This window comes from Diadema setosum, chromosome 2, assembly GCF_964275005.1.
Source record: "Diadema setosum chromosome 2, eeDiaSeto1, whole genome shotgun sequence".
NCBI classification, from domain to species: Eukaryota; Metazoa; Echinodermata; class Echinoidea; order Diadematoida; family Diadematidae; genus Diadema; species Diadema setosum.
The window spans coordinates 24,692,720-24,836,898 of NC_092686.1; the positions used below are offsets into that span (position 1 = coordinate 24,692,720).

At 38.2% G+C, this 144,179-nt stretch overlaps 3 protein-coding genes and 1 long non-coding RNA gene across 4 annotated transcripts; all 4 read right to left on the reverse strand.

The window, feature by feature from the left end:
• Positions 1–6,725: 6,725 nt before the first annotated feature.
• On the reverse strand, positions 6,726–38,756 carry LOC140241111 (ATP-binding cassette sub-family C member 9-like). The gene is made up of 29 exons (XM_072320882.1): positions 38,140–38,756; positions 36,038–36,275; positions 35,421–35,615; positions 34,330–34,488; positions 32,152–32,307; positions 31,230–31,364; positions 30,071–30,233; positions 29,431–29,471; positions 28,135–28,413; positions 27,506–27,673; positions 26,888–26,966; positions 25,307–25,412; positions 23,400–23,498; positions 22,766–22,931; positions 21,724–21,861; positions 21,222–21,456; positions 20,799–21,001; positions 20,044–20,210; positions 19,362–19,431; positions 18,276–18,433; positions 15,494–15,689; positions 13,554–13,667; positions 13,052–13,163; positions 11,986–12,113; positions 10,728–10,915; positions 10,166–10,269; positions 9,191–9,324; positions 8,133–8,195; positions 6,726–6,863 (listed from the first exon to the last, which is right to left on the reverse strand). The coding sequence occupies exons 1-29, from the start codon at positions 38,754–38,756 to the stop codon at positions 6,726–6,728; spliced, it is 4,749 nt and encodes a 1,582-aa protein (XP_072176983.1).
• Positions 38,757–46,569: 7,813 nt separating this feature from the next.
• LOC140241123 (decapping and exoribonuclease protein-like) lies at positions 46,570–64,754 on the reverse strand. Its single transcript, XM_072320891.1, has 6 exons — positions 64,468–64,754; positions 56,720–56,919; positions 53,295–53,508; positions 51,700–51,838; positions 47,841–47,926; positions 46,570–46,755 (listed from the first exon to the last, which is right to left on the reverse strand). Exons 1-6 carry the CDS (start codon positions 64,752–64,754, stop codon positions 46,602–46,604), a joined length of 1,080 nt encoding a protein of 359 aa, XP_072176992.1. The 3' UTR covers positions 46,570–46,601.
• A 12,978-nt stretch (positions 64,755–77,732) lies between these two features.
• LOC140241134 (uncharacterized) lies at positions 77,733–81,989 on the reverse strand. Its single transcript, XR_011902061.1, has 4 exons — positions 81,925–81,989; positions 79,846–79,979; positions 79,023–79,135; positions 77,733–77,853 (listed from the first exon to the last, which is right to left on the reverse strand). It is a non-coding gene; the product is annotated as an uncharacterized lncRNA (long non-coding RNA).
• A 1,703-nt stretch (positions 81,990–83,692) lies between these two features.
• Positions 83,693–120,214, reverse strand: LOC140243458 (ATP-binding cassette sub-family C member 9-like). Its single transcript, XM_072323138.1, has 29 exons — positions 119,654–120,214; positions 118,814–119,053; positions 118,123–118,317; positions 117,063–117,221; positions 115,606–115,761; positions 114,887–115,021; positions 113,964–114,126; positions 108,030–108,070; positions 106,913–107,203; positions 106,159–106,341; positions 105,056–105,134; positions 103,344–103,449; positions 102,823–102,921; positions 102,231–102,396; positions 101,525–101,662; positions 99,421–99,646; positions 97,323–97,525; positions 96,372–96,541; positions 95,461–95,530; positions 94,286–94,443; positions 92,728–92,923; positions 92,090–92,203; positions 90,737–90,848; positions 89,771–89,898; positions 88,665–88,852; positions 87,766–87,869; positions 85,880–86,013; positions 84,863–84,925; positions 83,693–83,830 (listed from the first exon to the last, which is right to left on the reverse strand). Exons 1-29 carry the CDS (start codon positions 120,212–120,214, stop codon positions 83,693–83,695), a joined length of 4,716 nt encoding a protein of 1,571 aa, XP_072179239.1.
• Between the last annotated feature and the right edge of the window lie 23,965 nt (positions 120,215–144,179).

A 144,179-nucleotide genomic window follows, 5' to 3' on the forward strand; every position in this document is an offset into this window, starting at 1 on the left:
AAATATGTCCGGCAGTGAAGTTATATGTTAACATATATTTATGTATATACATATAAGTGTATGGATATATATTTATGATGATATAACAGTCCCGAGAGGTTTAATTGTGTGGAGTGAAATGATGAAGCTGAACTTTGGTGGTATATGCATTATCATATGTACATGCAAGACCTATTATGTATATATATTGGTCACATAATCACACCACTTTGAAATAAACATTTATACTATTACTACATATTTTAAGACTTTTTAGATTGTACATAGTTGTTACCACTAACTTATGCATTAATAGAATCATGTTTCCAGTCATTATCTGCTTCAGTAGCAAGTTATGTAATTTGGTTGAATCAAGTAAATCCACTTAGGGTTGTTGGCAACTTAATAGTGTACAATGTCGGTGGCATTGAGAGATGCTGGGCCTGAGAGTGTTGATAATTGTTGACACGAACTGATAAAGCTGAATTTTTATTGAATAAAACCTCTTTGGAAGAAGATTATTACTAAATCATTGACTACTTTCTTGTGATGTTTGTCATTTAGCCATGAAAGTACAGTCCAAAATGATTACAGTTTTTACAAGTTGAAGAATAGTCCAATCATACAAATTTTACAAATTTTTGCTATTGCAACATGTACCATAAAAAGTTGGTATTCCAGATAGATTGTCTATCAGAATTTCAATATACACTGTATCTCTGCGTCTCTACTGCAGTTCATCTTGGTTTTATATGGACTGCCATATCTTGTATATGCACAAAAAAGTTATTTTATATAAATCGCATAGAAGGGAGACATCTTAAAGTGACCTTTTACAATATCGCAAAAGCAAAGCAAATTTCAACCTTTGCATGTACATGTATACTCATTACTTATAGTGACAAACATTGATATGAAATGGGAGAAGAAATATGTCATTGTATGTATGTAGGCCTATATGTGTGTATGTAAAGTGTGTTGTGCATGCATTTGAGTCGTATTTATTTTCCGCATAAAAGTAACATTACAAGATACACAAATGATAATTAAATACAGCTCGATTGCCTTGCTCAGCAGTACTGATGTGCCTGCAAGACATGCACTGCTGTTCTATTGAGATGTCCAGGAAAACAATATAAACAGCAATATTGCACTCTCAAAAACTCAATTTTAGAAAACAATGCACAGTGATGTAATGATGAACAAAAGCACTGTACACATCCGAGCTGAAATTGAACAAAAAAAATTGCTATGAATTGGTCTCTAATTGGTGAAATTATAGGTTTATGTATTTTTGTATTATATATATTTGTATATCTATGTGTCAGCCCACCTGTCCTGTGTGTGTGTGTGTGTGTGAGGGGATGTATATATGTAAATATGTATTTATTCATCTATCTTTCCATGTTGCTATATATCTAACAATAATCTGTATGACATCCAACAAGTTGATGATCAGACTACGTAATGGTACAATATACTGGCCTTCTGATGATCGCATGGAGTTGGATACATAATCTCCACGAAATATTGTTTTTAGACGAATGCACTCCCACATTGCAATATGACATGAACTGATCTACAAAGAGAACCAAAACGAAGAGGGACCTATACAAGATGAAGATATAAAACAAACACACTGAATACATCGTTTCCGTCCAATTTTATTCAACAAAAATCTTTATTCACAATAGTACATCAACATATCATTCCCAAATCTGTGGAGGTGAGTAAAAATTGTATCTACTTTGGTCAAATGTCCTGAGCAGACAATAGGCTCCAAAATATACTCGCCAATATACTGTAGTTCATGCCCTAAATACACAGTATGAAACAATGACATGCAGATACTGAACTCAGATTAAAATTCAAAATATCTTTACTACATACACCGTACATTACAACCATAAAATTGCTTGGAACATCAACACAAATCAACATGTGTCTATTGCATGTTCTAAAAATGTATGAAGTCGGCTAGGAATCCTACTTAAGCACAATACTGGCTAGCAAGGGTGTTAAACTGACCTCCAAACTGATTTACACATTCTACTATGGATAGCCGTCATGCATGGTCATCATATCCATCGAAAGATTTTTGGATTAGAGCAACTGACTCAACTCTGACCTTGAATATCAATTTAAAATTAGCTCAAACTGAAGGCAGATGATAAACAAACATAACATACATACATACATACATACATACATACATACATACAAACAAATGAATAAACAACAAACCTCAGACCATGACTAAACTGATAGATTGCAGGGCAAGTTTCCCTCAACATAACGTGGATTCAGCGAATACATAAACCCCATATACACAAGGACATAAATGAAACACTCGCCGAAAGATTGAGCGAAGTCGGACGATCTGTTTTTGAATGCTTACAAACTACACGAATCGCCGTCTCTAATGCTAACTCTACAACCAACTACAAAATGTCACTCACATTAGAACAATAATGATGTTAGAAAATCATAACCAAGTTTCTCGAAATTTGTTTAGAGGCCGTGTATATGTGAGGTTCCATGTAGGCCTACACAATGTTATTCTCGAGTTTAGGCAATTACCGAATTAATATGAGAAAAAAACAAATATTCTGGTAGAAAAGTGCCGTGGTTTTTCCCCCGCAGTATTAGAAATTTTAATTTTGTGACTTTCAGATTTTGTCATCCGGACAAAACATGTCAAATCATACTCCCCCCTCCTCAAGAAAATCATATACCAGTAATGTGTTAGCCTTGATTCAAGGCTGTTTTCTATAATTCTAGATCAACCAGGGGATATAGTCTTGTTTTGGGGAAAGGTGGCCGTGTTGATCAGAGATGATTACAGTGTATAATAGCCTTGAAACCAGGCTAAAACACAACTTGAAAAGAATAGAATCCCCAATCCAACAACCAAGTCGCATGAAATAGGCGTACGTTTTCGAAACAGGTATGAAGGACAAACAGCATTATTTTGTGGCCAGCGAGGTTTTCAAATGACGCTGAAACTTAGTGAGTGAATTGTTTTGCGACGGTCAGACAAGATTGTTATTGTCATGAATGCGTATTTATGTAAATACCAAAACCCAAAGAGAAATGTGGATTTAGTGAAAGCAGCAACATCAGTAGAGCACATCAGTAACAGTTTGAGGAAAATCGGACAATCGATGCAAAAGTTGTAAATTTTTAAAGTTTTGGTGTTGGAACAGCTGGATGAGGAGACTACTAGAGTTCATGACATCATGTTTGGACAACAATATGAAGAAAATATAAAGAAAATTCCACAAAAATTCACTTTTCTAGCATAATGAAAGAGCACTTGACTAACCGCTTTCAGAAAACATGGGGAATAAGTGAAGAGTTTGTTTGCAAAACCGATAAGTCCATATTTGCCAAATGGAGATATTTGCGATTAAAGGCCAAGAAAAATAAAGAGAATAATAAGAAAAATTTTGCTTCTTTTGACCATAACTTCAAAAATATACCTTTATATGTAGTGACCAATATATCATTTAAAAGGTATTATTTTGTACTTTATGACAGTGACCATAACTCAAAATCTTTGAAAATGGACTTATCGGTTTTTGCAAACAAACTCTTCAAGTGCTACCCTTAACATATGTCAGTATCAAGTTGATGGAATGTGTAATTTTCATGAAAAATGCATTCTCATTGAATTCCCTTTATAGTATATTTTCTTTATATTTTTGTCCACACATACGTCATAATCTCCAGTAGTCTCCTCATCCAGCGGTTCCAACACCAAAACTTTAAAACTTTTTAAGTTTTGCATCGATTGTCCGATTTTCCTCAAACTTTCACTGATGTATTCTACTAATGTTGCTGCTTTCACTCAATCCACATTTCTCTTTGGGTTTTGGCTTCCTTTAAGTGTAACATGTTCAGCCCACGTGGTGGCAGGAAGTTTCGAGACTTTCAGACTGAATATGGCGCTCAAGGGGAGAAATAGGGTCCAGTTGCTGTACTCCAAGAAAGATCGGCGGCGATTTGTTTGGTTTCACTGAGGATGTGTATGACGAGTTGGCGAGCTGTCATCGTCTTTTCCTCCCCTTCATATAGCATTATAGTGGGTTAACTTTGCCAACTCTTTATACTGGCATTTCTGCTAATAAAAGTACAATTTTTGACGCATATTGCTATTGATAAATTTCAGCGATGTTTATTTTGTACCTGATGGACATGGATCTATAGGACATAGTAAAAAACGCACAAGACGGAAAATTATGAATATCTTTACCCATATCTCTCTATACCGCATGACACCACACACATAAATCGGTGTATTCACTTTTCTTCCTCTTCACTAGAATTCTTATGTGTCTACGTTTCTCTGATTGCACTTCATTCAACTCGGAAATGAACTGGAGCTTCATTTTCATCAAATTAATTCCACTATAAGATTCCATTCATAGCGGATTTTGCTGTCGCAAAAGACGTGATTACAACACCAATTTTCTGCATACAGTATTCTGCCTAGCTGCCTAGAAATACTATGTACATGTACAACCTCTGGTAGGTTTATGGAATGTAGCAGAGTCCCAGCAGATAAATACGTTTAAACAAGAAAATGTGCAAAAAATATACCGTTCCCACAAAACACGTAAACGACTTAAGTGTTATCTCAGCAACCGCCATACAAGGAAGCAAGTGGCAAGTGAAGAGTGTGTGACTGTTGTCGCTGTCAAGGTCCATAAGAACGTAACATAAACAAGGCAAGTGCCAAAATGTGTCTCGCCCATTCGCGTAGAAGAAATTAATGTTTTTCTAGCTCTCGGAAGTTCATTGACCCCGCCTCTGAGCTTTGACCTTGTGGTGACCTTTAACTCCCCAAGGGATATTTACCAGCCAAGTTTTGTCAAAAACGGACATATGGATCAAAAGTTATGAACCATTAATCGAAAAGAGCCGTAAAAACTTAACATTGGGCCCTAAAAGTTTGTTGACTCCTGTCTGTGATCTTTGACCTTGTGATGAACTTTAACTCCCCGAGGGACATCTACCATGATCCAAGTTTGGTCACAAACGGACAAAGGGATCAAAAGTTATGAGCCACAATCAAAACGCGCCGTAAAAACATAACATTGGGCACTAAAAGTTCGTTGACACCTGTCTGTGACCTTTGACCTTGTGGTGACCTTCAACTTCCCAAGGGACATCTACCATCCAAGTTTGGTCACAAACGGACATATACATCAAAAGTTATGAGCCTTACTAATCGAAATGCGTCGTAAAAATTTAACATTGGGCCCTAAAGTTCATTGACCCCTGCCTGTGACCTTTGACCTTGAGGTGACCTTCATGTTTGGTATAATGTGTAACTTTGCATAACCTCTCTTCCCTCCAAGTTCGATTGAAATTGTCGTCCTCAGTATAGAGAGTTATTCAAGTTTTTGTGGCGTTACGGGCGGACGACGGACGGACAGACGCCACAGGCGATCCCTAGTCTCTCCGCACCTCCGGTGGGCTCGACAAAAACGGGCTTAACTCGCCAGAGTTGTAATTTAGTCCATGGGCCAAGACCCGAAAAATGGGTTGTTGGTACCATCTGAGGTGGCACAACCTTTTTGGTGTCAGTTTGTTTGTCGGGCATAGATATGCTTATCAAGCTATGATAGCATTTCCAAATGAGTAGCTTAGTCATAATAAATGAATTTTTAACCAATTTGGTCTCGTTTTTATATCCCTATACTTCTGAATCGAAACTAAACCGCTATACAAAGAAGAGCACTGCCTTCTGCATGTCTACAGGTGTTCTGTTGTAAACGCGGTGCGCTTAGTCTTTATTCAAGGCAGCGAAGGGAATATCCAAAGGGTTATGATGTCCACAGCTGCCACGCGGTGCGCTTAGTCTTTATCTAAACCAATGTACCGTTATCATATCTAAAGTTCCTCATAAAAGGGATTATCTATACTGTTTTTATACTACCCTTTCAACAAATACATCAGTTTTAAACAAAAATCACTCTGTTCATTTACAATATCATTCATTATAATGTATCGTAGTGTACCGGTACATTGTTTTTGCATTATCTTATATTGTTGGAGGGAAATAAAGCGACATTGGCGTGGTATCAGCGATTTCACCGTAGCGTTTTCGCGGGAAAATGATAAATAATTGAAAGATACGGTAAAATTCACGAGGGAATTGATTTTGTTGTTGTTGTTGTTTTTAGATAGAAGGATATACACTGTATCATACGCTTTGGATATTCCCTTCGCCGTCTAGAATAAAGACTAAGCGCTGTGGACATCATAACCTTTGGATATTCCCTTCGCTGCCTTGAGTAAAGACTAAGCGCACCGCGTTTACAATAGAACACCTGTGAACATACCATAGAGCTGCATTTTACAGCTCTATGGAACATACAGAAGACATTGCTCTTCTTTGTATAGCGGTTAGTTTCGATTCAGAAGTATAGGGATATAACAACGAGACCAAATTGGTTAAAAATTCATTTACTATGACTAAGCTACTCATTTGGAAATGCTATCATAGCTTGATAAGCATATCTATGCCCGACAAACAAAATGACACCAAAAAGGTTTTGCCACCTCAGATGGTACCAATATCTGGCCTGGCCCATGGACTAATTGTACAAAGTTGACATTCATTGTAGCTACTCATCAGGAGGTATAATGATAACAGATGCTTTGTTAAAACGAGTGCTTGGCCGTTTCTGTACTCCTTGCGTGTGGAAGCGCCGGTTTTCGTTAAGTATGGTTACAGTCTATTTTCCCGCTTTGACGAGAGAGGCAAAAATACTCTCCTCCTGTTTCAACAGGTTCCCCGGCGAGTCATGCTCGGCAACCCGACCGTTACTAAGGGTGAGGATGGCGTCCGAATTGAGGATCGTCGACACGCGGTGCTGGAAATGAACCACACGTGGTCAAAAATACTGAATAAACGTTTCGCATGTATTTACATCTATGTCAACGTGATTGATCAATGCGACTGATATCACACTATCATGTACATGCGAAATTTGAATAATTACATGACTGTCATATCTGTTGTTCTAATAATGTGAAAACTTTACTATTCTACCGGATTGCATTATTTTGATGTACATAATCGAATTCAGCTTAAACATGAAGTGAAGATTCTCCAAGGCAAAGGAGTTACGGTTAAATGTAAAACATAGTTAACATATGATCGGAGAAACTGCCGATTTGCTCTTTTAAATGGAGATAAACGCTTAATAAATATGTGAAATAATGTTGTGGCATCACAATTTCAGTAGGGTAATGACGATATTGTGAAAAATCACCCAAATTAAGGTACGCCGGAAGTAATGCAATCTCAGAGCACGCCCGATCGTGGCTGCTTCGTGATGTTTTATAATCGATTACAATATACCTGTATATCGGGCCATAGCAGTGGTACCTAGAGAGAATAAGCCAGTTCGTAATTAGCTCATGTACACCTTGGTACAAATGACCTTTCTTTTTTCTCAGTTGGTTAGGCACTTCACTCGTTATCAAAGCGGTATAATGTATAAGCTTGCCCGACATAACAATTTATGGAATTCGTGTTCAAACAAATTATGAACTCGAGTTTAGACCAGGTGACCAGAATAGTCCGTCAGTTGACATTTTAGCAGGCATCTAATTCATTGTTTCGTATTGAATGCAATAACAACCTTTTTCTTTTGATGTTGCCAAATACCAGGTTTGCTGTCAGGTGGATGTGCTGGCAAGCACTATTTAGATAATGATCTCATGAATAATCATCACATCACAGATGCTTATCTCAGTGAATTAATAAACCAAAATGCCTGTTGGTACAAATGACCTTTTTCTGCTCATGCGCAAAGTGGAATTACGAACTGGTCTATTGCATGCATCCCTAAGGGACGATTCGATCATATGCTCCATGTACCCAGTGTTGATCGGGGAGGGCGCTTTAAGAATAGAAGTCGGGTACGCTGACTTTTATTAAATCGCGCTTTTATTCTCCAAATTCTCCAAAACAAACCGTTATCGCGGCGAATTGCACCTGTATAACAGTTTCTTGGTAGAGCCTTGCGATATGTTGCAAGCAAATAAAAAATTGTGGAAGATGAAGTTAGGGTCCTTCTGCGAACTACATGTTTTAGCTTTAAGATGATCTAATTAAGCAAATCCCAGTGACTTACTGCGATGGTGAGGACTGTATTGTTCTCGAAGACGTCAGCCACCACGTCTTGGAGTATCTTATCCTGAGAGTTAGGAAACATATGAACACCGAATAAAAAAAAGAATACTACGTCTTTTTAGTTCAAGAGCAGGAGGAAAGAGCACATCATTGAAAGTCTACGCAAGAATTTTCAATTTATAAGCTTTTCTAAATAGCCTAAAATCACACATAAAATTAAAAGAACAGTAAGAGGTTTCATAAAAATCCGATCTAAGAAAGATAGTGGTGGAATTTCAGTTTCACATGTTTTACCAAAAATTTTGCAGTAGCAATTCACTGAAGTTTGCTGAGGCGATAATGTCAAGAGCTCATAATCGCTGACGGATACCCACAACTCTGTTCCATGTTTCCGTTTCGACATTAAGTCAATAATGATAAAAATGTATCCTTCGTAAGGTCACTTTGTGAGTTTGTGTGTTGCATTACTGTAACATAATGGCAGCTGATATTCAGAAGAAGAATGCTTAGTGTAGTGTACAGCACCAAATCACATTTTTTTATATTAATGTGTGTCATATAACGAGGTCGTTTATTTTGAGTGTTTTAATGTACATAATATCATGTACATTAAAACGCTCAAAATAAAAGACCATATGGTTTGGCTGCAATATTTCCAAAAGATCAAACAAACATATTATTTGTATGATATATTTGGAAGAGTGAGGTGGTGACATCATACCCAGCTAATTTGTATAACTATGCGGTTGCAATTTTGATCAGTGTTACTGTTCAATGACCCCCTCCCCCCCCCCCCAAAAAAAAAAAAAAACCCACAACAACAAACAAACGTGAAATTCTTGAATTCCAAAGTGTATAAAGGAAGATAACGATGGCACTTACATAGAAAAAGTGCCTTTTCAAGACAGGTCAGGTGCCTTTTCAGTGATTACAAGATGATAGTTTTCTACAACAAATTTTCCACCAAACTTGATGAGAGCCACCCAATATGAGAACGGAAGCTCATTGCTCTATTCGCGGCAACTCTTGATGATGCATCAGTAAACGATAACCGCTCACCGTTTCGTGATCGATGGACGCTGTCGCCTCGTCCATGACGACGATCTTCGAGTTCCTGAGGAAAGCTCGAGCCAGACAGAACAGTTGACGCTGACCAACGCTGAAGTTTTCCCCTCCTTCCGTTACCGTGTAGTCTGCCGAAAATATGAAAAAAAAAATGGAAATAACATCGTATAAACAGGCCATTCATATTCGTGTGCATTGAAAAAATATATTTGGAAACATTAATTTTGAGTGGATATCATAGCACATGCTGGCAATAAAAACGATGATGATAATGATGATAGTAATACTGATAATGCTAATGCTAATAATATTATAAAATATGATGATAACAATATTATCAGTGTAATATCATGATATAAGGTCATGTTCAGTATACAACTTTTCCAAGAGGACTTTGCCATTTTCAATACACCACCATTACCAAGTAGGGCCCATCCATTTGTATACAATCACGATAGGTCAAAAGAGAGACTGTTAACATAATCTTGTCCAAGAATAGACGTGCACGGCGAACTTGGAAGCTATACATGTACTAGTAATCTACTCTTTCTGAGTCCAGAGTGTTCAGACACCCAATTGCTGTTCTACCCCTCCCCCATAAAACACACACATAAAGACAAAGACAAAGACAAAGACAAAGACAAACACAAGCACAAGCACAAACACAAACACACACACACACACAAATCGATGAACGGGAAGAAGGGGACACTTTGAAGTCAGTATATATACATCTTTGTGTAGATATACAGTGTATAAGTCTAGGCCGCGCATTGTATCAATAAGTGTCAAAGAGGTTTTGTAGGTAGTGAGAAAAAAGTCTCTGGTAAGTGTATTCTTCTGCACGCACTGCATGTAAGTTCTGTTCCCCATCGGGTAACAGCATAATGTCTTACAATCTTTGTATTCATTATCTGAGATGCCGCTGGAGGGAACTGATAGCTGTGCCGGGTCTCATGATTGCCTTACCCAGTCCCGTCGGGATGCTGGCTACCACATCTTTGAGTTGTGCAATCTCCAGGGCGTACCACAGCTCACTGTCAGTCTTCGCTCCAGTGGGATCGAGGTTGCTCCTATTTTCATTCGCCACGATGATAGGGAAAATTTAAGTATTACTTTGAATGTGAAGAAAAAAAGGCAACACAATACGTTTGAATAAAACGATGCATTATTCAATAAAGAGGTGACAAGACATTAAGATCATGCAAATTTACTAATTTCTTATATTTTCCTACATGATTATGATGAAGACGTCTCGTAGATAAACGTGAAGGTAGTTTCTTGATAATGTTGTAAGTGTTATACGTAAAATGATAACCTAACAACAGCATTAACAGCAGCAGCAACAACAGCAATTGAAATTGACGGGCTCCTATCAATGCTGCTCGCTGTTGCTATACGTTTATATTATAAAATTAAGGATCCCTCAATTTCTTTAAATCGGGAGATATTTCAATAGTTTATGCTATATGCACCTAACCTACGCATGCCGTACTAGAAGTCGAGCAAATGGAATGCTGCAGAACTTTACCTAATGGATCCCGTAAAGAGGACAGCGTCCTGGGGGATGATCGACAATCGTTGACGTAACGTCCTCAGCGGGACGGAAGCGATGTCTATACCGTCGATGACGATGCTACCCCGGAATGTGTCGATCATGCGGAAGAGTGCGAGGGTGAGCGAGGACTTCCCGCTACCTGTTCGTCCGCAGATACCAAGCTGTAGCAGGGTGAGAGGGAGAGGTTGAGTCACGGGAGGTCTGAGCTTCCGCTCTTCGTAGAATCTTCATCAGAAGTCATTTTACCCTGACGAAGATTCTGCTAGGACAGAAAGCTCAGGTTTTCTCTGACGAAGATTCTGAGATCGAAAGCTCAGGGCCTTTTGTCTCCATTTTTTTTTTTTTTTTTTGGGGGGGGGGGGGGTGATTATACCTGGCAATGTAGCCTATATCTTGAAGTAGAATTGTCCCAACTCTTATTATTACTCCGCCATTAGGTGACACCTACGGCCGGCGGCCGGCCGTATGTTTGTTTGTCTGTCTGTATGTTTGTGATATGTTTGTAAGATAACTCGAGACCGGATGAACAAATTTTCACAAATTTTGCAGGGTGTCTTAATAATGAGATAAGAAAAAACGACGAAATTTCAGGTCATGAGGTCAAAGATATTTCATAAAGGTCATAAAGGATATAAATTTTGTTTAATCTCCACATAATTCAAGAACGGACGGTCAAACTTTCACTAAACCTGCAGGGTGTGTTTATAACGTAGTAAAAAAGAAAAGATTGAATTTGGGGTCATGAAGTCGAAGGTCACAGATCGCAAGGGTCATAAAGGACAAAAACAAGCTTAATCTCCCAGTAACTCAAGAACGGATGATAGATCAAACTTGCAGACTGTGTTCATATGAGGACAGAAAGAAGGTATTAAATTTGGGGTCAAAGGTCAAAGGTCATAGAGGTCATAAAGGACTTAAAATATGCTTGATCTCCCAATAACTCAACAATGAATGACCAGATTTTCGCCAAATGTTTATGTATTGTGTAGATGTCCCTATACATATATGCTTGTGTCGAAGATACTACCTACGAAATGACGATACTTCAATCATGGCTGGTTGGCGAGGGTCTGCTCTCTTGGAGTGCTCCTCTAGTATAACGTTAATTTCAAATTTCGGTTTCTTTCCTTCCTATTAATTATTAGTCCAACATGATTTCACTCAAAGAGAGTTGAGTTAGATGTAGCACATGCCAGAGAGCACATGAGATTCAGGATGGATGAAAACCCACCTTCTCGAGAGGACTGACTGTGAGTGTGACGTCATGAAGAACAGGGTCGAGCTCCGACGCATATCTTACGTTGATGCCATCGATGTCGATTTCCCCCTTGGACGGCCAGTCGGGAGGTGGCTCCAAACCTAAAGAGATCATTAGGTGGTGAAGTACACCTGTTACCACTTACACAACCACCTGCATTATTACCTCAACAAACATCATCGTCATCATCATCACCATCACCATCATTGTCATTTACATACCATCAAAATTAATCATCAAAAATATAATGTCAGCATTAACAACACTGTCATCGTCATAGCTATCAACATCAGCATGATCATCAATGCGATCCTATAACCATCATCGACATCATCAAGAAATCATTTTATACCATCACCACCATCATCATAGTGATCGCAGTGACCTTCAGGCATCATCACTGATATGCCACTGCTGTCACCTGTTTGGACTACCGCCTGCGTTTGACAACGCGTGTCCTGTCCTAAACAACTAAACGAACCCGTCAAAGGCGCCAACATGATAAGATGTATGTGATACTTGGCTTAGTGAAGCCTGTAACAGTCTTAAAAAAATTATGCCACTTCCGCGTTTCATCGGCTAAATAGCAATGAAACAAACAAACAAACAAACAAACAAACAAACAAACAAACACACAAACAGGCCTTCAGCGCAAATATATTATGTCATTTCTTTTTTCTTTTTTTTTTTCTGGTGCCACTTCCGGGTTGAAAAAAAGGGGGGGCCGAGGTGGTTACATTCTATGTATTCCTATGTATTATACAAAAAAGTGCCCCCCCCCCCCCCGTTGCGCCGGCCCTGCGAGCTATACATCGTTCACGGACAGTAGAACCAACATGTCTATATATCTATACATGATGAAGAAATTTGAATGAACACACTTGAACACTCTCTACTCTGAAACTTTATGATTCCCTGTCTCTTGTTGTTGAATGTTTCATACAGATGTAAGATATTTATATTTACTTATTCTATCAACCTTTTAGAATCATACTGGAGAGTCATCTCGACTAAAAGCCTGAGATCATGAAAAGCCCACCTTCGTAGTTTTCTGGAGGCACTTCGATGTAATACTGTACTCGCTCCACTGCATTCATGTGCAACTCGAGTTCAGCGCACTGTTGAACTGCAGCATTTATGAACGTCGAAATCTTTTTTAAAAAGAAAACATAAAAACAAATAAAATAAAATAAAATCATGAAATCATAACACTACAGCCGGTGATTGAAAATGGCAGTGATATCCCAAAACAAAGAAAAACAAAACAATGCTAATAAAAGGTGGGTCCCGCCTTTTATTAGGATGCTTTGTTATGGATATCTCACCCATTTAAAAATAATTTTCATCAAATAATCTTTAAACTCCTTTTAGAACTATATTACATGTTTTTTTTTTCAAATTTCATAAGAGCTTCTCGTTATATCAAAGAATTATCATCAAAACGTTGAAGACCCAAAGCCCCATCTCAACCAAAACTGTAACATTAACGACACCGGCTGGTTAGATGAATTCATTGCCATCAATCTGTGAGGTATACTCACATCAAATGCGTATGCTATGGCCAGCCCAACGAAACTGGATTCAACACCGAAATACGCTGCCCCAAGTACTGCACAGAGACTCCCTATTAAAACAACCACGTTGCCCAGAAAATCCTGTATGTGTGAAGAAGAGTAACGCGAACAGAGAAACCATTATAGTAGTTCAATGGAGAAACAAACACATAATAACGAACAAATGACATGAAAGAGAGAGAAAGAGAGCGAAGGGGGGGGGGGGAGGGAGGGGGGAGCGTGCATGTGTAAGAGAGGGGGAGAGTTCATGGACCAAACGTTTCGAAAATGTTTACCGACGACATAATTACGCTAAATATTTCAGCGCAACTCTTCTACAGTAAAAGAGTTTAATTCGGGATGAGTGTGTATAACCAATTACACAAAAATATATACCTTACTGTTTTCTCGTGGAAATAACATTTTGTCTTCCATTGATTCTCTTCCATGTAAACATTATTAAGTGGAATCTTAATTAAATGTACACATGGCCCATACATAGAATGTCCTGTTAGCTGCTAACAATCACATATAACGATGACGGATTGGTAAGAAAAAAAGTCAGTACAGTATATATCTTGTGTTCCAATTAAGCGACTTCAAACAATTCCGAATGAATTATATGTCGTATGGAAATCGTACCCTTCCCAACCACTTTATTTACTTGATATCAAATATCCAGGCTAGGGATTGCTTGCGTTCCTGACCTTTTTCCGATTTTCCCCCCAAGAAATTACTTTCACATTTACAATGTATAAAAATTCAAGTACAAATGAAAGTCATTTGACACGTGATACATAGCATAAAGAAGATTACATTGTCATTTTGACATATTATTACAGTTGCAGCCAGTCTAGTTATAGATTCCGGTTTATTTTTTGGAAATAAAACTTCTTTTTTTTTTCCCTGACATGTATTCATCTATCTTCTCTGCTCGCTTTCAGAAATTACAGAATGAGGGAAAATGATGATTTGTTTTTGTTTCTGGCAGAAAATGTGTGTTCCAGACTTAATGTAGCTCATTAACGTTTATACATCTTTCAGGTCACAGGAATCATCTTCAGGAGGTATACACACACACACCCACACACACACACCCACACACACACACACACACACCCACACACACACACACACACACACACACACACACACACACACACAAAATTGCTTGTAATTTTTTATGACATTGTTGTAGTGATCGTGTCTTTACGTGTATCGGTATTCAAATGTCTCAGTTTAATAGCATTTCGAAGATGAAATAAACGAAATAAAACGAAACAAAATAGACCTATTTCACCAATTACAGGCCTAAGTAATTTCATAGATATCATTTTTTTTTTTCAATAGGACTTTCCCGTGGCCTGTTATTGATACCATCTCCAAGTTTTGTTACGGCCTATCAGGGGCTGTCACGTCACGTTGCGCTCACCCCGTTTTATCACGGCTTACTATGTCTCTCATTAGCACAATGACTGCCATGGCATTTTTTTTTTGACAATTTAAAAACCTTACATGGCATCCACAGCAATCACGACGAGTCACGTTTGCCCATCCCGTCTTCCCACATTGTCTCATGCCCATCTAATTTTGTCCATTGTGGCATGCAACGTGATTGCCGTGGCCGCCGGGAGCATGGTGTAACCGTAGAAACTTTAAAATGATGGAAATTTGTAAAATTTTACTTGCATTTCTTTATAGCGTCGTCCTTCTGTAATAATAAATTCTACAAATTGTTTGAGAGTTGTATTCTACTGAGGACTGCATAGGTAGCCAATACAATACCATGTACGGTGTACTTCAAAATTCAAAATTTTGAATGGGATCGTATGTCGTTCTTTTTTTTTTTAAGTATTCAATTGATTGTTTCACATGTTTGTCAGCAATCCACGTAATATAAGATGGAAAAATACGCAGAAGACTCTTACTAGTCGAAAAGCGATCCATCGCTGTGCTGTCTGAAGGTGCATCACTACTGTGTTATTTTCGTCAATGCGCTCGATGATGGTATCGAAATATCTGCCTTGTTCCTTATATGCTCGTATAGTCGGCAGACCACCCAGCGACTCGGAGAAATGAGCGAAGACCGGTGACCGACTAACGCTCTCACATCTTTGCAGCTCTCTGTAAGGGCAGAGAAATGCTAAAAATGAAATCACAGAAGTCAGCGTAAATCTTTGAAACCTGAATTTCTGAAAATGATCATTCAAGCAATGCCCTCAGGATACTACACTTAGATAGGGCCTAATGTAAACCCATAAATTCGGGGCTTACTACACGTAGTATCGTAACTATCAACCATCATTACATCGGGATGGACGTCCGGAAGGTTCACCTTCCGTCGTCAGGATCAGCGGTGACGTTCGGACAGGCCGGGTGACTGAGCGTTGTCAGGATCACATTCCTGGATAGGGTGACTCTCGAACAAAGTAACTGTACCATCATTTTTTTTTTTTAATAGAATCACGTTTGGATAGGGTGACAGTCCGTCGTCAGGGTCACGTTTGGATAAGGTGACTGTCCGTCGTTACGATGATGTTCGAACAGAGTGACTATCCGTCGTTAAATCACGATCGGATAGAGTGACTGTGCGTCGTTGGGATCACCCCCTCATATTGGCCAAAAACACGGCACGTCCTCCGGAGGACGTGCCGTGGTCATCCCAGACCACTGTCAAAATGAAAGCTCGACTCGGCGTGAACACAGCACGAACAGTGGATGAACACGGCGTGAAGTTCGTGCTAGACCGTCTAGCACAAACACGGCACGTCCTCCTGAGGGCGTGCCGTGTTTGTGCTAGACGCTGCCAATATGAACGGACACGGCATACAACCGGAACGGGAAATCCCAGATAAACACAACTGCGAGCGCGCTAGTATGTGTACAGTTACACATCTTGTGTGCTTTGTCAACATACAATGATCGTTTATTTATCGTATATTGTAAGCCATTGCAAATTGTTTGCCGACTTGCAGAGGTATCAAATTTGTAAGAACAACGAATTCTTATTCTTCTTCTTGTGGTGACTACAAAATAGTATAGTTTATGTTTTATTTGTGTCTAAACAATTTCACACTCATTTCACGTATAAAATTGCAAGGCAATTAAGTGCGCCGCTTGGAATTGGGTCAGTCTGCGCATAATTGACATGATTACTGACGACTACCATCAGTGGCTATACATACACTGTACCGATTGCTGTCCGCGCTGTAAAATGTATGTACATGTATTGTTGTAATGCATTTGGAAAAATTTGTGGATTCGGCATTTTGGTGGACTGCCAGACTATCGCTTTCATGAAAAAAAAAAAAAAAAAAAAAAAAAAAAAAAAAAAGCGCGGGAAGCTGGCCGCAAGTAATCACGAGACCAGGTCCCGAGCGGGTTTCTATGGAAACGTGCGCCGAGTTCGTGCCGTGTTTGAGATCAGTATGAAAGGGTGTTACGGGCTGTACCTCGTGTTTACATAAGAATTTTGGAGGCCAGTCACGCCGTGTTCATCCCAGACTCGAGTCTGGCGTGACATCCGAGGAAGCCAATATGAAAGGGGTAAAAGTGAGTACTAAGAGACAGTCCGTCGTTGGGATTACGCTCGGACATCAGGGTGGCTGTTTGTCGTCTCCGTATCCGGACAGGGTGATTGTCCATCAACAGGATCACGTTATGGGTTAGGTTGACTGTCCTTCATCAAGAAGAATGGTGCTTTAATCCAAAATCAACACAGGCGTATAACATGATGCTCAGTAACCATAATATGCACCAAAGTTAACAAGAAATACGCAGAATACTACACATATTCAGGATATTCACACAAAGTGTACCGAAAACCACCAATCTATAAAATCGACATTGCTCCATGCCAGAACATTTAAAACGCCCATTATGTTTTCTATGCTGTTTTCTGTGTTTGTTTGAAATTGCAGTTAGTTTTTTGTAATCGCATGCAAGTTCTTTTTTGTTTTGTTGCATGTTATGAGATTAATATCGACTTGTTTGTGTCTTTACAAGTGATAGAATTATTACAATATAATACATGTAAACTAATCAATCGTAAAGATAAATATACACAGATTAAATACTTCTATTTTCTTGTGGTTTGCATACCACTTAGCTGGTGATTTTTCCTGATATCAATTATGACAGTTCACTTGTCAGTTGACAATAGAAAAGTAGAACTGACAGCAAAGAACTGCATAAGTCATGGGCTATGTAAGTGCAATGATCGGGTGCTGTTCGTTATTCCGAAGGTTTGTTATTCCGAAGGTTCGTTAATCCAGAACACACAAATTCCCTATACCTAGAGGTTCGTTAATCCGAAAATGAAAAAGGGCTCGTTACTCTGAACATGTGTGGCGTTATTCCGAAGGTTCGTTATTCCGAAGGATCGTTAATCCGAAAATGAAATAGGGTTCGCTATTCCGAAGGCTCGTTCATCCGAAATGAAAAAGGGTCCGTAACAAACCTTCGGAGTAACGAGCTTTGTTTCATTTTTGGATTAACGAACCTTCGAAATAACGAACCTTATTTCATTTTCGGATTAATGAACCTTCGGGAATAACAAACCTTATCATATTTTCGGATTAACGAACCTTCGGAATAACGAATCATCGGAATAACGAGCCTTCGGAATAACGAATCTTCGGACCAAAGAACCTTCGGAATAACGAACCTTCGGAATAACGAACTGTAACCCAATGATCCACCCTTACTTACCTGGATGTCTTCATGAAATATACGAGAAGAAGAACGAAGACGCCGGTGATGGGGATGGCGAAGAAAATGAAGTACCACGCGACAATGACTAGCACCACCAGACTCGAAAAGATGTTAGCGAGGATGAACGCGACATTGCGAACAGCGTGTACCAGCAACTATCACGAAACGCAGCGACGATCGATCGTACCAACAGGTAGAAACGAAAAGACGAGATAAAACGATCGTTAACGAACATCTCATGAATCTGCAGTGTTGTTGAAACAAACGATGATTGAGGGTTTTCATGCTCGCTCTGTCGATGTTAAATAGTTATAAATCACAGAACGGATTCTCACTTGGAAAGAAACCTTGGAAATATTGCCCTTCAAAAAACCTTGGAGCATGTACTTGTTATTGATCTCCGTGGTATGGTTATAGCTCTATTTAATAAGGAAACACCCTTCGATAATCAACATCTTTTAGTGATAAAGTTTTATGATACAAGACAATTATTATTCGCCTTTCTTTGCCTTTTTAGATGATTGTTTTATTGATTTTGGATTTGACTGTCTTTAGTGAATGTAATTCATGTGTTGTTGTTGTTGTTGTTGTTGTTTTTTTTTTTTGGGGGGGGGGGGTGGACAGAGTACTATAATGCAATGGCCAATGTTAAATGCTATTCATTATACAAAATATACGTTCCATAGCATATGCACTTTGGTACATTTACAAATAAACTTATGAATTATATTTTAGAGACAAAATCTTCTTGGCTAACGAAGACTAAAATAAGGTCCCTCAGTAAAGACATTCATATTTTTCTAGTCGCTTCAGGGGCATTATGTCCACTAAATTGGAGGAGAAAAAAAGAAGGTTGGGAGACCTATTACCAGTCCCATGGGCACTCAAGGTTGGGGCCAAATTTTACCAGAAACAAACAAACAAGCAAGCAAGCAAGCAAACAAACAAACAAACAAACAAACAAAGACGCAATCAAACAACACACGATTCCTCGTCTAAGCCACGAATAAAGTGATTATGTTACAGTGAGGGCAGACACGACTATATGCAGAGACATCTAAAACCTAATTTTTGGACATTTACCTGATCTATGAGCTTGAAGTCACTCGATAATCTGTTGAGTATTCTTCCCACCGGAGTTGTGTCGAAGAACCTTGTGGTCGGGGCACAATGAAAAAAAGGACAAAAATAACATTCATGGTTGTCAACCGCTCTCATTTTCAAAACTGGATGACGGGGTTTGAATGTGTTTGACATTCTATCCTGAAAGCAAATTACTCATATCTCATTATTTCCATCTTGCTTCAAAGCATGAACAGATTAGCAGTCACCCTAGTCTAGTTTCTAGCCGTTTTTATCTTGTCTTTATTTCTCCGAGTTGCAGCACAAGCCCGAATATTGCGCTTAGCCGAGTGAGGGCGCATATCCCAGTTATCGCGCCGCCCGATATTTCGGCTAAGTGTGCTTCTGCTGCAACTCGGAAATTAAAACTTTGGGCGGCGCGATCACTGGGGTATCGGCTAGATTCCAAGAAACATCGCGGTGACGCCGCGGAGACATCGCGGAGACGTCGAGGAGACGACCAGGCGACTAGGGAGACTCGGGTCGCCACCAGGTCGCCAACTAATCATCAGCTTAATGAGATACCCACTTTACGAATTAAAAAAAGTACCAATCAATAATTATCATTTTCCAGATGCGTTCTATATATAATCTGTCACTGCTAATACATTACAGAAGAAACAATGAACACGTTACAACACACCTTATCGGAAGGTGTATGATGTTGCTCAAAATGGCGTAGTGCATCTTGGTGGCTGCGGAAAACGCGCCTATCGACGCCACTCCGACTGCGACGCAAGTGAAGATGATGGTCGTGAGAGACAGTGCCGCGTATCCCCCTTCCCAGAATCCCGTGCGATCGACTGCGGTCTGGATTCAGATAATGCATATGATGGCAATCGTTACTTGAAATCACGACAAAGCAGGTTAACACAAACAATACAAACTCCAACCCCTTCTCCGACGATGAGCAACAACGTAGATTAGAAAACAGCTACGATTTTCACATCGCAGTTCAAAAAAGCCATATTGGCTGGTTTATCTACAACCACGTATTTATAGTGAGCTGTACAGAAGATACGAATATCAAATTGGGACGAAAATTTTAGTATTTTTATTTGATTGATTTTTATTTCATCTAATTAATAAATTGCTTTGTTTTCGGCAAAAAAAAAAATGAAGATAGCAGATAGCAGCTTTTGAGTGGCAATGGAGAGGCTTAACAGCAATTTGTCTTCCAGAAAATCAGTGCACACTTTGAGGGAAACCTTTCTCATATCACGCCCTCGAAAAAATTAATGATTGAGATGAAAATTAATATTCATTCTGGTTTTAAAAAAATAACTCAGATATTGAACAGGCAATACTGACAACGATCAAAACTTGGACAATAAAGAATCAAAGTTGCCCTGCTTTGACGTCTGATACGGTTATTAACTGCATGAAGTCAGATCTTACTCCTGTGTCATTGAGAACGTAGTAGGTCCACTGGGAGAGCCAAACATTGGAGCCGATCTGGGTTGCCGATTTGAAGATCAGGGTGACAAAGGCCAGAAGGAGCCATCCGTATCCCATGAACTTGGCATAGTACAAGTAGACCTGGATCGACACTGCCCCCTTTTCTCTGTCCTCCTCTTCAATAAGCCTCCCTTTATCGTTATCTGGGGGGGGGGGGGGGTAGGTAAGCAAATTCACTTTAATCAAAAATTCGTCATTGTAATGTTACTGAGATGACGGCAATGGACAATGGCAATGGAAAGCTGGACTCATTCACTTTGTCATACACAGCAGTCTTACCAAATCGTACTCAATTACTCTGTTAACAGGTTAATAAGCAAATGTATGAAGGGCTTAGTCTGTGTCACAGCACACGATAGAAACCTTCATTTTTGTCACGTGATAAGTTCGATGCCGATGCAATCGCAGCTCTAGCTATCTGCTTCCTCAGGGTCTTTCGTTCCCTCAGCACCCCGTCGGACTCGGCTGCAGACTCCGTCTCCGTCTCGCTCACGACTTGCACAGCTCGGGTCCAGTCTAAGCAGAGATCTGGGTCCAAGAGAGCCACCTCGTCAGGTGTACCCTGACTCGTTATCCAACCATCCTTCATAACGATGATCTGTGATTATAGCGTGAGCAGTTCAAAGTAGGAAAAGAGAAGTGCAGTCGCTTTAAAAATGGAGCCAAGTGCACATCTATGATTATCATTGAGGTGAAGTGTCAAGGGATTGATGAAGTGCAAGCATTCAGTGCAGTGATCGTACATCCTTAGTGTAAATACAAACTATATCAACCAAAATGAAAAAGGCAAATTTGGAAGAACGAGTCAATTGAAAATCAGGACGTTCGAAGTTGGATATAGCAAACTTCTATTTTTTTTCCATACCTTGTCGGCTTCCGGTAGATATTGTAGCTGATGCGTTACCAAGATGACCGTCTGGTTCTGCCTCCGGAGAAGCTTGGTGATGCCATGCGTGAACAGGTGTCCTCCGACGTGAACATCCAGAGCAGACAGAGGATCATCCTGAGCATTTCATGGGAAATAGGCAAAAATGTACAGGAGGCAGATTTCTAATGTTGCTTTAAAGATAGGGCCGCGACAGTCACCTATCATGCGCCCACTTTCTTTGCACTTTCTTTCTTAACCATAACCAGTCGGAAAGAAGCTAGCGTGCTCTAGAAGCACAGTTTGAGGTACAGAAAAAAGAAAAAACACTGGATAAACGTTAGATGGCTGAGTAAATATATGTAAGAAATCGGTTTAATGATCATACAACACCATCGCTGTTCCACCGTGGGTCCAGAATGTAATGCTACGCCATCTTTCGGTAGCGTTACGCCGAGCGAAATGTGACAGATCGGGAAGGAGTGTTTAGTCAAATCCTAGTAGGCCTACACAGAAAGATAATGTTAAAGTATCGAAGATATTCGATACGGTGCTGCCTTATTCATTGAGCTAAGACGTCATCTTTACTCTTGACTCCGACCGTGGAGCTTAAACAACAACTTCTGCAGACTCAACTCCAACTCCTCTCAACTGATGTGTCTGTATATTGTATACACTTACTTTACCCCCGTCAAAACAATAGAGTGATTGACATGTTATGCACTGCTTCGACCACTAGGTAGTCGATTGTAGCCAGACGACTTCCTGCCATGGCATTAATCTTCCATGACTCAATTCATCACATCGTGGTTTGAGTTTATTTTTTGTTTATATTCAACACACTGGAGAGAGCAAAGGAAGTCTGGGGAGAAGATATTCCTACAGCCCGATTGACGCCGAGTGATTTATTATAACGACCTCTTATACATCACTTACTGTATAAAGAGCGGGTTTCAATGTGTGGTCGGGCTCACATAATTGAGTTCTGCCTAACTCTGCGACATATCGCTACTTGTATTTAAGGGACCTAATAGTAAATTACCATGATGATGATGTCCTTCTGCGAGTACAAGGCTCTCCCTACGCTCACACGCTGCTTCTGCCCACCACTCAGATTGATCCCCTTTTCTCCGATCTCCGTTAGATCGCCCGCAGGCAGCATATCGATATCTGGTTTCAGGGCGCATGCGTCAATGACTTCGCGATACCTTGACAAAGAAAGTCAATATGTTTACAATGTAAACAAAAATTACTTTAGTAGTGGAAAGATATTCGAAAATACAACTCATTCGTAGCATTTCTTTCAATGCAGCATTGTCACTAATTGTGTATGTGTGTGCGTGTATGTGCCGTGTGTGTGTGTGTGTGTATGTGTGTGTGCTGGGATAGGGGTATTAAAGGCCTCTATCTCAAGTAGATGATACGAAATCTTTTACGCATTTTTATGTACCGATATGTTACTACCACAATATTTTCACTGATTCACAACTTCACTGAATTATGACAGTGCAGATTTGGCCTTCCTTCCAGAATGCCATCAAAATTGTCTGCAAAAACATTTCATATCTACAATAGATAATCATGTTGTCATAGCTTGTTTCTATGTCGCTAAAGAAACCAATATAAAGTGTAGGTGAAGGACATTGAATGTGAAATTGTTACGTCAAGCGTTGTACCTGTGTTCGTCCCATGGCTGTCCGAAGAGGATATTTTCTTTCAGAGATGCATTGACGAGCCATGCTTTCTGTCCTGCGTAGGCAATGGTCGAATGCCGCCTATAATGTATAAAGAAAAGGTTCGTAACTAAAAGGAGGTAGAAAGTGAAACTCCTATGCTTCTTTAAAATGATCAGCAATAAATATAAAATCCTATTACACAGTTTTGTCAGGCATAATGTGATAATAATCAAATTTATTGCAAAACTGCCCTCTCAGACCTAGCTTTATCATCATGAGTAATGAAAGACTAGTGACGTGGGTATTAACAATTTTTCAGTTTTCTTGAAAGTTTTTACAATTGTTCATCTTATAGAGATGGTAGAGCTTTTGGTCGAGACCTGGCTTCATTTTCTCACATTTTTGATGAGATAATGAGAAACGTCTGGGGAATATTAGGAAAGAGTATTTAATTCCAAGAGGAATTTAATGTTTATTTGATGAAAATTGGTTTTGCAATATGGCTGAGATGTCCCAAACAATGCGTTCCTAATTAAAGGTGGAACCCATCTTTTATCAGGATCGCTTTGTTTTACTTTGTTTTGGATATCCTAGCCATTTTAAAACCAATTTTCATCAACAAACTTTGTATTCCTCTTAGAATGGTATGCTTTGTCACATCAGTTCCGGTTTCTCACTTAAGCACTTTGACACGTCAATCAGTTGTGTAAACCTTTGATACATGTGGGGACTTAATGGTTAGATTCACATGGGTTTGTCTGGGGCTTGTAAGGTTTACATGGTTGTACATCTGAGTCCCTTTCAGTTTAGCTCTGTACCTATTGTACACCAACTGTCGAACATTGTAGCGAGCAAATTTCATGATTATGGCTCGTGGCTTTCCATATGCTCTCGATCCTGATCTTGGGGTAACTCGATGACTGCGATCGATGTCGGTCTCCGCAAGGTTGATGTCAAGCTTCTCCCGGACGACCTTTCGAACGACGTCATCTGTGTCTTTGTTCGCCTGCTCTTGGATTTCATGGAATCGGAGACAAATTTCCCCGGCTATCCTGCGTTTCACATGAACTCTTCATCCTCTCGATTTCTTTGTTGAGATTGTTTACCTTTCTTGTGAGTGACGTAATTTCATCCTTTTTGTTGGTCAAGATCTAGCCATAGCTTCGTACACCGATTACGTCCTTTTTGTTGGTCAAGATCTAGCCATAGCTTCGTACACCGATTACGTAACACTTTCCACGATGACTTCTAAACAATAGCGTCAACTAGCTTTTGTGTGTGGCTTCAGCGCAGAGAGCTTGTACAATAGACTTTTGAAGTCGATCTCATTCAGGACATTGAATCTAATTTTCCTGAGACTGATGATTCACTCGGGTGACCATCAGAGTCCATGGTCCCCTGCTCCGTCCCACGAAGAGTTTGATTATCTTCCGATGTAACTGGTTTGCTTCTGGTGCGTACCACATCCTTGCTCAAATATCTGCTGAAATACTTGCCAGTTCTGATGAAAAAAATGGTTTCAGAATCAAGTGGTTTCAGAAGTGCTCTTTCTGTATGTTGGTACAACGAAGAGTTCACTTTGACAATTTTCAGAGAATTTGGAGGTGATTTTAGGCGATGCCTAATATTTGCACACCAATTCATTACCCCACTTCTCCTTGACCGGTGAATTGGGGGTAAACCTCATTTTAAACATGTTACTCATCCCGTAATAGTGGACAGAGTTCACTGAACGATACATTGTGCGTACCAGTTGTTTTGATAAGTATAAACTCTTGACAAGCTTAATCCATTGCTCACATCAGTAACCACGCGTGGCATATTGTCATCCACTAGGGAACTAGAACATCTCGGAGGAAAGGGGTTTAGTACACAGTCACTGACATCTGCAGTATTGATCTACTCACTCATTAAAGCTGACAGTGCCAGAAAGGGTCGTCATCTCGCCCAGCATAGCCTGGAGTAGAGACGATTTCCCGCTTCCTACAGCACCAACAATTGTTGTAAGCTTGCCTGACATATACAGTACGGCAGAGCACAACACAAAATTCAGATTTGAAACGAATTTAGATTAACAAACAACTTGAATTGGATAATAGAGCAATAATTTGCGTCCCAAACTGAAAGATATATCTCAAGAACTGCTCTACTCTTTGAACCATCCATGTATATATATATATATTTTTAATTCTTTATTCGAATTTCGTTCAATTTCATATCACAAAATTCACTTTTATACAGAAACAAAAACAAAACATTATGCAAAGACAAACTGCATCATACACAACATTGTATAAAATAATGTCAATCTTACACTATATAAAGACAAAATGCAGTGACCCGAACATTGTGCAAAATAATGTCAAACTTACGTTGTAACTCTTGTAACCAAGGAAACAAAATCCGCTTTTTGTTTTTTTAAACACACATATTCTCGCTAAATTCTCCCAAAATTCTCGCAAAACAAGGACCAGGTAGATAGTTTGCTCAAAACAAAAGGGGCATATTCCATTGCTTCTCAAAAGAAAAAAGAATTCGAGGCCATTTGCGAAAAACATACACGCACATACACATACACACACACACACACACACACACACAGCACAAACCCAACATACAACCCCACCCGCCCATATGCCTTCAGCCCTCGGGTTTCAAATATTATTCACACTTGAATAGCTCTGACTGACGTGCAAATTGCAATTTTATCCTCACACAATAAAATACATCCTAATCATAATGTGGAAGTGATGTGGAAATGGTAGAAGCAATAGAGAGGAAAAACCGACAACGTTGTGACTATAACTCGCAGATACAGCAAAATCAAGACAGAAAAAGAAAATCACATCTCATCCTCGGCATGCATCATATATTCCCATTTTAACAAATGTATTCCAACTGTTCCTCTTTTAATCGCTATCTTATGTTCTTCTTCTTTACACATCCTAAAATACTTCATAACATCATTAAACTTTGGTACCTTCCCTTCCGATCTCGCTAAATATAAAATATATTTAATCATCAATATAATTGTATTCCATCCTTTGATTTTTAACGAGTTTCCGGACATGCCTGTATGAGCAACTTCCCCATTCATATTTCCCAGTTCTTCTAAATTCAATTTCTGAATAATGTTTAAATGCACACACACACACATACACACACATACATACATACGTTCGATATACACTGGATACATAATTATCGAATTCGCATTAAAAAATACGATAGGACCTATATAGTCAACTGCCAAGGCTGTCGATCTTTACCAGACTTTTCAATTCAAGCTGATGTTCCTGCTATCATTTTTTCAGGTATACGATAGCAATACACTGCATTGTTTCCATTCAAGAAGAGGAACTTCGTTACAAGAAAACGTCATATGATAGGAACCGGCGCTGATAAACGACATTAAGCTTGCCTTGTAACGTCAGTGATAGCATTAATAATTACACATATTATTTATATAGGGCTTGCGAAAGGCCTACCCCTTGGTACATCTACGTTGATATCGTACAAGATTGGTTCCAAGCTGGTAGGGTCCCAAGTGAAGTTTCCACAATTTATCTGCAGGACAATGAAATAACAGCAGGATCAAGCGAAATTCTGATTACTAATAAGAGAGTGGTACTTTCACGGAATAGCTGATAAACGAGCACTATAGACGGCAAAACTGTTTATAAGGGATTTCACTTTTATGTATTGCAAATTACAATAATGATGGCAAATTCTGATCCATTGATTATGATCTAATCCATCAACTATACGCAAGTGACATTTATTTTGTACCTGAATGCTTAAATGAATAAAATTCCTTTGTGAAAAAAAAAACAACAACTATACGCCAGGGATGATATACAAGGATATGTTTTGTTTTCTTCTTTGTTTTTTAAGAAGCTTAATGTCACAACTTAAACCTATGTCAAAGATCAAAAGGAAATATTGAAACTCCTTACATAAAAAAGTGATAAGCTTAGTCACTCCCTTGTTGAATGTCTAAACGATTAGCAGCAGGTCTAACAAAACCGCAAATTTGTAATTAAGCAGCGAAACGGAACAAAAATATTTTCCTTTAGCTTGACCCCCTTAAGCCAGCTCGTACTCACTCTTATTGCTACGTCATCAGGCATCTCCTCGGTCGTAAAGGAAGTGCTGTTGTAGGTGATTTCAGTGGCTCCGTAGGTCGTCGAGTCTTCCGTGAATCTCAGCGGCGACTTTTCAGAGTCTCTGCTAATATCTTCTATAAGTGGTGTCTTTATCATTATCTCCTCGTCCTGCAGGATAAGGGACAAAGGTGGTCATTTTAATGTCTGCCTTAGATGTTCGGCTTGTTGACTCCCTACGCTGCAATACCACGGGCGATTCCCTTTCACTTATTATCGTACCACTTAATGCACATAAAGTATGACATCATAATGGGGTACTTGAATACAAAAGGAGAAACTCAGAGACATTTTTTTTTTTCAGAAAAGAAAACGAAAATAGATATTAGCTTACCACAGCTTTCTCTTTTAGTCCTATATGAAAGATAACCAATATGAAACATGGCAAGGAAGAATAGGATATTCATGTTTAGTACATGCAAGCACATAAGATTCCAAGGAAGTCGCATCTCTGGATAAAAACCTAAAATTGAACATACACACCTTCACACACACAATACGTCACACACAAAACAGAACACAAATACAGTGTACTAAGACACGCATACACACTCACCGAATGGGTGTACCACGGAAACTCGAGTAATGCACTGTACCTGGGTATCTTCATCATGCGAAGTCTCCTCTCGCGTTGGTTTCGAGGGCTTGCGACCGGTTCCTAATTCCTCGATCTCCGGCGCCATGAGGTAGGTACTGAGTCTCCGGGAGCTGACGAGCACGCAAATGAAGCGGTTGACGATGAACGGCAGAAAAAAGAGCGGGTCAGCGAGGAGGTTGAAGAGCGACAGTGCCGTGAAAGTGATACCAGGCGTGAGTATATTTCCTGTGATGCTTGTGAAGGAACCAAATGCCTGTCGGAAACAGACACATATCGAAGGAGAAAGGTGGAGTTTGAGGACATAATTAATTAGCCATGAACCGATATGCTGGGTAATTACGTGATACGGATACATAATGGCCCGAATTCACGAAGGTGGAACAAATGAAACCATGGTTTAAACCATGGACAAAAACCATGGAGCGCCTAGAGTGTCGCATGGAATATATTGTTACGAAATCAGTCATTTCGTCGATAAAATGATTATTTTGTAACAAAATGACAACATTTTGTAACTAAATGGGCATTTTGTGTTCGTTGACGAAACGGTCATTTTGTCAATGAAATGACCAATTTTGTAACAAAATATTCCTTGCGACACTTGGCGCTCCATGGTTTTTGTCCATGGTTTATACCATGGTTTCATCTGTACCACCTTCGTGAATTCGGGCCAATGTGTTACTGGATGCATTTCAGATGCAAAAACAATACGCGCACACTCATACACAATTTGCGTTCCTCAATAATCATTATTCTTCCACATTTAAACATGAAAATACATTCTGTAGACTTGTTCATGACGTAATGTTTCAGCAAATGCAAATGGAATATCATTCATTAGAATGAAAAATAAAACTGGACATTATTTTGACACACGGCATTTCAGTCATAAAAAATTAAAGACAGAAGTGAAAAAAAGTATACATCAAAATAGGCTGTGGTCATATCAAATCACATTGACTAAAGACCCCACTCCCCTCGCATCTCTCCACAGCTGCCCCTCCTAACCCTGTAATCTATGATTATTTTTTTTTCCAATTCCCTACACTTTCTCCCCCCTTACCCATCTTTCTCCACACGAACACCTGTCACACACATACACAGCCCGCATATAATAATACACACATACACACCTATACTCGCACACATACGCACACACCAACTACACGCGAAAATGTGTACACATACACATCGTCATACACATACATTATACATACACACACGCGCGCGCGCGCGCATACACGTGTATTTACATTCATTCTGTACTTACCACCAGAGTTAATAGAACGGGAACTGCAAAGACCATGGAGACTGAAAGAAAAAAAGAAACGAAACGTATTTATCAGAATTAATCATCATAAATGGTTGTGTATGCTCCAGAACTGTACAGGTGAACAAAAAATCTATCAGCTTTTTTTAAATTTTTTTAAATGTACTCTTTACATACTATTTACTATGTATAACACTGCGTTATGCAAAATATTTAATGTAAGCTCGTACTGCTTGAATGTCATTGGAGTGAGACTTTAAAAGTTAGTACAAGCATTTCTAGAGAGGCTGACGTTTTGGCGCACAGATTACCGGCATTCTGCAATTAAATATATATATGTATATATATATATATATATATATATATATATATATATATATATACACACACACAGCTGTATATATTTTTCATGTACCATTATCATATTATGTTTACTTCCTTTGGCGATTATGATACGTCCACCTTGTACCCCGTGCTTCTGAGCGCCTTCATTCAAACAGTGATTCCCAAGGACACACTGCCGTTATTGTTAAAGGATGTTATCATTTAAAAAGCGAAAGATATCGACGAAATCATTAAGCATCATGCATATGTATTCATGGACTTTCCACCCAGCAAGTAAAAAGGCTTTGTGACGTACAATTGGTGGCCATGACGATGTATTCTTTGACAAGATAGCCCAGTTCTGTCTCTCGAATCCGTCGGATGGAATCATAAAAGAGTTTCTCCCATCCGTAGAGTTTTAACAGCTTGATTCCCTGTAGCATCTCGTTCGAGAGTTTCAACCGTTCGTCTGCGAAGGTCTGTGCAATGACGTAGTGAAAAAAAAAATGAATTATCTTCGACAATCTGACCTGTTACCATGACATCCGGACCTTTTTTTCGCGTGTCAGTACTCAGTATGTCTTGACGTAATTCGTAGAGAGTGATTTCGGGCTGTAGCTTTCTATAGGTGGGGAAAATCCCAGAGATGAAGTCATATCCATAGTGAAATGCTCTTATCATTGATAGGTATTGAGCTATGGGAGTTTGACAGTTAGATGTTCATTGTTTTGTTTAATTTCTACGTAATTGTCTAATGGCAGATAGATGGCAGGGACCACGACAATATTATGTGTGTACAGTATGTATGAGTGAAGTGCCCTCCTTTTAACAGTTATAAATTGTGAGTACACAACCACAACAGATTTATCAATTGACTCTGTGATTCACTGCCAACGTAAAGTCCACGACTATTCCACAGTCAGCACCTCAACACACAAGGCATATAAGGGCGAGATATTGGAAATAAAAGGCAAATATACTAGTGTTTCATTCATGAGAAACACAAGGCCCAAGAGCACAGACGCGACTTTAGGCAAAATGGGCCCACGAACTCGACATGACATCACGAGGCTTAATGCACGTAGTGTTTTGCTCATGGATATTTTTTTTTTCCTTTAGGTCGAGTTCATAGGCATTGTCTGCTTAGTGTTTAGCTCATGGGTCTGTTTTCCATTGTGTCTGTATAGCTGGTGGTTCTTTAAAATTTAGTTGGCTATATATGGCTCGTGGGCTGTATGACTCGTAGTCTTTATAACTCGTGGGTGTATGACTTATTGACTTTTTTTTTTTCGATGTCTAACTCGTGGGCAGTGTGACTCTTGGGTGTTGAGTTCGTGGGATGACCCATACCAAAAAATGAAAGATTCGACAAGAAACGTACACAAAGTTTCATCCCTTTATCAGCTATTTTCTATTCACTGTCTCTTTCAAACCCATGGGTATGAATAGGAAATGTACGAGATTTCGAGCCATACCAGAATGCTTTTGAGATATCCCGAGACCTTCGCGCCTATAACAAATTGCACTGGTATTACGAGGAGAAAAAGGGCCGCAGCTATCACAGCTGGATATCCTAGAACAGCAATGATAAGTATAACATTGACGACCATCTGCAAACAAACAGATAAAAACAAACAGACAAACAAACACATTAAAGAAATATGCTGGAGACAGACGTGTAATGCATGCGGTATACATTATTGTGGATGACAACTATAACAAAGCACAAAAAGGAAAGGTAGACTTTCATTGGCGAAATGCTCTATACATCAGCCATCAGATCCATGTATATCCCATACGTATATTGTCATGTTGTTTTAATCATCTGTCCATCTAAATGTCCCGTTCATATGCTGTTGCATTGTTATGACAAACAACGCCTTGATGTACAGAACAAATTTGCCACAATTTCCAATAAAGCATCTAATGGTAATCAGTAATCGGTATTGGCACGCATTTTTTATTTAGACACGAGATACTTTGATTAAAAAATTCACACTGGTATACCATTATGCTCTACGCCAAAACATGTTGGTATGAAAGAGCACGTACAAACACACAAAGATAGACAAACAGGCAGACAAAATGCAAACACACACACTGTCATTATCTACCCTGTGTGAATACGCTTGATGCACTATTTCTTTACTTTATTCCCTCGCCATTTCCACGTGTGATATTTTAATGGGAATGGATTCGACTCAAAATGTAAATTGTGATACACTTCATGATTTTATTGTTCCATCATAGAAAGGGAATGTGTCGCTAATCGATAGTTTAAAAAAAGAGGGGGGGGGGGGGCAGGGAACCCAATAGGGTGTCTTTACTATCCCCCAAGAAAGATGACGATATAAATAGACATCCATATTGGAACGAAACAATGATCACGTATCTCACCCTTAAAGGAACACACACTATTTCCGTTGCGTACATCCCGTAGAGGAGAACGTTCATGCAATCCACCGACATGTGGTTGGTGATCTGCCCCATGGTCATCATTCCACTCGACATCGCGTACGTTGACAGTCTCAGCGATTTTTCGTACACGACAGCCTGCATATAAGAGTCATCGATTCTTATATCTACCACACTATATATAGGCTAACACGTGACATGATTCAATAAGCAAGATGAATGATGCGACATGACATTCTTTGCAACAAACATAGCAGTATTATCAAAATCAAGGGAAATGAGATTAATCAACATAAAGCAATAAAATGTGTTGATATTTAAAGGCAGTCATCTAGGGCACAATGAGGGCTCGCATGCTGTGACATTAAGTATTTCCCCTCTTTATTTGCATAGTTAGCTATTTTTTTCTATCACTTTTACTCCCCTACCCTGAGCTACAATCACTAATTCATTGCAAATAAAAAAAGAACGTTTTTATGTCAACCAGATAACTAAATACAAAAAATTATACTGAAAATACATCGAAATTGATTTAAAAATTGTTATGAATATATCTAATGATGCGTCTAGCATTTCAAAAGTACGATGGGTAACACCTCGAGTAATGTTACCCGCTGGCATGGCTTAAATTTTTGATTTTTTGTTGTTGTTGTTGAATTGATTAAGAAAAATTCAACACTAAATATCCCTTACCTAGTAAAGTGTTTCATGATTTTGATATACCTAATCCCCAAACCATATTTTTGAACCCCATATTTATATGTATATATATATATATATATATATACATATATATATATATATTTATTTATATATATATATATTTATATATATATGTATATATATATATATATATATCTATATATATATATATATAGATATATATATATATATATATATAATGAAGAAGTAATTAAGATTGTTTATAATTTGAAAAAAGGGAAAAATCCTGCTATTTGTTAAAAGTATACATTTCCCCAAATAAAAGATTCCTTCGCACATATTATTAAGCTATCACTCACAACTGGACTTGTACCAGATAATATGAAGATAACAAAAGTTACTCCTATATAATTATAAGAAAGTGGAGAAGAATGATGCTAACATTTATAAATCCATATCTGTATAAACTTCGATTTCCACAATTTGGGAAAGAATAATAATGTATCCGAACTGTGAACTTTTTAATGTGAGTAATATATTTACAAATTGTCAATTTGTATTCAGAGAAAATCATAATATCACACATGCGTTACCTATCTTTGTACCAATGTGGAAAACATTACGCATGCACTCGATACATTTTCGCATACAATAGGCATCTGCCTGGACATTTCCAAGGCTTTTGATACAATAAATCACAAAATACTTCGCTCCAAATTATCCCATTACGACATACGTGGAAAAGCGTTGCATTCTTACAGACTGGCTTATTTATTTGGACACTTTCATTGACAGATCTCATGCATTTAGTGAGACATTTATTGTTCCTTTATGTTGACACTCAAACTTGAAAAAAAGAGTGCAATTTGTAATTGTTGTCTTTAAAGTTCATGTGTTCAGTCATGCATGACATTTGTAAAAAAATGATGAGGTATTAATGGAAAGAGGAAGAGTTCTTCTCAGTTTCCTCACAATTAACATTGTGCTCTCCATAGCTGGAAATGATGAAACAGTATCTTTTTTTTCTTTTTTTTTATACACACTGTATATATCAATGACCAAATGTACAATGGTACATACATGAATTTAACACAAATACATCTCATTAGTATACATTAGTATATTTATTCATGTTGCTGTTGTTTTCCTTTTCAGTTTTCAATGTCCTAGAAGCTTAAATTTTCAGTTTTAGTGGAACGCTGTTTTCCATCGTTACGATTATATTTTGGTTACAATGGAAAAAGTGTGCATTGTTCTTGTTTTTTTTTTTTTGCAATGATACCCTTCGTGCATAATTTATATGTTATATTGTGTTCAATGATTTGTCCTTCCCAGCTGAATGAAAGTCAAATTTACACATATACCGCTTTGTTTATTTTGCTGATGGAAAGAGAGTAAACTACTGAATTGAATTGAATTGAATTGAATTTAGTTTAATTGAATTGAATTGAATTGAATTTAGTTTAATTGAATTGAATTGAATATCAATAATTTCACCTGAAGAGCAGAACGAGCATGCAATCCTTCAAGTGAAGAAATGTACAGGGCGTACTGCCCGAAAATGGTGTGAATCAACGTAAAAACGAACACCGTAGCGACGAGCACGTATGCGTTGGAAAAGAACTCTGTTACCGTCATAGCATGGGGACTCATAGTCTACAAAGAAATAGAGAGAAAGAGAAAAATAAATGAATACATATTTCTAATTTCCGCCACTCTCATTATAAGAAAGGCCATGGCGCAATACGCTCACGTGCACATCCTTTGCTGGTATGTTTCCGAGAGAATTGGAAAAGAACTTCGTTACCGTCATAGCATGGGACTCGTAGTCTACATAGAAAGAGAGATATAGAGCAAAAATGAATGAATACATATTTCTAATTTCTTCCACTCTCTTGAAGGAGAGGTCACGGTGCAATATGCTCACAAGCACATCCTTTGCAGGTGTGTTTCATAGAGACATTGAATGGTCTTGCTATACATCAAATTGATATTTGTGGTAAACACCTCGCAACATGAAAGTCATGTACGGTCTTGGTAACGAAACTTTACTCACGGTACAACTAAATTCACATGATTCAAGATGGTGAGTTCACAAGGTGATTGCTTTAAAGGGCGAAATCTAAATATAATCGGAAATCTTAGAAGGACACTGCTGGGATTAATATGCAAACACTAAAACTGAGCGATTGTAGACAATCGAAAATCAAAGCATTTTGTGCTAGGATGCATATCCAGAAAGTTTAGGAAGACAACTTTTTATCACTTGAAGTGGTCGAAAAACTCAATGCTCAATGCCAAGAACGCCTGTCTATGTGCTAGAAGATCATTTCCGTTAGCATACTTGAAAAAAAAAGAAGAAATACAAGTGAAATGCAAATAACACATCGTGCCTTGGTCTGCTTGAATGCAACAAGCAATGAAGTGCAATAATATCTGCTTACGAATAACTTCTCTGAACAAATTGCTGAAGCCTGCTGTTTGATACAAAAGTGCACGACTCCGGGTTTTGGAATAGCACCCTTGCAGTTTCCAACAACGTAGCGCCCTGTGCGGCGGACAACGAGTTATTTGGCCGTGTTCTTTACCTCCTTCACTTTGTCTTCGGGCTTTGAGTAAGTGTTTTCTACGTAGTTGACAATGGCGACGATGGCGAAACGGCTGACGAGACCTATCATGTCGGAAACTATCTTCAGAATTGAAGCTAGGATGTACGTCGATCGATACGTTAGCCACATAGTCTTGAAAACACTGAATTCTTTTCCAAGTGCTGAACACTTTTCCTGTTGTGACAAATAGAAAAAAAAAATCAAATAAAACCCGCTCAACTAAAACTCGTATTTTTTTTTTTCATTTTCAAATTATTGGAAGCCGTGTATGTAGCTTGATAATGGGGAAAAGATACAGGATAGTATTTTACGGTATTAAAAAAAAATCTCCGCAGACATCGGATTTTCATGAACACTAAAATTTGTACTCACACTACTTTGTCATCTATTCATCTATGAACATGATAGAATTCCTCAAAGGAAGTTTCTTCCGACTTCGACAAACACCTATCCTAATGACAAAAAAACAAAAACAAAACTTCAAAAGGGGCCTATACTAACTTTAGATTAGTAAACTGAATGTGAAAATATCGAATTAAAGTCAAGTGTAACACTGTACATACAGTATATGGAATGCACAGCCTTTTAGAGCAGACCTTTTCTCTCGTCAGCATTCTCTTGAAGCGTTTGTGGTTATATGCCGCGGCATGAATCTCCGGAACTCGCCCCAAATCCTCCACGTCTAGAATCTTCTTGGATCCGAGCTTGAAGAGCCAATTTTGCCACCAGTAGGAGACCTCGGAGGGCAGGCTGGAATACTCTGCGAAGAATTTCAGATCAGATTGGCCCAAGTCGAGCAGGTTCGCCTTACCATTTCCGTGACCGCAAAAGCAACTTGCCTATACAGAGTTTTAATAACAATGCACCAAGGATTAAAGTGACAAGTGAGTGTCTTTGAGAGAGAGAGAAAAAAATCTCAATAAAACATTATTCAAAACAATGTAAGTGAAAGCGAAGCAGCTATTATTGAAAGTGAACATCTTTTGATGGGCAACATGAACTTACAGATAAATTTGATTAACCTGACTTTTCGTCAGCAGACGTTTTAATGATTTAAACTGATTTGCCGGTGCTCCTATCATCCTGTTGTGACACTCAAATTCTCCTTACTTTCCAAACATTTATTTTCCATGATTCGTCAAATTATGTTTTCTTTTTTACAGTGGATATGGGAAGGAGCAAACGAAATCTTCTTCAGTAATCAAAGATCACCTTTGTAAAAGCCAAGTTCGGTTGTTTGTTTGGTTTTTTTTTTGGTTGAATTATCTGTTTTAAGAGACGCCTCTCGAAGCATTGCATTCTTATGAGCAAGCAAGCATCCATGAAATATACAGCTTTAAATATGAAATATTAAAGACCATACATTTCAAGGAGATATTCAAAGTTTATATGATGAAAATCGGTTCTGAAATCGCTGAGATACATATCCAAAAACGAATAATAACAAAGTGGTCCTAGTAAAACGTGGGTCCCACCTTTTATTATGACCGCTTTGTTTCTGGATATCTCAGCCAATTCAAAACCAATTTCGGTCAAATAAAATTTGAATACCTCCTAGAACTGTATGCTCCTTAATATTTCATTTCATAAGAGGTTTCTCATCATCTCGCTAAAAAATATAAATCTGAAGCCGCTAACATCTCAAGCAAAACTATCCCTTCAAGTATAGGTATCCTCTCCAGAGGACTGGGCATTTGAGGATGATTATTGAGTGTCTTGCCTATCGGGGCAGAACCGCTGCAGGCAGGGGAATCAAACCAGGAACAGGAGGAATTATCGCATTTGATATACACATGTAGCCCGTTTCCCTATCAACAACACAGCTCCTCAACAATTTAAGTTTCATTTTGCACTCTTGTTATTACGATATCATATCATGGGAGAATTATCCCACAACTTACTGGTATCACTTCATTTACAAGTTGATAATCTTTAGACATATCTTAGTTCCTCTCTAACTTTAGAATACCCCTCTGTCTTCTGTGTTTGGGCCAGTGTTGTCAGTTTTACCATTTAAGATAAAGCATAAAACATCGTTCTCATTAAACTGTGTTGACAAAAACCCATATATAGCCAGTGCGGAAATTAATGGACGTTTTAGGCCTATTTTTGTATCATTATCAATCTTACATTTTTTTATTTACCATAAAACGTAGACCTGGCCTGGGGTCAATGTATGTACCCAAACTACGACGTAAAGTTCAAGTCCACTGACATACAAGTTGGGCAATAGACTGGATTTCTCCCGTTTTATTGGATGCATAGTAGAGCATGTGAATAGTCAAATCTGAAGATAATAATATGGTGAAAAGAGAGCGGAGATATGGTCTTAATGTTGTCATAGAGATAAAACATTGTATGATTTTAACACAAATATTACACACAGACGAGAAAGTGCTGCGTGGCAGTTCGAAAGGAGTCTGCACCTTATGACGATCCTAATTTCACCCACCAGTTGGGTTTGCACGGTATATCCGATAATACGCGTTGTTTTGTGTGTGCTTGTTTGTTTTTTGTTTTTTGCCCTACCTATTGTTTTACTCCATTCATTGCAGAAATGATTTTCCGAATTTTCAAATCATGGTCAAGCCACAGCACTGTGCTCCGTGTCAATTTACGGAGAAAAAAAAAACACAGAAGCTACAAAATGTTGACGGCGAAGAGTAATGGAGTAGAGTGCAACAGTAGAATAAGTGACATTGTACTTACTGATAGGAAGTAGACCTCATTTAGAAGTAAGACAATGTATGCGATTAGAAGCCCAATGGTTATGTCGAATCGAAGGATTTGGAAGCTGCCTGTTCCAACTTCGACGTAGTGGTACAGACGATACGACATCGTTGATATCGACGTCGCCCAGAAAAGGAGCAGGAACCACGACAACCGTTTCATCCGCCAAATCTCGAGGGAGTGGTAATAGGCAGACGATACGAGAGCCGAGGCGAGAAGTGCCACGCCGCTGAGATACAGATGGGGGTGTCTGGTGTTTCCCCAGGTCCTGTACAGGGCCTCGCTCATTGTTCCCTCTGATAATGCCGTCAGGGTGAGGACGAACAGGACAAGGCTCACGATCCACCGCAGCTCGTGGCCGGGATAGCGCACAAGATACTTTCCCGGTCGATCCCGCTGGCTTCTCCAGCATGACGCCAGAATCAATATCAAAATGGCCGCAACAGAGAAGACCGCGGAGGGCAATGCGACGACGGCGTCGGCGAAACACTCGCCCGTCAGGAACGGATCATCTGTGGCATTCTCGGTTGCATTCACGTCGCTGGCGTTTCCGCCGCAAAACCATTCCCATTTTCCCGTCGACATGTCAAACCGGCCTTTCAATGATGACCTGAAAATTGGTCAGAGACTGATAGATTAGAATGGTATTTTGCTGTGGCTTATTACACGAGATAACATCCATCATGATTTACTAAAATGACGCATAAAACATTTTGTCCAGAGTCAGTGCATTTCTCCTCCTATAGTGAAGCCAAGTTAGTTAGTATGTCACGATTTATGTTTAATCAATTGTGACATTACACGAATATTTTCAATATGTTTATTTTCAATATATGTTTATCTTTCCCTAATCTGGAGTCAAATATGTCACAATGTTTAATCAACTGATGCATGGCAACAATATTTCTAATGTTAGATTTGATTTGACAACTTTCTTTGACATTCTTCTCAACATCGTATGCAGACATTCTAATTACAACTTTACAACGTTGTTGTCTACCATGCAATAGAGGGCGGTTCACCATGAAATTAGTCACTTTTGAACGAGCTTCACTTAACTTTCGACTTGTTCGCTTTCACACAGATGTAGAAAAACTCGTCTGACTAATCCATTCATTTTCTATCAATCTAATTGGCCGAAGCGGAAAGCGTGAGCTTGAAATTTTCCAGAACTGGGCGCATTTTTTATAGCATTATGAGTTAGTTACATTCCATTCAGGTATTTTGTACGTGGATGGAGGGAATATTACCTAAGCCCCGATTTAAGCAAGCAGTCTTTAGCTGTCAGTTGAGTTTCTCGTCAGAGAATTTGTCCTGCAGGAATCGAGTGCCAGAGATGGAAGCCTTTACGAATGAATTTAGTGATGCTGCATGTGATTATGGTTACAGAGCGTTGCACCGAAGGTTCGTAATTCCAAAAATAAAGTAAGATTCGTTAATTCATTAATAAATAAAAGTTTGCTATTCGGAAGGTTTGTTAGTCCGAAAATGAAACTATGTTCGTTACTCCGTAGGATCGTTGATCTGAAAAAAAAATGATATTGTTATTACGAAAAAAATGAAATAAACTTCTATTAGTAAAAAAACACGATATCGTCATTAAAAAAATAGTGGGTATCACACGATTAAAACTGATTGAAAACACGTACACACATACATACATGCACACAGACATGTCCACATGCAAGTACACACAAACTCAAACGATACACACACTTATTGGCAAATTGGAATGCAATCGTACTTTGTGACTGTATCATTGACAAAAAAAGTCCTCTTCCTTCGTGCGCCCCTCCCTCTCCTAAATCATGCATGCGGGATGAGCCACGAAGGACGTAGAAACAAAATCACACATGCATTATACTGACCATCCCCTTTTATGAATCCTTTGGTATATACGCCTCTGTTTATAACAAAACTGCTCCTGCACCCTCATAATATTACTCGACAAAAACCATGATGATACTCGCCCTCCTAAGGGTTCGCCATCGATTTTTTGTTGTTGATTGATGAACCTTCAAAATAGCGAATCTTATTTTGTTTTCGATGAATTTTCAGAATAACGAACCATACCATATTTCATTTTCGGATATAAGAACATTTGGCGGAATAATTAGACTTCGAAGCAATGCCACAAATATTCTGATAAGCGAACCCTATATCACTTTCGAATTAGAGAATATATCGGCGGAGGGAATATGTGTGCTTCGGAATAACAAACCTCACATCATTTTCGGATTAACAACCTTCGGATTGACGAACGTCATCGTATTATACAGTGAGATTCCAATTTGCAGATCATTGCAGAGTATCATTCTGCTAATGATAGGAAAACTATTCAAGGATGTTTCTCCATGTTAATGTTTTCAATCAGCTTAACAACATGAATGTAAGCACTATTTAGTTGCTTATTCAGCAATGTACACGCAAAAAAAAAAAAAACAACAAACACACACTCCGGAAAAAGGCTTGTTCTGGACAGACGAAGAACATATAGCAACCGCCGTGGCATATAAAGTGGGTTTCTGGGTGAGTGACTGTTTTGTCCTTCCAGGGTATTTCAGGTATTGGTATCACTAAAATAGCACGAAGAATCTAGGTTCATTTTTTGTTGCTTTTTTCGTGTACACTACTAATTGTAAACAGCCTTGAATCTTAAAAAGATACAGCGCAAGTCGAAGCCATAGTCCTTTAAATCAAAGGACGAATTCATCCAAATATGTTTGGATTGAGTGAATGCAGTAATAGTAGAACACATCAGTGAAAATTTGAAGAAAAAAATTGAGAGTCAGTTCAAAAGTTCCAGTGCCACCATCGCTGGATGAGGAAACTACACAGCGTGTGACATCACCTCTGGACAACGATATACCAGTAGTGTATACATGAAGAGAATTTCACAAAATTTCATTTTTACGGAAAGTATATACACATCCCCTCAACTTGTTAGGGGATACGAGTTAAGAGAAGCATTGAACACATTTCCTTCCTTTCTGAAAGAGGTAAAGAGGTAAGTCAAGCGCTCTTTCATTTACAAGGAAATATGAAAATATGTTGAACTCTAGCTATTTTATCATTTCTTTATTTCGTTGTCCTGCGTGACGTCATAAACAGCCTAGTCTTCTCATCCAGCGATGATGGCAGGAACTTTAAAAACTCATAAAGTACTTTTGAACGCATGTGAATCCGATTTCCCTCAAACTCTCACCGATGTGTGCTACTGATATTGCTGCATTCACTCAATGATATTCATACATACCTATATACCTACCTATGGATACCTACAAAAATTGGGAACTTCACAAGCAGCACAATTTGTCGCCAGGCGACAAATTATGCAGGGGCGACAATTTGTGCCTTAACAATTGCTTTGTTTTGGATATCTCAGCCATTTCGAAACCAATTTTCAACAAAGTAAAATTTGGATTCCTCTTACATATGCTCTTTCATATTTCATGAGGGGTTTTTCATTATCTGAAAAAAAAAAAAATCATCACTCAAAACGTTAGAAACCTAAAACCCCACCTCAACCGATCAAATTGCCGTGACCGTGCCATCCCTTTAAAGGGATGGTATGGTATTCATGATATTGGTTGAGGTGAAAATTCAGTTTGTAACTTTTTGCAAGCTACTAAGAAACCACTTTATGAAATGCTGAAAAGCAAACAATTCTAAATGGAATTCAATTTCTGTTTGATGAAAATTGGATTTGGAAGTTGCTGGGATATCCAAAACAAAGTAAAACAGAGCGATCCTAATAAAAGGTGGGTCCCACCTTCAAAGGATCGCTTTGTTTTGTATATCTCAGCCATTTCAAAACCAATTTTCTTCAAATAAACTTTCAATTACTCTTAGAATCATATGCTCCATCATGTTTAATAAGAGTTTTCTCATCATTTGAAAAAAAAAATCAATATGAAAAAACGTTTGAAACCTCAAGCCCCATCTCAACCGAAACTATATCATCCATTTAACATTAAGAAAGGTGTTTCACTACTGAACGTGAGGTGCCGTTATATTGCAACGGTATTTCACTCAACGCCAGTATGCCATGCAGTATCAAAGGCCTGGGAAAGACTGACACTACTACCGTGACGAATATTGCTGCTATATAATGGTAAGATCACCCACAAAAAGGCATTGGATCCATCCAGCTTATATCTGTGTCTTTTTACACAAGAGGTATGCTTAACTATACCACAAAATTCAAAGACATGGGTGTTTACTGCGTGTTGACGTACCTCGTTATATGTGAAGCCGTGGAGTACTGGAGCAGTAATAGAAAAGACAGAGGTACTATAGTAGCTGTCCTGTAATTCCGTGCAGCGTCCTGTCGAGGTTTATCCAGCAAGTCTCAGTGTAAGTCGTTGTAACCGCTGTCTCCTTTCCTACCCATTAGCCCATAGTGATAGCACTTAAAGCAAACATTGGTCTTGCATGATTGGATCTTCAGAAGAGGTATTCTTTAGGTTGCAAGTAGTGCGTAAGCCAGAACAACCCATTGAATTAGGATTGAATGTCATGCAAAGTTCTTGTGCATCCATCAGTGGAGATACCGAAATCAACAAAAGCAAAATCGGCAAGTTCGAGTAAGTTAAACAAACTCCAAATACTCCAAATAATGTACAGAATGCTTGTTGTATAGGTGCTGTCATGAGCTTCTGCTTGGAAAGAGGAAGCTTGGTATAAATGTTGTTGTTTTTGTTTATTTGTTTGTTTTTTTTTTTTTGGGGGGGGGGTGGTATAAAGTTTTATATTCCTTCTGTTAGCAACTCTACCAAATAAGAAAAGGTAAAGTTTATAGGTAAAAAGAGCATAACACTGCACAATCGGTTCTGGTGATATTTAAACAGGCAACTGCTAGTGCCTATAGCCAAAGAAACTATCCAAGGTTGATAAAGCGAGGTCCTCCACCAAGCATCAAACAAACAAACAAACAAACAAACAAACGAACAAACAAACAAACAACAAACCGGGCATACATAGTTCTCCGTACAGACAGACGGACAGACAAAAAAGAAATAAAACAGGTAAGAGGTGCTGTGATACTCAACATTGAACTGCACATTATCGTCAAAATAAACGTCGTACCTAGATCTACAGTAAAAACGACTTAATTACACGTATTACTATTCAACTGGTTTTTAGTGATATATTTTAATGCTTATCACGTTTGTGAAGGATATTCTTGTACAGAAAGACGACCTCAACACAATACCTTGAATAATTAATTCAAGCATCCTGTGAAAACAAAACATTTCCTTCAAAGTGCAGGGAATTCAATAATAATTTTATGTTCAATTCTAGAAAAAAAAAAGAAACTAATGTTCTAGATAACTACCGGGTATATAACATTTCGATTTGATCTTGAGTAACATCCTAGTTTGAAACGTTTAGACGAATGACTAAGACAAATTCATTTAAACGAATGATAGAATCAAAAGGAATAAACGACGAAATTCAAATACAATCAGATATATAGGCTCATCGTATTCATTGTGTAAATTTATTACAAGTCCAACACTTCAATAATCATGACATTAGATACTAATACATTGCTTTGGTTGCTTAATCGAGATTACGATACAGTCGATGAAATTCAGTGGTGATACATCTTATGTTTTTTTTTCTTCCATGCTCAAATGAACATCGCATAATACCTGCAAATTTAGGTGTATGCGTGTCACAGGTTCCATGTACACTGTATACTATCTTTATCTATAATGCAATTTATATTACTACAAGTAGTATGTTATTTTTTACATGTTGCAAACATACACAAATATCTACTCCTATTTTCAACTGTTCTCCCGTACATTTTTGTATTGTCCAAATACACAGTCTGACACACACACACACACACACACACACACACACACACACACACACACACACACACACACATCTTCAAAAACGCTTCACGTCTTCCACGAACAATAAACGTTTATACCACTCTCATTTTAGAGCCGTACCTATATTTTTCCCTTTCGCGCCATCTTTTCCCCATGTTGCAGACAGTAAGTATAATGTTTTTTTCCATCGTAAGCCGAAGTTCTTTAGGCCTACATGCAATCGTCTCTGTCCCAGGAGTTCTTTTGTGTCGTAGACCTTGTCTTTGTACCGGTTGGGTAACTTTGCGTTGTATAGTGCTCGCTCTGAACAGATTGTCATGGGGATTTTAAAGATTTGTCTCTTGCTCTGTGCTTTATACCAGCAGAGCTTTGTTATACTGTACCATACAGAGCTACACGGTGCTCGAGTCTGCGTTTATAATACACCGACCTATACTGTAGTTGTGTTACGTGTGTGCACTGTGTCTATCCTGTCCTGATTCGCACCCTCGTCGGTGGAAACTCACTGGAAATCCAAGGTGATCACGGCCATACATGACCTATACCAATGTGTTACACTTCACGGTCAATTTAAGGGGGGGGGGGGTGGATCTCTTCTTCCACATCCATGAACAGGGAGCTGCTATGATTGATGGAGACGATGATAGCATAATGACTGTTTTTTTTTTTCGGTTAGGACCTACATCTTAATTTTGACGTTTTCATCACAATATGCCCTCAAGTCCACTAGATTACAGAACCGCGTGACAATCATAAAAGAAGAAGGAAAAAAGAAGTTGTTCGAAAACAAAAACAAAAACAAGTTATTCGAGGATCTTAACCTAAAAATATATTTCAGTATCAGTGTGTTAAGGCAATTGCTATTTCCAACCTTAGCTAGTAAATTGTACTTTCATAGCTAGTGTTAAAACAACAAAAAAGAAAGAAACACCCTAAAAACAAGGGACATGACTTGTTGTCGGACCTACTTGAACACATAACATACTACGAGTATTATGATATAAGCATGTATTAAAGTCATGTTCAGAATTTGCAAACAGCAGAGAATGAAAAAAACAAACCCAAATGCTGAACACATAAAAAGACATGGTCATATAGCATGTGCAGGTGACTTAATTCACATCTACTCTAGAATCGCGTGCTTGTTGTTGTACATTCTAACGTCGACTCTACCCTCCGATAAATTTCGTATTAAAGGGAACGCACAGCAAGTAGGCCTAACTGTGCTATTAAATCGTGCATCTTTTCGAACTTGCATTTTAAATCTTGATTCACTATGAAATCTCTAGTCTTGCTGTAGCTTTCATGTCTTTTCTATTGATTTGCATGTCAAAAGTATGCCTACTGGATAATGTACACACCGCAAGACATCGTCACATGTCTATAATGTGCCTAACTTTCATAGAGATCAGTGGATCGCAATCTTTGAACTTTGAACCTTGTTGAAAGAAATCACTTTTTGAACCCATGCAGAGACTATAATGAAGGCTTAACATCAACAGCATAACATATTCAAAAGGACATATCAGAATGCCAATGACCATATAAAAAGCAAAAACTATGATACTTTAACCCTAGGAGGGAAGGAATTGTTTTTAACATAGCAAAATAGCTTGTGCACTGGAAGCAGTTTAGTGAACATGGAACAAAAAATATGAAGTCATACATAGACCATATTGAGATTGGTGCCTATAGATTTGAATTATAGGGTATACATCATTTGGGTATCGGCCGAAGAAGGAATCTACTATATTAACAATCTATAGTATAATGTGAGATAATAAGGTTACTCGTACAATCTTTCAACAGGTAAAAAGTAAACAAAAATGAATGAAATGAATAGACATTATACTTAGTAAATAAACGATAATTATCACAACGATTGGCATTTAGAGGGCGCAATGATAATCGGCTTGATAGCACAAGCATATTATGTTTCTGTGCTTGAAGTGGTTGACGCCAATGATTTCTAAGTAATTATTACATAGCGACCAGTGGGTTGACGTACAACAATATCATAATTTTATAAACAAGATATGTCGACATTACACTTCACAAACAGAGCGTAGACAGCTGCGCATGGTTCCCTATGTTCACTGCATTTTTAACGCTTACAAGATATCGTTATCTCGGTCAAATCGTTCTGACCTTTCACATTCTTAGCGATGCAACACCGTATACCGTTTATCGCAATAATAAACTCTCAAATAATAATGTAATACATTTCTGATAAAGGATGATTGAGACGTCACACCAACCTTCTTACGTGTATAAAATTGATACTGTTGCATTAAAAGCGTTCAAACTGCTGTAGAACGTAATATGCAAACTGCGATATACAAGTATAAATTAATTCTCTACTAGTGCTATATTGCCATCTATATACAATTAATATAAAAATCTAATCCATCTAAAAATCCATTCAAAGCAGCATTGTTACATGATTGCGTACGATTCGATTCAATAAGAAGTTGATATCACTTCTTGAGACAGAAAGAGTTTTCTGTAAGAACGAATTCAGTTTTATTTACAATGCACAAGTGGGTGGTCATCATAGATGTCTATTCGTGACGTCATCCACTCATTCGGGAACCTTCAGGACGTCTCGCACATACCAGTCCTTCAGTATGACATAATCATCCTCCTTGCGACGGAAGCTGAACCGCCTTGCTTTCAACTGCCTCCTGATGTCTCGGCTGATCTCCAGCTTCTTTAGTCCCATACAGTAGACAGCGCTGTTGGAACACAAATCGCGAAAAGAAGATCCCACAAAAGGAGTCATAAGAGCAGTACAGGCAATGACAGGTGTTTCGGTATCAACGAGCGTAATACAATAATTGTGTATGAAATATTTGGAATATTAATGTATATGAAATATCAACAAAACTTACATTTTTTTTTGTCAGACAGGGAATGGTCTCCTTTAAATTCATAGTCTATAATCCTTTATAGGCGTATATTCTTTCAAAAGTCCAAATATAAATTAAAATGATAGCCTCCCAAGAAAAATACTTCACCTGAGGTAGAGCAGTAAATGCACCTTACATAAGTCATTTCATTTGATGTTGGCTTACTAGGAAACACACCATAACGCATAGAGTCTTTCATGTATCACACAATTTTCAAATTCATTGATTTATATGATACGATAACTTGTTTAGGTCTTTTTTTTTCGAGAATTAAAGTCTGAAGGAGGATGCTGTACACAATCATTTTCTGAATCAAAAGTCAGAGAAACGGACAAGAAAAAATAAATTTAAAAGTTGAATGTACCATAATCGCCCTGTACTCTTTTATTACATACAGACCTCATACATGTTGTATCATCTAACTTGGCTGCATCATTGATTATCTGATTCAAAACAGGTTATAGATATACTGATAATCTTATCATCGGTACTTAGCATTTCAAAAACAACAATGGTGATTTCAAGATATTTGTCTACCTACCACACCAACAGCGTCTTTAATTGATAGAAGTTTCTTTATCTATTTTTCAAGTAGTATTTTTTTTTGTTATGGCTGGTTTTTTGTATAATAAAAGAGTGTGAAATAATCTAAGAAGCAATAAAAATTAGGGAACATTATGAGGTTATAGGGCGTCAATATGTTTACATAATGTATAAACAAAAGTAATAATATATAGGCAATATATAGGAATGGTTGACTGTACTGTCGCCGAATTGGCAGCTGTATGCTTTTATGTCGAGTGGTATCATTTTGTGTGATTTTATGTGATATGAACATGATTTTTTTTCTCTTTTCTTGTTTCAAATTCAGGACCTAAGACTGTAAGAAGGGAACGTTGTGAATATAATACCTTGGGTCGTCGTCCGGGATTTTCTTCCTGATGTCTGCGACGAGCGATAAAAAGTTGGAAACACACAACTCTGGATCCCAGAAGCCCTGGATAAAAAAAAAAAAATCGATCTATCGATCAATCAATCAATGAAATGGCAGAGAGAAAAAGGCATGGTATTTATAAGGAAAATATCCTTTCAATATAGGTATAATATCTCCTGTATACAAACACAACCCCCACACACATTATATTTTGTATATATATATATAGTATATACATGTAATCAGTCAAACATGTCTATAGCGGCCACCGAAGGGAAACAACAAAAGTGGTCGCTATAGACAGGTTTTTGGCCATTTTGAATTTCAACACTTGCATTTTATATCATATAATATTGCATGTTATGCTTTAAAAAAAAACAACAACCAGCAAATAAGTTTGCATGTGCAGCTGTTATGCTAATTCTTGTTCTGTTGTTGTACAATTCATTTGATTTGATTTTTTTTTCTAATTTGTCTGCTTCTGTTCTTGTAATTTTAAAACCAATATTTCAGGCCTGAGGAACTGCTCTGTTTCGTACCAGTTTGCATGAACGGGGCTCACGAATGCCGAGTTCGATGGATATTGATAATATGTGAAGCTTACGTAAATTGCTACAAACAATACCCAGACAAGTACCATAATTATTGTCCTTATTAAAAGGAACTTAACTATATACTAATCAGTCGGCATTTTAGTAAAATTCTATTAATATTAATAAGATATTAATAGGAGTTGTCTTTGCCTTTGTAGCAGCTATTTACGGCGGCATTACTGAAGCCTAGATCTAATCCAGTCACGTTAGTGATTGTGACTGAGCTAGGACTCGGTAGAATTTACGCAATGAATATAAAAGCAGTGGCGTATCTAGGGGGGGGGGGGGCAAGGGGGGCACGTGCCCCGGGCGCCACTCCTTGGGGGCGCAAAAAAAACGAAAAAAAAAAAAACGAAGAAGAAGAAGAAAAAAAAAGAGAAAAAAAACGAGGAAGAAGAAAAAAAAAAAAAAAAGAAAAGAAGAAGAAGAAGAAGGAAAAAAAAAAAAAAAAAAAAAAAAAACTCGCCCGGAAGGGGGGAGGGAGAATGGTGGGGGGGGGGGGCAGAAAACCAAATCAAACAGGATAAAAACAAAGCATGATGATGACGCGGACAAAATGACAATGTTTATTGTGTTCACACAAAAATTCCATGTTCTGTGAGCTGAAATAAAAAAATTTTCGGCTCGCTCGCTGCGCTCGCTCGCCAAAATTTATATAAAAAAGAAGGTAAGAACAAAACGTGATGATGACAAAATGACAGTGTCTATTGTGTTCACACATGTAATTTTATATCTAGCAGGCAAAATGTTTCACGGAGCAGCGGCTGCAATTTCTTTCGTTCTGAAGCGATCGCCAATTGGATCAAAAGAAGGCGCCAACGGGGGGGGGGGGGCGCAAAAAACCCAAATCAAACAAGATAATAACAAAACGTAATGATGACGCGGAAATATACAAATTTCGGCTCACTCGCTCGTACTAATTTAGAGTCCTCAGTTTGTTTGTATAAATCGTTATCTATAAGCCGTCACTATATCTTGATTAGAATTGCAAGATTCAATAAGCAAAAAATGACAAGAGTTTCATGATTTGTAAGCTGAAATACAAAAATTTTCGGCTCGCTCGCTACGCTCGCCGATTGGATCAAAAGAGGACGCCAACGGTTTCGAACATACGAGGGAGGGGGGCGCAAAAAAAAAATTAAAAAGATAAGAAAAAAAACGTAATGATGACGCAGAAATATACAAATTTCGGCTCACTCGCTCGTACTAATTTAGAGTATTTTTCAAGTCCTCAGTTTGTCGGTATAAATCGTTATCTATAAGGTCGTCAATATAATTGTGAGATTTAATAAGCAAAAAATTACAAGAATTCCATGTTTTGTAAGCTGAAATATAAAAATTTTTGGCTCGCTCGCTGCGCTCGCTGGCCAAATTTATATATAAAAAAAGATAAGAATAATACGTGATGATGACGAAGACAGAATTATACAAATTTCAGCTCACTCGCGCGCACTAATTTAAAGTATTTTTTCTCAGTTTTTTGGTCCTCAGTTTTTTGGTATAAATCGTTATCTATAAGGCCGTCACTATATCTTGATTAGAATTGTAGGATTTGGTAAGCAAAAAATGACAAGAATTCCATATTTGTAAGCTGAAATACAAAAATTTTCGGCTCGCTCGCTTCGCTCTCTCGCCAAAATCTATCAAAATTCATTACATTTAAATCACCCTCAAAAGATCCCTTTTAAGTGCTTGAAAAAGCATCATGTGGCCTTAAAGTCCCTACCGGGATGGGGATGGGGTTGAACACTTTTTCAGAAATTAGGGGCGCAATTTTCGTGCTTGCCCCGGGCGCCGTTTTCCCCAGATACGCCACTGTATAAAAGACATCGTATTCATGGCTGATTATCGGTTCAGCTAAATTTTTGTGGCCGCTATATACGCAGGTGGATATTCACCACGGGATACAAAATGAGTGGCCGCTGGCCGCGTTAGGCAGGTGGCCGCTATATGAAGGGTCCATAATACAGCAATTTCGTCAGGGGAATTTGTCTGTAGCCGTATAAGCAGGTGGCCGCTATAGAGAGGTGGGCGCTAAGACAGGTTTGACTATATATATAAGAGGTAGTACCGTATTCTTTTGCAAAATAAAAGGCAAATACACTCAGCAAAGAAAGAAAGTAAACACTTTTTCGAGTTCATATTTTTCATAGAAGATGTTGATGAAAATCAATGTATTATATACCATATTAAAGGTAATTTTATTAGCTATCGAGTTAGAAAGTTAATTCAAAAAGATATTTTACACATGAGTGAACACATTCATTTTTGCCCACCAAGGCACAGAAGTAAAAATTGCAAAATTTGACAAGTTGTCTTTCTTTGACAATGTCCTTCAAGATAACAATGACAACAAAAAGCTAGTTTAACACAATGAGAGACATGAATGAAAGAGTAAAAACAATTTTTTGTTCTCTTTATCTCTTTGTGACATCAAACAAATACAAAATGGGAAACCAAAGGAGGAAAATAAGAATTTTCTGTCAGCATAAACTTCAAACGACATAGGGAGTATAGCATAGAGATGATTAAATAAACATAATGTCTTTATTTTATTCATTCTATTTAGTAATTTAAGGATTCATGAGATAAATTTAAGAACTAAATATTATCTACAAGTTTTCCAATTTCAAAACAAATTGAAATTTCTACCATTTTGTTAATATTGCTTTTTCTCTTTATTTCATTTGAATTGGGGTTTGACCAAAGATTCATTTTTCTCCCTTAATTTTGGCTTCAAAGATATCATAGAGATCAAAGGTTTATTTTGACAACTTAAGTAATGTATCCAATTGTGTTAAATTTGTCTTTTGTTCTTGTTGTTACAAGGAAGAGCACTTGCACATGGATGACAACTTGTTCATTTTTGCAATTTTTGCTTTTGTGCCTTGGAAGAGAAAAACAAAGGTGTTCACTCATGCGTAAAGTTTCCCTATTTATTGGCCTACTAGGCTGATAGGCAATGAAATTACCTTCAATATGGTATATAATACATTAACTTTTAGCCAAATATTCTATGAGAAATATAAACTTGAAAAAGTGTTTACTTTCTTTTTTTGCTGAGTGTATTTTGCTTGATATTATTGTGAACGTGTTACTCTTTTTCCTAAATCTGCCTATGCCGCACTGCTCCAACCCGCCCTGCTACTGTGACCATTACAAATGGAATGCATGTTTTTACTCTTATCACAACCAGCGCACAGTGGTTATCACCATGGCAACAGAGTGTCATCCAAATTTTACCGCTGCCTTGTTGGGTAGGTCCTCGTTCTTCATCATCGCCGTTGAGGTGACGACGTTCCTTTTGTCGTCCCTCCAGCCAACCACGATGTCGGAGACTCCGCTGATGTGGTTCTGCGACCACCACCTGAGCGTTTTGTATCTGGTAAAAAAGATATGATAGCGACACTTAAGAAAGAGGAAGATAGCCGGAGATCGAAATCGAGATCGAGATCGAGACCGAGATCGAGATCGAGGGGCGAGAGAGAGAGAGAGGGGGTGAGAAGGAGAGAGTGATAGAGAGAGAGGGAGGGGGAGAGGAAGAGAGGGAGAGAAGTTTAAGGTAGCGGACTTGATTTATGCTTGGGGGCTACAAATCTTTTTTTTTTTCTCTCCAAAAGAAAATAAAAAAAGAATAGTGTCACGTGCTGCTATAAAGTCACCTAGAATCAAAATTTGAACTTATAGGAATGCCATACCTGTTCACTATCTTCCCCTCCAATATTGTTCATGAAATGCGCAGTGAAATTTTTGTAAAGCCAATTATTAGGAGCACAGTTACATTCACAGTTTGTGGAATAATATTGGAATAAACTGTTGAACAAAGGTCACGGCCATTTCACCAAAGCGGTGGGGTGGGTACTCTTTTAGCCACCCCCAACAATACTGACTAATCTTTACAGGGGAAGATCTCTCCAACCGGCTGCCGCAGAGCTGCGGTAACAAACTACCTAGGCTTCTCAAGCAGGCTGATACAGTAGTTAATATTAAGATTCTTTTGAGAATGTTTTCATTTAATTCGTGTGTTTGGGTTGGGATGGAGGATTCAGATTTTAACTTTTTTTGCGAGATAATTAGAAACCACTTTCAGCCACCCTCACGATATTGACTAATTTTCACGGAGGAAGATCTATCCAAGTCTCTGCCGCAGACTTACAGCAATAATCTAAAGGCATCTCAGGCTGGCTGATGCAGCAGTTAATTTAGAAAGTCTTTTAAAAACAACCTGACAATGGATTAGGTTCTGCACTGAATGTTGAAGTTTTGTCACATTTCATCTTCTCTTTTTTCTTTCTATCTATCAATTTCTATCTATCTCCCTTCCTGCATATAGAGCGGTACATTTATCTATTTTTGTTAATATGCTCTATGATATATATGTAATTGGTTTGATAATAACAATATAAAAATATACTGATAATAGTAATATTAGAATCATTATCATTAGTATCATAAGCATCATTATTAAATACCAATAACAACAACAATAATGATGACATCAACAATAACAAGAACAATAATGACAATAATAATTCTAATTATTATTATCAATTCATTTCTTATCATTAGTATATCATTATCACTATCATCATTTTATCAATATCATCTGTTTTATAGATAATTTTTCGACAATCTTTCGGGCAGACGATATAATTATTTGAGAAGGGTATACATCAGTCCACTTTCAAAATTATGAGCTTCATTACTTGATGTTATAATCATGAAGGCAGGGACGTTCAACGGAATGGGATTGTGTGAGATTATGGTTTGCTTTAATAGTGCAAACAAAGTATAATGTGAAATCGATCATATGGGTGAGTGCAAGGGGGTAAACCTACCTGTTGAAGTTCGTTTTTAGCCTGTACTCGGAAAGGGCTTTGTTGGTCTTCACATCGACGTAGTTCATGGGAGGGCGCTCGACCGCGTCCTTCCGCTCAGCTGCAGTCTCCCCGCTGAACAGAAAGGTGTGGTCACCACACTTGCCCTTGGTTATCGAGTAGTACGAGGAACTGGCGTCGATTGGTTGGTCAATATCTGGCTGGCCCCCGTCAACTATTGGAATGAAAATTGATCAGATAACTTATAGACTTCATAGAATATACAAGTGTATAGGCCTATATGTATACATTACACCCGGCCTGAATACCTGATAAAATGAGTACTATTCACAATTCCTGTTGTATTATCCACTTTTTCTCTACATGCAGTATTCCTGAACACAATGCAATCGGTAAACAATACTTGTCAATCTTAACTGCGATGATCATAATCATGAAAAGGAAGTAACTGTAATTGTCTAAGATTAGGTAGTGTTCTTACCAATGAACAACTAGATTGAATCAGGGAGGCGAGAGAAAACAGTGCACTCCCGTTATGGCGAACACGGTTCTAACGCAATTACGGTTACAAGGAAGTAAAAATTCAGGCCGCTCTGTGTGTGTGTGTGTGTGTGTGTGTGTTGTTGTTTTTTTTTCTCAATTGTTTATTTGTTCGGTTATAACGAAATTTCGATATAGTGAAAGTAAACTGCCGGTCCCGAGGACTTCGTTTTAACGGGAGTCCACTGTATTAGCTGACATTGGTCTATTCCCCCCCCCCCCCCCGAAAAATCTTTAAATTCGTCATGCAACAGTCAACCCTAATCGAAGACGTCTATACATTTCACACTGATGATCGATGGTCGAATACCAGAGCCTGTGTCTGAAGTGACGAACTAGCCATAGAGCTGAATTATTCATAAAGGAGTCCGGAGGGCATGATGTGCTCATGAATAACACGGTAAACGCCAAGCGTCAATTTCATTGACCTTTGAACTTGTCGGATACTTCATCAATATCAAAACCTGACCGGTACCTTTAGGTAATAATGTACCTGTGATGTGAATTTCATGGTCTTATCTCAAAGCTGTGGAAAGTATAAGAGTAATCACAATTGCAAATATGGCGTACACCAGAGAAAGTTCGTTGACTTTTTGCTCTTGCACCTTGTCGCACTTCACTAATATTCAAACATGACCCTCATCTTTAGCTGATGAATCTGTCTGCCTGTGGTGTGAATTTGGTGGTCATAGCTCAAAGCTGTGGAAAGTTATTTTCAATAATAATACTTTGAGTTATATAGTACTTATCAGATGAAGTTCATTGACCATTTGACCTTTATTCTTGTCGGACTTCACCCATATTCGAACTTGACCGGCATTTTTAGGTTATGTACCTGTAGTGTGAATATTGTGATTATACCTCAAAGCTGTGGAAAGTTATTGAATGTACACCAAATTGTTGATGATGACGCCACCGCCCTTGCCGACGACAACGCTTATTTGACGTATTTACACAAGCAAAGCACTACACAGTGTGAAATACATACATCTACATGACCGTGTTCATGCCCAACACAAACACGAAGTATACATGCACACACATTACTTCTACATATCCTACAGATGTAGATATACATACAGATCGCTGTATACGCGTGCCACTTAAGAAATTTCGCTATCGCATAACATTTTGCATCAAGTACCGCTTCATACTTCACTTGAATTTCAACGAAACCAATCAAACATAATAAGTAAACTTCGTTAGAATCAGAGATATAGCATGAGAAAGTTATAACACACACACACACACACACACACACACACACACACACACAGACTTGTGTATATATACATATGAAAACACATTTATTTCACAAAAGTTCCCATAGTCACAGTCTAGTAAATTATCTACATGGTTCCAAGATATCAGATATCTTTATTGAATCACGATTATGCAATTATCAGTCCTTTAATTGCTTTTTTCTTTATGAATCTGTTTTTTTTCTTCTTTGATTGTATCATATTGTTATGCGCAGTTGAGCAAATATGCTTCATAGAAACTGCGCAATATAAATTCACATTATATATATAAATAAATAAATAAATATATATATATATATATATATAATTATATATATGATAGTTTCTCTTTTTTAAGATATACGAAAAGGATATCCAGCTTATTAACCCTTTAAAGCTCAAGGGAGGGGGGGGGGGGCATATTGTTCCCACTATACCATATTATATTCATTTGCCACCCCTTCGCGCTTCATCCAATTTCAATCAAATTTGGTGACTTTTCCTAAAATCTGATTGCAAACACTTTACTACATAATTTAACGAAGTTTGATATTGCTGGTTGCCATGGCAATCGTAAACTGACAACTATGTTAGTCAGATTTTGCGTTTTTCTGTTCCGATTTCAATTAACAATATAATAGGGGATTAAAGTTTTGATGAAGAAGCGACAGAGATAATTGGCACAACGATATTTCCAAAGATATACCCTTTTATTTTGTGTCATTTTTTTTTTCACACAAGTTTTGCCCGTAGTATCATTTGTTTAACTAAAAACTCCAAAATAAAGAAAATATGAAAATCGATAACTACGCTTATACCTATCCAAAATGATACATCACAGGTATCATAATGCATTTCTTTATATTGAAATGAATAGCGCCCCTTGTGTTGACCTTGAGATATATAACTATAACAAAGAATGAAGTTTGTGTCACTGATTGCTTGTGGCAAATATGAAATGATTGTCCTATATAACAAGACATCTATACGGGGATGAAGAAATACTGCTGAGTACAGAAAAATAATGTTTTTAGCATATTTCCTATGTATTTCTTTATATTTTGGTGAACAGCGCCTCCATGGGTGACCTTGAGAAAGTTCAATGTTAGGTCATGTAGAGTTTGAGTTGCTCTACTCATGTGCCAAATATGATCGTGTTACATCAAATAAAAACGAAATTATGGGGGGGGGGGACACAGTGTGCCTCCCCACATGGGTCTGGGAATGGTCAAAATAGATTGAGCTTTATGGAGTTAACAGAATGCATGTTTGAAGGCTGCTTTTCGGCAAAGAAGTCTTCCAGTGGACACGGGCTTGTGATTCCTAAATAATCTACAGTCTTGTGTGTCCAATGAGTCAGCCATCGAATTGCATGTTATAGTGGGCTCCATTATTCATTTTTTTTTAATTTAACCTAACTGACTAAATATATGTCATTTTAAGGCATTTTGCCGATCAAATACAGCATGGACAATCGCAACATCTCGTTTGGATTCTGTATGTTGTATCATGCTTTCTTATCATCTATAATTATAATCGCAAATGTCTTACATTGTTTTCATTTTGTATACAGAATGTAACACGGAAAAAAGGTAAAGATGGGATCTGAGAGAGACAGGCGTCTTTTCATGATGAATAGCTTACCGCTTGTGACGTACTGCTGGAATTTCTTCCCGCCGAATCCTAAAGGTTTCGGTGCTTCGTTGAGTCGGAGGTCCTTTACGCCCTCGAGGTAGTAAGTCCCGTGGTAACGCGTTACCATCAAGTCGACTTCCTCAGCATCGTTTCCAGCACGGAGAAGGCGGGCTAGAATGCCGCGACGTGCTACGAAGTCGACGTCGAGTCTGAGAACAGATCATGTAATGAGTATAACAGCTAGGGGAGGATCCAGGAATTCCGAAAAGGGGTGGAGGCGCAAAAAAATATTTCTGGTGCTACTTCCGGGTTTAATATACATACAATAATTCTACAGTTTCATTTTTTATAAGAAAAGTAGGGGCCTACACGTGTGGTTACAGCTCGTTATTTCTAAGGTTCGTTATTCCGAAGGCTTTTTATTCCTAAGATTCGTTATTCCGAAGGTTCATTGTTCCGAATTTCATTTTCGGATTAACCAATCTTCGGAGTAAAGGAAGGCTGCCTGATGTGTGTTTGTGTGTCAAAATCTGCTCTCCAAATATCTCCTGAAATGCATGTGTGAAAGGACTTTTTCTGCAAACTGTGACTATATCTTGGATATAGAAGCATTCAGCACCTTGTGAGTATGTAGATATTGTGTAATTCATCCCTCAAATGGAGTAGTTCTGGAACTGAAATCTTTGACTCGAGAGCTCCATGAATCAACTTTGACTGTGTTGGTCCCACATATTGACACTTCTGTGACAGTTCAGCCCTCTACACTGTATCTGCCTGGCTGCCAGTCCTCTCAATCTTCATTGCCAGGGTCAACCTAGAAGGTGAGAACAATTCACACTAATCCTGTTGCCTATTGTCCAGACACAATGGCCACTACCGCTGGAGGACCCAGCACAAGACAATCTGCAGCTGTGACATGCCAGGTAGTGAAAGAGCTTGTGAAGAATGACGAGTTCAGCTCACTCCTGAAATCCATTGTACGTGAGGCCATGGAAGAAAAAATGGGAGAACTGATGAAAACAATCCAGGTTGTTCAGGGTGAGGTGCTGGACCTGCAACAAAAACTTCACATGAAAGAAAAAGAGATCACTGGATTGAACAAAACTGTGACGACCCTCAGTGGTGAGCTGCAGAAAGTCAACAACACGGTCAATGACCTCGAGCAGTACTCTCGACGTTCCTGCATTCGAATCTTCGGTGTGGAGGAGAGGCCTGGCGAAGACACTGAGGCCACTGCAGCAGACATCATCCGTGATCGGCTTGGTATCACCTTGACGCCAGGAGATGTAGATCGCTGCCACCGCACTGGAAAATCACCAAAGTCAACGACAACACCAAACGCCCGGGAACAAACAAGACACCATCGATCAATCATCATGAAGCTATCGGCCTACAAAAAGCGACGTGAAATACTTGCGAACAGGAGGAAGCTGAAGGGATCTGGAATTTCCATTGTGGAGGATCTGACAGTCAAAAACCAAGCACTCCTGGCAAAAACTCGAGAGAACAGAAAGGTTCTGGCAGCGTGGACAGTAGATGGCAAGGTCATCGCCCTTCTGCCTGCTAGTGGTGGAAAAACTGTGAAAAAGATGATACGAAGTGAAGATGACCTCATTCTATAGATGTAATCTGCCAATACTCTTGTTACTTCCTCAGAGAGCTTATTGTTTGTATGTATTCTGGGCTACTTCCATGTTATAAGCCACATTTTCGTGTACAGATTGTATTGTTTATTTCTTTTCTGGTATTAGTTTATTACTTTGTTCAGTGAATGTGTGTGTGTGTGCATTGCAGTACTTCTACTCAGTCATGGCTGTGTATATCTTGTGTTTCAGAAATTCTACCATTTAATCACATATGTGATGACAACGAATTCAAATTTACCCTTTATCAGTACTTTCATTTGTCAAAAAATATAGATATATCAAAATTTTATTCACTTGTAATAAATCCTTTTGAAATAAATTCAGTGAATTTTGATAATGAAATATCGTATGATACAGATACTAAACATGATAATCAAATATTAGCAAGGTTTAAATGTCAATATATGTTTGATGAAGATTTCCGTTCCAGATTTTCTTATGAGCAATCAGATTTCTCAGTTTTTCACTTAAATGTGAGAAGTCTTCCAAAAAATTTTGATCAGTTTAATGTGATGCTTTCATCACTTGATCATAGTTTCAGTGTTATAGCACTCTCTGAGATTTGGTTTAACGAAAATACAAATGTTAAATTTTATAATATTGATAATTATTCTTTGTTTTATAAGTTTAGAACTCAGAAGGCTGGCGGTGGAGTTGCTATGTATATCCGCAATGATTATCAACATATATTACGCAAGGATTTATCATGTATTACACCAGATTATGAAATGCTTTTTATTGAAATAGTCATCAAGAAAAAGTCTGTAATTGTAGCATGTATTTACAGACCACCAAATACTGATATATCATCTTTTTCTGACAAAATGCATAATGTATTAGAAAAATTGGAATGTGAAAAGAAAGATATTTACTTCACAGGAGATTTCAATATCGATTTATTAAAATCTGGCATACATAATAAAACAAAAGATTTTTTGGATATGATGTATTCGTTTAATTTATACCCTTTGATTACAAAACCAACTCGTGTATCTACCAAACATGCTTCTTTGATTGATAATATTTATACAAATGTTTTGTTGAATTATCAGTTCCAGACTGGTATCATCTATGACGATCTTTCCGATCATTTTCCAGTCTTTTGTATATTTAAAACAAAATGTATGGCTGTGGTTGATAAAGGAAAGAAATATATTAGGAAAAGATGTATAACAAATGAAAATATATCATTATTCAAACAAAAATTGATATTAATTGATTGGTCATATGTTTGTAACCAGAAAGGGGTAAATGAAAGTTATGATATCTTTTTTGAAATGTTTTCCTCTGTATATAATAGTTGTTTTCCACTGCGGTTTATTCCTTTAAATACTAGCCCACGTTGTAGAAAGCCTTGGATTACAAAAGGTATATTGAAATCTATAAATGAAAAGAATACGTTGTATAAACTGAGTTTGAAGAATCCAAGTGTTATATATTTTGAGAATTACAAGAACTACAGAAATAGACTTACAAACATTATACGATATTCAAAATATAGATATTATACTGATAAGTTTACTTCTTTAAAATGTGATATGAAGAAAACATGGCAATGTATAAATGATGTACTTGGAAGGAAGAAAGATGACTCACTACCTCAATGTATGTATCATGATGATGTGAAGCTTACATCTAGACAGGATATTGTGCAACAGTTAAATTCTTATTTTGTTAATGTTGGGGCAAAACTCTCATCATCAGTACCGAACACTTCGCGTGATTTTACTGATTATTTTTCATATCAAAACAATAACTCTTTTTTCTGTACACCAGTATCTGCTCATGAAATAGTAGATATATCTTTGTCTATTCAAAGTTCAAAGGCAAGCGGTCCTGATGATATTGCGCCAAGAATTATAAAAGAATGCATTTATTGTTTTGTTGAACCTCTTTGTTATATTTATAATTTATCTTTGCAGTTTGGTGTTGTCCCTGATAATCTTAAAATAGCTAAAATTGTTCCGTTATTTAAGAAGGATAATCCAGAATGTATTGAAAATTATAGGCCGGTTGCAATTCTTTCTATTTTTGCTAAAGTTTTGGAAAGATTAATGTACAATCGTCTTTCTAACTTTTTAACCAAAAATAATATATTGATACCAGAACAATTTGGATTTCGAAAATATTTCTCTACATGTTCTAGCGTAATATCCTTCACAGATTATATTTTGCAGAAAATTGATGATGGTAATTATTGTTGTGGAGTCTTCATGGATTTGTCAAAAGCATTTGACACCATCGACCACAAGATTCTACTTAAGAAATTGTATTTATATGGAGTGAGAGGTGTACAGTTACAGTGGTTTGAAAATTATTTGTCCAATAGAAAACAGTATGTGATGGTCGATGGTGTCAGATCCTCTTATCTCTCTGTAAATATTGGTGTACCACAAGGTTCTGTTTTGGGTCCTCTGCTTTTTCTTATTTATGTTAATGATATAGTAAATTGTTCTAGTGTATTTAAGTTTTCACTTTTTGCTGATGATACAGTGGTTATGTTTTCACATAAGAATATTGCTTTATTGATAAGGACAGTGAATACACAACTTCAATTATTAAATGAATGGTTCAAGAGTAACAAGTTATTTTTGAATTATAATAAAACAAAATATGTTATTTTTCATTCTATGACTAAAAAAGTATCGTTGAATAGTGATACTTTAATGATAGATAATAATGTTATTGAAAGAACTGAATCAATATCTTTTCTAGGTATACTTATCAGTGAATCCCTCAGTTGGAAACTTCATATATCAAATGTTTCTTCAAAAATCTCACGGACCGTTGGGATTTTATCAAAACTCAAACATTTTTTACCAAGAAAAATATTGATTATTATTTATAACTCTATTGTGTTGCCACATTTAAATTACTGTAATGAAATCTGGGGAAAAACATATCATGTACATATTAATAAGCTTGTTCTTCTTCAAAAACGAACAATACGTTTAATAAGTAATGCCCCATATTATAGCCCCAGTCTGCCATTGTTTATTAAATTACAGATTTTGCCATTGCATGAACTTGTCAGATTGAATATCCTTATCTTTATGTTCAAATATCATAGAGGTATGCTCCCTTCTGTATTTGATAATATGTTTCTAACAAATTCTTATTTTCATATGTATTCCACTCGTTCCCGAAGTAATTTACGGTATCCTTTTACTCGTTTGACTGTACGATCCCACTCTATTAGGTTCACAGGTGTAAGTGAATGGAATTCAATAAGTACTGCTTTGAAATGCAGTACAACTCTTTCTAGATTTAAGTGCTTACTGAAGCGTTCTTTCTTTGAACAGTTAGCCATGACTGAGTAGTAGAGTAGTATGTAAACTGCATGTGTGTGTGTGTGTGTGAGAGAGTGTGTATATACTATGTACGTATTAATGTGATGATTTTTTTTTTTTTTTATTTACTTGATTTCACACAGAACCAGTTGTAATATATGTTGCTATTGCAAAGTTGTATTTTCATGTGTAGGCAACCTAACACAAGCACAAGATGCTTTCAAGGCTGCCTGGCTCTCATTGTAAACGCCATTATTACATGTTATTGTGTTTTATTTTGCCGAATAAATGGCCTAAATTGGCCTCAATCAATCAATCAATAACGAACCTTCGGAATAACGGCACAAATTTTCGGATTAACGAACCCTTTTTCATTTTCGGATTAACGAACCTCTAGGTATAGGGAATTTGCGTGTTTCGGATTAACGACCCTTCGGAATAACGAACCTTCGGAATAGCGAATCTTCGGAGTAACAAAAAGCACCCCTACACGTTCCCTCTACTTGTTACTAACTTATAATCAGGGTAATATAATTTTCCCTTGCTTTCTGAACGAGTTAAGTGAAGTGCTTTTTTATCATTTTAAAAAGGTGAAAATATATTGAATTATCTTCACGTTCTGATATTGTTTTTCATACGAGACGTCACGAAATGTTGTGGTCTTCTCATTCAATATGGCGGCACGGAAACTTATTTTTTAAATCAATTTTTCTGATTTTTTTAAATTTAATTTTCATTGATTTGTTCTACTGGTGTTACTGCATTCACTCAATCCAGACGTATACTTGGGCTTCATTCCTCTTTAAATCTGGGGTTTAATGTGTGCGTGAGCAGGAATATCATTCCTTCAGTTTCTCTAATACGGCCACGAACTCTCATTGATCTCATCAGCCCGATGAGGGCACTTTGATACCATGCGAGGTTTGTTTTTATTTTGTTTTTTATCTTCTTTACCATCTTCTGTTGCGATGGGAATTCCCACTCGGAAGTGTATCGCATAAGTCCGAGACGTTCGTCACGGTTCTCACGAGACATTTTCTCCTGCGACAATTATTGCTCCCTTTGAAATTATTAACTGCGCGCTAAGCCGAACATAAAAAATAAATTCTTTCACACAACATAACCACAATGCTAATCCTGATTCTCACATCAAACTATACCTAAAATCCTATCACGTAACCCTTACCCTAACCCTAACCCATACAAAGTTCAGCGGAACATGTGCAGAAAGAACACCATTATGTTTTTGTTCCCTTTGCTGGACTTTCTTTTCCAGGAGTGGGGATTATACCCACCCCATGATGATATGGTAGTCTTCTCTAGAAAGACCCTTTTATTTTTCTTACCTCGATGAGCGGGGATTCCCACTTCTCCGTAAGCATATACTCGCCATGCACTCGTATCATGAATACATGTATTATAGTCATGATTACCCCTCTATGTTTTTTTTTGTTTTTTTTTTGTTTTTTTTTCTTTTGAGGGGTGGGAATTCCCACTCGGCACACTGAACATCAACACACTCACCGGGGGCAACGGCTGTGGCCGGGATATATGGTTTAGCATTGTGCTGCCAGTGCGCTGGGATGTCTATACATGTGTGAGCGGGGATTCCCACTTCTCTAAGCCTTATAGTCGTGTACTGATATCATGAATACATGTATTATAGTCATGATTACCCGTCTGTTTTTTTTTCTTTTGAGGTGTGGGAATTCCCACTCAGCACACTGAGCATGAACATACTCACCTGGGGCAGCGGATGTGGCCGGGATATATAGGGTTTATCGTTTTGTGCTAGCAGTGCTCTAGGATGTCTATATCGTAAGGATGTAGGACCTATATATTTGTTTTGCGTTATTTATTCTTGGATTGTGATTCTTTTTCCACTAGGAAAAAAAATCATGATTTAATCAACACAGATATTTAATTGTCACCGTCGTACTGTGACGAAACGTAGCAAACAACCCAGCCATCTGTGATAAGCATGAATAACCCCTCAGAATGTCGGTCTCGTGGAACTTTCCTCTTTTTTTTTTTTTTTTTTTTTGCCTTGTGTCGGACTCATGGGCTTTTTTTTTTTGCGAAGTGTCGGGCTCGTGGGCCTTGTTTGTTTATAATGTCGGATTCATTGGCCTTATTTGGCAACTGTCGAGCTGATGGGCGCAATATACATGACACTAATTAAAAAAAGCTGCAAGTCCTACTTTCGTACAAAGTAAGAGGGACAGTCATATTAAACCTCTCGTTATACACGTGAAAAGTTATACAACAAACACTGAGACTCGAGTGATGTCAAGGCTGTAGGTTATCAAACGTCATTCAAATAATCTGTGATGTCATGCAACCTCTTCTACTATCTTGAAAATCTGACAGGTTATGTGTGTTGTTCTATAAGTATAAAGTATTGTCACTCAAGGTACTGTATATTCTGCTTTGACACGAGTCTGCTCGAATATCATTACCAGCTTGATCGTTATCAAAATCCAATTACTCTTTTTCTGACGTTTTAATGATAGTCTGATTCTGATTCTGATTCTGAGTCTGCTATCCTCATCATTATTACTATCACTGTTGATATCATATTAAACTGTTTACAATTTCCCTGCATTTGTATTTTCTATTGATAGTGATGAAATTCGAAGCATATTCTTGTAACAGTGACAATTGGCAAAAGAAAAGATTTATTTGGATAGTGTCCGGCTAAAGAAAACCTTGCAATCAATTGAAATTGCCGGTAAAGTATGAGACCAATCGTTTTAATTTTGCGAAAAGTTCAGCAAACGCTATCTAGTTTCAACAAATTTCTACTATATCTTGATCTTACTTCATTTCTGGACCCTTTCCGGCGGGTTTCATGATTCGCTTTTCCTTCAACTCCTTCTGATGGTCTCGAATCCATTCTAGAACGGGAGTCAGCGATGTCGGCTGCACACCGCTGTGATCCCTGTCGACATAGTCGTCGATGCCGTGTAACAGGTCGAAATTCGGTCTGTCGTCTGGTTCGACAAAGAATCGGCGATTTCGCAGATCATTGCAGTAATTCTTGTCTTCGTCCGTAGAGAATGTTCCAAGAACGACGTGATCATGAAATCCTACGTCATTGCTAGCCATGATACCGTACTGCTGTGGTCGGCTATAACAGAATGATATTGTGATTTGTTGTCCAAATTTTGAAGAGCTCTTTCGGCGACTGTGAATGTTTCCCGGGCGATCCCTAACAGCAATGAAATTACTAAGAGTTAATCAGACACAAGTCCTAAAGATATACATTTAGGAGTAAGTTAGTGTAGGTCGCCACAAGATGCCGCTTATAAATGTTCACAGAGAGAGTTAACCCCAGAATGACTAACCAGAACATGTACAGATACATATATTGAAACATTGGAAAGAACACGCAGACGCAAAAAACAATATTCTTCCCGCTCATTACCATAAAATACCTCGCACCAAAACTAATGCTATAGCCATTAATGACAGGACTTAGAGTATGAAGCAAAGACTATGACTGCGGATTGCAATGTGGTCGCTCGAGATATTCCTGCCCACGCAATAATTTCGCAACAGCGGATTGGGTGTAACTGTGATTTCATTATGCGTGTCGTATGATGGGTGGCTATTCTGCAATCTGTATTTTCATCTATTTCATGTTGCCATCATTTTTTTTTTGAGGGGGGGGGGGGCTGTTGTGTTTGCTGGTTCGTTCCTTCAGATGGGTTGAGAAAGGAGGATTTTAAAGCAATTGTTCAGCAAACATGCTAATGCTGATTTAACTTGTGCTTAAGGTTAGCGTAAATATTTCCCAGTCAATTTTGCACCTCTTTCAATCCAATTCCTTATTGCTGCATCCCATTTAGCAAAATCTAGCCTAGATGACATGTTCGGTACTTCAATTTTATGATCTCTTCATACAACTTTATATTGGAGCGTATAGATTACCTCTAACTTCATTATAATTAACACTTTTTCAACTGAAATTCACAAAACAAGCACCATTTCACTATTCGTTCAATTTTTAGAATGATAATTATAGTCACATGATCAGGTATATGCTGCGCTCGTTCATTCAAATTCGTTTTGGGGGCATCCAATTTAACATGTTTTGCAGTCAATTTAGCAGACATGTTTATATTTTGGTTCTTTACTTTCTTTCATCATAGTTTTGTAAGCATCATAACATTTCATATTTTCGTATTCATTTTAGAGATTTTGGTTGCACATGCTCAAGGTCAAAGGTCGAAAGGTCAAGGTCAAATATTTAGAGGACAAGTTCAACTTCGTAGACATGTGGATTGAGTGAATGCAGCAATGTTAGTAGAACACATCAGTGAGAGTTTGAGTAAAATCGGGCAATCCGTGCAAAAGTTATGATTTTTTTTTTTCAACTATCTGCACAGTCACTGCCGGATGATAAGACTACTACAGCTTGTGATGTCCCCTGTGTACAACTGTATAAAGAGAATATAAAGAAAATGCGACATATTTTTACTTTTCTCGCATAATGACAGAACACTTGACTTCCCTCTTTCAGAAGGCAGGGGGAAATAATATTGCCCTTCAACATACGTCAGTGACAAGTCGAGGAAATGTGCACTTTTCTCAAAAAGTAAAATTTTGTGAAATTCTCTCTATACTTTCTTTTTCAAGGGGCGTTACAGAACAACCAACTCGATTTATATAGGGTCAAAAATATGATACTTTTACTGCTTAACAGTGTGTGGATAGAACAAAAAGTTACATAGAAATACATGTTTAAATGTTCTCACTTTAAAAAAAGAAATAACATGACGTAAATTTGTATGAATATGTTTTGAGTTTGACTGCCCATTCGCGAAATTCAATGACTCAAATACCCTTTACGGCGAGTGATGGCTACTTTGAATGAACGTGGAGTACCAGCCAATTTGAATACCCTTTTTACGAATTCGAAAGCTACATTCATTGATCGTAATGCTAAACTGCAAATTTGAAAGACAGACTGTGCGATAACGAGGGTTTTTTGTTTTTGTTTTAGTTTTTTGCTAAATTGAATGAACCTTCTATTACATGGACTAACATAAGTGCGAAATTGGCAGGGAAAACTGACCTATAATAATGAAGACACCGACCTGACCGGCCTGACCTGACCAAATTAATGAAGACACCTAGGCTGCCTTGGATATCTAAATCTTTGTTGCGATCGATTAACCGTAAGAATAATTTGTATTATGTTGATAAACTTAAACGCACTCACACACTCAGCAATCTCATTATAAATATACTTCATATAAGAATGTTCTCACGCAAGTAATACTGTGCGAGAAACGTAAATATTTTATTAATCAGTTATCTTTGTTTAAACATGATATTCAAAATACGTGGAAAATTATTAATACAGCTATTAATAAAAATACGGAGAAACCGCGTATTACCACAATCAAACATAATAATTTGATTATCAATGATGCTACATCCATTTCAAATATTTTCAATCAGTATTTCTCACAAATTGGCAATAATCTTGCTCGCAATATTCCGGATAGTCAAAAGATTTTTATTCTTTATTTTTTACAAACTCGTAATCCTAACTCATTGTTTTTTGTTCCCTTAGAGAGAAATGAATTGTTAGATATTGTTCAGAATTTGAAAAACAAGAAAAGTGCCGGGCATGACAGTATTGATAATGTTCTTCTGAAAAATATCATCAATTCTATTGTTGATCCATTTAATAGTACACGTTTTTAATTTGTCTTTGTGTAACGGAGTTGTCCCTGAGGATATGAAAATTTTTTAAGTAATTCCTATTTATAAAAAAGGGGATAGGGAAGATGTTTGCAATTATCGACCTATATCTTTGTTGACTTCTATTTCAAAATTACTTGAAAAAGTTGTTCATTCTAGATTACTAAAGTTTTTGGATATTCATAAAATAATTTCTGATTATCAGTTTGGTTTCCGGCAAAACCACAACACATCCCACGCAATACTTACCTTTTTAGATAAAGTTTCAAAAGCTATTGATCAATTTCATCATACAATTGGCGTTTTCCTGGACTACTCCAAGGCCTTTGATACCATTGACCACAATATATTTTTTTTTTTTTTTTTTTTTTATAAATTATCACATTATGGTATCCGAGGAAAGGCCTTGGAGTGGTTCAGGAGTTACCTTTCTAACCGTAAGCAATTTGTTTTATGTTAATGGACATACATCTGTCATGCAAAATGTTAATTGTGGAGTGCCTCAAGGAAGTTTGCTTGGACCTCTTTTATTTATCCTTTACATTAACGAAATGCCGAATTCATCAAGTATTCTTTCCTTTCTATCATTTGCTGATGATTCTAATGTTTGTTTGTTTGTTTTTTTGGTCACATTCTGATCCTAATATGTTAATTGATGTTTTAAATGTTGAATTGGATAAATTACTTCAATGGATAAGAGCAAATAAATTGTCCATAAATATCAAAAAACCAAATGTATGATTTTTAGTAACTCTTTGGAAAATGTACCTAAGAATGTATATCTGAATGACACAGTTATCGAAGAAGTTTCTTCAATCAAATTCTTAGGTTTGATTATTGACCGTAAACTTACTTGGAATTTACATACTGATTCCATAAGCCGTATTATTTCAAGAAATATAGGTGTTATAAATAAAGTTAAATTTTGTTTACCCAAAAATGTTCTTTTAATGTTATATTCATCTCTGATTTTACCTTATTTGAATTATGGTATACTCGCCTGGGGAAACACACATTCTTCTCATTTGGAAAGACTACTTTTGTTACAGAAAAAAGCTCTTCGTATTATTTGCAATGAAATCGTGGAGAAGTCATACTGATGTGTTATTTCATGAAAACAAAATCTTAAAAGTTAAGGATTTGTATTTTTTACACCTAGGACAATTCATGTACAAACTTTCTCCCATTTGTGTTTGAGTCCATGTTCACTAAAAATAGATCTGTTCATTTTTATCCTACCCGGCAATCCAACTCATTTCATTTTCCATTAAGTAGGACTATGTTTGCTAAATTTATGTTTTCTTTTACTGGCCCCAAATTTTGGAACACTCTCGATAATAGTATGAAACAAGTTTTAAGTTTAAACAAATTCACATTAAAATTGAAGAAGTTGTTCATAAGTTCTTATATAGTTGAATGAGTTATATCTTAATTTGCCTTAATTTTGAGCTCTCTTTGATATTCGTTATACTCATTCTTTTCTTTTATCTATTCCTTTCCTACATTATGTCCATATACCTCGGTGATCCACCGCATCATGTGCCTCGCGTGTCAGTGCTGGTATAGACCTTTCATCTCTTCTCCTATCTCGCCTTTCCCTGTCCTCTTGTCTCTTTCTGTTTCTTCTTTCAAAATAATTTCCTCTTTTCCTCTTTTTCCTTTACTGTGTTTTGTTTTTCTCTATCTTTCTCTTTACAAGAGAGGTTGCTTGTGTTTGTTTGTCCGTCTGTTTGTTTGTTTGTTTATATGTATAGGTCTGTATGTGTTGTAAACCTTTTATATTATGTCTAGCTATTTTTTTTTTAATGTTAGTCTTTTTGTCCACGAGGAGACTGCAAAATACAAGCTTAGCTTTTTAGCATATGTCTCCTCCATTTCCTGCAACTTTAGTTTCAATTCAATTTTCATTGTTTACTTTGCTTTTGTGATGCGTAGTATTGTCAACTTCACGTATTTTTCTTTGTTACTACATTGCATTGATGTTGTGTTATTTTGTGTATGAAAATGTTGTTGGAAATGAAATAAATGAAATGAAATGAAATGAGGGATTGCAATTGGTATAAGTCAAGAACTTTGTTTGTGCAGGTATAAAAGTACAAAGCAACTGGACAGTCGTGAGTTACTGGACAAAATAATAGTCGTCATGAGTCGTTTACATTGTTATATGGCTGCAACAAGTGATGATTATTCAGTACATGTACGGTATTTTTATTCTCTATTTTGTTGCCTAGTGGGATTTGATACCCTCGTGTGATAATTATGTTTAAAGCGAAATCAAAATGATCTACTGTGCCTATACTGCATGTGAAACATGGATTCTTCTATGCGGTACACGTTTACATATACGTAAACGATTATTTTTTTCTTGTCAGACATAACATTTGGTTTATAACAATTGCCATCAGCTATGTAATCAGTTACCTTTTCAAAGTAGGTTCAATGGAGAAAGACACTGAGCTGAACCGAAAAGGAAAAACAAAAAATCAAGACAATTGGAATAAACAAGGCAAGTGCCAAATTGTGTCTCGCCCATTCGCGTACAAGAAATTGATATTTTTCCAACTCCCAGAAGTTCATTGACCCGCCTATGACCTTTGACCTTGTGGTGACCTTCAACTCCCAAGGGACATTTACCATCCAAGTTTGGTCACAAACGGACAAAGGGATCAAAAGTTATGAGCCATAATCGAAACGCGCCATAAAAACTTAGTAAAAATTTGTTGACCTCTTTCTGCGACCTTTGACCTTGAGATGACCTTTAATTCCCCAAGGGACATCTACCGTCCAAGTTTGGTCACAAACGGATCTAGGGATCAAAAGTTATGAGCCACAATCGAAACGCGCCATAAAAACTTAACATTGGGCCCTAAAAGTCTGTTGACCCCTTTCTGTGACCTTTGACCTTGTGATGACCTTCACCTCCCCAAGGGACATCTACCATTCAAGTTTGGTCACAAACGGACAAAGGGATCAAAAGTAATGAGCCACAATCGGAATGCACCCTAAAAACTTAACATTGGGCCCTAAAAGTTCGTTGACCCTTGTCTGTGACCTTTGACCTTGTGATGACCTTCACTTCCCCGAGGGACATCTACCATCCAAGTTTGGTCACAAACGGACAAAGGGATCAAAAGTTATAAGCCGTAATCAAAACGCGCCATAAAAACTTAACATTGGGCCCTATAAGTTTGTTGACCCCTGTCTGTGACCTTTGACCTTGTGGTAACCTTCAACTTCCCAAGGGACATCTACCACCTAAGTTTGGTCACAAACAGATACATCAAAAATTACGCGCCATAAACGAAACGCGCCCTAAAATCTTTACATTGGGCCCTAAAGTTCATTGACCTCTGCCTGTGACCTTTGATCTTGAGGTGCCCTTCATGTCTGGTAAAATTTGTAACTTTGTATAACCACTCTTCCCTCCAAGTTTGATTGAAATTGAAATCCTCAGTAGAGAGTTATTCAAGTTTTTGTAGCGTTACGGACAGACGACGGACGGACGGACGGACGACGGACGGACTGACGGACGATGGACGGACAGTGGGCTCGACGGTGGGCTCGACAAGAACTGCCTTTCACTTGCTTCAATGTAGCTCATTCGATAGTTCGATCGTTGTACAAAAACATGGAAGCGACGCTGGATTCTACTGAAAAAAACTCCCCAAAACAGCGTTTATGTGTTGACCTTATACGAGACTAAATTAGACAGCACCATAACAGACATTTCCAATTATCTTTTTTTTTCACAAAGACATTTTATTTACTTAACATTCAGGTACAAAATAGATGTCACATATACACTAAAGGCAAATGATATAATTTGACAGGCATCTATAAACCGTCTAAATACATGTACTGTGAATACGATTCCAATTGATTCCAATTGATTGACAAAACCTTTAGTCCCTCGCTAATGTTAAGGGAATATGAATTGCAGTGCAATCAACTCTCCTTTTCTTTAATATGTTTATCGTCTAATGTGTTATAACGGTAGAAAATGACAAGCCAAAAGAGTAAATGATGACAGTGAAAGAGAAAGGTGCATCTTCTGATATGGAGTTATGAACTTATGGAAAAATTACAACGGGTGGTAACTTTCGGGGGCGGGTGGGGGGGGGGGGGGGGTTCGGGGTATGGTTAAGGGGGGGGGGGGTAGTAACCCGGGTGATAGTTATCCTGGGGGTAGTTATCCGGGGAGTAATTATCCGGGTGGTAGTTATCCGGGGGTAGTTATCCGGGGGGTAGTTATCCGGGGAGTTGTTATCCGGGTGGTAGTTATCCAGGGGGTAGTTATCCAGGGGGTAGTTACCCAGGGGTCCGTTTCATGAAAGTCTTAAGAGAGACTTTCTCTCTCCTAAGTCACACTTAGGAGAGACTTTGCTAAAAACCGTTTCATGAAAAAGCTATTGCATAAAGCTATCACATAAACTCAGACTTAGGAGAGACTTTTTCTACAAACCATTTCATGAACGAAGCTAGCACATAAAGTCTCTCCTAACTTGGCAAAGCTATCACATAAATCTAGGAGTGGTCAGGAGCACTCCTAAGTTTATGTGATAGCTTTTTGAGAGTCATTGTATCAAACTTTTTTCTCATTTTTGGAGTAGTTGACCCCAAATTTGGCGTGTGTGACCACTGTAAAAGGTAGATGTGCAAGACATCTTTTTCGTTAATATCGCGTAATGCTTTGCCATGGCAACGACATATTTTCATAAAAATCATACAAATTATTGTGGATTACACTACTACACTCAGTTTTAAAGCAATGCAGTTGAAATTCAGCATAGAATCAGATCAATGTAATGTGTAGTTGTGCAAGACGCTTTTTTTTTCCCGTGTGTGGATGTGAAGAAATCTGTTGCCATGGCAACAAGTTTTTTCTATACCAATCATACAAAGAAATATGTGGATTGATCTAACTTCGTATAGTTTTTTTTAGCATTTGACCTGAATTTTGGCACATGTGACCGCTACAGTATGTAGATGTGCAAAACTAATCTTTTGTTGATGTTGAACAATGCTTTACCATGGTAAAATTTTTTTTTCACTTAGAAGCATCTAAAAATATTGTGAATTCAGATAAATTTGTCAGTCTTTGAGCAATGGCTTGAAATTTGGCACATGTGACCGGTATAGTACGTAGATGTGCAAACTTCACTTTTCGACATTGTTGAACAATGCGTTGCCATGGTAACAACAGACTTTGAATAAAAAGCATACAAAACTATTGTGGATTCAGCCATCTCCCTCAGCTTTTGAGCATTTGGCTTGAAATTTGGCACATGTGACCACTATGATATTCAGTTGTGCAAACTTCAATCTTTCATAGATATGGAACATTGTGTTGCCATGGTAACAGCATTTTCAATGAATATAATACAAAAAAATTGTGGATTCAGTTTACTCCTTCAGTATTTGAGCATTTTACTTGAAATTTGGCACATGAAACTGCTAAAGTACATTGACTGATGTGCGAATTTCTTCTTTGATCGTTGTCAATGTGTTGCCATGGTAACAGAGTATTTTGAATGAAAATCATATAAAAATACTGTGGATTCAGCTAACTTCCTCAGCTCTTGAGCATTTGACTTGATATTTGACACATGTGATAGTCATAATATTTGTGCAAACCTTTCTTTCAAATTTTCTTCCATTAATATTGGACAGTGTGTTGCCATGGTAACATCATTTTTTTAATGAAAATCATAGGACTTACCAGTTTATTCATCCAACTCCCTCAGTTTTTGAGCACTTGATTTGCGATACGTAATTATGACACATATGACGAACAGAATTTTTTAATAAACAAAACACAACTTTATTCAATGTTGAACAATGCGTTCCCGTGGTAACAACTTTAAAAAAAAATAAGACCGTATAAAGTTAGTGCTGGTTGAACGAACTCCCTCAGTTGGAGGTGGGGGTAAAAATCACAATGAGTGATAGTTCAAGTTTCTGCAGGTATTCATGGTTTCATACTTGGATTTGATTTTACTCAATTGCCACAATTGAAACACATTTCATTTAAAGATGCAGAATGACAGGCGCCGATAATGATTCAATTATTTAATTCATTCACCACTATCAATTTCATACTCATTAACCCTATTAAGCCCAAGCTATTTTGACCCTTCCCAGGCCCAAGGGGGGGCACATTGTGCCCCCCTATATAACTTTGTTATTGTTCGCTGTCTCATCGTCATATTTGGCACATGGGTAGAGCAACTCATACTCTACATGACCGCATACTTGAGTTTTTTCAAGGTCACCCATAGAGGGCGCTATTTATCAAAATATAAAGAAATACATAGGAAATATGCTAAAAACATGATTTTTCTGTATAATTTCTTCATCCCCAGTATATATGTCTTATCATAGACCAATATTTTTCATATTTGCCACAGATGATGTGCAAGTCAAAACTGATTATTTGTTATTGTTGAAATTTCTCAAGGTCACCACATGGGGGCGCTAATAACAAAATAAAGAAATACATTATGAGACCTATGATGTATTGTTTGGGATAGGTACATGCATAGTAATATTTCATATTCCCATAATATTGGAATTTTAAGTTTGCAGATTGATAATGTGATAAACAAATGATATTAGAGGTATAACTTAGGTGAAGGAATCAAAATGACACAAAATAGAACGTCAATCTTTGGAAAATACTGTTATTTTCAAGCATCTCTATTATATCTATTGTTTTATGCTGTTGGCACAGAAAAACAAAGGAAATAATAGGAAAAACATTTCAAGGCCATAATTACTTCACATTCTGCTTCTTCAGCAAATTTCAGCCAAGAAACGCCCATTTCATACATTATAATATTGTAAATTTGAATTGGAACAGAAAAATACGCTAAAGTCTGACTGACATGGTTGTCAGTTTATGGTTGCCATGGCAACCAGCAATATCAAATATAGCTAAATTATATCAAAACGTTCGGAATAAGATTTTAGGAAAAGTCACCAAATTTGGTTAAAATTGGATAAAGGGCGAAGGAGTGGCGAATGAAAATCTGGTAGGGGGGCACAATGTGCCCCCTCCCCCTTGGGCTTTATAGGGTTAATATTAGTTCTACACAATTTAACTACATGTCATGTGACAGATTATGTAACTGCAGAAACTATTGAAACAGTTGTTGCTGTCAAATTTTCATATTCTGGTTGCCTGATTCATTGGAAAATCTGATCTTGAAAACATGTATTTCATTATTCAATATCGTCATAATCACAGCACAATTATCATAACCACATGATGATACTGGTAACAGTCTTTGTGAAATTATTATCACTCACGGTATTTTCTGGTATTACACTCTACTTCATTTCTACATAATAACTTAATTATATCTTTCTGATCAAATTATAATTGCCCGCATAGATATAATTTTCTAACTTGGTTACATAAAGTTTGCCGTCACACGCCTGGAAACAATAACAAAAATAATGCACTGCAACGTTCACTGATGTATTTATGTTTGGATCACTTATACCTCAACACATCTTTCATAATCATTTGAAATATTTTCATGGTTTATTAATCAAATTGTGAAAGCAGCTGAACTTCAAGCAATTCTATCATTGCAAATATTTGGTAAGCATACAATGATATGTGTTTCAATCCACTCTTTTTGCACTCTGAGGTTCCCTACATCAGAATACTAATTATGATAATAGTAATAATAATAATGACCTTGTCTACTACACATTTTAAAATGGTTTCTTCCACTTTACTATAAATCTTCTTTTCGTTTTTTTATCTTTTTTTTTATTTATTATTATTTTTTTTTTTAGTGTGCTTCGATTCACCCGTTTGCTTTTCACAGACTTTTTTGCATGCTTAGCTGTTCTGTTTTGTTTTGCAATGCATTTGTTTCTCTTTTCTTCTAAGGGGGATTTGTCTCATTTCTGGTTTTGGTTAATGCCTGGCAAAGCACTTATGCCATCACCTATGGACTCATCTATGACAAAACTCTGAGTGAAGTTCAGCAGTCAAACTGCAATAGTCTGATTGTAGCTTCATATCTAACACTGCAATTGTGACTCTGCATCACAAAACCCCCAAAAAGTCACAAAAAGTCACCAAACATGGATTTCTGGTTAAAGGGATGGTGTAGTTTTGGTTGAGACCTGGTTTCAGATTTTTTTTGTGTGTGATATAATGAGAAACCTCTTCTGAAATATGAAAGGGCACATAATTCCAAGAAGAATTCGATGTTTACTTGATGAAATTGGTTTTGAAATGGCTGAAATATGCAAAATAAAGCGATTCCTAATAAAAGGTGGAACCAACCTTTCATTAGAATCGCTTTTACTTTGTTTTACTTTGATTTTGGATGTCTCAGCCATTTCAAAATCGATTTTCATCAAATGAACTTTGAATTCCTCTGAGAATGGTATACTCTGTAGCACTTCATTAGTGGTTTCTTAGTATCTTCCAAAAAGTTAAAAGCTCAATCCTCTTTCTGAAAGAGCAGACTCTAAGATTTAAAATGATGTACAACTCAATTCAGATGGACTCTCCTAACCTATTTGTATATTAGAAAAGCACAACCTCTGCAAAATCATAATCCTTTCCATGTTAGTTCCGACTTCCAGTTGTTTTGCTGGTTGTGAAACATTGATGTGTATACTACGTAAAAAATTACAGCCGAAATAATTAATGAAATCATCGTGATGTTCATATTATTTCACACTGTATTTTACAAATGAATAATTTCATTCTTTCAGAATGGTCCGTTATAATGAGGAAGAGATAGTCGTAAAAAGGATCACGAATTCAACCATGTCGTGTACCTTTCAAGGACACATGTACAAAATGCGAAGAGATTTTGGGGAGAAAAATACAAAATGCAAACATCATGGAATACAGCCTAAATAATTGATAATGTAATCATCGCGATCCCGCTGGGCGCACACAGCGTAAAATAAGTTTAATAATGCATGTTACTCTGCTTGCACCCATGTTCAGAAAAAAAGTAACAAATGTTTTTAATACAATGTGATTTTGTTTATTAAAATTTTATACTGTGTTTCACAAATGATATTTTCATTCTTTCAGAATGGTTCAATACACGAGGAAGAGATAGGTGTAGATAGGATTACGAATTCAACCATGCCGTGCACTTTTCGAGAAGGCATGCACAACACACGCGAAGATATTTTTCAGAAGAAAAACAAAGAACGCGTTTTCAACCCCTTCTTTTTTTTTTTATTCTTTTGGTATCAACTCACAAATGATTCCTTTTTATTCTTTCTCAATAATGATGATCCATTTACTTGTGTAATAACAACACAAAGACTGCTCATAAGTTTGATTGCTTGGTATATGTGACTCCATGCTTATGTTTTCTTTGTTTTTAGTGCGTAAGGTTATAACGAGGAACCGAACGAGGCAATATTGGCGGTCCCACGGACCTCGTTATAACGGGGTTTCACTGTATATACATTGATTTTGAAAGATTAAATTCATATATATATATTGACAGCGGTAAAAACTATCATATGTTGCATTCAACCTGTCTGCATCACCCTCGGCAAGCTCCATGCCTTGAGAATCTATATGAAAGAAAAAAAGCAATACAAATATGGAAAAACAAATATTGGTTACATACTGAAATTTTATGACACGCCATTCATCCCCTCTGCCTGACATTATACAGAGTGTTAAAATATGTGGGCTTACAGTTGAATGAATACACACACGACTGGCACACGTATCATTACACAGAACTACTTTTCAGCAATTTCTTATACAGTATATTAGAAACAGTTTAACAGCATCTACGAAAAAAAAACTAAGAAAATCGTCTGGGATGTCATACACAAGAATCAGTATAGCAGATTCTTCCTGATAACAAAAAAGGTGTGACACAGACTCAAAATGAGAATGTGATTGTGACTTTAAACACTCGTCTGACAGAACGTTATACATTCATGACTTTTTAAAAAGGATTGTAACTTATGTCAGGCAAGCTGGGGGTTCCAAAATAAACAGAAAGATGATTCAATGGGTTATGCAATAAATCAGCTGCATTGCTATGTCAGCGCGTTAATCAACTAATGTAAGCCGTACTGAATTCCCAATTGTGGCTGATATAGACATAAACATTAAATCAACTCCCAACTGGGGTGTATAAATGCACTAATTTCTTCATTTCTCGTATGGAACAGTTCACATATAGAGGTGACATTGTTTGTTCACCAAGTCTACAATAATTGCTAAAATAAGAAAGACCGAATTACCTGTAACTGATATGTCATCAACAGAGGTTGCCCTTTTTCAACTGTTATTCAAGTTGTTTATTTGGTAAAATCTTTATACTTTCAAGTTTAATTTGAGAAAAGCATACCTGCGTTCTGTCGTAGATAAGATGCTGCTATACAGTTTGTAGTCCAATTGCAGTCTGACTCTGACCTGGGTGAAGTTCAGCTGCAGTTGTCTGTCCCAAGGCTTGGTGAGGTTCAGCTCTCTTCAGGCCTTTGGGTGTGCAAATATAAGAATAGTTAAATATCATACAAACAGAAACATCGGATGCACAAATGGGATAGCTGGAAAATATTTGAGATGAGTGTACATCTTTATTAAAACAAGCAATAATAACAAAATTTTCATTAATGATTATCAATTTTGTAAGATATATTATGTGAACAACAAGTTGTAATTGCCCGTTTTCAAAGTTTGAATCACTATGTAATGAGCCCCTGTTAGCAAATTGTAAGAGTATGAGGTAATTTTAGTAATGAATGAGAGGAGAAATTAATAACAAGCATTCACTTTATTCAGTTGGCAGCAGAATTATTCACCCCCTTGCATTATGGACACTATAGCAAAATAAATAACATTACAATTACTAAATCATATACAAGTGGTGAACAGATAGTTTATGACAAATGCCTACCTGATCAATAGTCTTTGATTTGCATATAGTTAAAAACTTTGATCATTCATGCATGAAGAGATAAGGTCCAGTGAGCACATTATGGTCATTTCAGACCTTTCTGTGATCACTGAAGCATGATGTGTTATGGTCTGATGATAACGATTAATTTCTTTTGTTTTTATGGAATTTAAATAGTACCTTGCCATTCTATACACAACTCTTAGCATTTCATTGGGTTATATTCATTTTGACATGACTTAAACTTTGAATTATTAATATCACGGCTAAACCTCTGTACAAACTCTATGGTGGCAACTTTCACTGGAAATGAGTTCATTTAAATATTTTTGTACAATGAAAAATGCCAATTGAAATATTAAGAATCCTACATCAAATTCCATCATATTGTGTCACCTATCAAAACATTGAGTGAACAAACCATATTCAACGAAGCATTTCAGTGATCACTGAAAGGACTGAAAATGACCATAAATGTGCTCACTGGACCATATCTCTTTATACATGAATGATCAAAGTTTGTAACTATATGCAAATCAAAGGCTACTGATCTGTTATTTACTTGTAGCAAACTATCTGATCACCACTTGTATGATTTAGAAATGATCTCAGTTATAATGTAATTCATTATGCCAGAGTGTCCAACATGCAAGAGAGGGGCTGAATAATTTTGCTGCCAACTGTACATGAACAAGATAACATGATTTCTCAACTTGCTTCAATAGCTAAAAATAATCATTTAACACACCAAATGAAGATGGTGGAATATCCATGACACTGTCACTTGACTTTTCCATTTGCATCTTGCCCCCAGTCCTTAACTCTGAAGTGGATGAAGTTCACATGTTGTCTGGTCCTTGGCTGTTTGGAGTTTATTCAATATACAAGAACAGTTAATATCTTACAAACAAAACAATAGTGCAGGACATGGGACATTAGAAAGTATGTTAGAATGTTAGAGATGGGTGCTTTGCCTTTGCTATAACAAGCTATAGCAATCAAATTGAAAAGCCCTACCATTGATTTTGAAAGAATGAATTCACTAGTATCTACTGATCCATAAGCTATAAATAGGACTTTTCACAGTTTAAAATGATTAGCTATGTCGAATATTCTTGTTTCAAACATTGTAAGAGCATAGGGTGGTTTTGATACTAGAAAAGGGAGAGGGTAAATAAACAATCATAGTAGGGCCTACATTATTAAGATAATGTGACTGCTAAAGTTTGTTTCAGGAGCTTGTGTGAACATGCAGGTACCCCCCCCCCCCTTCCATGAATTATCTCTTTTCAATTGGATCAGTATGTAATATTCTACAGATAGTGAAATAAAAAATGCAAAATACAGTTGTTTCTAGAAGGGTCACTATTCACTGGATAAGAATGTTTGTTTTCAATTACCAAGATGGACATTACAGCAAACATTGTTTTCAATATTTCCTGTCTAACACTATTCAACTAAAAATCCAGAGACAATTTGATGTCCAAATGTAAATAATGTTGCAATTGTAGTATTTGAAAATATACAGATATGTTGTCTGCTAAAATAGTATTATAAGCTAAAATACTTGCATTCTGTTGAAGGTGACCATGCTGGTAGATACATCGTAAGTCTCGACGAAGTTCAGTAGCAGTCTAGCTGTGGAGAAGATGGAAGTTCAGCAGTTTGGTTCTGTGTTCAGTGAAGTTCAGCAACTGACTCTGGGCTTTATGAGATGAAGAAATCTGATTGTAGCAGTCTGACTGATGTTCCATATCTAACATTATAATTAAAAATGTGAATACAAAATAGAAAATGTGTTTTCAAACTGTTGTTTGATTATACAAGATTTTACACACAATATCTAGAATCTGCATGAAATTTGAAATCAGTTCACATGTTTTTGCAGTTTAAATATATAAAGGACCTTATATTATTATTATTTTTTTTTTGGGGGGGATGATTAAAAGACATACTACTAGTATTTGAGTTGTCTCAATTCAACATGTGTAAGCCTATAGTTTAGGGTATTATGACTTCTTGAGGTTCTAGATCTTGTCGATAGTCATCCATGTTGCAAGGTCTACATCTACCTAAGATCTGGTAGGACCAGCTGTACTGTGGCTTCACATTCGAGTTGATCACAGTTACAGCCTGAGATGCAGCCACAGTCTGACTCTGATCATCAACTGTTGTCATGTCATCATCATCAATTAAATTGCTAAAAGAAGTTGTGTAAGCGGTACTAGCATCGGAGTATGGACCTATAGAATCTACTAACTGCCTAGATAGATAGCACTATTTAGAAGATTTATTAACTATTATTAGTTATTAACTTCCTTATTAACTTCCTTACTGATGAGTGATAGGCCTACTTATGTTAATGATAATATGTTTAAGAATACCAAGACAAAGGGTCTAGTCTGGTTATACTTTTGGTATACACTGGTTAAGTAGTATCTAGGTCAGTAGGTGCTACTCAGGATCACTATACCACTGGATTCTAGATCTATAGACATCTGGTAGTATAGCAGTAGAATTCTAGAGGTTCCATGCCAATGAATTTAGGTAAACATCATTCTCTATCTTATTGTGACACATGCATTGCGATTACAGTGCTGTATGCACTTAGAATTGTTGAAGATAGCTTTCAAGTCTGAACCAAGATCTGAACCATGGTTTCCAATTCATATTCTGTGTAGACCTGATCTACGTACTACTACTAGGCCCTACTATTACTACTTGATCTAGTTAGTCTAACCACTATCGGACTCTCCAGATAGTACTACCGGCCCTAACCCCAGGGCACTCCCTGTTAGTTGTACACAGTGCTTCGCGTTCGAGCTGGTCGCAGTAATAACCCCTAACCCCTAGTATTTTACAAGTTTTTGTTGTAGACCTATATTAGTAACGTTAGATAGTAACATTAGGACTTGTAAACGTAACAATGACACAGGTAACGTACAGCTGGTTCTCTGTAGACAATTTTCTAGTGTAAATGCTAACGCTATAAGTTCACGTTAGGGCCTAAAAAACATTAGGCTTAGGCTAGGCCCATAATTCTGTTGGACAAAATAACCCGAGATTTTCTAGACTGAAAAAAAAAAACACCCAGATCTTTCCTGTCGATTTGACACAAAACAGAAAATGTGTATCACTTCTGAATACTATCCACACAGCTAGTGACAGTGTAATTATTCAATGTTAGATACGTCTTCAAAAATATAATATTAATAATAAAATGCAGACCAATTCTTTACTTATGAAATTTCCGGTTTCTTCTTCGATCCCTTGACTATTCACGCCTTAAGTTACCTGCAATTCACCCATACATGAACAAATCGGGCAATTGCTCTCATGAAATATCTGCACGCTAAAAATCAACCTACAAACATTTCACTATTACTTGTAGAAGTTGTAGTAGCCCTAGACCCTACCATGCTAACAAACTACCTAAAATTTAACTCAGCTGGCCATTTGGTCATTCAAACAAACGGCGATGTGCCTACGTGGGACTATTGTGATAACGCTACTACCGGTAAGATTAGATCTACATCTAGCTAGCCCTTGGAGAATTGTAGAAGATTCGAACAAAAATATATCCAAATAATATCACATTATGAATCCACATGCATTACTTTTCAATTGCAGACAGCTTTGAATATACTCACTAATAGAAATATGTACTGGTAGCGGTGTAGAATACAACTTGGCCTTCAGGATCTTGCCTCCGTCGTAGATCTGTTGCCTCTGCGCTGTATACACTGTGTGTATACGTGCTATGTCTATGTAGCGAGTGCTCACCGCATGTACATATGTAAACACAATAGGGAGAATACGTTAACGATATGCTAATGATATGTTAATTAGTATAACCCTCGAACATGACGATTGAAAAAATTGAAGTCTCTCATAGCTTAGGAGAGACTTCGTGAAATGGTTTTTACTTCTCTGTGAAAGTCTCTCCTAGCTTAAGAGCGGCTTGGCCATTCTAAGATTTATGTGATAGCTTTTATGTGATAGCTTCATGAAACGGACCCCAGGGGGTAGTTATCCGGGGGGTAGTTATCCAGGGGGTAGTTATCCGGGGGGTAGTTATCCAGGGGGTAGCTATCCGGGTGGTAGTTATCTGGGGGGTAGTTATCCGGGGGGTAGTCATCCAGGGGGTAGTTACCAAGGGGGTAATTATCTGGGGGTAGATGTCCTAGGGGTAATTGCCATTGGGGGTAGTTGCCCTAGGAGGGTAGATGACCGGGTGGTAGTTGTCCTAGGGGGTAATGGCCCTGGAGGGTGATTGCCCTAGGAGGGTAGTTGTCCGGGGGGTAGTTGCCCTAAGGGGGAATAGACCTGGTGGGTAATTATCCGGGTGGTAGTTATCCGGAGGGTGGTTGCCCAGGGGGTAAGTGCCCGGATACGATCGTCAATATCTACTGGAGTTGATATCAACTGCATATTCATGTGTGCTAGCTTTTTCTCAGCTAGTGACAGGCAGCATTTCATGAAACTTGCCAATCACTAACAACTGTTTTACGCTACTGAAATCCTTACATCTAATTGGCTGAGAACAGATTTTTCAGTGAAAATCATTGACAGAACACTTGATGAAATGCCCCGGAGTGGCGTCCTCCATCATACGACAAACAAGAATAATCTTTAACCACCAAAGCACTTTGACAAGTACATGTTGCTGCTGTCTTTTTCAAACTCTTCATCGGAATATCGAATAAACGGGTAAACGGTGTTTTACAACAGTAACAATGACTATTGAATACTCTGTTGGACAGGTTTACCGCAGAGTTACATAAACTTAGGAAAGAATATGCATTTGAAACAATATCGAACGCAAATTGAATTCCAAACTTATCATTAGAGTAAAATCTCTTCCACAGTGTGAAATGAATCAGTTGATATGTGACATAAAATACGTCCATTAAGATCAATCATTCATTTTGCTGATAATGTTCATTCTTTTCACGGTATAAAAGTACACAAAATAAATGTCATGCACATATTCTACATGAGGAGAATGAATACTAAATCATTAAGAATTTGCCAACATGAATTTCTTTAAATCTATTGCTTCAAAAACAACTATATGATTTCATTTCTTTCTCAGTTGACTAGATTTCTGCATAGAATAAATCATTCTGGCTCATCCTCGATTCACTATCAATAATGTAGTAACACGTTCATATATCAGTCAATAAAAAAAACAAAACCCTACTAAATGTAGCCCTCTTTGAAATGCAAACACCTCAATACACACACAACATCACACACACACACACACACACACACACACACACACACACACACACACACACACGACTTACGCATAAGAGAGTTGGAAGAGTAGTTAAATACATAGTCTATTCCGGTAAAAGAAAAAAAATGTCACGCGCTTAATATCTCTTCCACGGTCCACATGATAACATTGCTCTACTTTCCCGCCTTCACCAGCGAGGCGAAAATACTATCGTGACGATCCAACAAGTTGCTAGGTGCGTCAAACTCGGCGATCCGGCCATCCTTTAGGGTGAGTATGGTGTCAGAGTTGAGAATAGTCCCAACGCGATGCTGAAACCAGACATTAAAGTTCGGTAAGTATCACAACGTGATTTTTTTCTCTTTTTTCGGGGGGGGGGGGGGGGGGTTCACAATCAAAAACTTTGTTTGTACCCGACTTGACTGCTTATCATTCTCGAAGAATGAGTCAAATCTATGCGATATATCATCTCTCGACAATATTCGCTGTTTTTAAAAACTAATCATCATTGTACTGTTTAGCCGGGGAAATCAAAGCTGGTTTCGACAAAAGTACGCGGTTACAAGAAACCGAGAAACAGTAAGAGTATAGTAGCACAAGAATCAACAGCAGCGGCAATTTCAGGCGGTCAAAATGAGAATATACAAACGATGACTATAATTGATGACGGCTTTAACGATATGGACTCAAACGGGAGATAACGTATCACTGCAAATTACCCTCCGAGGGCAATAACCCTAAATATCTGGTTAGTGATAAGGTCAGAGTAAAGATTAGGGTTACGGTTAGGATTGGGGTCAGGGGAAGGGTCCGGAGTAATTGTCCTGGGGGTAATTGCCCTAGACCCGTAAATGAATATTAAATAGCTTGTAATGATAAAGCGATAATCATGCTGTAGTTAATAAAAATCCATATACTGCTATCCAAGCATTTATCATTTTGTTTGCCAAACATTAATATCACTTTTCCTACTTACTCAAACGGAAGATAGACTTTACACCTTGTAATTACAAAACGATATCTTTTAACTTGATGCTATTATAGCTCTAAAGCCCATGGTGATGATGCTATTATAGTTATAAAGCCCATGGTGATGTTGTTACCAAAGCCTTTGTGCTATATAGTATACTGCAAAACAAATAGCTACTACTATCTACTTTACCTACTTCTTCTATACTACTACTACTACTACCTACAACTACTTCTGCTTGGATTATTGTGTAAAACTGTCATCAACGCCTTTAACAATTTTGATTGCTTACGATAATAATCATCATTGCATCATATCACTAAAACGAGACTTATATAAAATATTATGATTTTTAAAGTGATTAAGGACTTACTGCAATGGTAAGGACAGTCTGATTCTCAAAGACATCTGCTACCACGTCTTGGATTATTCCATCCTAGGCAAGGGGAAAAAAGTTTTTGTGCCATATGAGAAGATCATTCTCTGATGAAATGAAATGAAATGAAATGAAATTTATTCATATTCCACATAGTGGACATTATATGATAAAATATACTAAATATTAATATTAATTAAATATGATATAAAGTAATACTAATAAGCAAATAAAAGTGCATAAGCTCCGGTGCTGGATACAACTATATTACTATCACATATGCACAGCTAGTAATGGTAATAGTAGGCCTAATACTCGATGTTCACGTTGATTCTCACGGATGTAATATTTGATAACGAACGGTAAAATTGTCATCAGAACGGACAGAAAGTAAGACAGTTACGTACTATGTATTAAGATTAAACTAATTTTCATGAAACAGTTATATCGGTAACAACCATCATGCAAAATGTTTAGTGATGACGTAATTGCCTCACTAGACTCTTTAAGCTGAAGACAATACTGCACTAAATGTCCCTTTGATTTGTAAGTATTAGTGCTTTTTTTTTTTTTTTTGTATTTGTATCATTTTATTGTCGTGCTGCCATGACCAGGAGTACTGCCTTTTCAGGAAATGAGCTGTAGTTTCTTCATGAGAATTTTCTTGACATCATTTTGTGTACAAACCGATGGGAGATTTATTATTTATAATTTATAATACAGTAATCATGGCCTCTCCTAAACATCACTGCAGGCCTATATATGGTTACAACATAATCACCCTTTCGTGAAAACGTTCTGATTGTTAATGATACATACACTGTTCCCTTTGTATTATTTCATTCTATGTATTAAAATTGTCAACTTGAACATTTGATCAGATACACCCATCGCCGCAAGATCTTACCCATACTCACACCAGTCGAGTAGAGTAAATGCATGAAGTCGTTTGCACAGTCCCTCAAATGTGTTTTCGTGTACCTCACAATATCATTTCCAGCAAAGAAAACTCACCGTTTCGTGATCGATGGACGCTGTCGCCTCATCCATGACGACGATCTTCGAGTTCCTGAGGAAAGCTCGTGCCAAACAGAACAGTTGACGCTGACCAACGCTGAAGTTTTCCCCTCCTTCCGTTACTGTGTAGTCTGCCGGAAATGCGTCAACAAATCGGAATATATAACATCAGTAGGTCATTCACATTCTTTTACTGTGAAATCTAGAGGTATGATCACGAATTTGGTCTCAACCGTGACATAGTCTCTATCAGAACGGCTTCATTAAGAACTGCACATAAGAAGAGTGGCCTGGTCAATGATTAAATCACAACATTGACTTAAAGGACAAGTTCACCTTCATTAACATAAGGATTGAGAGAATGCAGCAATATTAGTAGAACACATCAGTGAAAGTTTGAGGAAAATTGGACAATCGATGCAAAAGTTATGAATTTTTAAAACTTTTGTGTTGGAACCGCTGGATGAGGAGACTATTAAGGCTCGTGATGTCATATGAGTACAACAGTATACAGAAAATGTAAAGAAAATTCAACATATTTTCACTTTTTTCGCATAATAAAAGAGCACTTGACTTGCCTCTTTCTAAAGGCAATGGGAATAATATTACCCATAACATATGTCAGTAACGAGTCAAGGAAATGTGTACTTTTTTTCTAAAGATGAAATTTTGTGAAATTCTCTTATTATTTTCCTTATATTTTTGTACGCATGTGACATCATACACTGCAGTAGTCTTCTCATCCAGCGGTGACTGCACACAAAAACTTCAAAAAATCATAACTTTTGAACGGATTGTCCGATTTTCCTCAAACTTTCAATGATGTGTTCTACTAATATTGCTACATTCTCTCAATCCTTCTGTTAATGAAGGTGAACTTGTCCTTTAATTATAGTTGAAGGCAGGGGTGGGGGGTCTGAGACGGATAAATCGAATCACGTATACTTGGAATAATGATTTTTGTGTCAGAAGGAAAGATATGTCACTTGATTTATAGTCTTATCTAAATATTGACTAATCTTGACGAATGATAATGAAACATTCAGACGAAGACACCATAAACAACTACTATAGTATTGTAAATATGTGAGGTCATTTTGTTTCATCTCCCTTTAAATTGAGGAGGCAGTATTTCCTAAACATTGGGCTTATGCCAGATGAAAGTTTTGGATATTTAGTTAGCATTTTTGTGAGTGATTGTACTCAATTTTCAATTGGAAATGATTTTTCTAGAAAATGAATTAATAAGCAATCATATCATTACACAGACCTCTGTGAGATTAGTTCAAGCTCCACAGAAACAATTACACATTTGTTTTGGGAAGGCGATATCTAACACAAAGATTCCCCCCCCCCCCTCAAATACAGGAAATTATGGTGGAGAGTAAATTTGGAATTGCTAGATGTACTTTTATACTTGGTTCTGAAGAAAACCGTGAATTTTATAATACTGTATTCTTATTTGTACGCAAAATATTTCATATTTTTTGCCACAAACAATGAGAAATCACTAGATTTTTCTGATCTCATTTTGTCATTACGTAAAGCAAGCGAAGAAAATAGATAAGCATAATTATTATGTCAGAAAAACTAACGGTTTTGTATCCCATACGAACTGGAATCGTATTCTTATTTATTTACACTATTTGCAGCTGTCGGTCAAATCGTATCATTTATATCATGTATCATAAAGGGTGATATTAATTTGTACCTGAATGTTTATATCGAAATAAAACTTCTTTGTGAAAAAAAAGTAAGCGATCGTATACGGGCTCAGGCGCTTAAATTGACTGACGCCGAACTAATTCGTAACCTACAGGAAAAGGTCTGTGAATACTTATTATCAATTTTTCAAGAATCAAACTGGCAGCCTGGTTTCTTACCCAGTCCCAACGGGATGTTTGATACTACGTCCTTGAGTTGCGCAGTCTCGAGAGCGTACCATATTTCTCTGTCGGTCTTTGTGCCAGTAGGGTCGAGGTTGCTCCTGTATGTAATTTTTTAGGGCAAATGTTCTATTGGATAAACATGGTCTGATGAACAGCGAATGATTTACTTTGCATTGTTCTTCCAAGCGCAGAGTGGATGCTCTGCCAATGCAGGACATTGTCGTAACTTTTAATGTACTGGTGCTATCTCATAGATAGAATATAACAGAATAAAATGATGACAATTGTTGTCTCGAATATCACACCAACAGTGTTAGGAAATGTTACTGGTGGAGGTTATAATCTTTTTCAACAGTATCTCAAACCACTCGGATGGATCTTTCAGTACGTTCCTCCCTATGCCAGCCGGCTTCTATTTTCTAAGAAATTGTGATCACAGTAGAAATTTCGTGAGAAGAGATAATGATGAAAAACAGAAAATTCAGGTGTTAGGTGACACTCGGTGCAAACTAAAGTTTTATCAACGATGTGAGAGCCGCACGGAGTACGGCTCGGCATCGCTAAAGAAACTAAAACTACGACCGACTGCAATGTCTCTTTGACGCAGTGGGAAGACTAATTTTGCGGGTTGAATGACTAGTTATTAAGAACAAATTTATGAAAGCTGTATTTTCTTAATAGCTATTTACACCACAATATAATATAATATAATATAATATATATATATATATATATATATATATATATATATATATATATGTATATAGATATGTCGATGCGATGTTTCAGTTGGTCATCAATAAAAATGGCTTTTATCGCCCAAGATGGCATATGCAACCGATGCAGCTGGTCCTCAAATACGTTCTTCTTATTGATATGATTAATCTTCTTACCTGATGGATCCGGTAAAGAGGACGGAGTCTTGGGGGATGATCGACAATCGTTGACGTAACGTCCTCAGCGGGACGGTCGCGATGTCGATCCCGTCGATGACGATGCTTCCCTGGAATGTGTCGATCATGCGGAAGAGGGCAAGGGTGAGCGAGGACTTCCCACTACCTGTTCGTCCGCAGATACCAAGCTGTAGCAGCCAGAGAGAAAGATAGAGAATTCGAGAAAGGTATGCCAATATACACACATGCCAAAGATCGATCTTGACCGAGCTAAATTGATTCGTGCAAAGGTAATATTTCAGAAGATTTATATCATTTTCATCATAATTATTACAAAACATTGTACTGTACAATACTGCACTTATTACACCACGGCACATTATGACATCTAGACAATTATTTTTGTAATGTGTGTTCTCTTGGTAGATCCTGGTGAAGGCCATGACAGGCCGAAAGTCTGATTAAAGGAAAAGTAGAGAGCAATATCCGGATCAAACTTGATTTCTTACACACACCCACACACACACATACCCACGCACACACACACACACACACACACACACACATATATATATATATATATATATATATATATATATATATGCAGAGAGAGAGAGAGAGAGGGGGGGGGGGGGGAGGCGACAGACATACAGACAGAATGACAGGAGAGAATTGTGTGTGTGTGTGTGTGTTGGGGGGGGGGGGGTGAACAGTTGGACAGGCAGAAAGAAGACGGGGCCAAGCACACTTCATCTTTTGTCTGCAAAATCTGGCAAAACTTTCTATCAAGTCTTATTCTTGAGCAACTTGTCTGCTCATAATTAAAATTGTTTGCAATATCTAGGTGTCACAAGTCCAATACTATGTACTGAATGTCCTATTTTCTGGCAGGTCTATGTCTCCTTGTATGAGACATGACGCATTTAAGTCAATTGGTTCCTCGAGAATATACGGGTCAACTGACACTGGTGTATTACGCAGTAACGCATAATCCAAAGTGATAATTTATCTTTCTCTATCTTTTTAATCAAATTACAGATATGAAAGTGGCAAAAACACATGATTTGTGTCTGTAAAAAGAAAGCAATACAATACCGAAGGCTTACCTTTTCCATGCCTTCTACTGTGAAAGTAACATCGTGTAGCACGGGGTCGAGTCCTTCGGCATACCTCACGCTCAGATCCATGATTTCGATCTTCCCTCGTGACGGCCAGTCGGGGGAAGGTTCGATACCTGAAGGAATAGAGACCAACATCACATTTGGTTTGCAACCTGTAAGGGTTCGAATGTACTACAGATAATTAGATAGATTAAATGTCTGAATGAATGAATGCATGCATGCATGAATAAATGAATAAATGAATAAATAAATACATAAATAAATGAATACATAAATAAATAAATAAAATGAATATAGAAACTAATAAATAAATATTGAGTAACTATAAAGTAATTAAGTAAATAAATAAAAAAATGAAATGAGATGGGCAACCACCCTCCCTCACTCCCTCTTTCTCTCTCTGCCTGCCTGTCTGTCTCTCTTTAAAAACATGAAAATGTCTTTGTGAAAATTAAACCAACCTTGGGCTAGGTTCAATAGATCTCCCAAAGAGACCTAAACATTCCCATGACCATACTCCCTAGAAATATAACAAGGGGCTGATGAAGTAATGACTTAGTATTTTAGAGTTAGTTTTCGCTTGCTTCGCTTCGATTGCTTTAACCTCTTATATGACGCATTAATTTCATGTCCATAGAATTTTGTGTGTGTAATTTGTGCACATTTAACTCATTGGCACATGAAGGGTTAAAATGAGACAAAATTGGCAAAATTCAAAAGACTTTTTTTTTTTTCATTTTTGAGAGAAAATACTAAGAAGTACTTTGCATTAAAAGACAAAACAAAACCGAGAACATTGTAACACTTCAGGTTTTCTGTAAACCAAGTATGAAAGTACTCCTAGCAATTCGAGTTTGAAATTAAATGAGCTGAATGTCGTGACGTTGAGACGGCCAGTACTACTGATAATGTGCCCGCATACGCGTGCGTTCCTTCAACGACACACTATACCTTCGTAGTCTTCGGTAGGGACCTCCGAGTAATATTTCACGCGTTCCACGCCGTTCATCTGGAGCTCGACTTCCGAACACTGGCGCACCGCGAAATTCATGTAAAGGGAAACCTGGAGGAGAAGAATAACTTTCAATGTGAAGTAAGTGTGAAGAAAAGATGCACACGCGCACACACGTACAACGTCTCGAGGGGGAGGGTTAAATTCAAGACAATAATACTGTCTCCATGAAATTCCTCTCCTATAGCTTTCAAAGGCACCCTCAACACAGAGAATCGTATATATATATTTTTCCACCCAAATCCCCCCCCCCAAAAAAAATAACAAGTTACAGTGACTCTTTCAATTTCATACAAAGAGCGATCGAACGCTTTGCTTGTGTGATTTGCTTATTTATTTATTTTTGTAATGTAAGGTATCAGTAAGTAACTACTTTCAAGATTGACGACACATTTATAGAGTAGATGAAATTTCGAGATTTTCCTTGACTTCTCCTGGACTGGTAAATTACAATTTGTTTTAATTAATTTCCCATGCTGTATCGAAGTCACTCTGACTCTGTTGAATATTATCATCCTGACACCAGTAAGACAATACCTGATGTCAGCAATAACCTGAAAAATCAAAGCTATTATCTTGTGACTACGTGTAGTAGACTAACGCAATATCACTAAAGCAATATTCAAAGGCTTCTTTGATAGCTTCTGAATGGCAGTGTCCTGAGTGGGCTTCTACGCGCGTCTTCCATAGCAGTGTTCGGGAAGACGCAACCTTACGGTTGTGAATGTCCAGAGAGAAGCTATACATACCAACAGTCAACAATTATTGTCTAGAATGAACTACCCTGTAGTCTCAACCAGGACACTAATCTATCTGTTAAACCTCAAGTCTGTCTTCAGCAAAGGCCACTCTAACATCCTCTAACTATAATCATTCGATGCGAGGTTCCTCTTTTGTCTGTGTGTTTTTTGTTTCATTTTCCATCTGAGAAGATGGCTGGACAGCCCATACTCAGCTGCACCATCTGGTCTTCCATTGCGTTCATTTGAATGTGAGACGGGACTACTTCAGCGGAGTATGCACCCTACTCTTTACGATGAATGAATGAAGCAGGATCTTTTGCAAGCATGAGTTGTGACTCTCTCACATACGGGACCTCCATTTTATGTCAGAGTGTTTATACCTCTTTACTATGGGAAGGTATATGATTACACACAGCAGTGCTCAGTTAGACTTCTGAATCAAACCAGTCCTTTTGAGGCGGGTGAGCTACAATCTGAGCTGGATCACCGTCCTCTGACATTATAGACATTGATAACTCATCCAATGAAGGTTTAATTTTTACATCTTACTTCCAAAGAGTAGGAGATGGCGAGACCAACGAGACTGGAATCCACCCCAAGGTACGCGGCTCCGAGCAAGACGCAGAGACTGGAGATAAAGACGACGATGTCTCCCAGGAAATCCTGTCAAAATTTGGGACAGAGCAAAGACATCAATTATTGAATAGACAGACAGAACATACGCGCCTAGAAACTGACAGAACGAATTGAAAGACTGAGTGATTGATCGGTGGATAGACTGAGGATGTATGGAACTGATTATACCATTTGTGCCAGGGACTTTAGACGGTAAGTACAATGCTATTTTGTGTGTGTGTGTGCAATCGACACTCAAAGCACACAAAGGGTTAATACGTATAGACAAAGAAATAGATAGCCAGGAACACAGTTCACCTAGCTGTAAAGCCATTAATACATCTTACACGTCTACCGGTAGATAGAAAACATGCTAATGGATTAAATGACTGGTACATGAATTTGTAAATAGATAACTAATAGTAAATTTTGAATTAGTTTCTAATCGCGTGCAAGGCAGGGAGACATACAATCAAGAAAGCGATGGTTTTACATCAGTAACTGGTAGATGGCAGCGAATCGCGGTTATGACCATGTCAAAGATGTTCATTCCGATTACATTCTCGTCTTACCAGTCTTACGGCCACCCATCTCATGGAAGTCAAGAGATACAGGAATACAGTGTTGTTGGTGTTGATGCGGTCGATAATTGTATCGAAGAAGCGGCCTTCCTCCTTGTAGGCCCGAATAGTCGACAAGCCGCCGAGAGTTTCCGAGAAGTGAGCGAAGATCGGCGAGCGGCTGACACTCTCGCATCTCTGGAGCTCTCTGGAGTTTACAAGAGATCGAGAAGAATCGAGTAGATCACGAAAAGTTACTAGGGTTCCCAAGTTGTGATGAGCGCAGCACTGCGAATAGCTCGGCTCTCTACGCTAGAACCAGTTAAAGACCCGATAACGTGAGGATTCAAGGAGTGGATAGTTCAAGTTTAAGTTCAAGTTCAAATTTTATTCGTTTTTTTCCACAACAAAATAATATACAAACGTAAATCTCACTTTCCTGAGTGACAGAATTGCATGGAAATTTGTACAGAGAAAACAACAACAATAGAAAAAAAAAACTAACAGTATCGATACATTGCAATAGTTGCTGAGGTAACGAAAGTGAAATAAATTGTCAGTATGCACTGTGTGGGGAAAAAAATAACAGAGGGACCCACTAAAAAGACAATGCTTGTAGAGTGTGGGCCCCTCTTGTATTTAAATGATCGATGCGAAAAATGATTGAAAATAGCAACACGGTAGCACAAAAAGTTTGGCAAAAAAAAGTTTGGCAGCCCACTAAGAGACAGACAGACAAACAGTTACATACAAAACATCAAACAAACAAAATAATGAGCATGAGACATGCTGGAACAGCACCAAGACTACTTGTAGGAAAAAAACTGACTTGACACGAGAGGAAACAAGACTATAGCGTGACAAAGAGGTAACAGAGTAGACCGGAATATGCAACAGAGACAACGATCCTCAGAGGTTTGAGGAAGAAAGAGAAGAAAAAAGAATCATCATACCACAAACCCTTCAACTGCGAAGTATGGGTTAAAGAAGATCTTAATAGTCAAAGCTTAGGCAAAGTAACAATAATAAAAAGAACGGCAATGCAGATTTTGCGGAGGGGTAGCAAAATAAGCCTATAAACTAATCTGATTCTGGGGGTTGTCATTATAAGATTGTAAAAGGCTGGCGCGGTTCGGATATATTCGAAAATCTCCGTAACAATTGTCTACAGCTTTATGACTGATCTCTATGTAGGTCCACACATAGTCGAAGAATCTGGACTGGCGTCGACAATTACCGATAAGTGTACGCTGACCGGTGCTATTTGTGGTTTTAGTGTACCCCTGTGGGTAGTGAATGGTTTGGATCACCCATAAGAATCCCCACGCTCAAGGGTCTATTCAGGTTGAGAGCTTACAACCCATCTATTTCATACTACAGAAATTAGCCTTGAACGACAGCTTCTACATATACAACTTTCTCATATTTCGCAATACATTACACGTCCTATGACAGAACATAATGACTGCGAACCATTGGCATCGCATTGCCTCTATTAGGACCTAATGATGGCCAATTACCAGATCACGAAGTCTTTTACATGAAGTAAATCAATTTGAGCGGTATTCACCTAGACGTTGAAATGTAGTAAACCAGGAGACCGAAGAAAGCCAAGCAGATTGGAACGATGAACACACCGAAGTACCACACGACGATGATCTGGACGATGAGGGCGCTGAACACATTGGCGAAAAGATTGACCAACAGCCTCAAACAGTGGACTAACCTCTGCAGGAAGGCAATGCGTGAGCAATTATTCATTTGACTTTATTTTTTAGGGAATGCACTTGATCTGGATTGTTTGAAGAGCGTTTCATCTTACCAAGATCATACAAATAAAACATTACCTACAAAACATACCATTAATCTAAATGAAGAAGATGAAGTAACAAAAGCAGCAGCAATAACAGCGAAAGCTCTCTCATACAAGGTTGATTATTCTCTGTGGGAAGGGAGGATACAAGTAATGACTATTCTCTAGCCAGAGGGTCAGAGTACAGTGCTCTGGTTTGCCACCTGTTAGGGTAGGAATTCTAAAGTAAAAGACGTGTCAGACACTAGCCTTGTATGTTCAGCAATGATTCATCATTCAGTTCTGTGCGTATGATTATTCATCATAAAACTGTGATATGGATTCTAATCAAATCATTGGCTGAGAGCTATCACGTGACCAGTCTTTTATTTTGCCTAATGTGCCAACTTTATCTATCACCGGCGATAGTAGACTACCGACCGGTACTACCGACCGCTTGTCTCTGCTCAGTGGCACTGCCTGTGTTTAGAAAATGCATCGCAACTGTTCGTGTGTGCGGTTCAAACTTATAGTTCGAAGGTGGTGCTGGCCTGGGAATATTGCGAAAGTGGTTGCAGCGGAATTCAAATCATGTTACCACTTTATAAAACAAATAATACACATTACTTGGTCAGGGCGTTAGTAAAAGTATCCACCTCCGTAACTTTTGATCAGTTCAGAACACACTCGGCTTCGCCTCCGGTGTTTTCGACTGTTACAAAGCTACTATCGGATGGATAATTCTCATTAACCCCATGTGTGATGTGCATGCATTATTAGGTTAGAGCTATTATTATATATTAAGTTAAGAGCTAGGGTAAGGGTTGTTCCTCCTCCCTTTTAGGGGATCTCTTACATAATTCACGGTAAAGAGGAATATTCATGAATGAATAACCACTCATTAATGAATAAATGAATCTTACATCTCTTGGAAAATGTTAGAGGAGACTCACCTGGTCGATCAACTGAGTATCGCTGGACAATCGATTGAGGATTCTACCAATCGGGGTGGTATCAAAAAATCTGTAAAGGAAGCAAGTATAGAACCACGGGCAGTTTAACGTCTGACGAGGTTGATATGGATTAAATTTATTTCTTTTGTTATCAAGTACAAAATAAAAGAACTAGAAGTTAATTCAAGCCAGATTTTTTTTTTTTTTTGATATATGAAAATGTGAGATCAATATATCACAATCAAAATACTCACTCACGCTCAATAGATAAGTTGTTAAGGGATCTACTTATCTTCTCTATGGAACAATGGTCTACCAAGGAGGTGTCTGATAACTCATTGGGTCTACTAACCTATACCAATCACTACGCCAAAAATCATCCAACCGAAACACCAACATCCATCCGACCGACCCCCCCCCGCAAAAAAAAAAAAATAAATAAATAAAATAAAAGATATAAATCAATAATAGTATTATAATAAATAAAAATATGTTTATCCAGGGTTGCCTCTTCAGTGTTGCCACTGCTCTACAGAAGGACCCTGCTATTATCATTGCCCTAGAGACGCTAGGTACTCATTTATGCACCTGTGTCACGGTAGGGACACGGTAGGTAAAAACATTAATTTTTGTCGAAGAGCGTACTCGGCACTTGACGAGATTCGAACTTGGGGCCTCGCTATACTGCAATACTCCTACAATCAAGAATCAACAATCAAGAATCAATCAATCAATCAATCAATCAATCAATCAATCAATCAATCAATCAATCAATCAATCAATCAATCAATCAATCAGTTGAACTTTTCATCTTTTTATCTCTACCAAATATTTTTCAGTCTACCTATTCATCTACACGTATTTATTTGTCTCTATACCTTCAGCTATTTATCAATATTCACAAACCTAACCTCATCGGGATGCAGATGATGTTGCGGAGGAGGGTGTAGTGAATGTTCGTGGAGGCCGCGAGGGCTCCGAAAGCCACCAGAATAATGTTAAATGATGTCAGGATGATGGTAGCCACAGACAAGCCCGCGTAACCGCCTATCCAGTAACCCGATGATTTCGAAGAAGACGTCTGAGAGACGAAGAACGTAAGATTGGTGAGCCCTCAAGATCTGAGGGTGGCAATATTGCTTCCATGGTAACCCAACATTGGATACCAAGACTGGGATTTCAGTCGCAACGGACATTTTATGCCATTATTTCACTCTTGGCGGTTTCTCTCAGAGCTGTTGAGAATTATCTTAGGACAGCGAGGAACCTTTATAGGAATAGTAATTCGTGTGAGCTTTGGTCAAAAGAATGCTGTTCACCTTCAATGGATGGGTCATGCGGTAGGTAAGCCGCAAATCCTCAAATATTCAAAGTACATTGAATATGATTACATCGTTAAAATGACAAGAATGTGATCTTCCATGAATATGGTGACTGCATTCTTATCTCTCCTCAGAGAAATGAATTGGCAACTGGATTTTTTTTTTCACATGTTAATCGCAGACAGAATGAGGTGGTTTTTCTCCCTTAAAATGTTTTCAAGGCCTTACATTTTCTTTTTCATCAGCTCACGCTATGTTTTCTGATCTTATATACTTGCCGCTTTAGGTAATGCTTGCTCTTTATGATTATACAAAGAAAGAAAAAAGCCAAAGTTGATCAAAGTTACAACTTAGAAGAATAGTCATAACATCAGAAACACAGTCATTAATTATAGTAAAACGAGCTGAGATGCTGCTGCGTGACGAATTCAAAGCGTGGCATAGGGCCTGGTATCGTAGAGTGCTATTATGGTATTGTCAGCGTTAATATTCATACTGTATTTCCCAATGAGACTCCTTGTCAAGTATCTTTTCACCCACCCCTGTTACGTTGAGGTCGTACTCGCTCCAGCTGGACAGCCAAAAGTTCGTTCCGATCTGAGCGGCCGCCCTGATGACCACTGTGACCAAGATGAACGCCGTCATGACATAGCCTACGGCACGGAAGTAGTAGAGGTAGATTTGGTAGGACACCGACCCCCTGTCTCGCTCCTCGTCGGCAATCAGTCGCCCTTTTTCGTTGGCTGCACGTAAGAGAGGAAGATGAATAAGGCTATAGGTATTACAAACCACGTGCCTGTTTCTATGGTTGCACTGATATCGAGCTGTGTCCAAACGTTTCCTATACCATAAAACCAGAAATATTCGCGACATGAAATTTCTCCGATTGGAGCCGACGGCCTTTTCCACAATGTTCACAAATTGCAACTGGCATTCAATTCATGTAGTGTAGACAAGAACTTTGGAGTGCAATTTGATTTCGCGAATCTTGGCTCTTCGTAAAATTCACGAAATTTTAAATGCACGCGAAATTTCTGCTTTTACATTGTACACTATGGAAGAATTTGTGTCGCGCGCAATGCACTCTCGAGATGATCTTTGTTCAATCATGGTGCCAGTAGCTCCATGCTTTAATCTTCTTATTCAGACATTTTTGTCTTGGAAGTTGTTTCGGAATGCAAAGATGTGTTATAACCATGGTTGAAATGTCAGTTTAGGTTAATTGGGCATTAACCCTGACAAAGTCACTGGCAAGCTGTTCGTACACCATGGCAATGACATAATGAGGCGGCGGTGTTCAGAGAGTTAATGACAGCAGGTCTTTACGAGACACCTTCCAATGCCCTATGCCACCACCTTTAATCTGAAGATGACGCTTCTACCCCTAAATCACAAACAAGATTCATCGCCTTACAAACTAGAGTCAGAAGATGCTTTAACTGTCAAACAAATTTATCATACACGTAGTGTCGAACATATCATTACATGGTCTTGAAAATCAAATCTGATCTGCAAACATCATTACATTTGTATTGTAATGTATTGTATTGTATTGTATTGTATTGTAATTGTAATTGTATTGTAATTGTATTTTATATGAAATTCCCTCGTAGAAATATCGCCGTTCTTAATTTATTACGCAATGTCATGTAACCGACCATGAACTGTAACTATTCACTTGAACGTCGGTGAGAAAATACTTTGTCTTGCTTTATTGATCAGTGATCCAGGTGATCTAATTTTGAGGAAACATTTAGCGAAAGCAGACAGACCTGTCTCTTCCTTTCTCCTTTCTTGTATCCTTTCTCTCTGCAAGTCATCCCTCCCTCCTATTATTGCCATATGCTATGTATTAATATTATGTACGAGAGCTGCATGCAAATCAAGCAACGCTTAAGCTGAAGCCCCTCTGTATTATTCATTGTATCGCTGATATGTTTTGTTGTACATTGTAAAGGCAATGAAGAAACTTACTTTGTTAACAAGTAATGTTTATGTATGTGTATGACACCAATAATATACATTGGTATCTGTATGTGCAATGATAATGCAGGAACCAATAAATCAAATAAAACGTGTACCAAAGTCATTAAGGAGTATAAGTATGTATATATATATATATATATATATATATATATATATATATATACAATGTATATATATATATATATATATATATATATATATATATATATATATATATTTGTGTGTGTGTGTGTGTGTGTGCGTGTGTGTGTGTGATAGGTGCTTGAATGCGAAATCTGCGCTTTGCAATAAGCATGAGTAATATGCCGATAACGTTCAAACAAATTGAATTACCACAAAACAACAAAAAGAGATTGAAGAAATTGAGTAAAAATATACTGTGATCATTTTAAATCTCCTAGTCTGTAGGACTGTAGGAAAATGTATATAAAATTGGGCGTCAAACCCGTACTCCTTACTCGGATATCCGAGTACATCTGCCGGTATTTGTGTGTTTGTTCTCTTCTTCTCCCTCCGTTCAAAAAGAGAAGTAAAGTGGGTTGAATTCTTTCGCCTTCAATATGGCATAATATATTTCTCAATATGATAATATTATCATCGTAATAAAATGTTGTTTTTTGTATGATCATATAAAATGATAAAGATAAAAAACCTTGTGCGTCACTGCCTGAGGAGATAGTCGAGGTGGTGCGAGCAATCTGCTTTTTAAGAGCCGTTCGTTCCTTCAGCACCCCGTCGGACTCGGCTCCAGACTCCGTCTCTGTCTCGCTCATGACTTGCACGGCCCGGGTCCAGTCTGAGCAGAGGACTGGGTCCAACTCAGCCACCTCGTCCGGGGTGCCCTGACTCGTTACCCGACCATCCTTCATAACGATGATCTGAAAAAAAAAGAAGAAAAAAAAAAGAAAAGAATATCAATTCATACACTGTTACCATTTATTTCACAGAACCACGTTTTAGCTGAAGGCTTGCAGTGTGCTTACATCATACAGTCCCAATTCAAACATGATACAGCCAACCCTCAATGTATTGAATACTGCTCTGTGCTTCGTGCAAATACGTCAAAAAACCGTCATATTATGAAACATAGGACGTTGTTTTCCATTAATAGTGGCCATTATTTCAGAGCACAATTCAAGCTTGAAGTCGTACTGGGTTGCTGCAGTGGCGTATCTAGGGAAAACGGCGCCCGGGGCAAGCGCGAAAATTGCGCCCCTAATTTCTGAAAAAGTGCTCAACCCCAACCCCATCCCGGTAGGGACTTTAAACGAAGTCCACATGATATGCTTTTTCAAGCACTTAAAAGGGGTCTTTTGAGATTGATTCAAATGTAATGAGTGTTGATAAATTTTGGCGAGCGAGCGCAGCGAGCGAGCCGAAAATTTTTGTATTTCAGCTTACAAAACATTGAATTCTTGTCATTTTTTGCTTATCAAATCTTTCAATAATAGTGACGGCCTTATAGATAACGATTCATACCAACAAACTGAGGACTTAGAAATAATACTCTAAATTAGTAGGCGCGAGTGAGCCGAAATTTGTATATTTCCGCGGCATCATCACGATTTGTTCTTATCTCTCTCTTTTTTTTTTCTTTTTTTTTTGGCAAGCGAGCGCAGCGAGCGAGCCGAAAAATTTTGTATTTCAGCTAACAAAACATGGAATTCTTGTCATTTTTTGCTCATTAAATCTTACAATTATTCTAATAAAGATATAGTGACGACGATAACGATTTATACCAACAAACTGAGGACTTTAAAATATACTCTAAATTAGTAGGCGCGAGTGAGCTGTAATTTGTATATTTCCGCGTTATAATCACGTTTTGTTCTTTGTATCTCTTTTGGTTTGTTTTTTTTTTTTTTGATAAATTATGGCGAGCGAGCGCAGCGAGCGAGCCGAAAAATTTTGTATTTCAGCTTACAAAACATGGAATTCTTGTCATTTTTTGCTTATTAAATCTTACAATTCTAATCAAGATATGGTGACGACATTATAATATAGATAACGATTTATACCAACAAACTGAGGACTTGAAAAAATACTCTAAATTAGTACGAACGAGTGAGCCGAAATTTGTATATTTCATCATTACGTTTTGTTCTTATCTTGGGTTTTTTAGCCCCCCCCCCCCCCCCCATTATTTTGTTTGAAACCGTTGGCGCCTTCTTTTGATCCAATTGGCGATCGCTTCAGAACGAAAGAAATTGCAGCCGCTGCTCTGTGAAACATTTTGCCTGCTAAATATAAAATGACATGTGTGAACACAATAGACATTGTTATTTTCTCCGCGTCATCATCACGTTTTGTTCTTACCTTCTTTTTTATATAAATTTTGGCGAGCGAGCGCAGCGAGTGAGCCGAAAATTTTTGTAGTTCAGCTTACTTACAGAACATGGAATTCTTGTGTGAACACAGATAATAAACATTGTCATTTTGTCCGCGTCATCATCATGTTTTGTTTTTATCTTGTTTGATTTGGTTTTCTGCCCCCCCCCCCTTCCGGACGAGTTTTTTCTTGTTCTTGTTGTTGTTCTTTTTTTCTTCTTCTTCTTCGTTTTTTTTTTTTTTTCGTTTTTTGCGCCCCCGAGGAGTGGCGCCCGGGGCACGTGCCCCCCTTGCCCCCTCCTAGATACGCCACTGGGTTGCTGTTACCATGGGGCCTATCAATTTGTGACAACATTACCATTAAGATGAGGTGCAGCTCATAGTATGTGATAGACGGTGGACGAGGCACATGTGGACCATATTCTCACCTGATCAGCCTCTGGGAGGTATTGGAGTTGATGGGTCACCAAGACAATGGTCTGCTTCCGTTTCTTGAGAGTTTTGAGGATGCCTGTCTGGAAAAGATGCGCTCCGACATGAACATCCAACGCCGACAGAGGGTCGTCCTAGTATGGTAAAGTATGAAATTACTCATTTTCATTAATATTACATGTATATATATTTCCTCTAAGTATCCCTTTTTTGCTTGTATTTACCACATAGAATACAAAAAAAAAAGAAAAAAGAAAAGAAGAAGGTTGCATCACTTCAGTGATCCCTCGCATCCATCCTAAAGTTGATTTCTATCCTTCGGATTTATGTCTATCAGGTTTACAACAGCTTTTGACTACCGCACACGAGCAATGATCAGGGACGAAAACTGTACTTCGGCTTTTCATCACTCAGTGGGTAAGAGTACATACCGGTCTAGCAACCCGGATGTAGGTTGAATCGCGATGGAATCCCATTTTCTTTCATAATATTCATTTATTTCGTTTCATTACAGAAAAAAAAAAATCGATGTCTTTAATAGGCCACATCGTATGCGGTTGAATTTTATAAATTACGAACGTCATACGTTAGACAGTAGTCGGTAGACATCACAAACAACATTTGACTATCAAAATCATGGTGACATTAGAAAGAAACGGCAAACAACATGATACCGAAAATCAGACAGTGATTCGTTCTTACCAGTAAGATGATATCTCTGTTAGAATAGAGCGCCCTCGCAACACTGACACGCTGTTTTTGTCCCCCGCTGAGGTTGATGCCCTTTTCTCCTATCTCTGTTTCATCACCAGCGGGCAGCATATCAATGTCTGATTTCAACGCACAAGCATCTAAGACCTTCTGATACCTGTTGTATCATTTAGCGTTTAGAAAAATAAACATGCAATCGTTTTGTTTTACGTCATTTGATATGTTAGGTTGGTCTGTAAGAACGATGATTTCTAAAAAGGTCATAGAATAAAATCACCACAATTCATTATTTCGCAAAATGTTCCACACCTACATAATATCTTTAAGTGCCTGTGTTTTGGTTAGCATTATCGGTTTTGAGATACCGACTCTTACCATAATCCAATGCGAAAACGGGCTTGACTGCGTGTTACTGCTAACAATAAGTAGCTTCAGTTTGTCGAATGTCATGATTACATTGTCGTCACTTGCTGAAGAGAATATGACGTGCACTAAATGGGAATTGGGGAAGGAGAGGTGAGCGAAAGAACATTCTTAGATTTTTTCTCGATCTATGGTTGAACAAGCGACGAGAGAAACTTACCTAGATTCACGAAAAGGATGCCCGAAGACAATGTTTTCTCGGAGCGACGAATTTACCAGCCATGCCTTCTGCGCAGCAAATGCTACGGTGTGATGATCCCTACACGACAAACAGAGGGTAGAGGATTATGGCTGTGAAAACGCTTCGAAATGTTTCCGTCGATAAAAGGCACATGTCGATAGCATATAATCTCAGATCATTCTTGATATAAAGAATATTCTCATCTGTATTTTACCTGCATTATGGATGCTTCCCAACGTAACTCAAGAATACTTTACGACACTGTTTTTTCGAAAAAAAAAAAGAATAATAATCTGCTAACAGTATTGTGGAGAAAGTCTTTTACAGTCACAATAATAAATACATTTCTCACCGAGGTTTGAACAGACTAAATACGCACATCCATCAAAACATAAGAATATTAATAACTCATAACCCAACCAAACAGAATGCAATAAAACAGTCCCTGGACTGCCCTTATCCCATCAGATAGGATAAAACTGTCTTATAAGTCTCCTTACTTATTTAGCTGTACACTTCCTGTAATAGTTGTCATCTCTTCCAGAATTGCTTGGATTAAGGACGATTTCCCGCTCCCTACGGCGCCGACAATCATAGTCAACTTGCCTGTGACAAAAAGAAATACATTGATGCGATATGTGGGGTGGTAAAATGGACAACCGCAACTGAATTATACAATACTGCCGCTAAAGAGTATAAGCCAGTTCGTAATTAGCTCATGCACACATTGGTACAAATGACCTTTCTTTTTTCTCAGTTGGTCGGGCACTTCACTCGTTTTCAGAGCGGCATAATGCATAAGCTTGCCCGAATTAACAATTCATGAAATTCATGTTCAAAACAAAGAATGAACTTGCGTTGAGATCAGGCGATCAGATTACTCCATTACTTGACAATTTAGCATGCATCCATTTCATTGTTTTGTATTGAATGCAATAACAGCCTACTGTATTTCCTTTTATATTGCGAAATACCATTCTTGCTGTCAGGTGAATGTACTGGCAAGCACCATTTACATAAGGATCACATGGATAATAATCGCATCACGGATGCTTATCTCAATGAATTTACAAACCAAACTGCCTGTTGGTACAAATGACCTTTTCTGCTCATGCGCAAAGTGGAATTACGAACTGGTCTATTATTGGTGTCGACCAGTCTAGCGCCCTCAGCATGAGCTGATTCAATCGTCTTTATAGTCTAGTTCTGAACCCATGCAAAGCAGACAGGCAACTGATTTAACGCATTTACACCAGAATGCAACTCCCCTCTCGACAGCAAAGTCTATGTCAGTGCCTCCTGCACACAGAAAAACACTACCCCTATGTGCAATGTGTCGTTTTATAAGGATAATTTACCTTATTGCATTCTGATGGAATGAATAGAATTCAATCATGTAATGAGGTTTTGTTTTGTTTTGTTTTTTGATAATTACGTCTGCGCACTGAAATCCCTGAGCAGCTTTTCCAGAACACACACTGAAACACTGACGATGAACAGTTAGAATGATACCCTTTGGTTCAGTCAAGCATGTTAGCACAATGGCAAACATTATTGTACGTGTCTGTGGAATGAGTGTATTGGGGACGCACTTTGCCCCCGCCTAGCCAAACACTGGCTATACATAGCAATTACAATAACTTTTTTTTTTTTTTTTTTTTTTTTTGGGGGGGGGGGGCATTCTCTTCACATTCACGCTAGCATCCACTGTGTTGCCGTCTAGGTTTTGTTTTGTTTTTGTTTGCTTTTGTTTTCTCAGAGAACCATACACTTTCAGTAATGTGGAAAAGAAGTGTGATACATTAGAATTTCTCTTTGAAATGACAGTAGGAAATCTGGTGACAATCACAGGGCCTCGATAAATCCCCTATTTTCCTCGGTCTGTGGGATATGATGAGATAAATCACGAAAAAAGCTGCAAATACATCTTTCCTGATAGCACAATGTATGATACTTTGTCCTATATAGATATTGCCGTCTATAATGCAACATACAAGATCAACAAGATAGACGATTAAAAAACCTAACTATACTCGCTTCGTATAAGACCCAACAGATAGCGAAAATGCACCGCTTGCCGATGAAATGTGAGCACTAGCATATATTTATTGCTGTTTCATAATTGCGTCACCCACTTGAAGAACAATCCAATATCTGGCATCCAATTACAAGGGTTTCATAATAATCATTATTGTCATGCTTCGCCACCCACCGGCTGGTATGTCCACATTGATGTCATGCAGGATTTGCGAGGTAGAGGCGGGGTCCCACGTGAAGTTCCCGTCAGTTATCTAAAATACAACAGGCAATAATCTGAATCTAATCATTCGAGATGACATCACTACGGCACACGCATATTATACAAAGTAACAAACTAGCAACAGGCACTTGTGAGAGTACCCCGCTCCTCTCTCCCATAGACAAATACTCCCACAAAGTCAATACCCCCACGCAGTGCCTGACTAAAAAGTGCAACATTGGAGATGGACCCCCCCCCCCATGTACCTCTTCCTCGCGTCCACATATATACACACACATACAAACAAACACATACACGACATACGTAGTTTGATGAGATTATCCAACTTTCGAAAAGGCCATGAAGAATACGGCCAGAAATGCACATAAATCCAGTTAAATAGGATGGGGGGGGGGGGGGGGGGGGGCTAATCAATCCTATGCGTATAATCCTGCAAAGGACAAGGGTATAGGTCATATCCACACAAACTGATCCAAGGTCCGTACGTGTGACAGTTCTGTACCACCATGCAGGATTTGGAGTCTCCGATACTACACTTCGAATACATAGCCGAACGTATTGAACCTTTCAATAAAAAAGCAACAAAAAAAAAAAAAAAAAATCACATACACTTCAGGAAAAATGTGATTGACTAAATCGTGGTCTCTGTCACCTTTTATTCTGCGTGTGATATGAGTCCTCACTTCGTCCGTAAGTCTATTGAGGTGGATATTGTTGACCGGCATTGATGAAATAAACGACATTGCAAAGAGTGATGACAGATATCACGATAATGCTTTATGTATCGTCACACTATAAGATAACGAGAAAAACGTAATTAACACATACACACGCACACACACGCACACACACACACCCCCCCACAAACCAACCATAATCTTTTAAATTGTTGTGTGATTTTCTCACACACTGCTCGAATCATTTGAAAATCTCATATCCAAGTCTAAGGTTAAATGGAATGGAAGTTTGAAAATTTCGTCGTGGCAAGCCCACAAAAGAAGCCGAAGAGCTCACTAATTGTAACTATGCTATTCGATGACAGCAGAATAACTTACCCTGACTGCCACGTCATCGGGGATCACTTCGGTAAAGGACGTGTTCATGTCGGTCTTCGATTCAACAGACCCGTAGAAACTCCCATCCGTGCTCCCCAGCAGAGGTTCACGGTCCTCGTCCCCTGCGTAGTTATCGATGATGAACTCTTTCTTCCCAGGCTGCCGATACCTGACGCCCGTACCCTGCGAACGGTTTACCAGTCATAATTATGGTCGAAATAATGTCTCACTGCAAACGAACTTAACAGAAGTGACGCATACCTCAAGAACATCTACATCAGCAACCCTTGTGCATGTTAGGTCCATTGTAGTTATCGTTTATTTCACATTTCTCGTCGCACATAAAGGAAACTGTAGTGTCACAAATTCATAAGCTGAATACATCGAAGAGACGATATGCGCAAATCGATTTGTGTCTATAACCTTTCAAAATCACTTTCAATTACACTCATCTTTTCAGCATTTGTTTTTCACATTTCAGCAGTAGAGTTGTTGGAACACAGCATTATTTACATAATTCAGATAACACATCAGTTGCCAATGAAGCAAAAAGGTCATATCATTCCTTAAAAGTGCAAGTTTTCCGTCAGCATCCACGTGCATTCTATGTAAAAGTAAAATATGCAGTGTATCTTGAGCTTAGCATAACACAACACAGAAGTAAACTTCTGTACAAGTGGATTTAAACTCAACAGAAGCTGGAATTCAACGTGAAGGGGAGGCTACAGGTTGGTCAGTACAATCTTATTCTCACATTTTTGTCATTCTGATTGCTTTCGGTGAAACTCCTCCAGCCATAGTCCGACCCTAGCCCATTCTGCCCTTTGGCTCCCTTGTCATCGTCGTACTGGTTACCGCCTTCGATCTCCGGCGCCGCGAAATATGCCGATAATCGCTTGCAGCTCACGATGCAGTTGACGAACAGGTTGACGACGAAGGGAAGAAGGAAGAGCGGGGCAGTAATTTGGTTGAAGAGCGCCAAGGTTGAGAAAGCGATGTCCGGGGTTAGTGGCTCCTTCGTAATGGCCGTGTAGGAGCAAAACGCCTACAAACAGAGCGCATATCACAAGGATTCGACATATTTTATGAGCAAAGGCATACAATGTATATATATTGATTCATCTTTATTTCCTTTTCAAAACTGATAGCCATAATAATTAATCTATGAAGAAAGAAAAGATAACAGAACAGCTTGTACCTGGTGCTCGTAGCCACAATAGGTATGGTGATTACGCTTTTTCTGTTTGTGCCCCCCCCCCCTGTTCTGGAACAACCTCGCTACCCATATTCAGGACTCTACCCCCATTGACGCTTTCAAAAAGAAACTCAAGATCCACCAATATTTGAAGAAAAATACCGATGCCTTTGCAATTCAGGAATTCAGCGATGTACAAGTGTTTTTTTTTCTTTCAAATTACAGAAATAATTCAACATTTCTCGAAGCATTAAACAATATAGGAAGGGGTGAATCAATACAGAATGGATTATAATGATGGCACGTGATAAATCAACAGATTCATTATCTGCCATATAAATCTTTTCAAATCACTATCAAGGACGTTGTGTTCTTACATATCCCATGAGCATTATAAGAGAAACCATAAACAACAGTATGTTTTTAAACCTTTCACGTCAAAGCGATGGAAATTACTCACATGACTGAGTGGTTCTCATACATATTTATTATTCATTATGTTTGGATAATCAAGTATTACTTCACTATACCAAATATAGCCGTATGAATAAAACATATAATCAATGCCTAGTAAAATTCCACATATTGAAAATATGGACAATATTGTGGTTCACAAAATCAGCCATTATTATAATCCTCCAAAACAGTGTTAGAGAACAGCCTCTTTTATACTTACCACTACTGTGACGACTAGCGGAGTGGCAGCATTGAGCATGACTGTAAGAATGATACAAAGGAAACATAGAAACACAGACGAATAATTGATCATGTTCATGGCGAAGATTTCTAACTTTACAAAGTTATAATGCATTAATAATTTGTCAAAAAATCAACTACGTCTTTATCATATTCAACTGTTGGATGAATTCAGAAGTCATTGCGTTTCATCTTTACTATAAACTACAGACAAATACTAGCGTAGATACTATAAAAATATAGCTGTCAAGGCAGAGCAGTATCCTGCTACAGTAAGATACATTATCATGAATAGCTTGTAATTTCAGCCCCTCTGTATGATGTCTGCAAGAAGCTCGGTAACACACTGGACACGCAAATGACCCCAGAAATGATATCATTCAGGGCGGGAGAGAGCTAGATCACGTATGTCTGTTATGTGCCACCTGTAAAATGGTATTATTCCGTCTTGGTCCTTTAATTCACTCAGCCTTCGACATTATCTCCTATTTTATGTGACAAAATAATCTACTTTAAATCCGGTTCGCTCAGTGCAACAATAGGGAGCTTTAGATTTTAGACGCGCGGACGTTCAAAGAGAAAAAAACATGATCTGAGCGTGCGCAGTAACTTGATCAGCGCTACTGGCACGCTCAGATCATGTTTTTTTTTTCTCTTTGAACGTCCGCGCGTCTAAAATCTAAAGCTCCCTATTACTGCCCCCCCCCCCCCCCCAAGGAAAAACGCAGTATCTAACATTTTTGGCGATTTTCACTTTTTTGCATAAATATAGTCAGTGGGCAATCCTTCTTCATATGACATATTCAGATTTTTGAAAAAATGTTTGGAAAGCTACTTTTCCGTCACTGCCAAACGCAGTATCTACACTTAACTTGCACTTTCCCCAAGGAAAAACGCAGTATCTACATGATGAATATTTCCCCAAGGAAAAACGCAGTATCTACAAAGCTAGTCTTAATTACCAGACACTGTTATTTATATATGTGAATACTTTGCCGGTTGTTCTGTAATTTGAACGTAAATTACTTTCTTTAGATATACTTGCTCAATAATAAGACATAATGTTCAAAATATCTAACCGAAACAATACTGATTAGTAAATATTTTGATGAGATCGTGATCCTAATATAAAACACAGTGTATGATTAAGACTAACCGAGTGCACATTAAACAATACAGCACAACACTGACAGCTTGCAGCTGCATGCACTGAGCATGCAGTAGTCAGCACAGGGCCCGGCCGGCTAGTCAGCATACAGTGTGAGTGCTGTACTTGTCTTGGATTAAAACAAAATGTTGTCGCGGGGAAAATTACTCGTGAGCCTAGCCCTCAAGAAAAATTTATCTGCAGATAATGAGTAAGTAATTCAAAACTATTTCAATATTGAAAGAATAAAGCTGATCGTTTGTCACACGAAGCGAGGTAACGTTACACAGTTCTGAACACAAATGCATGTTTACCTCGATTAACGATCAGCTTTTCTTTCATATTCTACCTCGATGATGAACATCTTCCGTACTATTTCAATATTAACTTGTTGTGAAGTAACTTTGATAGGCCTAGACCCTTGTCAAAATTCCTCAGGCTCCAAATCTGAAAGTTTCGTCGAAAGGCAATAGACCTAGGCCTAGATCTGTTTGTGTTGTATCGGATAAACGTCGCGTTATACTAACATGTTAGACCGTATATTTAGATCTAAGTCCAAGTCTAAGACTTGTCTAGACAGAAACGTTTGAGTCTTGCGTTAATCAGAACTTTCAGGGTCCGTATTCCGAATGTCTAAAGAAAGATGTAGTGTAGGACTAGAATAGGCCTACTCTAGGGCAGGCCTGTTTATAAAACTAAGAAAGAAGTCTAAGACTAAACCACTCAGAATCCTATTCCTAGAAAGTCTAACACCGCTAGTGAAGTGTCAATGTTCAATTATCTACTCCATACCATACTGTCTTAAATAATTACATAGACAGCGATCTAGTTGAAAATGGATTATGTGAAAAATAGGTAGGGGCCTACCCACGGTAAATGGACAAAATAGAGACAGTTAAGAATAAGTTGTATTTTAATTCTTATCGGATCTAGACAGTGTCTAGACCCTAGTGAGACTGGGTTGCGTAAAATGCATGCATGATTCCATGCTGCATGCTACAACTTAGCGTTACAAGTAAAAAAGTTGCATTACAAATTTACATGACATAACAAACTTAGGTTCAATCCAGAAGGAATAGGCCTAGAGAGCGGATGTCACTTCGATCTAGACCGGTTCTAACACGACGTGGGTAGATTTATTTTTTTTTTTTTCTAAAAGAGTCCTGTCTCGAGTAGGGCTTTAATAGACTAAACCTTCTGCAGTTCTAACGTTAGGCTATTTTTTTCTGTGAGTGTCGTGCATAGCCTGAGGCTGTAGACTCGTGTAGCCTGCTACGTAGCCAGCCTAGAATAAACGATATAAAAACTAGACCTAGTCTAGATCGATCTAGGTCCAGACATCCGATTTAGATTTATTTTGGTCTAGACAGACTCTAGCCTAGACTGTACAGATCTAGATCTAGTATTCTAGATGCTAGTTAGCGGCTAGGTCATGTAGCATCACATTACAGCCCTGGCAAGCTTCATATTTATAAACGCGTAACGTTACAGCAAGATCGGTCTGGGAATGTAAGCAAAACGTTCCAAGAACGATCTGTTATTTGTTAATGCTATTGTTATGAAGCCTGCTCTGCAATCAGGGCATAAATGGGGGATGGAGGATGCATCCCCCAGGGCCAGAGGTTGAGGATGGTGCATCATGAATACTTGTACAATGATGTATACATGCATACATAATTATGGCAGAAGATTAATCCTAGTCATTCCGCTGTAGATACTGCGTTTTTCCTTGGGGAAATCAGTCAATTGCATGGGGTTTCCCCAAAGTATCTACATTTTCATTAATAACTTAAAAACAAAACAAAAACACAAAATGATATTTTCCAGGAAAATTGGTAGCTAGATAGACTAAAATTCCACAATGAAGGAATTTTTGAAAAGAGTATATTTTCCAGGGGCTTTGGCAAAAACATAAAATGGTGAATATCTCGGTTGTTGAGAAACGGAGCTGGATGTAGATACTGCGTTTTTCCTTGGGGGGGGGGGGGGGGCAGATTAGCGATCTTGAAAGTTAAAAGACGACGCAGCCTCCCGGGTTGGACAATGGAAACTACTGTTTAATAGCGTCGTTTTCAGCATTCGCGTTGCAGATCTAAAGCTCGCTATTGCACATAATGAAGCGACAGGTAAGGTTATACTGTATAGTACATACCGATTGTATGCTTCGATATTGAAGAATAACATATATATATATATATATATATATATATAGGGCCATTCTCAGATTAAGTGTTCAATTCCATGTGAGTAAAACCGAAAAATCAACCACAAAATAATACATTCAAAGATGTGTTTTCGGAAACTTCAAAACCGGTCAAATACGAAACAAAAAGTGGAACATTCTAAAAGATGGCCATTCATTGAGTAAAAATGAATTGAAATAGAGCATCATATATGATTTTTGATCACCAAGCAGATACGTTACCGCAAATTTACATGTTGTAATGGACTCCTAACTCTGAATTAAATTTATTGTTTTGATCCAATTTCTGTTCAGGAAAAGACATCTGTCCCCCCTAAAGATATTGGGGTTTTTCAAGAGGTAAAGATGTTGTCATCCTATGCTAATTGGTAGAAATTATTTCTGTGTGGTAGGTTGAAATATGCTTTTTGCTGAAATGAAATATAACCTTAAAATTCACTTTGTATTTTTAGCAAATTTCGCTTACAAATAAAGTTTCGAATCCCACAAATCATGCAAAGGGAACGATCCGATCTGGAATTTCACAGGAAACAAATACGAATTGCTTTCCTGGGGAAATAACTATTGGAAAAACATCGAATCACCTTTGGTAACGTATCTGTTAAAATAGAAGTAATAATTTTAGTTGTGTATGAATTAATAAATATCACCTGTTTAATTATTTACCTCATGAATTGATGTAAAAATGAATGATGTAAGCCAAAATTAGCCATTATAAACATTGTACGTAATATTTAAACTATGAAATGTAGTGGAAAAGAGCCCTAAATGTGAAAGCTGAGTTCTTCATTCACAGAATATTCTCATCTTACGTCTGAATGTATTTATCCATCTGACTATAAATATTCATTAAGTTTTGATGGATAATGCAAACAAGGTTTAAAAAATATATGTTTGCAGGCACTTAGAAGGAAGTAGGTACAGTCTCTATGAACTCGATATGCTAAACAGTTGTTTGACCTATGGTAACGTATTTGGCTCATCGCATTTAATGAAAATGAATAAATAATTGTTCAACTTATCAATGAATCTTGAGTAGTTCTTCATATGTTGAAAAACACTAGAATACATATGCAGCAGAACACTGAAACTTTTCTCGGAAGCGTTTCATAAACTCCTTTTTACTCTTTCAAAGTTTGGTAACGTATCTGGCGTACCGTAAATGAATCTGTCGGTGAAGTTACAGAGCAATTTCTACTGAATATTCTTCATTTGAACATAACTTTAATTTTTTATGGAAGCGTCATTCTATGCAGAATTGTTTTATGAACACTTTGTTTTACATAACATTATTTGTCACCGTGGGTGCCCTGAATTATACGTAACGTATCTGCTAAATCTGAAAAGCAAAAAACTGATATGCTGAATCTTAGCTTCGTCTTGTAAAATAAACGTTCAAAGTTGTTGCATAGAATATGAAAGTGGCTGGGTTTTATAGAATAGAACTTTGGAGTTTATGAGCACACAACGATTTGTTTGTAAAAACATTTACAATTTCTTTTCAGCATTTTGATTATGTGGTAACGTATCTGTCGGAAAACTTGGCATTAAGTTGTGAGACACTGACGCAGAAAGAAAAATCATGTGGAAGTGTTGATCTTTTTCACCTCCATGTCCTTTTGGTGTAAGAATATAATCCTGAGGTCCAACAAAACGAAGCATGTAATGTGTAGGGATGAATTTTGACCAGATTTGATCCCCAGAAAGCACAAGACCAATGAGCAAAATTCGGTCACGTATCTGGGGTAACGTATCTGTGGTAACGTATATGGTCGATCATATTATTATGAGAGCGATATCTACCAAATATTTCTCACTTGTACTAAACTTTAATGTTGAATCGATGCGTCATTCCGAGGAGTAATGTATAATATACAATTTGTCTGACATTGCAATATCTGTCGCAGTGGGTGGCGTGAAAAGTATGTCACGTATCTGTCCAAATAAAAGTGTCGAAAACCGATATTTCAAACATTGCACCGTATTATCAAAAAAGAGCTGTTGCACAAAAAAGCTAAGTACTTGCAATGTATGAAGTATATCCTCAGGGTTTCATATACACAGGGTCATTGCATAGTCTTGTTATTTTCGCAATGCTGTAACACTAAAGAAACTGGTAACGTATCTGGCGGTGAACTTGGCGACAGGTTTCAAAAGGCTATAAAAAAAGAAGTTGATAAAAATTTTGGAACTTTTTGAGTATTGTGATTAGCACATATGATATGCTCATCGTCCATGAAAATGATATTTGGAAAGTGTGTTTGTGGACGGAGAGGAGCAATAAAACATAATACTGAAATAGCCGGCGACACTGCGTTTTGGGGGTCTTAACGAGGTTTAACAGCAAAATTTTATACAAAAAGGCAGACAACCGCATTTGATCGTGTTTATTTTTAACAAATAAAGTCCTCGTGATATATTATAAACATTTAAATAGTATCTAATAGGTTTCAGGGAACCGCAAACTGTCATGGAATGTCGGCGACACCAAAATTCCGTATTTGAACGCTTTTACTGAGAATGGGCCTATAATCTTCTATGGTGTGGGATTATGTATTACTCACAATTGCAGGACACTATGACGTATTGTTTCCAAAGAACGGCCAACTCATTCTCCCTGGCCTGCTTGATTGTTTCGTAGAAGACCTTCTCCCAGCCGTAGAGTTTCAGGAGTTTGATTCCTTGCAACATCTCGTTTGAAAGTTTCAGTCTAATGTCAGCACATCTCTGCGCGGACATACAAAAAGGACTCCACAGCAATTACAATGATAATCGGGGATACAAAGCAAACATCGTTGATTATTATCCCAAAGCTGGGACCACACACACATCTGTCTTTATCAATTTATTTATCTATCTATCTATCTATCTATCTATCCATCTATCTATCTATATCTATCTATCGAGCTAGCTAGCTACCTATTTGTGTGTATGCTTACAAAATTATTATTGTGCTTAGCATACATAACATAAAAAAATTATGCCAGTTTATTTTTCTCTAAATGCTAACTTCAAGTTTTCTGGGTTCTTTACAGGGTGATTATCATCTTTAAAACAGTAATCTTCATATCTAATAATCGAATTCCATCTCAGTGATTGAGATGGGCCGAATTTCCTTGATGCGATATGACTTCGACCCTTTAGCTTTTTTAACTTGGTTATTATTATTCTTTTTTAGCTTTGTTACTTTCTGGGGTGAATGCATAATGTTACAGATAAACCAATTACTGATGAGCGCAAAATGGACCCGATGTTCTCACATCATCGTTCGAATTTTGTGCTATGTTGCATACACTCTGACTAATTTGTGTGGCAAATAAACCATAAGAAGTGCGACACCTGTTCAGTGTGTAATACTGATCCAAACAAACTTTCCAACATGAGAGTTACCCTTCCCCTCCCCCACTCCCCGTTCCCCCATCTCCTCCTTCCCTCCTCTTACTGCCCCTCCCCCACCCCTCCAGAAGACTGCAGCTATTACTCTCACCAGAACCATCTTGATGTATCCCGCTACTGTGACTCCAATCTTGAGCTGCAGGGGCACGGTGACGAGAAATAAGCAGGCGGCAATGAGTGCCGGGGCTCCCAGTTGAGTGTGTAATAATATCAGCGTGATTACAATCTAAAATGCACAAAGGAAAAACACACACAAAAGTAAGCGACAACCCAGAGAAGGTGATAACCCTGAAGAGTACAAAAGAAAAAAAAGTGACTGACCCTAAGCTTTAAATCCTCTTTTCTCTTTTTTCCCCCTGAAACTACAACTCCGAACTCTCTCTTATTTCAATCGCTTTTTGAATGATTTGGGAGGGTCCAATTTTAACAAGTCATATATCCTTTTAAAGCTTATAGTCTGTTCTTTTGAAATATGTAGAAAAGTGGATATCAATTTTGGCCTACTTTTTGCTGGTTTTGAGCTGGGCGGTCATCTATGCAATACAAATGCATGTTGACTTGTAATGATTCATATTACTCTTATAGTCACTTTAATTAATTTTAATTAAGTTTAATTACGACTATTTAACTATGTGCCCTATATTTCATAATATTTTTTTGCTACTTTTCTTCAGATTACTTGAAAAGGACAAGGTTATCAACAAGGTCAACCCCGTGGGAAATCGAAAGGTGAAAGAGTGAAATGTCAAGTCGGATAGTTTCTTTGGCAATGTGAGAATATGCCGCGGTCGAACACGTAATTGAGCTAACCTTCAAAGGCACGGCCCAGATCTCATTGCACATGGTAAAGAACATCATGACGTTGTTGGCGTCGACCGACATGTGGTTGGTGATCTGCCCCATGGTCATCATTCCGCCCGACATCGCGAACGTCGACAGGCGCATCGACTTCTCGTATACCATCGCCTATAGAATACGAAGAGGATTGAGCATTGAGCATGCTGCGTGATTACAACAATGTGAAAGCACAAATCCATACCTTGTTTAAGTTAAATTCAAAAATGGAGTAATTTCAATCAAGCAAAAATGAGATGATGGAAAAAAAAGTATCTATAACTCTACTGTTTTCTTGTGTTCTGCGAACAATAATATCAATCAAACACAGTCGTTGAATTTTTGTTAAGATGAGATGAAGGAAAAAATATCAATAACTCTACTGTTTTTTTGTGTTCTGCGAACAATAATATGGGTCAAAGGGCAAATGGAAGTAATAGTAACGGTTGTTAGTGATGTTATGGCCACACAAGCTTGCCTTTCGCTGGCACACATATTTTCACGTAATTTCCTCGTTTAACTTATGTATTCAATAAGGACAAGATAAGTCATTCACATCTATTGTTTTATCACTATGATAATTAAGTAGAAAAGACTTTGTAAAGGCTTTATCATCGACAAAAGATTTCCTTTTTTTTTTACATTTTTCTTTTAATCTTTAACTTCAGTGAAACATGTCCTGTTTTGTTTGTCTGTTTTTACTCCACTGTATAGCAAATGTCATGGATTGGCATTCACACTTCCAAATGTGTAATTATATATTGTTTTAACATTTTTTTTCAAAGAATTATGGGAAACGATGAAATGGTATTGAACTTATAAGGATGAAAAACTTAGGATATTGATTTTCTTAATGCGTTTTCATAAACATATAAGTTAGATACACATATTACTCTTTGCGTAATAACTCCATGTCTTAATATTACAACACAAGGACAGTTTAAAGTTAAACATTTACGTTCAGATTTTCCGAGTGATTAATATTTCTTGTCACTTGAGTTTTAAGAAATAACAAGTATCCTATCCTTGAACATGTTGAAGCTGTAAATAAAACTTTAATCATCAAATCAGCATTAAGTTTGCTATGAAAAACACTCAAATTTTAAGCTAATAAAGTAGAATAAAGATACAGTGAATGTTTTACTATTGTAACACAACCAATGGACAATACCTGAATGTACTTTCAATTAAATTCAAGACACGAAGTGACCTAATAGACATTATACTAAGAATCGACATTATTCTAAATTACACGAAGTTCCATGAATGAAACACAATACTTACTGTTAGCACTTTGAGTAGTCATCTGTAGCTTGTTACTTTATTTGCACTGCTATTTCAATTCTTTGCGAGCTTTCGAGATAAGATCTTAAAACAGTCGTGATATTTAACGTCATCGGGTATAGACATGTCCAGTAGTTTTCTATTCTCACCTGGATAGCAGCACGAGCGTGAAGCCCTTCTATCGCGACCAAGTACTGGTAGAACTGATCACAGGTGTGACGTATCAATGACGTAATCAGAACCACACTGACTAACACGTAGCCGTTGGAGAAGAACTCCTTGACAGTAACAAAATGCGGGAAAACCACCTGGAAAATAAATGGATAAAAATCATTTTATGACTATGCATAGGTTATATGTAAAAACTAAAATGTGCAGACATGTATATTGAATTAAACTGAATTTAATTGAATGGTGTGTTCTTAATTTGTCCACAAATACATTGTACGAATGTGGAAGCTATAGCACTGACAAATTCATAGATCCATTACAGGAGGAAGTAAAAATGGCAGAGACAATCCTGCAAAGTCAAACAGTCCTAACAGCAGTGCTCTAAAGTTGGACATAAAAAGAAAACGTCAACTGGAATTTCAAAATTTCACATGATTTCAAGGAACCATAGTTTTGAAGACTTTGAGTGGAAGGGTTGCAGTTGTTTATGTATAACTTTACGATGGCGATTGGTAAAAAACAAAAACAAAACATGATTGTTGCAATAATCTGCTCTCAAACCAGTGGGTGAATTGATGACATCACCAACTTATCTTATTTGCATACGCGTTGTAGCCTATACTGTAGACACTATCTGAAGGTATGTATATACTAAGTTTTACGTCAAATTTGAATAAACACTTCTATCATCCTGTTTGTAGGAATTCCACAAAATCCATCTAATTCAAGATTTCGTGCAGTGCAATTGCACTAGGTCTTATAAAACCAAATAAGAGACATACAATTGTATGGCCCGAATTCACGAAGGTGATACTAATTTAAACCATGGTTTCTGCAAATTTCTTCTGCGTAAATACGACTGAAAGACACAAACGCGCTTTGATATCTGTGTGCATATCATAGGTATACGTGTACGCCTATTTCACACTTATTTTAGACCATGGTCTAAATTTGTACCACGGTCAAGGTTTAAACCAGGTTTAAACCACCTTCGTGAATTCGGGCCATAGAGATATGAGTTGCCGTCTGTCAGCATACGTCAGTAACTGCTTCCTCCGGCCTGTAGTAAGTGTTTGCGACGAACAAGACGATTCCACTGATGGCCATGGGGCCGATAAATCCCAACAAATCACCGATGATCTTTAACAGGCCGGCGAGCGCTATGGAAGGCCCACACGTCACCCACATCACCTTAAACATGCTGGGAAGTTTGCCAAACTTGGCACATTTCTCCTAAATGATGATAAAAGAAAGAATACATGGAAGGGGAAGGAATAAATATCCATCGGGAGACAAAGAGGTATATCACGAACGCTTTGTGACCATCATTAAATTCATTTTAGTTAACAGCATTCTCGTAGAAGATGAACACATTAATGACCGGCAGACAGTGCCGTGTGGCTGACTGATGCATTAGGGAATCGTCTATATTGTCACAAACTTTGATATCATTTAGTTACACCCCAAGTAGAAGTTGCAGTACAATATTATGTGCTATTCTGAGCATCATTATCAAAGGTAATATCAATATTTCACAGTACTCATTTCAGAGCAAACTCTAATTATTCCAAGAGTATATCTTATTCATGCACCTAAACCCTTTAAAGACATACGTTAACAACTGCAACAAAACATGCATGGAGGTTATTCGACGTGAAACCTTAATCGAAACAAGTGCTTTTGCATTGATGTGTAAAAAAAAAAAAAATCAATAATAAAAAAAAATCACCTTTTGTTTCATGAAGACTTCTTTAAAACGTCGGTGATTGTAGGATGATGTGTGGACGTCCGGAATTTTGCCCAGATCTTCCACTTCGATGATTTTCTTGAAGCCCTTCCGGAAGAGCCAGTTTTCCCACCAGAACACCACTTCGGACAGCAGGGAGGAATACTTGGCCAGGTAATTCATGTCTTTCTTCTTCAGATCCGGGTGGATAGCGTCTACATCTTGGCCGCAGGAGTAGGTTTTCTATGAAAACAAAGAAAGAAAGATAAAAACATACAAACAAATAAACAAACAAACATACAAACAAACAAACAAACAAACGAACAAACAAGACGTTTATCATTGACCAGTTGACCAACAGGTCAATCTCTGAATAAATGATTTAGGAAAGCACCAGCACAGGAGACACTTCTTCAAAACATTAATATTAATATAGAAGGTCTTCTTTATCCAGGGTAGCCTCTTCAGTGTTGCCACTGTTCTACCAGAGAGCCCTGCCATTATTATTACCCTGTATGGCGTTGCCAGGTACCCATTTATACACCTGGGTCGAGAGGGACATTGTGGGTAAAACATCTTGTCCAATTAATGACTTTTCCGTTTCCTTCTTTCCTCTAGCCGGTAATTGACAAATCGTCATTCATAGACGTAAATACATACCAATTTGTTCAGTGTTTTGAGGAATAGCCATGACAAAAATCATGGGCATACATCCCATCCATGTGTGTATGTTCATGATTTTTATCATCGCTATTACCAACTCATCTGTTCAAATGTTCAACAGCGTGTGGGCCATTACTCACCATTTACTACAGCTAACTAGATAATGAAGCTGTGACTAACCGTTAGAAAGAATATTTCAGTGATGAACATGATGCTATACAAGACGAGAAGCGCAATTGTGATGCTGAATCGAGCGATCTGAAAGTCGTTCATTCCTGTGGCGATGAAATGACGAATACGATAGGCCATGGTGACTATAGATGCTATCCAGAAGGCGAGGAGGGGCCAAGCCATCAGCTTCCGGCGCCATAGCTCGAGCCAGTGGTAGTACCCTATGGACATTATGCCCGAGATGAGAAGTGCGGTGCCGCTGAGGTAAAGGTGGGGCCGCGGCTGGCTCCCACCTCGCCGGTATGACTCCTCACTCAAAATACCCTCGCCGACTGCCGCCAAGCCGACGGCGACGATGGCCAGACTGGTCAGCCATCGCACCACGTGTCCAGGGTACCGGAGCAGGATCTTCCGCACGGGCCTGTTGATGGCACAGCAACAGAGCAGGATGAGGGTGGCACAGACGGTGAAGACGACGGGCGGTGCACAGATGATGGCGTCTATCACGCACTCATTCTCAATCCTCGACAGATTGGCGTCCGTCGAGTTCACCCCACAAAACCACTCCATAGGCAAAGTCCACCTCCCCTTCTTCTTCCGCTATCTCATATTCTGGAAAAGAATGTAAGACGGACACTCTAAGTTACTTACCTCTGCTTGTTCAGGTGATAGACCGTTTTCGTAATGTATTCAAATTTATGGATGTGTAATTCCCGGGAACATACAGATTAGCTATTCCATTGACCTGCACTTCTTAAATGAAATTCAATTGCTGGAATCCAGTTTGCATATATTACTTGTTGTTATGTCGGACAAGCCTCGGACAAGCTTTCATGTTGTCAAGAATGACTTTTGTTGAAAAGGTAGGTCTATGCATAAAATTTGAATATGTTACGAAAACTACCTATACAGGAAACATCTATGGTCTGGTGCTATATTCCATGAGGCCGAAGGGCGCAACAATTTTATCATATAATAGCGTGAAGACGAGACACTCGCTAGATCTAGATCAAGATCCTAGATGAATATTCTGTATTTGCCAATTTCCGATGAATCTTCGACGTTTAAATCGCCAGCTTGAACGGTCTTGGATGTGTTCACAAGATTGATCAACGCATATGTATAAGTGTGCGTAATGAGCACATCAATATGAATACGAATAGCGAAACACGGAGTCACGGGGGCAATGACATCATTCACGTAATATGAGCTACTAGTATATTGCGTGGTTGATTGACCAATCAGATTACAGAATTCACCATCAATGAATGATAAATGTTGTTAACTATACAATAAAAAAAAAAAAATCGTCCACCCCGCGTGCGTTCCACTTAAAACCGCACATTGTATTTTGTCTTTGCCTGTTTGCCAACTGGTAGGTTCGCACATGGGTAAGCACTAGAACAGGACGGCAGGTTATTTGGGATTTCTTCACACCTATCACCGTTTAACCTGCTTTTGAAGCATCCCCCCCCCCCCACGTCACGCTGTAGCTCGTCATAGTATGATAAGAAAGAGAACATAAAAAAAAAGAGAATCAGGGTATGGAAGAATGAAGGTGTCCTTCTGTGCAACCAGGGTCCCTGGTGCAACGTATAAGAATACCGTGGACTGATTAGAAAGACAATCAAACGCAGAAGTGCTAGAGATGGTATCGGCGGAACAAGCGCTGCTCTCGATCGTCATGCAGGAAACAACGGATGCATTTTGGGGTCAATTCGAGCGAAAAAGGCAAAACACTTATAGTCCTGACTGGGTAAACGGAAAAAAGAAAGATCACGCGGCCGACAACGACTCCCTTTCCTTTCCACAATGGCTGGGATAGCTGGCGAGAGAGCATCTACCTTGCTGCACTCGTGTGACGATAGAGGGAGCTGGAGAAGGCTTACTGCATCAGCGATCGCCAAAGGAGCAGTGACGTCACGGCAGAGCAGACGACGCATTAAGCGGTGCTCAAAATAGATATGATGGAAAATGGAAGCAATGCTATTGATATTCATATCAAAGACATATACTGGTCATAATAACGCTATCCAGTGTGTGTCAAGGCGAGTTACAACGACTACATAATACATCCTTGGAGCACTGCGGCCCATTCAGCCATAACCTGATCACGTATAATAGCAGGGAGGTGCTCTTCTCACCTCCTAGCGGGGTGTTTCATAAAGCTGTTCGTAAAGTTACGAACGACTTACGAGCGACTGGTGATCAGTTCTTGTGCTGAATTATGGAAATTCTGATAAGTACAGCATATCGGAACTGATCACCAGTCGCTCGTAAGTTGTTCGTAACTTTACGAACAGCTTTATGAAACAGGGCCCTGGTATACTAGCTCCCTGGTGTACTGGAAAATGCCTTGTGACATTGGTTTACTAGCGCCACATCTTATTCGAGACTGTAACGGCTGTAGGCAAGGGGCACGTGTAGGTTATAGGCAAAATATTCACAACTGAAAGACAACCGCCTTAAAAATCAAAGTAATGACGACAACAAGAACAACAGTGAAAACGCTAGAGATTCGTGCCTCTCGTTCAGCATTCACCAAACAATTTTTATACTCGCGGCCACGCTCTCAGGGAGAGATCAGTGCGTTGACTCCTTGCCTGTTCGTTCCTCCCCTCCCCCCCATAGTCTCAAACAAGTCGCCCGAGGCATGACGGAGGGCTAAGGTGAGCCAACGCGAAAGCGAATGGAAGCAAACCCGCCTAAATTTGTGATATTGTATTTAAAAAGGACCACAGCAATGATTACATAACATGAAGCCATGCGATACTCCAAAGCCGTACCTCTTTAAATCATCCCCGACACACGTACACATGCAAATGCTACGGGCCTACGCACTCAACTCCCTGCTCAACTCAAGCAAATTCCCCGTTTTGCGCTCGTTCATGTCGTTTGAGAAAACCGATACATTACACTTTAGAACATGCATTATACACTGAATGGCATATCTTCATAACGACTGACGTTAGGCCTTTGAGAGGGAAACATATAAAAAGCAATACAATGCTCACATCAACAACGGTATAAACGCAGTTTACGTGAAGGATGACAGAATTCACACGAAGCATTATTCCCCAAATGGACAACCAATGGTTGATTCAGTCATTTAAAGCAACATGCACGTGTCGTATACTCTACGTTAAACTTTAACTTAAACTAACTAACCCGTAATCACTAACGTAAATCACTCCATGAGCTCCCGCCCACGCATGTACATACTGTACCTATAATTGGTGTGTTTAAAGGAATACTTCATGCTACTTTTCAGGTAACTTTTATTTGTAAAGAAATGCTACCACCACAAAAGTGACAGTCCATCATAATCAACCTCACCATTTTTTTTAATGCGGAAATTAAACTTCCGCATAAGATATCGGTCAAATAATGTATATTATATGCACATAATTATTATGATATATTGCACATACATCTGTAAGATGCAAATTAGACGAGATGACGTCATTATTTTTAAATCGTGCCATTAATTACGTAGACTGTACCACGTAGATTGGAGAGCTTGCAATTAGCTTTATACATGTAATACCAATGATTTGTTAACAATCTCCTTTTCTCACAATAACATTGCTTGAAGTGTGGTATGTCACTCAGGAAAGATTTGATGAGAAGGATATGAAGTATTTCTTTTGTAAGTTGATCCCCCCCCCCCCCAAAAAAAAAAGGCCAAGTTTTCTGCGCATGCCAACCAAGAGACTTGTCAGGCCAGATTATCATCACTCAAAGATCATGGAATCTTAACCATACAGGGGTGACGTCTTCGTGAAATATCCACAATATCGCAGCTCCTTATATACCTTCTACCACATTTTAATCAAAATTTCACCATTCTATTTGATTGTTGTGAATTAATTTGCGTCCACTCGAATATGGAGCCACTTGCGATATAGCATTGCTGAATATTGTGCAAGCAACATGACACAACAGTCCAAAGATTTATCTCTTCTCTCGGAGGAAAGATTTTAATATCTGCAGCCCCATCCCCGTGGAATGCTCTTCCACTGAGGACCCGATTGGCAGACTGCACAGAAACAATTCAAAAGAATCTGAAGTCATACATGTTTGCATCTTGTTTGGGTTATATGTTTGCTATATCTGTTTATAGCATGTTTCTATCTCTCTCTTATCGTTTTAAAATTGTACAACTGTACATTCCTCGCTCTACTATGTCCCTCTCCAACTCATAGGAGGTCAGTATAGTTCTATCGATGGCGCATTTGAAAATACTCTTTCTCTCTCTCTCTCTCTCTCTCTCTCTGTATATATATAATCATACACATACATAATTTATGTTTTAATTCAATCGGAGTACCGCTTATTTCAGATTAAAAAAATTGTTTCTTGGTGTGTGACTTGATGCGGTTTTAGTGCAGTTGGGCAAGCTGTACAACTGCGCCTTAATTTGACGAATAAATATCAACGCCGATCGAATTAGTTATTACGTCACCCATAAGCAAACATTCTGTCTGCTTGTGCGAGTGTTACACGCTTGAAGATATCGTAAGTGGACAACACTGGGACTTACAAACTTGTTAAATTTTCTGCCACTATCAGGATATCTACATATACCAAGGAGATATCACGCATACCTCAATGACGTATACAAATACCATCATGCTCATAAATCATGGTTTATTCGAACACTATACTGTCAATGAGACACAATGGGTATGGTAAATCCGGTCGCTCACAGATCTTTACTTTTTGAAGCACTTTTAAAGCGTCCATTTCCCATTTTTATTTTTTTAAAGCTTCAACTGAACACAGTATTAGGTACTCTGATGACACGAATAAAGGACTATGAACTTCAGATATTTCAAACTTGAAACATTGTTTAAATTAATTTGGTACGACTGAATGATTGGGCGTGGGAGAGGAACTAACTTTTGCTTCAATGTAGGCTTCAATCGAGGAAAACGTTTTGTCCTGTGTTGCCTATAATTGTGAAGCCACAGTACTAATTTGCAATTTTCCTAATTTGGCATTCGTTTGGTAACTAATGAGACAATTTAGTAGAACATGATGGCTAGAATATACCTGCATTTTTTTTTTATTTGTAATGACTCAACTGGTGACTCTTGATGAGACAATTTAATCATAGTCGGACAGGTATGCCTCATTGATCATAAGTCGTATTACGTTTGATATTGAAAATGCTGATAATGGTGGTACTAATAATACAAACAAAATGATATATCCTCATCGTTTACCAAGGGTACGAGCTACTTCCGTGTTATGACTTGCTAGCTGAAATTAATGTCTTCGAAGAAGAAGAAGAAGAAGAAGAAAGAAAACCAAGGGCAATTCTATACAATTACGAGTCCCCAAAGAAAATTTTTAGACTCATTAAAGTGCTGAAAATACTGACGAAGGCAATACGAACCACCGCCAAAGTAATCTTAAAGACTATTGAAAACTAGATAATGTACTAATTTAGGTGAGATGTGTCAAGTTCTCTTAATCCACAGCTTGAATATCGCACTACACTACAGAACATGACTTGTGTTATATTTGCGTTTGCTATTCTTTTTTTTTTTTGCCTTCAGACGTTGTGCTTGCAGAATCGGGATTGTGTGTAATAGGCCTAATGTTACGTATTAATAATTCTATTTAGTTTACATCGAATGACAACTAAAAATATGACCAAAAGTATAAGAAAAACAAAAGAAATCGAGACAAACAAGAACACAGACACTTGCTATTATCGAAGCCAGTAGCGTATCTAGGGAAAACGGCGCCCAGGGCAAGCGCGAAAATTGCGCCCCTAATTTCTGAAAAAGTGTTCAACCCCATCCCGGTAGGGACTTTAAAAAAGAGTGCACATGATATGCTTTTTCAAGCATTAAAAGGGGTCTTTTGAGGTTGATTTAAATGTAATAAATTTTAATGAATTTTGGCGAGCGAGCGCAGCGAGCGAGCCGAAAATGTTTGTATTATGTTCAGCTTACAAAACATGGAATTCTAGTCATTTTTGGCTATTAAATCTTCGAATTACTATTCTAATCAATACATAGTGACGGCCTTATGCAACAATATTATAACGATTTATATCAACAGTGTTCAATCCCAATCCCGTCCCGGTAAGGGACTTAAAAAGAGTCCACATGATATGCTTTTTCAAGCACTTAAAATGGGTCTTTTGAGAGTGATTTAAATATAATAAACTTTGATAAATTTTGGCGAGCGAGCGCAGCGAGCGAGCCGAAAATTTTTGTATTTCAACTTACAAATAAACGTGGAATTCTTGTCATTTTTAGTTACTAAATCTTCGAATTACAATTCTAATCAAGATATAGTGACGGCCTTATAGATAACGATTTATACCAGCAGTGTTCAACCCCAATCCCATCCCGATAGGGACTTAAAAAAAAGTCCACATAATATGCTTTTTCAAGCACTTAAAAGGGGTCTTTTGAGGGTGATTTAAATGTAATAAATCTTGATAAACGAAAATGTTTGTATTTCAGCTTACAAAACATGGAATTCTTGTCAATTTTTGGTTATTAAATCTTACAATTCTAATCAAGTTATAGTGACGGCCTTATAGATAACGATTTATACCAATAAACTGAGGACTTGAAAAAATACTCTAAATTAGTACAAGCGAGTCAGCAGAAATTTGTATATTTCCGCGTCATCATTACGTTTTGTTCTTATCTTTTTTTTTGATTTGATAAATTTTGGCGAGCGAGCGCAGCGAGCGAGCCGAAAATTTTTATATTTCAGCTTACATAACACGGAATTCATGTTTTGTTTTCATCTTGTTTGATTTGGTTTTCACCCCCACCCCCCCCCCCCCCCCATTCTCCCTCCCCCCGTCCGGGCGAGGGTTTTTTTTTCTCCTTCTTCTTCTTCTTCGTCGTTTTTTCCCCTTTTTTTCCGTTTTTTTGTTTTTGTTTTTGGCGCCCCAAGGAGTGGCGCCCGGGGCACGTGCCCCCCTTGCCCCCCTATATACGCCACTGATCGAAGCAGTAACAATGTTCACCTTAACAACACCCCACTTGAGTAAAAATGTTGTCCTTCGCATCCCGTTTTTTCTGATTTACTGGTAATATTCATGCACTGTGTTGCAATTCATAATTCTCTCGATATACAGCTACAAAACTGGCTGTCGAACTCGGAGCTCAGGTTGTATTCCTGGCAGTAAAATTCACATAATCAAGTATATAAAATCAATGGACTTACCCCCTGTTTTACGTGTTTTTTGAAGTGTCTTACTGCCGAAGTGGTCGATGTTCCACATCAAGAGATGGTATGTCCCTAAAAAAAAGAAGCAATCTCATGCAGTGCAACCGAGCATGCATTCATACCGCGTGGCAAATTCGCTTGAATTCTACCGGAGACAGCTCGGGCTCGCTGTGTCAAGACTATCAAGTAAACACATCAAAGATGATGATGAAGATTACATTGATCTCTATGTTCAAAACTCCGTTGCTTTAAACATTAAACATTCAGCTAATGCCTCGTAATTCCAAGTTAAAACAATGTCAACGTGTGGGATGAGATGAGTGTCACTGTACAGTGAGCCCTACACGTATGAAAGACACGCAAACGTGTGTCAGCAAAAAAAAAAAAAAAAAAAAAAAAAAAAAAAAAAAAAAAAAAAAAACTTGAGATACACTGCGCTGGCAGATTAACCGACTTTGTTTGCAGTTGGGTTTACCCCCACTCAAACCAAGGATGTAGGCCCTACTAGGTTCGCCTATTATAGTACCTTCTTGTTAAAACAAGACTGCATACCATGTATTCACATGTTTTGTGGCACTGGCCTTACTGGTGAGAACACTGAATTCCAACACCTCATTCCCTCGTTATGTATTTTACTATCTAGCATGGGGAAAGAGGGAGAAGGGGGGGGGGGGAGGGAGAGAGAGGGATGGGGTTGGGGACAGCTAGGCCTAGTGAAAGAGGAAAATAGTGCATGTTTGCAGCACAGACCAGCAGCATTTTTTTTCTCGGACTTGACAAAAGAAGACGATAGGGTTATTTGCATCACAAAGATGTTCTCTCGTCTCAACTCTCAAGGTAATCTGTGATCTGTATTTTCGTCCACGTTAAAAGGGAAAAACAAAAGATGACAAAAACTACAACAACGGTGCTATCGTGAGCTGTTCTGCATGGAAGTCTGACCACGGAACTTACAGAGTGTAAAGTGGGGTGAAACGAAACACATTGACTTACAATAACTTTGCGGGTAACTGTGCGATGATTGCACATAGTATAGTAACAAGAAGGCTTGCCAAAGTTTCATTACATAAGAACCTTGAAATCTAAAATCCATGTCACATCTTTCCGGGCGAGCCTTGCGTGTGACTTGCGAAGAACAATTTTTACTACCCGGAGGTTCCCGCAGATGACCCGCACATGATAGTACCTTACCTAGCACGTATCTCACCCGTAGTCGCCCGGAGGTGGGCACGCAAATCTTTTTACCCGCATCCATGTTTAGGCCCTGTCATACCTTTCCGAGCAAGCTACGCGGGGTGGTTGCATGTGGGGATTTTCCAGCATACCGGACAATTTCTGAGTGCGGACAAGGATTTAGGCGAGTCAGTGCATGTGTCTTACTTGCTGGACGCGTTCTACTTAAGTTCTACTTGTGGGCATTCTGTGTGACCTGCGTGCCAGGCGCGTCGGGACTGACAACTCAGTGAAGGAATTCCTCTGAATGAATGGCAGAAGTCCCACAGAATGTCACCATCTTGGCCGCATACGGGGACTGCGAAGTACCTGCGTGGGAGTTGACTGCGAGGTGCTGCCGCTAAGGGCCTTCTACTGGCGTTCTGCGTGGGCCTCTGTGGGCAATCCCCGCGACTCATCCGGAAAAAGTTTTGGTCATGCTAACAACTTTGCTGCGGGTAAATCGGACTTGCGTGCGTGCGCACCTCCGGGCAACTACGGGAGAGATACGCGCTAGGTACTATCAGGTGCGGACCAACTGCGGAGAGATCCGGGTAGTAATTTGTTTTCCCGCAGGTCAACCTGTAAAATTTCCCTAGATACGGCATGACAAGCAAGGCCTTGAGCATGCTCAAAAATTGTTCCGAGTGAGTCGCGGGGGTTCGCCCGCAGAGGTACACGCAGAATACCAGTAGGAAACCCTTACCGGCAGCACCTCGCAGACAACTCCAACGCAGGTACTTCGCAGTACCCGTAAGTCTCTCGTAACAGAAACGAATCGGTTTCAAAGCTCTCACGCAGGTCACACGGAATACACGCAAGTAGAAGGTAAGTAGCACACTTCTAGCAGGTAAGACACAAGTGCGAAACTCGCAAACATTCTTGTCCGCCCGCTGAAAATTCTCCTGCGTGCTGGAAAATCCCTACTCGCAACAAGCCCGGGTAGCTTTCCAGGAAAGGTGTGACACGGTTTTTTTTTTCTTTCTTTTTCTTTTTTTCTACAGATGCTCTAAAATGGTATTCAAAATGTTGGCAAGACTAATCACGTTTAGGCTACGGTCACAACCCCAAAATCATCCTGCTCGGCGACCGGTCGGCGAATTTTTAGCCAAAACCGGTCGGACAACGACCGGTGACCGACCAGTGACCGACCAGGCGCCGCTGATTTTTAGATCATTGGTCGGTCGCCGCTGAAGTTTTAACGCGGAGTTAAAATTTCAGCGGCGACCGACCAGTTTTCACTCGCTGCCCAAAATACACTCGGTGTCCGAGCAGGAACCGCTCAGGCACTAACCTAACCGAGCGGTCGCTGCCGAGCGATTTAGGGAACAAAAATAATAGAGACAAAAATGACAACAGCACAGAAGAAAACCAAGAGAATAGATCGAGCGGTCGCCGTCGAGCGATTTATGGACTAAAAATGTTCAGATAAAAATGACAGAGGCACTGAAGGAAATCAGGGCCTAGATGGAGAAGATAATTTAGCGCAATGTGAAAGAAGCAGGGGGAGGGATAAGAGGCAAGGAAACCCCACCAACATCTTAGCATCTCAACATCTCGGCAACTAACATGAGGGACATTGAAGTCAGAGGCAACCACTTCGGGGCAAAAGAGATGAAAACTAAAAGTTAGTGTCGATATGTCGACGTAGTAAAATATGGTTTGGTTACCTCATCATTCATTAAATGCCTATTGATTGAAGAAGAAATGAATAACAAGAGATGGGGGAAATTAAAATATGAAATGAAATAGGAATTGAAAAATACTGTAAAATATAGAAGCAAAAAAGATATTTTGGAAAATTCTAATCTATTCTAATCTATTCTAATCTTTGTTCCATCTTGGGTATTCCTCCCTTTTGTTTTATTTCCTAATTTCTAGTTATCTGTGGTATCACGTAGCTGAGTTTTGTTAGTTGATAATTTAACTCTTAGATCTTTTGCCTCGAGTTTTCTCTTAATTGATTAATTAATTAACACATCACAAATCACACAGGTACATTAATAAACACAGGTAGCTCGTGAGAAATTTCCGGCAGAGACCGGCGGGTGGCCGTCGGTACTCCTCGGGTCACCGGTAGATGACCTATCGATCACCCGTCGGTCGCTGAGCGATTTCGTAAAAATCGGCCGGTGGCCGGTGGGAGATCGTCCAGTTGCCGATGGGGCATCGCTCGGTGACTGCTCGGACTCTGCTCGTTGCAGATCCTCATATTTCGCCAAAATTTTACTGAAATCGATCGGTGACCGACAACGGCGTAGCCAGGATTTCATCTTAGGGGGGGCGGTTAGTCTGCGAGGGAGCGAAGCGACCGAGCCCGAGCGAGCGGAGCGAGCGAGGGGGGGAGGGTGTGGGAGGGGGTGTCCCCCCTCCCACGGTAAGAACTTTTTTGCATTTGGATGTTGTAAATGGTGCAATTTGATGCATGTTTTTGCGCGTTTTATCGACATGAAACAGTCCCACTTGTTTATGGTAGCAGTTTATTTTGATGTAGATTATTATTGAACAATTTGCCTATAAAAGGGTATAATTTAGATACACTTCTTGTATTAATTCTTTTCACTGAATATCATGAACGCGACTGAACCCGAGCGAGCGGAGCGAGCGAGGGGGGAGGGGAGGGTGTGGGAGGGGGGTGTCCCCCCTCCCACGATAAGAACTTTTTGCATTTTGATGTTGCAAATGGTGCAATTTGATGCATGTTTTTGCGCGTTTTATCGACGTGAAACAGTCCCACTTGTTTAAGATAGCAGTATATTTCAGTGTAGATTATTATTGAAAAATTTGCCTATAAAATGGTATAATTCAAATATTCTTTTCACTGAATATCATGACCGCGACTGAACCCGAGCGAGCGGAGCGAGCGAGGGGGTAGGGGAGGGTGTGGGAGGGGGGTTTCCCCCCTCCCACGGTGAGAACTTTTTACATTTTGATTTTGCAAATGGTGCAATTTGATGCATGTATTTGCGTGTTTTAACGACGTGAAACAGTCCCACTTGTTTAAGATTGCAGTATATTTTAGAGTAGATTATCATTGAACAATTTGCCTATAAAATGGTATAATTCCAATACACTTCTTGTATTAATTCTTTTCACTGAATATCATGAACGCGACTGAACCCGAGCGAGCGGAGCGAGCGAGGGGGTAGGGGAGGGTGTGTGAGGGGGGTTTCCCCCCTCCCACGGTGAGAAATTTTTACATTTTGATTTTGCAAATGGTGCAATTTGATGCATGTATTTGCGTGTTTTAACGACGTGAAACAGTCCCACTTGTTTAAGATTGCAGTATATTTTAGAGTAGATTATCATTGAACAATTTGCCTATAAAATGGTATAATTCCAATACACTTCTTGTATTAATTCTTTTCACTGAATGTCATGAACGCGACTGAACCCGAGCGAGCGGAGCGAGCGAGGGGGTAGGAGAGGGTGTGGGAGGGGGGTTTCCCCCCTCCCACGGTGAGAACTTTTTACATTTTGATTTTGCAAATGGTGCAATTTGATGCATGTATTTGCGTGTTTTAACGACGTGAAACAGTCCCACTTGTTTAAGATTGCAGTATATTTTAGAGTAGATTATCATTGAACAATTTGCCTATAAAATGGTATAATTCCAATACACTTCTTGTATTAATTCTTTTCACTGAATGTCATGAACGCGACTGAACCCGAGCGAGCGGAGCGAGCGAGGGGGTAGGAGAGGGTGTGGGAGGGGGGTTTCCCCCCTCCCACGGTGAGAACTTTTTACATTTTGATTTTGCAAATGGTGCAATTTGATGCATGTTTTAACGACGTGAAACAGTCCCACTTGTTTAAGATTGCAGTATATTTTATATCATGAACGCGACTGAACCCGAGCGAGCGGAGCGAGCGAGGGGGAGGGGAGGGTGTGGGAGGGGGGTTTTCCCCCCTCCCACGATAAGAACTTTTTGCATTTTGATGTTGCAAATGGTGCAATTTGATGCATGTTTTTGCGCGTTTTATTGACGTGAAACAGTCCCTCTTGTTTAAGGTAGCAGTATATTTTAGTGTAGATTATTATTGAACAATTTGCCTATAAAATGGTATAATTCCAATACACTTCTTGTATTAATTCTTTTCACTGAATATCATGAACGCGACTGAACCCGAGCGAGCGGAGCCAACGAGGGGGGAGGGGAGGGTGTGGGAGGGGGGTGTCCCCCCTCCCACGGTAAGAACTTTTTGCATTTTGATTTTGCAAATGGTGCAATTTGATGCATGTTTTTGCGTGTTTTATCGACGTGAAACAGTCCCACTTGTTTAAGGTAGCAGTATATTTTAGTGTAGATTATTATTGAACAATTTGCCTATAAAATGGTATAATTTAGATACACTTCTTGTATTAATTCTTTTCACTGTATATCACGAACTCGACTGAACCCGAGCGAGCGGAGCGAGCGAGGGGGTAGGGGAGGGTGTGGGAGGGGGTGTCCCCCCTCCTACGTGTCCCCCCTCCTACGGTGAGAACTTTTTGCATTTTGATGTTGCAGATGGTGCAATTTGATGCATGTTTTTGCGTGTTTTAACGAGTTAAAACAGTCCCACTTGTTTAAGGTTGCCGTATATTTTATTGTAGATTATTATTGAACAATTTGCCTATAAAACAGTATAATTCAAACACACTAGTCTTCTTGTATTAATTCTTACACTGAATATCATGAACGCTGTCTGTTCAGCAATCAAACAGAAAAAGCATGCACACGAGGGTGTAGATAGGGGCATATCCCCTCCCACACGAAGGTGATTTTGCGTTTTCAGACCTGAAATTCAGCGATCTGGTGCAAATTTTTGGTGCAACACTTTTTCTCGAAGTGTTAAAATCACGGAATTTAGCTCTTATTCCGAATGTGCACCATCTGTGCGTATGTATAAAGTCTAGTGAGGTAGAACTTAGGGGAAGGGGGATTCCCCCTCCCGCTCGCGGAGCTTTTGCGTTTTTAGAATTGAAATAAAGCGATCTTGGTATAGCCACAGTCTACTTCTTTGCATGGCGGGGGGGGGGGGGGGGACAGGAAGAAGGCGTTGGCGAGTGTTATCTCCACTCTTCCCTTCCGATGGAGCTTGTATCTTTTTAAGGCTGAAATTGAGATATCTCGTATACGCATAATAAGCATATTTGATGGAATCAACATTTGGGTAATCAAAAAAAAAATGATGGGGGGGGGGGCTGAGGGAGGAAAGGGTCGATTAAAAGGGGAAATTCCCCTCGGAATATTAGTGAAAAGTCTTGTGCACTCAGAATTATTCAGAATTTTTTTTAATCTAAAAAGTGTACTTAGCTAGGGAAAGCGGCAAAGAGGGGGAGGGTTTGGGAGGGGGTATCCCCCTCCCAAGCACGAGAGATTTTGCATATTTTGAATTGAAATTCAACGATCTGGTGCACACTTTGAGTGAAATATTCAAAAAAATATATCTTATTTGATGAAAGGTTGCAAAGGAGACCCGCTTCATGTGCATGCATACAGTATACACGCATTTTTTTTTTCCGCCTCCCAACTCCTCGGTCCAAATCTTAGGGGGGCGACCGCCCCCATCGCCCCCCCCCCCCCCCTGGCTACGCCAGTGGTGACCGACTAGTCCAGATACTGGACGATTTTAATCGTCCGCATTCCCCACACTAACACACGCATACACATGCATGCACCCACACAGTGCGCCCAACCTGATCGCGACACTCCACCAATTGGTACTCCCGAAAAAAATTCAGGAGGGGTGATCTTGTGTAATACAGTGTACATACAGACACCATCAACGTACGTCCGTACGTCACTGCATGTCAGTCTATAATGCTACGAATACAGTACAGGAAGTGGACTAGTGACCGACGGGAAATCGACAGGGCACTGCTCGGTCATCGCTAGGGTTTTACAGCCTGCTCAACATCTCCAAACACTGCTGAGCGGTGCCAAAATTTCAGCAGCGACCGAGCAGGCTACAAATCGGTCGGTCGCCGCTCTGAGTTGTGACCGTAGCCTATATGAAGTTAACTTGTGTTTATGTGTTGCCGGGTTGATTTAAATCCCCACAAAATATTTGTTTGCCTGTGTGTTCCATTACCCCTTTATAACAACACAAAGAAGCAAGTGTTTGTGTGTGTGTGTGTGTGTGTGTGTGTGTGTGTGTGTATGCGTATGGGGCTGCTGGTCGCTATGCGTATGGGGCTGCTGGTCGCAGTTAATTGCATGATTACTAAGACAAGAGAGCACTTTGGGGCGAGTAAGTATCACAGTGTTAATTATATGAAAGGTACTTTAACCTGAAACACAAACTAAGACATGGAAATTCAGGGAAACTTCTGAGGTACCAAAACTTTTTATCATCTTTAATAATTAATTTTGTTTCTGAACTGCCCGGGCAAAACGAACTTATAGTGGTTCATTTTGCAATCCATGGCCTGTCTTTTAATAGCCGAAGCCTCGGGTAAACGGCCCTTTAAGTAGTATGCGATAAGAACAACAAATTTGGTTCCATTCAGATAATAAAGCATTTTGCTTGAGTTAGGTGGGTAAAAATCTATGGTCGCTATGCTATAAGAACGATATCAAAGTCTTTAAAATGACGGGACTCAAAAAAAGTTATCGGGTCTGTTTTATCCCACTTTCCCCTATGTACGCCTATATGACACAATCAGGACGTATAAGACGGCTCTCATCGTTGAATAAAATGTGATACTCTTAGTGGTCTTGTTATACATCTCACATATTATGTCGAGAGTATACATAAAAATGAAGGAAATAAGGTTATTCGGATTAAGGGAGGGATCAAGGACGGGAAAGAAGTAATTACTAGTGGAAAGGAAAAGTTGATCACTTGTGAAACGAGTGTTCAGGGTAACGATAAACCACAATAGATGTAATACATTCTCACAGTTTATTCATACTAATCATATGACAGAATGAACCTAGCTTAAGGTCTCGCTAGAAAATGACACCTACAACAAGTACTGTATATGTATTACATTAGGAACCTTGACCGATCACTTCAGCATTGTGTCAACACATTTCTACCCTGTCCATCAACTTCCGTCAATTATATTCATCCCTTTGCAGATCGGAGGTATAAATACGCATGCATGGACGAAGATTTGACACTTGCATGCCCTGCAATCGACATCAATGTTTTTTTTTCTTTTGTGGACAGGAATTTCGTTTTTCCTCTCTTTCCGCCTTATAGCTATTGACTATAAGACACACAATGCTAAGTTCGATAAGTAGGAGCAGGGAGGTGAGGCTCACTCTCCCTGGAGCCACTTCTAGGAGCCACTTCGATTCAGGACCGACGCAACAGGGCGGGCCCCCATTTGTTTTTTGTTTTTTTTTCAGAGAATATAGGGTAACACTATCTTGGTCCGTACTTATGTGCAGAAAATGTAGGGTCTGAGTTTTCTTTCTTTTCTATCTTTTTTTTTTTTTGACATTCGCTATTGGTTGAGAAGTAGCAGCGAAAAATATAAGGACCTTTTGTTGTTGTTTTTTGGACATGAGCCCAATTATTTCTTATCTTTATATTTTTTCTTGTTTGTCAGCCCAATTTGGTATAAAGTGGATACATATATTGTGAAGACATTTTTTTTTTTTTTTTTGGGGGGGGGGAGGGGGAGGGGGCTTCTCAGGCGATTTTGGGAGAGATGTGACAGAAAAAAAATCTCCCCCTCCTTCCATCCTGAAAACGAATCGACGTCCCTGTTCCCATACAGTCGGCCCCCTCACTTTGAAAAAACGTAACGCCGCTTCTGCGATTTTCCTCTGGACACTTCACTGTGATGGAAGTAGGAGAAAGAGACACTCCCACGCCCTCTACATGTGCGACGGTTGACCCATGGAGCTACTCCATGGTTGACTTTATAATGATAATAAATATGAAGATGATAATGATACGATGAATATTATCAATATTACTATTAAAATGATATAATCATTATCTTCACAGTTATCTATGCTATTATTTCTGATATTAAGAATATCATTGATAATGATAACAAAGGGAATTTCAATTGCTCAGCTGCTATAATAACGTACCGAACTGCGCAATCTAAATGAACAGAACACTTACATTAATTCAAACTAAGAATCCTGATCTTAAACTCATTAACTGTAGCTGCTTGCCTCAACAGATGGAGAAAATACCACAGTTTGGAAGCAGCATATGAACGCCGTCACAAGGGTATTTAATTTATGATATGATCGATGTCGGAGACGACGTCGGTGACGGTAAAATGTTTGAGATGATGACTTTAACTCTTCAAGTTCTCGAATGCACACCTGTGCTGTGCCATGAACAGCTCTGTAACTGTATACCAGTCATGTATGATAGAGATCTCGATCTGTACACCACTAGCAAAGTTTTAAATAGTCCTGCATTTCTCTATTTCACAGGTAATACCCACAACTCACGTAATAATGGACTATGCAAGGAGAAAAATTATGAATCGCAAACTGATCTAGCACATGCATCATCATAAATGCACCATCTGATTGTGTCGCCCGACAAAGTCACATTGATAGTGTATTACTTCTACAAAAGAAAGCTATACGTAGATGCACCAGCAGGTTATCGAGACCATTCACATCTTTTATTTGCAGAATTAAAAACATTCATGGTAAATGTCATTATTTTTGTGTGTGTGCAAAACTCACTCTTTGCGTTTCGCTTACACAATGGTTAGTTGCCATCTTCTTTCTTCTCACTATTTCAATTAAACAAGGACATACATTCTTATCCCACAAGACAATCTGATAAATTTCATTTATATAATCCTAAAACATGGCTCTGAAATCTATCAGACACACCGGACCCGATGTTTGGAACTCTCTTCCTTCAGAAAATCGAAGTTTAACGTCCATGTACTCTTTTAGGAAAGCTGTAAAAACAATGTTGCTCTCTGGATATCAATAATTTCGTTGTCATTGTTCGTGTATTCTTTCGTAGAAAGATCGCCGCATTTCATATATTATTACATAATCATGCGTGAGCTGTAGCTTTTCACCTGTACCCGTCCTCAACGAGAAAATAATTTTGTCATGCCGTACTGATCAGTGATCCAGGTGAACTAACTTTGTGTAAGCTTGTAGAGAAAGCAGGCAGACCTCTCCTTTCCCTTTCTCCTTTCTACAATCCTATCTCTACGCAAGTCATCCCTTCCTCCTATTTTTTTTTCTATGTGTACTATGTACGAGGGCTGCACGCAAATCAAGACACGCCCTACTGTATTATTCGTTGTTTTGCTGATATGATAGGTTTCTGCTGTACATTGTGTAAAGGCAATGAACGATGAAGAAAAAGTATTTGGTTAACAACTGATGTAGTACTAGTATATGTGCATGTATGGCGCCAACAATGTATGTATAACATTATGTACATGTATCATGTTCATTTACAATGATAATACATGAACTAATAAATCAAATCAAATCAAATCAAATCAAATCAAATCAAATCAAATCAAATCAAATCAAATCAAATCAAATCAAATCAAATCAAATCAAATCAAATCAAATCAAATCAAATCAAATCAAATCAAACATAGGCCCTACATAAAAGAAACGGACAGAAGCCTCTGGACATCACGTAAATATTACATATACATTTGTACACGGGTGCTATTAGGGATGTGCCTATTGTAAAACTGTGTTCAAGCGCGGAAAGAATACCGTTGCAGGGGGGGGGGGGGGGCGGGGGCTGCTACAAGCAAACGAAAAAGAGAAAATGGATGAACATGTGACTACAGCAGTCCCGTATAAGAGCTTACTCTCCTTCTCAACATGTATACTTGTAGGGCCGTTAAGTACACGATTGCCTGCAGGGATGTGCCTATTGTAAAACTGTGTTCAAGCGCGGAAAGAATACCGTTGCATGCTTGGGCTATTCAGCAGCGCCATACAATAGTCAAGGAGTTATTGGGCCCCGACGTTCGCGCAGCTCAGTTCTAAAGAGATCGCTCGAGAGCTGAGAAGACCAAAACGCATTTGTAATTTACTTTACTCATCGGACTTCAGCTCAGATAGAACGGAAGCGGCAAACTCAAAGCTAGTCTAGGTTAGACATAATGATGGTCTTCATACTTTTTCAAAACTTACTCAGGAACGTTCGGCTATACTCAAATAATGAACATCGTAGACAGATGTGTTTGCTGCTGCGTTCAGATAGGCACTGTCCATGCGCTCCCTCTCGGATAAAGTCGTATGACCCTCTGAAACATTTAATTCGCACACAGCGGGTGAATTATTGATGTTGTTCTCTAATTCTCTTTTCTCACGAGCCTGATCAACTAGTCTCTTCCCAGGCTGCGACAGAATAGAGTAGGTATCGTGGTCTAATGAACTTTCTCGTGTTTTAGCAGACTGAAGATTGAGTCTCTCTCTCCCTCCCTCTCCCTCTCTCCCGCTCTCTCTCCCTCTCTCTCTCTCTCTCTCTCTCTCTCTCTCTCTATATATATATATGATATATATATAATATATATATATATGTTTTATCATATATATATATATATATATATATATATATATATATATATAGAGAGAGAGAGAGAGAGAGAGAGAGAGAGAGACATCAGAGAGATAGAGAGAAGATAAATCACTTTTGAACATACGATATAAAATGTATCTTCAATAAGATTTGTAATACATGTACAAGACTTTTTCTTCTCTATTCACTGCCGCTCACAAAATGTATAATAAATATAAAAAAAAAATGAACAAGTACAGCATTGGACATATGCAGTAAGTTGATAAGATATCATGCTATTAAAAATCCTTCGCCACAATGCATGTACTATGTAGGCCATAGAGGTGAAAGGGAGAGTCTGCCTCCCTGTGTATAAAAGAGATGCAGTCTGGATTTCTTCAGAAACACATTATGTATTTGATTTTTTTTTTTTTTTTGTAAGAGAAGATTTGCACAACACTTAGAAATAAGAAATTTTATGAGATTATCCCCCTCCCCCCTAATTAAAGGACAAGTTCACCTTCATTAACGTAAGGATTGAGAAAATGTAGCAATATTAGTAGAACACATCATTGAAAGTTTGAGGAAAATCGGACAATCCGTTCAAAAGTTATGAATTTTTGAAGTTTTTGTGCAGTCACCGCTGGATGAGAAGACTACTGCAGTGTATGATGTCAGGTACATGCGTACAACAATAAGGAAAATATAAAGAGAATTTCACAAAATTTCATCTTTTGAAAAAAAGTACACATTCCCTTGACTTGTTACTGACATATGTTATGGGTAATATTATTCCCATTGCCTTTAGAAAGAGGCAAGTCAAGTGCTCTTTTATTATGCGAAAAAAAGTGAAAATATGTTGAATTTTCTTCACATTTTCTTTATACTGTTGTACTCATATGACATCAGGAGCCTTAGTAGTCTCCTCATCCAGCGGTTCCAACACAAAAATTTTAAAAATTCAAAACTTTTGCATCGGTTGTCCAATTGTTCCTCAAACTTTCACTGATGTGTTCTACTGATATTGCTGCATTCTCTCAATCCTTATGCTTATGAAGGTGAACTTGTCCTTTAACTGCAAATTCTTCATTTAACTATGATTTCCCATGTCTCAAGTATAATTCTGGCATGGGGTAACTCGTCACAAATTTTGCTCAATTCGCTTTTCCGATCTCCAAAAAACGGCTATCCGAATACTGGTTAAAAAAGCTAGGTATTTGTCTCATACAGATGATTCTTTTTTTTTTTTTCCATCAAGAACAAAATTTTGAAATTGACAGACATTTTTCATTACAATTTTAGGAATTTTATGTATTTTCTTTTTCACAAATAATATTCCTGATGTTTTGCTACTTATGTTCACAAGAAATTACTCTGTCCATAGCTATCCCACCAGCCAATATCTAATGACACTTAGCACCCGGTTCCACGACCCCAACTGCTTTGTGATAAAAAAAGTACTAGAACCATCTTCCAGTAGAACTCACAGATTGTTTGCCACTATCATCCATTCAATGCAAATTAAGACTGTATTTTATTGAATAATTACATCATGCAAGCTCACTGAAAAACTTTTCACTCTTTTCTATGAATGTTCGGCAGTATAGTGCTTAATATTGTCATGCAAATCATTTGAGCCTAACTGTTTGTGCTTCTTTAGCTATAGTGTTTTTCATCCTACTCCAAAGACTTCGGGGCGCGGGAACTGTTGTGCTCGCTTCAATGGCTGATAGATCAAGTTAAATTGTTAGTGTATGTTTTTTTTTCCCAAGACTTTCCCCGTCTCTTTTGAGTAAGAAATTGTATATTTGTCTACTTGTCCCAATCGCATTATTACATGAGTACATGATATTTAAAGGAACTTTGAATCACGTAAGTTATTACTGAATGCTCCATAACGGAACAGGGCAGAATAGAATAGAACAGAACAGAACAGAACAGAACAGAACAGAACAGAACAGAACAAAACAGAACAGAACAGAACAGAACAGAACAGAAAAGAATAGAATAGAACAGAGCAGAACACGAACAGAACAGAACAGAACAGAGAATAGAGTAGGGACGATCGCAGTAGGCCTACCGTTACTGAATGCGTTGTGGTCTATTATTGTTTGTAATTTTCAATGAGATTCATTCTTCAAGCCTTATTACAGCTTACACTCTGTGTCCCATAGGAAAATATTATTCATTAATTTATCCTCAATGACCCTGTCTACCCAGGTGTCTAAACGGGTACATGGAAGGATGGAGGAAGATAGTACCGTTCAGTGCGGCGTCAAGACAGTGACAGCCTGTGGTAAAGATCTATGGACACTTTTCGTTTTTCAGTAATCTTTATTTGATTTCTGAAAATTCACATGACAAAAAACGTTTATCTTGAATGTTTAAACACAGTATACAAACAGCAATGTTTGATCAAGTACACAATAAAAATAAAAAATCAGTTGGACACGCCTTCATACACACACATGCACACACACACACACACACACACTACAAAAACAACAACAACAACAACAACAACAACAACAACAACAAAGTGGCTGAAAAGCGCTATGTCAATTGAAGGAAATAAACATTAAAACAAACAAAACGATTCCTTGTCCTCAATCGTGCGATACTTTGCACGGTGTTATGCTTTAATTGGCGTCTACTACATGTGCCATCAGAACGTTGTTTGCGCCCTTTGACTGCGCCATTATGTCACAAGTTAACAGCGCCCTCTTCGTGCCCCAGTTTATATTTCTACACATTACTTCATTTCCATTCTTTACGAACAAGTTTACATTGATTTTGGTTCTGAAATCACAACCCGACCGCCGAAGCCATCAACTTTTCCCGCCGTCACATCGCTTTAATATGGGAGCGAATTGTTTCTTTGATTGAAACAAATACTTGAATTCACAATCACTCATAAGAGTTTTCTAAAGTGCACTCAAAGACACATTATCTGATAACTTAGATAATTTGAAGGGCATAATGCTGTTTGCAGAGTATTCAACGAAAGAGCTTCACACTTGAAGACTTCAGATGTCTCTGTTTGATTTGGTGATAACATTGCTAAGTACTAACATCATAACGATGTTGGAAATCTGACCTTCAAGTTTGGCCATATCAACAAAGTGAAAAGTCTTGAGGTGTACCATCGATTGTACCTTGCATCTAAATTAATTATTCATTATTCTAGCACAATGAAAGAGCACTTGACCTAACTCTTTTAGAGGCCAAGGGAGTGCTAATATCTTTAATATAGAATCCCATTTTGTTTGCTAATGTTCACTCATAATAAACGTTAATAAAAAGTTGAAGGAACGTGCACTTTTCATTAAAAAAAAAAGTGACATGTCGCGAAGTCTCTCCGCGGACCATGTTTTCTCAGGGGCGGATCCAGGAATTCTGTAAAGGGGGGGGGGGGGGGCAACTAATATTTCTGGTGCCACTTCCGGGTTTCATTTCATTTTTTCTTTCATTTATTTTGTTTCGGTTCCGCCCCCCCCCCTGGATCCGCCACTGTTTCTTATTATTGTTGCCTTTCTGTGACAGAACGAATGTTGTAATCTTCTATCCTGTGATGACAGCACACAGATTCTACCGTGTTTTTTATCTTCTCACAATTCATAACTTCTCAGCGGATTTTTAAATGTTAAGATGTTAATTCTTCCTACGAAATTTTCTTACAAAAACTATTAGATTATTATGATAAACACATTCCTTTAACTCCCAAAACAAATGGAAGAAAAAGAGCTCGGCAACCGTGGATTACTCAAGGTCTTATACATTCCATCTTACTCGAAACCGTCTTTATAAAATATCTCTGAGGAAACCTACTCCTGAAAACGTGAAAAGGTATAAGATATATAGAAACAAATTAACTACCTTGATTCGAGTGTCACGTAAATCATATATTTCAAATAAACTCGAATCTAATAAAAGTGATAAAAGTGCTCTTTGGCGGATTGTTAACGAAATACTCAAAAAGAAACCTACGGAATGTCCTGATAGCATCACTCACAATGATAATGTTATCACCAATCCTGACCAAATTGCGAATATTCTTAATAATTTCTTTGTCAATGTTGGTCCTTCTTTAGCAGCATCTATTCCCATAATTCATATCAAAAATCATAAAGATTACTTACCTGAAAGTAATCAAAATTCTTTATTTTTTACTCCAATTAATGAATCGGAAATTATTGATATTGTTCGATCTCTGAAATGTAGTAAATCCTGTGGGCCTGATAACTTAAGGGTGAATTTCTTGAAAAAAATAATTTACCCCTTTACAGCCCCTCTCACCCATATATTCAATTTATCCCTACTTACCGGTAAGTTTCCAGACTCTCAAAATCGCCAAAGTTATCCCCATTTATAAAAGAGAAGATCCATCAATGGTGAAAAATTATAGACCCATCTCATTGTTACCTGCAATATCCAAAATTTTAGAAAAAGTAGTTTATAAGCGTCTCTCCTCGTTCATGATTGAAAATGAAATATTAAATGTGAATCAGTTTGGTTTTAGGAAAGGATTTTCTACCGATTATGCTATAATCAAATCTGTTGATAATATTATTGATGCGCTATTAAAAAAGAGCACATAATTAGAGTCTTTATGGTTCTTAGTAAAGCATTCGACACTATTGATCATGACATTTTACTTGAAAAATTACATAATTATGGTGTGAGAGGGATTACTTTGTCGTGGTTTAGAAGTTATTTAAGTCATCGAAAACAATATGTCGCATGTAAATCCAGTCACTCATCATATTTGAACGTGTCATGTGGTGTCCCTCAGGGATCTATCCTCGGGCCCCTACTTTTTTTGATTTATATTAATGATATTATCAATTCCTCTCCTCGTTTAAACTTCATCTTATTTGCAGATGACACCAAAACGTTTTTTATTCCCTCAAGGATATTGTAACACTGGTTGATACATTGAATATGGAATTAAGTAACATTTCGAAATGGTTTAGAAGTAATAAGCTTTCATTGAATATTGATAAAACATGTTTTATACATTTTCATACGCTTCAATCCCAACCCACCCTTCCTCAAAGTATTTCTATTGATGATATAAACATTGCTGAGAAACATTCAACCAAGTTACTAGGAGTGACCCTAGATAGTAATCTAATTTGGAATACTCATGTCCAGAATATTATAACAGCAATATCCAAAGCAACTGGTGTTTTAAGGAGAATAAAATATCTAATTAATGATCAAACTTTAATGATGTTATACAACACCTTATTTCTACCATATGTAATGTACTGCAATATTGTATGGGGCAACTGTAGCAAAACCAAATTGAGCACAATTTTTATTCTCCAGAAAAAGGCTCTTCGTATATGCACACATTCAAATTTTTTGGCTCACACTGATCCCATATTTTATCGCCTAAAAACTCTAAAGGCCCATGATATACATTTATTCCTAAATGCCATATTTATGTATAAACACATTCGAAATTTATTACCATTTTCCATAATGCCCTAGTAACCAATGACCATATTCACCCATACCCTACCCGTCGTTCCCATGATTTTCATTTAAGTAATCCAAAGCTTTTACTTGCTCAGAAGTCGATTAGACATCATGGTCCGGATACATGGAACACTCTTCCTGAGGAGTTGAAACAGTGTGCCTCCTTGTT

Coding starts and splice junctions, on each gene's coding strand:
- LOC140241111 (XM_072320882.1), bottom strand. CDS start 38,756: ATGTCGACGGGAAAATGGGAATGGTTTTGCGGCGGAAACGCCAGCGAC. Junction 21,002..21,221: donor ATCACGTGACAAAAATGAAG/GTTTCTATCGTG, acceptor CCCCCCCCCCAG/ATAACGATAAAGGGAGGCTT. Junction 12,114..13,051: donor GCCTCCAGAAAACTACGAAG/GTGGGCTTTTCA, acceptor TGATCTCTTTAG/GTTTGGAGCCACCTCCCGAC.
- LOC140243458 (XM_072323138.1), bottom strand. CDS start 120,214: ATGGAGTGGTTTTGTGGGGTGAACTCGACGGACGCCAATCTGTCGAGG. Junction 106,342..106,912: donor GCAATCAGAATGACAAAAAT/GTGAGAATAAGA, acceptor AACCGTTCGCAG/GGTACGGGCGTCAGGTATCG. Junction 87,870..88,664: donor CTCTTTACCGGATCCATCAG/GTAAGAAGATTA, acceptor AATTACATACAG/GAGCAACCTCGACCCTACTG.
- LOC140241123 (XM_072320891.1), bottom strand. CDS start 64,754: ATGGCTAGCAATGACGTAGGATTTCATGATCACGTCGTTCTTGGAACA. Junction 53,509..56,719: donor CCAGCAGTACGTCACAAGCG/GTAAGCTATTCA, acceptor TCATTCCAATAG/TTGACGGGGGCCAGCCAGAT. Junction 46,756..47,840: donor ATCCCGGACGACGACCCAAG/GTATTATATTCA, acceptor GTGTTCCAACAG/CGCTGTCTACTGTATGGGAC.